We start from the raw sequence: 144179 nt of genomic DNA, 5'->3' as shown, positions 1-144179 counted from the left end.
AATAAAAATGATGTTGATATAGTGATAAGAATAATACTTAATAATATTAATACTCATTTTTTCTACTACTACTACTGGTACTTCTGTTTGTTTTCACTACTAAAACTTCTTTTATTTTTAATATTTCTATCACAGTAACCATGGTAACCTTGTCATATTCGCTACTCTCCTTCGATCTCCATTGTTGCTTACGACAGCAAGACACCAAAGAAATCGATTTATCTCAATCTTTAGGCAAATGTTTCATCTTTTGTGGCAGCTGTGGTTACTCTGATGTGAATATATGCGGAGTATCAAATAAAACTCGAACTCATAATGAGTATTACTAACCAGAATAAAACTCTCAGTATGTTACGCAGCAGTTTACTCAAGACATGGCCTATTCATGATTTTATGAGCTAACCCCCATTTTTCCCATTTTTTTCATTATTAATAAGGGGAGGGGGGGTAAGCACTGAATGTCCGATAATCCCATAGCCCTTTTAAAACGTTGTTAAATAATATCTTATCTTATTCAACGCTTGTTTTCGACCAGGAATTTTGAAGTAATTCTAATTTTAGTCTTTCGCGTTCAGCTGATGTGAATACAAATTGAGAATCTGAGAGCACAGCCATATCGGTCGTGCGTTGAGTCGTTCTTAACCTAGGAAACGGTTTGTGAAACATCCACCCTGGTTTATCTATTAATCCTACCTTTTTGAAAATGAAAATCAAATCAACTGCACCATATTCTGGTTAGTCAATGTCTAGAATTAATTTTATTATGCTTGTATATGTTATTCTTTGTGTTTATTTACATGTATATAGATTATTGTTATGTATTATCTTTTTATGACGGAAATAAAACAAACAAAACGCTCGGTTTTACCGATCACACAGCGCAATCCGGCCCTACTTCCTACTCACACAAAGTTCTGCTCAACTGCCACTTTCAGTCAATGAGTCTGATCAGGACCGCGTCTTACAAAGAGTTATGATCGATCCGATCAGTCGTAACTCTATGGAAATCCATCAGTGTCATAATTTTTTTCTACATAGAATTTTCAAAATGTCCTTTGTAAACAAAGGCGAACACACCAAATTGTCAAGAAAACAATGAATTTATGTAATTTACGCCATATCTAGAAAACATTTTGAACAAACATACATTTTATATGTTGACATTGCTGGCCGTCCATAGTTGTGATTGATCGGATCGATAGTAACTCTTTGTAAGACAGGGCCCAGATGATGGTGGTTATGTCGAACAATGTGGATGTAAACTATTTTGATTGGCCGTGATTCACGTCAGTATAGAATCATTCTGTAATTAAACTTATTTTTTCTTACCTTTGTCTTCAATAACAATTTGCTGCAGAGAGGTTTATGTAAAATTTTCTTAATAGTTATAGAAAGTTACTCTTTTTACTTATCTACGCCCTGAAATGATTTTGTTCTTTTGGTTTCTTTTTCCTTCCATTTTCTTGTTCAGTTCATGTAGAGCTATGCAAATATCAACTTTTCAATTATCATCTGAATAGGCCTTCCCTTTTATGTATATTGTTTTTAATAGATCAATCAAATCAGTTTGATCTAAAGCCCCCCCCCTCAGTCAGAGATTTACCTTACTTCAGCTTTCCATTAAATCAAGATTAATCGCAACAACTGCATGCTTATCTTGTTTATCAAATAAATATTCATACGTTTACATTCTTCCCCACTAATCCATTTTAGATATTGCAATTTATAACGTATTTACATTTTAATTGGGTTTCCTCCTTTAAGTTCTAGAATGTTCTAGAATTTGATTTCAAATAAAGCCGATCGCGGGAATTTCCCTTGCTAGTTTGTGCATATTCGTATTCTTAACGACTGTAATACGTATTTCAGAGTGATAGATTACCATGGCGTGGTAGAGAGAATGGATTGACATTTTCAAAATTAAGACCACAAAAAGTGTTTTGGTAATACCGTCCTGCTTTAAAAAAATATTCCCCCTTTTTTGCACGCTCTCTTTTATAAATCGATAGCTACTGAATTTTTCTAATTTCAGGTACTATTCTCTACTTTCTACTATTAGCCAACGGGTTTACTACTCATCCACACACACTCGATTTTTCCCCCTTTAGACACTTCCGTTTCAGATAAGACTTTTTTACTTTCAACCTTCCCGCTATGCATCAGGAGTCATAGGCCTTTCTTGCCTTTTCTAATCTCGTTGGCGCCTTTTGCTTTCCAAGTAGATATTATTATTTTACAATGTTCTACTATAGTTTCTGGAGTGAGGGAAATTTGTCTGAATAACAACTGTAGGCTTATGTAGTTATAAGCTATAATCTGGAAGCTTCTATCATTTTTCTTTTTTCGTTGACAAACTTTCGTTCACTCCATGGCGGTTAAATCATAAATTGTCGTTAAAGGGACTTTCGGCCCCTGGGCAAAATATCTTTGAGTGACGTCATGTTAGGCACGTGACCACGCACAAGGTCGGTTAGTCAAACCACACTGTCAGGTGACAGCCGTGACCACCTGATCCATCCATCAACCCTGAATGACTGGAGTTCATCAAATGAACTTGGCCAAAATTAGAGAGGAGTGGGCACCATGAGCTGTGATCCTGGGGGACGGGGGACGTGACACCCTCACCCCCCCCCCCCTCCAATTAAGAAGTTTGTACAGCAGTCTATGGGAAATAGGGTCGTCTAGAATTAGGGTATAAATCACCGCGCATGGCAGACACTATGGCTTAAGCCCCTTTCACAATTGACGTACGACCATTTGCGACCTTTTGGTCGTGCGACAGGCAGCAACAGGCATCAATCGCCAGTCATCTCATAAGATCACACAGAGGCTTTCACAGTTGCAACAGCTGTCGTACAACAAAAACAACCAGTAAAACCCGTTGCACGAGTAAGTCGCTTATGATCCTATTGTGCTCGTGCGATCACATGCGAGTGTTGCACGAGGGATTGCGAGGGGAACGGTCGCATACATGCGAATGAAACGGTAGTGCAATGTTGTAAGCCGTTGCGACCGGTCTTGCAACAGTCTTATGGCCCATATATTATCGCACCCAGTCGCAAGACAGGTCTCTGTACATGTAGGTCGCTAGCACATGTGCAAGTGATGTACGACCTCCAGTCGAGTAAACTTAGTTGTGCCACCTCTCGCACCAAGTCGTGCAACGTTGCACAACACTCGCACGATGATCGCACGACCGATGGTACGACCCCGGATACGACCTGATGCGAGTGAATCGATCGTATTTGATCGCGTTCGGATTTTGAACATGTTCAAAGTTCAGATGTGACCAGTCACGACCACCTCGAGTTCGTGCGACCGTCTCCAACGACTGCGAGTGCTCGCAAGACACCTAGAGATTGATCGTGCTACAACAAGAAAAAAACTGTTGCAGCCGGTCGTAAACTGGTCGGAAGTCAATTGTGAAAGGGGCTGAACGGTCGCATACAGACGAATGCAACGGTAGTGGAATGTTGTAAGCCGTAATTTCGATCGGTCTTGCAACAGTCTTATATTATCGCACCCAGTCGCAAGACTGGTCTCTGTAGGTCTCTAGCACATGTGCAAGTGTTGTACGACCTCCAGTCGACTAAATGCGACTATACGTAGTTGTGCCACCTCTCGCACCAAGTCGTACAACGTTGAACAACACCCACACGATGATCGCCCGACCGATGGTACGACCTGATGGCGAATAAATCAATCGTATTTGAACGCGTTTGGATTTTGAACATGTTCAAATTCAGATGCGGCCAGTCACGACCACCTCCGACCACCTCAAATTCGTGCATTCGTCTACAACGACTGCGAGAGTTCGCAAGACACCAAGAGATTGATCGTGCAACAACAAGAAAAAACTGTTGCAGGCGGTCGTAAACAGGTCGTACGTCAATTGTGAAAGGGGCTTTACTGATAGTGAATCTACGGGGGCTAGTGACCTACAATTAAGTCACTGTATTGCATTTTCTATCGTTTGTGACGTGTTATATTTTGCATCACCTTCATTGCTATTATTTTACCAACGGACAAATAAATGTCCTGCTTACAAACCAAAACTATCAGGGTATTACTCATTCATATTTTCCATGTCTTTTATGTATTTTTCGGGGGGTGTGAGAGTCGGGTATTTCAATTTTTCATTAGCGTCAGACAGAAAGCTATGCCAAATTTCTCCACTATCACAACTGGATAGACATGGTGACATTTATTTTGATGTCAATCAGGGAAGAATTGAAATTAATTTTGAGAGCCAGGCGAAGGCGTTGGATCTGTCCTTGGACATACCATTTCACTCCAGATTAAAAGGAATTGGAACTCCCTGTGGTCTAGCTAGGGATTTGGTAAAGTTATGAAAATAATAAAGTCATGTTTCCCCAGGGTCAAGGGTAGCCCTTCAGTTTTGGTTGTATTTTTTTTACCAGAGGGCGCTGCATAATTTAGGTTTCCGCATTTTAAGACAATCATGTAAGATGCCGAACGCCTGGCTAGAAAGCAAATGATTCCTTTGTAAAGTCGTTGGACATCTGCCAGGGATCGAACCCATGGCTGTTCATGTCTCATGGCATGTCTCATGAGCTGGGTGATCTACAGAATCGGCCAACGTGGTATCCCTTGTCTAAACTAAACGTTTAACCGGTTAACCGAATGACTTTCTAATCATGGTTGTAAACGTAAGCGTTACGCGGAATGAATATCTTAGTCAGTTGATGTAAAGTAACTTCCGCAACTAACAGCACCACATCGACCCTATATAACTACTAACGGAACAAAACTGTCCGAACTAAAATGTTCATGTAAACAAACAATTAAGTATCGGAACTTCCGTCGTTTCTGTACCTAATAGACATAACACCGCGGCAGTTGATTTTTGTTTGCATGTGTATCGCTTTTACAAAGGCCACCGCACAGCGTCCCTATACGTACAGAATTACGACATAAACATGATAAACGGGAAGAAAATTGTCCTCGTGGCTAAAGGGGGATACCAATAGTCTGCATTAAGTTATAAAGAACGTATCAACTGATGCAATAAATAGGTCACATTGGCGTGCCATATCGGTTAAATATACATCTCTTTCAGAATTGCTAGGAGCTTTTTCTGTTTGCCATCCCGCGTCAGATAGGAAACTGTCGAAAATAAGAGGCATTTATGTCCGCATCCGAAATCGACACGGGTTCTGTCTCCATTTTCCAATCTCGGGCAAAAGGCCCGTTGCAGAGATACAGACCATAAACTGCCCTTTCGGATACTGTTTTATGTTTTTTATAGTGAGCTTTATTTCTAGTATTGATTAAACTGCCCCTACGGCTCCTGTTTTATGTATTTATAGCGAGATTTATCTCGGATACTGTTTATTCCACTGTCTTTATATGCCTGCGAGTTAGGAAATGATGAATGCGTTTTCCGAACGAAAGATGTAATTTTGATTTGATTCAAGTACTAGGGCGTCCCCGTTTAAATAAATGCGATAGTCTTTTAGTCATGCTCCCTATCGCTAAGATATTTTATTTTCCCTAGCTTTATAACAGTTAATGATGGTCAGTAAAGAGTTATTTTTTCGTCTCCATCACTTGACATTAAATACGGTTATCCTTTTATGTTGTGGTATTTTTATTTTTTTAGCTTTAGATGTTCCTGATTATTATAAACATGAGCGCAATTCAATGTTTGCCTTGTTCATGGTCCCGGGTTCGACAAACTGCGGACATTGATAACTAGTAATTTTTAATATGTAAATCGTTGAACCATGGAGCTACTAACGTGCTAGTAGATCCATGGTTGAACGTAAACGCGAGCAAGAATTATTGTGCCATCAGACATTTTCACTTAGCCATTATTATGGCTCAGCGTAAAATTGGCAGAAGTAAAAATGGCAGAGGTAAAAATGGCAAAAGTAAAAATGCCTTTACCAATTTTACCTCTGCCATTTTTACCTAATACCGAAATAGCCATTATTATCTGTCTATCCAATAGTTGGGTTTTTTTAACGCGTTTCCCATTTTCCTCATAGGCTTTTTTTCTATAGGTTGGACACTAATCTTCATGCAAATTCCTAACAGAGGGAAACATGAAAATGAATCGTATAAACGAATATTTTGGAGAGACAAAGATAGAATGGAAGGATGGGGAAAATATAAAAATGCTTGCCTGAAAAAAGGAAGAATGAGAAGGAGAAATTCCGAGAGCGATATGAATCGTTGTATTACTGTCATGACTGTGGAACATTCTTGTTCTCTCAAATACGAGAAGGGTATTCTCCCTGAGGCAAAACTGAAATTATCACTGCTTGCTCTCTCCTGTGATAATGGGGAGGGATATCCGTATTCTCTCATGTTTTCGTTCATTGACGTCTGAGGGAACCGCTAGAGGGGATAAGTGATGGGCTATTGCCCCTTCCTTCATGAGTATATCAACCAAATTCGTAAAAGGAATGACTATTCCAAAAAAGTTAAATGTAAATGTAATCATATACAGCCCCGTGCTTATTCAACTATACTGTCTTTGATATTTTGACACCCCATCATTGTGACAAAAGTGGTACATTGTCCAGCCCCCCCCCCTCGCCACCTGTTAGTACTGTTGTAGTGCCGCCCTACTGACTTTCTGAATGATGAGATTGTTTTCACCTTTACAAGGATACTTCGATCTATTTGCATTGATGTCGTGTGGGAGGAAGGAGTGGAGAACGCAAAGACACGGTTTTATATCTTATGGTCATGATAGTGTCATCTCTGTATGAGAATCATCGTCTCAGCCACCCCACCACCCCCACCCCCTCATCCATCTGAAGTGCTCATTCTTTCTTTCATTTTCAAGGCAGCTCGCATATTTTTTTTTCCGGGAGAGGACAGGAATGTGTGCAATCTTCGAAAAATAAAAGAGGAAGTGAAACACTGGGCTTATCGGAGAAAGGCTTCCTTATCTATATTTAATATGCATTAATTTTATTTGTTTAATTATTTATTTATATATTGATTCATTGATTTAATTGTGTAATTATTTTCATTGTTGGGCTTTAAGGTTTGATCAATTATGTCTCTTGTGTTCTCATCTCCCTTTATCCTCTGTCCTGTCATTGCCTTGCCTTACCATTTTTTCTCTCTCTTCTCATCTGTTATTTTTTTTCTTGCCCTTTCCAAAAGTCGTTTTACCCTGCTCCCATTTTTCTCCTTATTTCGCCCCTCACCCCCTCTTCTCCTCTCTCTGCACCCCCTGCAATATCAACTCTTTACCAGTCTATTGCCGTCTCCATTCTTATCCTCCTTTGGTAATTCACCTCTTTTAAAATCGCGCCATTTCGTGATCCTCCACCCTTCTCCCTGGCCGAATCAATTTACTTATCAAACAACGATTTCACCCCCTCGGATGCAGGAATTCACAGTCTGCAATTATATTCAGACCAGATCCACACAGGTGTCATTCACTCAATAGATGTGTTTGCCTTTCTCATTTTAGCCATCACCTAACGCTCTTCCTCGATTTAAGATCCGATCTTTTGCTGGTTGACGATGGCCATCTCTGTATATCATCAAGTCTTTCCGCCTTTAAAATGTAAAAATTTGATTTGGATGGACGTTGACGTTGGCAAAAGCATCATCAAATTTGGGGCTTAAGAGTTGACTATAGAGTTGACATGTCTGGAGCTCACTGTTTGCGTGCCATCAAACTTTAGAATTATTCTTCTAGTTCTCTTTTGAAACTCTTCTTTTCTTATCTTGCCCAAAACTTTGTTGATTGCGAAATCGATTCCTACCGGCGGGTAACTCTCCAATTCACCGCTCGGCGGTCTTTCAAAAATAGATTTACTCTGGTTTTATTTCCAGCATCTGAGATTATACTGTTCAGACTTAATCTCTGAAGAGCTTGCGAAAGCAGCGTAACCTCTCACCCAGCGATGATACTTAAACGAAGTCATCCTTTAATTCAGCCACGACGTCGGATTACTGATTGCATAGGGTGCCTCAGTCAATCGGTAGGAGGTAAGCCAAGCCTTTCGTTAAGGTTTCATCCCTCCAACCTTTGGTGGGAAGAAAAGGGGGAAGGAACGGCGTCCTTCTCGCTTATCACGTGTATAGGTGTCGTCCGCGCGGAAGGTGGGTCAAACGAGAGGTGGTCGGTAGAGGAAAAACAAAATCAATAGCTTCGCTCCGGTTTCAACGATACGGAAAGGAATTGCGCCGCAGCGGAAAGGTTGCGGGAGCGGAAAATCAAGGAAGGTGATGCCCCGGTGTGTCTTTTTTTCTTTCTACACCTGTACAAGCTCTCCTCTCTTCCTTTGAAACTCGAACTCCAACTCCCGATCCCTCGTCCGTCAGTCTATCTTTTAATAGTCCGCCAAGGCGTATTCGTTTCTTCCTTTTCTCCCATCGCGCCTGTTGCAAGGTTTCTGCTTAGTGCGCGCTATGACTTTTCATTAGTTGTTCGACCTTATAATGACGTCTATGACCAGACTTCATCATGTATGATTCCAGTTTGTCTCGGTTATTCAGAACATGGCTCCTGTTGGTGTAAGTGTTGGGACAAACTTTCATTTCATTCCAGAGTAGACGTGTGAGTTTATAGCAAGCTTTCAGAAGCGAATCTCGCGAAAATAAACCTATTGGGATAGATTTGGTTATGCAGTTTTAATATTGTCGCCATAGTTGTCAATTTTTCGGTCTTGCTACTATGAAAGATTTCCGCCATGAGTCCGTTTCCTCGGCTATTTATCAGTTTTAAAAGCCAAATATTTCTGACAAATTTGCTTTAGTCAATTAAGAGTTCCAAGAGCTTTTTGCCGTTATTACAACTTGATATCAATGGAAATTTCATGAAACTTTAACCAGACCCAAATTAGTTCAGACTGAAAATTGAAAACTGGCACGTTGCAACAGATGTCAAATATTGTGATTCTGTTTACCGATACCACTGATACTGTTTAAAGCTCGACTCGTTTCCATCTGTCGGATACACCTGCAGATATCTGTCAACAAGATGTCATAATATCCGGTACCGGATCGCCATGTTTACTTAGGAAGACGTAAACATACGCAACCGAGAAGTAACCGACATGTCCGATCGAGTCGCTGCACTTCTGCGGATAGTATCATCATCATGATCACGGTCGCCACGCAGTCAAAACAGAAATGAGCCGGAGTTGTTTAGTTAGCGCTCCAAACCATAACTATCTTATCTGTTGCCTACATTGAGGCCAAAACGCAGGACTCCTTTACTATAAACATCCAAACCTAGTGACATGTTGTTTCAAGATGAGAGAGAGAGCTGATGAAATTGTATAGCCTAGCATGCTTAATGTAACAATGTAGCCAACAAGGCAACGTCGCCGACGTTCAGATGAACCACATCATATACATTAAGTAAACACTTTACCGTAGAATGATAAAGAAACAAAAAATAGGAAACAATAATGGAAATAATAATGAAGACCTCATGGATATCTAAATCCTAAACAAAATAACTAAAGCAAACAGAGACATTTCTGTTTTCTGTGCTTATATCTTGAGTAATGCGCGGCGACACGGTCTGCCAACTTAGTGCACCAGAATGTGGTCTTATTATTAGATCGGCTAACACTAACACCATTGCTAAGCTCACTTGGTCTACTGTCAATTTTGTCTAATTCCTGTTTTGCCCTACCATCGTGTGTTCTGAAATTCACTCATTAAAGCTGATTTTTATTCTAGTGCCAAGATGGTCCATTTCCACTCCTCTCCTAATTATTTTGCAAATTACAATATGTATCATAAACAGTTCATCTAGCCATACATGTATAGACGAAGTGGTGTCAGACCACGAGTAGATTTAGACGAAATGTAGTTATACTTGAAATTAATCCTAGCGCTAAATGGACAAGATGCCAATTACCACCTAATGATTAGTAGATAAACCGGTTGTAGACGAGAGTGATTAGACCGAGTGGGAGGGGACCAAACGTACGTACACAGAAGGTTTGTAGATCAAGTGGCAATTTACCGACGACGTCATTTGTGCCTTTTAATGCTGCGTCACTTTCGTCAGATTCTTCTCGATGAATTTGCCTTTGGCCAATCAGAAGCTTATAACAGAAAGATACCGCCAAATCGCTTGGTGACGCGCTTCCGAAGAGTAACATCTACCGTAGATGTGAACATAGTGAACATAGTCAATTGCATTTGTTGCTGCTCTGCTAAATTTTTTTCTTAATCCATTTATTCATTGACTTATTCTGCGTAGTGCTCTTCCATAACTCGCGCGTTTTTATATTTGGTGAATGCAATAGACGTTTAATCGCTCGTTTCCTAGGAAAATATAAATTCTGACTTACTGCAAAATCATCCAATTGATATTTCAGGTGTTATTAAAGCCCCCCCCCCCCCATAAACAGAGTGATTATTATATTGTTTTATTTAGTTCCGTTTAGTATTTAGTCGATTTGAATTTAACATATACACTCTTAAAAATGATTGGTCCAAATGACCAATCTGTTGGTTAATATGTGTCCGACCGATAAAATTGGTCAACAGCAACCAAATTACTGGTTCAAATCGACCAAAATTTTGGTTGATATTGACCAATTTTTATCGGTCGGACACATATTAACCAACAGATTGGTCATTTTGACCAATCCTTTTTAAGATAGATAACATTTTAGTTGTTGTTGTTTTAGGTATTGCTATTTCATTAATTGGCTCTCCTTTGTTTAGTTTTAAAAATAGGTAGTAATAACGTAACATACCCATAACTGAGTACCCTCGACACAATTTCCTCACCACGCTACAACTCAATATGAAAATGTGGTAATTGATTTCTCTGCGCGATTTTGTCATCTTATTGGACGTCTTTTCCGTCGAATCGACAAGTTTTAATTTCAAATACTATCATCTTGTGCCTGTTGTAGTTGCACTTCCGAAAGCCAGTGGCATGGACTCTTCAGAATCTTAACTGTATCCTCGGCTTTTGGTGTCTCCGATATAAATAGCTTTGAGATCAGAAGCGAGACGATAGATCTATAGTGATTTCCACTGCCATGATCATCATAAACTTGATTTGTCAAAAGACCAGCCACTCCCCAGGGGCCCTGGCGTTGCAAGAGGTCGTATCTTAGGGGAGATCGGGCCGGGAACCCTGAATAAACATCCTTGCCATTCGTTCGACGAACACAGACGTCTTGTTAAACCATCTCCTTGGTTTCTTATTTCCCTGTATGTTAGTGTTCTCTGCCATTATTTTTTTTCATATTCGGTTCCGTTTGTCATCTTTCTATATCTGATTTTAGGAGTATGGATTTTCATGGATTTTTTTTAATTGATATTTTGGTTTTTATTGGGGATTGAGAGATTAATATTTCATTAGATCATTATGTATTTGTATATACATAATTATATTATCAATGAGCGTGGGAATAGTATATACTAACAATTTTGATTTTATAAAGATAACGGTAAAATCATGATCATGAAAATGGTGAACAGGATTATATTAGCAATAATGATAATGACTAAAATCATGATAATGATAATAAGAAAACGATGCTACTACTATACTACTAGTACTACTACTGCTACCACTACTACTAGTACTACCTATACTACTACCACTACTACTACTACTACTATTACTACTACAACTACTACTACTGCCGCTGCTGTTGCTGCTGCTGCTAATAATAATAATAACAATAATAATAATATAGGTTTTCCCGTCCAATTTCATCAGGGTTGCATTTAAATTAATGAAAGGACTTTCAAATTCGAAATATTTTGTCAACCCTCTGCACACATGGTTCATTTTCATTTATTCATCATTTAATTCCGTTCTATGTCATTCCTTTGAATTTGGTAGAAATTCAATTTAGGGAGAAATTCGTTCAAATTAATGGCCAAAAGTTGTCATTTAATTTCGCAACGACGAACTGATCGTTTAATTTCACCCAAAATACCATTTTCAATTTCATTAATCGGCACACATATTTGCACTTTAAACGTCTAAATTCAGATAACATGTTTCTGTGTTCATTTTTCTTTTATAACGTTATACAATTTTTTTCTCCAAACTTTACCCTATCTTTTTTTCTGATCTTTCAGTTAGAATAATTGTATTCCATTATGTTTGATAAAGACGCAATTCATGCAACACTTATAGGATATGGTTGTGAACGGTTATTCTTTTAGTGATTAATGAGTGGGTGCAGGGGCGGATCAAGGATTTCCAAAAAAAGAGGGGCATTTTCCCTAGGAATTTGACAAGCAAAACAGAAGGTTTTTAACCAAAGAATAAGGGACGGTCCACGATTTTTTTTAATTGCGGCTCTCAAAGGGGGGGGGGCACGGACACGAGCCGGGTGTGCCCCCCCCCCTGGATCCGCCAGTGAGTGGGTGGATGACCTATGCCAATGGTAGGTTTTTTTTCATCATCTTGTTCTTTTTTTTTAATTTCATATTATTGTAAATTATATCGTTGTGGGGAAGGGATGGTATTGACCACGATCTATAGTTATGAAAGTGGAAATACGAGTTGTTGTTCCGATGATGGTTTTTCAGATGGATGATACATTTCAGTATAATGGTAAACATCCAATTAAGAAGTAAAACCCATTTCCATAATCATTCAAATGAAGTAAAAAAAAAAGAAATAAAACAACGAAAAACACTGTGCATATCCTATAAGTGATCGCATATTAATGATTTTGAATTCCTAAACCTTAGCAAGGAGGGTACCGTTGCGAATTTGAAAACACCTCTTCGGCTATTTGAATTTGATCGATCTTTATACTTGTTTAAATGAAATAACCATGAAATCGCGTGCCAATATGATTAAATTAAATAAAGTATTTGGGTATTTAAATGCTGATCTCATAGGTCATTCGAATTAGTTGCAAATTGAACTATTACATCAGTAAATCGGTTGAAATTTTGACGAAATTGGACGGGAAAACCTATAATAATGATAATATAATAATGATAAACAAAAGCACTACACTGTAAAAAATGAAGTGCTAATTTAGCACTTACCGTGCTTGTATAGTGACTGCACTTACGAGTGCTACTTTTCTAGTTTTAATTTGAACTAGAAATCAGCACTAAGTGCTAAATTAGCTAAATGTTCATGTCCTTCATGAAAATCAAACAATGCCAGAACATCTCATCGTTAATGTATCGATGCATGCAACAACTTCATCTACACAAACATGGCGATCATATATGTCCAGAAAATGTGATATTTTTTCCAAGGACATGAACTCGCCGATACCCAATATGTAAGGTGTCATGTTTCGTATACCCATTGGTGCACCAAGTTTCATATTTCCAATAAACCATCTCCGATAGATTTGATTATTATTTAAAGTTGTTTGCCATCGGCAGTACATCCTATATGTTTCCACGACATCACGTTGCATTACCTTTTGCAAATTTGCCCAGTGCCCCAGGGTAATGTGTGTTTTTGGAATTATGCCTATGTTGTTACACACTGCAGCGCCGTGGTGTAGCGGTTCTGAACCTCGCCTTGTAATCAGAGGGTCGTGTGTTCGAATCCCACCATGGCCTTTGGCAAGGCGTCAATCCACACTTTACCACTCTCACCCAGGTGCTAATTGGGTACCGGTAGGAAACAACCGTCATTGTGGTTGGTTTAGCAAATGTGCGCCTAACAGGCTGCTTGAAATGATATGAATCCAGTGACCGGGTAATAATAATTGCGAAGCGCTTTGAGCAGTCGTAGATTGATAAAGCGCTAAATAATTGCAAATTTTTATTATTATTATACGTCTGTAATTTGATTGGACTCAATCTTTTTCGCAAGTAAAGGACAAAGGATTATAAAGGATTATATAGGTATACACTAGTCTACAGAAGTAGATGGGGGATGGATCCCTAAAGAAATTTCTCGACCAAGAACAAAAACAGAAAAAAATAATAACAGGGAAGATAAGGAGGTAAAATGTAACATTTTTCTTTCTATATCATGGAAAAATCTAAAACAAAAATAGATTTTTGTAAACATAAAGATCAAAGTTTTTGTTGGCTCACTTCGCTCGCTCACATCTTTTTAGATATTCCACCGATTACTAGTACGTCATGTCTGGCCCTGAACATTATTTCAAAAACAGAAAAAAATAATAACAGGGAAGATAAGGAGGTAAAATGTAACATTTTTCTTTCTATATCATGGAAAAATCTAAAACAAAAATAGATTTTTGTAAACATAAAGATCAAAGTTTTTGTTGGCTCACTTCGCTCGCTCACATCTTTTTAGATATTCCACCGATTACTAGTACGTCATGTCTGGCCCCTGAACATTATTTTGAGGCTTATTGCGCTACTGCAGGTATCTTACCCCAGGCCTCTTTGCAAAATAAATTAAGACCTAATCATCATTTTATCACGATATAATTGATATAAATGAGCTCGATTTTTTATTCGACTACAAAGGCATATGTTTTCCACGTTGATTTTTTTCTGCTTTCTAAATTTGTTTTTGTTTAGTCTTAAAGAGATTTTGAGTTTCACCAGTTTCACAAGAAAGTAAGAATGAAAAGATAAAAGAAAATAACGGCGCTTCTCTAGAGGATTTTATCTTGGCTTTAGCTTACAGCTGTCCGTTAAAGTTCCTTCGTTCGGTGCGTAATATAATTTACTATTTACTGTTTCTGAATAAATTCATGATATGACAAACATACTTGTGAGTAATAAAATTATGAAAATTCTCAAAATGACCGATGGCGGTTGTAATCGCATTAAAATTCACCAATCATGAAAGATTTCTTCGTTGAAATTCTCTCTGCAAACATTAGGCTTGCTTGTCTTAGCGCCACATTGGCATGACTGAGAGCATTTTTCACTCAAGAGCATGAAGCATTCAGACTTCAGGTCTGCAGCTCTGTTGATCATAGTACACATAATAAACATGATAAAGCCCCCTATACTTCATTAATTTTTGTTAGCCCATGCAATTAAATCCAGCCATCCCTCCCCATTTCGCTCAAAATACAAGCTGCTCGAACCTTCGCACAACATAACCATGGTAATGATTGCTCCTAATAACTCTCAATATTTCCTGGTAGATTATAATCACGAACTTGGTGCATTTAATTGAATTTCCAGATGATAAAAGATAGGCGATGAGAGAGTACATGATTACGTCGGCTTATTTTGATATAAGATGATCATTAATACAGGCATACTTTCTTAAGATGAAAGTTATATCTTTGATGGTCGCGATGGGTCTTGGAAATTGTTGCGGTGTGATCTATTTTCGTTTGATGGTTTGAAACTTGCCCTATTTAACATTAACCTTTAGAGAGAACATTTTTATATGTCTGGTTGATCAGATCACTTACAGCCTGGTTTGACAAACTCTTTCTATCTTGAGAGGTTGTTATGGCTTTGGTTACAGTTTTAATAAAACAATTACAGTTAGAACCTTGATGATCCACATTGCTAATTTGTCAGCAGGCCTACTCATAAATCTGAGTGCAGGTGTGTTAGACACAGTGTCCATTTCTTGGTCAAATTCAACGAAAAGGGGATAATTTCTTCAAACTGAAACTTACATTATTGAAATTATTGAATAAAGATTTGAAAGAGTTTCGATTTGAACTATTGGGAGAAAAACACAAGAACGGGCAAACATGGCAAAGGCAAAATCTAACGAATGAAAATAGAAAGTAAACGTTCAAACATTGCAAATAAACACTTGATATAAATGTTTTCTTTCCATCACATCATCATCTTCATCTTTTATCTCTGATAAACGGAGCGTGCCGTATATATGACACTGGATCCCTGATTGAACGATTGAACGCATTTGATAGGATGTTGCAAAAAACTTGTAATTGATCGCAAGCCAATTTTAGGTCCACAAATCGATTGAAAGTCATGCATTTCATTGCAAATTTACAATCGGTTGGTGGCCTGCTTCTTGTGTCAACAAAATGGAGTTTTTGTAGTAAGAATTGATCTATTATTATTAATTTGCACCTGGGTTTTGCAATGAATTGATTGCAAATATTTTCTTTCCATTAACATCCCCTATAATAATTTATATCTTCGACATCTAGTCCATAATACCAAACATGAATGGTTCGAGAGAAATTAATATAAAATGGACTCTTCCTTTAAAATATCTTAGACGAGATTCGAATGTCACACATCAAGTTCCAAACTGCTCTTGTGTACATCAAACGATTGTATGGATCTTAAAACCATCGAGTTGCTCTGTTAGCATCTAATCGTTACTGGTGTTCGAGAATTTCCATCGATTCGGATTGATTCCTTGGAGGTTTAGTACTATGGACAGTCTTAATCTAGGGTGATGCAAGCATGGTCGCAATGCTGTAGTGTTGACCCGGATATATGGCGTCGGGTGGTGAATCATGGGTAATCCAATATCACGCTTAAATCCTCATGAAAGGCAAATATGTAACACATGCCCTATATGCCTTTCAGGTCAATCCAACCTTCTGGTCGATATTCTTTGATAATATACCCTCGCTGGATCTTTCGCGGCCTGTGATTGGTGGAAACTTCACGGAGGAAAATTGCTATTGACCGCTGAGTAGTATCATTAAATGAGCTACAGCAGAAAAAAAAGAGATATTAATTCTGAGTCTTTTGTTCAGAAACAGCTATGTGCAGTAATAAAACACAATCTGCGTCATGTTTGGTTTCATTATATGTCTCATTAAATCATGTTTTCTTTTCATTTTCATTCCATAGATGTTGCAAGCGTTGATCACCGTTGCGGTAATGGCTTTGGGAGTGCCGGCAGTCAGCTCACAAGACATGGAAAGTTCGTTCGTAAACGAAGGACTGCTAAGGAACGAACAAGACTGTTTTGATAGTTACATCAACTACACCTTCTCAGACGAAGAACCACCTTATAATGGTAAGACCAATGACTGTTTATGAAAAAAAAAACATTTGATTTAAGACGGTAGACAAAGAGAACGGAAGATATAGATGAAACTTGATATACGCATGCTCAGTACGTCCTCAGGCGAGTAAACTGAGAATGCGCAAATCCTTTCTTGGTAATCTAGATTATTCGTCCTTTCTAGGTACTTTACGTAAAATGACGGGAATGTTCCCGAAAACATGTTACTGATCACCATCGGTGACTGATCGCGCTATCCACCCCAAGTGGTGATAACAATAAAAAGTGCCCCTCGATCTCCAGACAATGATCAATTCTAGAATGTCGATCGTGCTGATTCCATTACAGATCCTGAAGATGAGTGATGGTTCTTTTAAGGAGCTTCAAACTTTTTTTTTACAACAACATCAACGAATAAAAAAGAAATTTCATATCATGATTCTCTTTTTTCTCATGATGTTTCATTGACCCAAGCACGAAGAAAAAGCGAAGCAATTTGCTGAAATAGACAGAGGCGTGCAAAATGATATATAAACATCATTTAGAATTACTACTATACCTCAGTCACATTTGGCTACTCTGCAGGCACAGACCCTGATTGGAACTTTGATCAACAAGTGTGTCTTCATGCAAAGACTACCACATACAAAACTGCCTGACGAGAGGGCCTTAAGTACACAAGGCATGAGTAGGTTGCACATACAGACCCTTAACTCGAGTGAAGGGTTTGCCCAGCGTTATAAGCCAGCAGAATCATACTTTTAAACTATTTTTTTCATATATTTGAAACTTGTATATTGTTCATTGAGTTTGAATGCCCTGTTGCCACCTTTGGATGACATATCATGATTTCATTTGTTTAATGGCTCTTTTGATTTAATTTCATTGGAATCAAAGTCAATTCGAAATGTGTCAGGAATTCACACCATTCTAACAGGGATGTGTGATTCTGAGGTCTATTTATTATCAAAACCACATGTTCCATGTGCGGTCTCATTTTAACATTCTTCGGATGTGATTAATATTCAAGTGCGTTGATAGCGTAATAAAAGTGCATTGTGGTTTTGCACTTGCGAAAGTAGAGATGGATTGCCCCAGAATACACGAGGCCTGCACGAGGCACGTGCGCGCGTTGGGTGTGCGTAATTGAAATCAGACCATGCTTACATAACTGGGATTAATTATCACTGCTGTATTGACCGTGAAATGATATCCATAAAATGTGATTACCCACACTTCTTCCCTCATCACTGGCACCGCGAGAGGGGGGTGGGGGGATTTTCGCCGCCTCGGTGTTCGGGAGGCTTGTCCTTGGACTTGACTATAGGATTATACATTATTCATGGTGTCTTCAAGAGGCAAATTCAATTTGGCGCTCAATTTGAGCCGGAATCAATTGACATTTTTTACCAAGAAGCCGCTTGTATTGATTTGTGGAGGGATATTTATAGACTTGGTAGAAGTAAATAAGCATAACTAGCGTTGAGGGAAAATCGCAAGGAATTTAAAAAGTAGATGACTGAACAGGGCGGTTCTGCTTGAGATTATGTATTCATAAAGTTGTCCATATGTGAAATAAAGAAAGGATGAAATTATAGATGTAAAAAAAATGATGAACAAGGTTAGCATTTCTTGTTAAACCTCCCACGTAAAATTGTAAAATCAATTGAATAGGGCGGTAGTGCTTGAAATTATATTTTTTCATAATGTTATTAGATTATTTGCCCCACCCCCCCAAAAAAAAAATGAAATTGGGAATGAATGAAATGATATGTATTAAATAATATGAAGAAGGTTAGCATTTCTCGTTGAACTAGCTTCCCAGTACAATTTTGAAATAAATAAATAAATGGTTTACTAATGATCAATTAGAAATGTTCATTTCCAGACAGTATGGACATTATGAATGTTCTTACCTAACATCACACTGGCTCAACTTGGACTTTATTTCCACGCTTAATCCCAGACAGGTAACATTTAATAAAAATACTGGGGTTTTTTACCATTGGTAAGCAACACCAATACCTTATGAAACCTCTACATCGATTTGGAAAAAAAATATGATTTTATCAGATGTAGGCTATATTGTGATATCATCTCATCTCTCCTCGTTTAAACATATATTCATTATATTCCATTTTCATCACAAGATTTGAGAAACTCAAAATATTGATATATCGGATAATAGAACTGGGTTGATGGCTTTATCCTAAGAATGAGGTTATTGCAAATCCAAATAAATTGCTATAAAATGCCTCTCAGCAAGTATGTATAAATGGATTCTTTCTTATTACAACGCCATTCTGTACCCCGTACCCACCAATCTTTGCAATAACCTCATTTTGACTCTCATAATCCTCGTTCATTAATATTGAAATTAGTAGCATCCTTCACTCAATCTTTCAAAAATAATAAAGAAAAGTTTTTTTTCTTATTCGAACAACAATATTGCTTAATGTATATCGATTGATCTATAATAAGTAATATTTCAAACATACGGTTTAGAAATTGTTTTTCAGGAAGATTTTCACAATAGTTCAAAATAGTTAAAGGTGCTGCATTTCCTGTTCTCGCAGCCCCCTCCCCCTCCTCCACACCCCCTCTCTCTCTCTCTCTCTCTATCTCCCTCTCTCTCTCTGTCTATCTCGCTTTTATTCTCTATATGTCTGTATGTCTCTATCTGTCAAACTCTCCTGACTGTCCGTCTCCCTTTCTCTATCCATCTCCTCCTTTTCTCTTTCTCCTCAATTTCCTCATGTTCTTTCCTCCCCTAGTTCTCATCTCTGTTCTTCCCCGCACTCCCATCTCCTTCAAGCTCTTTTTCTTTATTAAACAAAAAGTCTTGTGCACTCAAGTGAACTTACTAAAGCATTGTAAAAACTCATTTTAAAGCACGAAACCGTCAATTAATCTCCATTCCAAGTGTAAGAACTGGGAATATTACATGGAAACAATTAATGGTGCCACTCTTGGATATTTCGAGGGTGTTAGTTAGTGCTGAATTATTACCATTGCCCGCTGTATCGCTGCACCTGGTCCTCAAAAAGATTATATTGCATCATTAATCGTATATGTGCTGGGACCATGACTTGTGTGGGATATGTTGCATAGGATGAAATTGGGTTGTTTTTATGTGGTTCTGTACGGTACTTGAGATCTGTAAATATGTCTTCAAATGGGTGCACTTCTGATCGATAGCCGATCAAACCCTGTATTTCCGCATTTGTAGAAAACGATGTTTGCTGATTGCCACCAGAATAGGTTTCTTAGTTTTATTTCATGCCCCAGTCACAATCACAGCAACGAAACGGACTTCAAATCGACCGATGGTATTCCACTGCATGTGATATTTTGTGTCAGTCTTGGGTCGGTGTTGCCTGTGTAACTGTAGCAGTAGTAAGTGATTGAAAATGGAAAAAACATCCAGGGTTTGTAAGGACACGATCTTATACACTTCCTTGTGAGCCTTTGTTACCAGACATTTTCTGTCTATATGGTGCATATGCAATATGATTGATTCTCTATAAGAGAGCTCACTTGCAAAAGGGGTTAGGTCCATTTTTCATCAAATTTATTTTTTATGTCTCAATGTATAGAATTTTGGTAGCGATCTATAAGATGATACCAAAGAAAAGTTGATATTCCTATTAAAAAGTGAATTAAAATGGCAAAGAAAAACCACTTTTTTTGCCAAAAGGGTTAGGTCCATTTCAGTTTAGTTGCAAAAGGGGTTAGGTCCACACGGATTTTTTTGGGGAAAAGAATATCATGAAAATTATGAAGACAGGTGGATTTCTTTTATACCTAATTTCATGTTCCCATGGACGGGTATCATGAAAATCGCATAAGAACACTGCAATATGGGAGAATAAAAAAAAAGATTTTCTTGGAGTGGACCTAACATCTTTTGCAACAAAACTCTTCTGAAGAACTCATTTGTCAAAAGGGGTTAGGTCCATTTTTCATAAATTTTTATTGTTTTCTGTCTCTAAACCTCTAAATTTTTAGTCACTCTGATGATACAAAAGCAAATATGAAATTCAAATGAAAACGTTGATGAAAGTGGCAAAGAAAAATCACTTTTTTAATCAAAAGAGATTGGATTTATTCCAGTTTATTTCCAAAGGGGGTTAGATCCACAATGATATTTTTTTAATATAGAAAAAAATGAAGACAGGTAGATTTCTTTTATACCCAATTTTATGTTCACATGATAAGGTAGTAAATCATGACAATTTAGTTTCTCATAAGAATACTGCAATAAGTGATAATAAAAAAACACGTTTTTTTGTCGGAATCGTCCAAAGTGGACCTAACCCCTTTTCAACTAAACTCTACCTCCTTTTGAAGTTTAGACGGAAAGAAGTAAACACAATTGTAAAATATTGGTTAGTTACCAAGAACAATCAAATCAGAGAAAGGCAAATTATTTCATCAAAGTAAACGCAAACTGGCCAGAATAGACAAATTGTAATCCTTTTCTTTGTTTCTATGTTTGACGTCTTTCCTTTTATCTTCTTTTTTTACACTAATAGACGTCTTTCCTTTTATGATTCTTTTATAAATAAGGGACACTTTTTTGTCGTTGAAACCAGAGTCGCAGTCTTCATTTGAAGGTGAAAACGTATTTAATAAAAACATTATTCGACGCTGTCATTAATCCTGTGCATTATATTCCATCTCTGTACCCATTCTCTACGTCAAAAATCACTTTTTTACGAAAAAAGTGAATATTTTGTAGGCCTACTTTTTATAACTGAAAATAATATCCACTGGTATGAAACTTCAGGAAATGCAAAAGCGGAGATAGGGTATTTGATAAAGAACCGTCTGGAAACTTGTAGTCCCAGTTGTTGTATTTTTTATCACCATCCAAGTCCCTCGGAGATGAATTAAGGCCGTCTAAACAATGCTTGGATACTCATGAGAAGCATGTGACTTCATCAAACAGGTAATCTATTTTCTGCTTCTGTGTATTTGATATTTTCTGAATATTGTAATTACATTTGAATCAATGAAATACATTTAACATGTTTAAGAGTACACACATCCGCATGGGTAATATAGGTTTCGGTTTTCTCACGTAATAAAATTGTTGCAGTGAATATAAATAAATTGATAGTAACAATAGGTGTAACTGTGGTCTACCACGCATCTTATACATGAATATAAAAGCCTGTATGCGCAATGGATCCTGGGAAATAATACACGTAAGCTGCAGTAGTGCATTGGTCTCGGATAGGTAAAGGAGATGCACGACTTCAGTTTTATTTGTCGGAATTTGCAATAAAAACAAACCGGTGGTATCATCATGATGAAGAAAAAAAAAACGAAACCATTATAATGAGATTTTTTTCATAACGCAAGGAGAATGAAAGGAAGAAATGATAAGTTTAATCATTGGAAAATTGAAAATTTATTACTGTTCGGACTTAGTATGTATATAAATGGCATGAGTCCAGAACTCTGATTGATACAACCACAACCAGCTTAAGACATGACCCATATCTATATCATGTTTCTGTCTAAATTAAATACCATAGATGCCATGGAGAAATATTTTAATGAAATATATACCGCGTGGTATCTCCCCTTCATAATTTTGTATACCTCCGACGATTCTTACACTTTTTGGTAAATGTTCCCCCCTTAAATTGCTTCTTTATCCTGTACTTTCATGGAAGTTCTACGTCTTGATGCATCTAATATTTATGTGTATAACGAACGGATACTTATTTCGATGTTAATGTCTCATCATCAAAACATTATCGCCATCTCAACTATATAGTTTCCATTTGCATAAGAGTCATTTCATATAGCACCGCAATATGGCGCAGGAAATTCTGTTCTCTACACAATGAATTTTTGCGTAAAATCTCCAATTGCATCTTGAGTAACTTAATCATTGGATCAACTGCAGTAATTTTCTTAGAGTGCTCTGAAACTAACATTGAAACGGAAGGAAATGTGGGATTCTCGAGTTTTTCCCTCTCAAAGTAAATTATTTTTTTGTACGTTTAGTCACCTAACATGTTGTAGTTTAAAAAATGAGTGAATTGATAATGTCCTTATAGGCATGCAGAGATGAAGAATTATACCTCTTTTTGCTTCTTGAATATTTCAAGTGTTGTTTTCATAACTGATTGATGTTATGTAAAAGAAGAAACGGAAAATAGAGTTTCTTATGTTTCTTTGTGTGTGTTGTATACTTTTGCGACAAATGCAATGCATCGCTATTCTGCTCTAGCTCTGTCATATTGCACAGTACTTTCGCAATCGAGGAAAATAGTCAAAATTAACAATATAACAGTAACCTAAGTGTACTAATATCACTTGCCAGTCTGTAGTCTAGATCTTGATTATTTCTCAAATTGCCTTTCCAAAACTTGCTAGAATACGTTGAATCTTGAGTAGGGTAGATTAGTTAAGAGTTATTTTTCATGTTTTTATTGAATTTTGTAATACGACTCTAGCCCCTATAGCAACTTTCACTATACAGTGCGTCCCAGAAAAAACGGAACCGAGATTTAGCGATCATTTATCATTACTTAATCATAAATAAAATAGACAAATGACCTACCAATTTAAAGCTTAGAATCTCCTCTTTCATCTGATATTACTGAGATTATTTCTCATTCACGCATGAGTGAGCAAAAACAATTTGAAAAAAGGATACCAAAAACTCATTTGGCGGGGGGTATCTGGGTTTCAAAAAGAAAACCACATTTTTGAAAAGTTCAATATCTGCTCTTTAATTTGATACCTAAATTACAGAAAATGGTCAAGAAATAAAAAAGTTCTGGTCATTTGAAATAAGGCTTGAATTTCAATAATTTCATAAAATGAAGAGGTTCTCCAGGCTGGCTTTCAAACTCACTCGACACTCTTGTTTTGTTGACGATCAGCCATGCATTAAATCTTTTGTTCACCATGCGAAAGCTTCTGTGGGAAACCGGTGAAAACACGTTTATCTCATGAAATTATGGAAATACAAGCCTTATTTCAAATGACCAGAACTTTTTTATTTCTTGACCATTTTCTGTAATTTAGGCACCAAATTAAAGAGCAGATATTGAACTTTTCAGAAATGTGGTTTTCTTTTTGAAACCCAGATACCCCCCGCCAAATGAGTTTTTGGTATCCTTTCTTCAAATTGTTTTGGCTCACTCATCCGTGAATGAGAAATAATCTAAGTAATATCAGATGAAAGAGGAGATTCTCAGCTTTAAATTGGTAGGTCATTTGTCTATTCTATTTATGATTAAGTTATAAAAAATGATCGCTAAATCTCGGTTTCGTTTATTCTGGGACGCACTGTAGTGTTGCAAACTCCATCATTTCCGTAAGCCATTGCAGATAGAAACAGTCATTTGCCCCGATGGACAGTCGTGTTTTCGCCGAGAAGCGCATTTCGTTTGACAATTTTCCCCTGCGGCCTCCTTTTAAGTTTATCAGAAAAAAAAATAATCATGATCTTTCTTTTGTCCCCCGTCTATATTTGGTCCGAATGCAATAAAAACCAGTATAAAAACAATCGGAGGGGGAATTCCAAAATTGAAAATGGTTGATTTTTACCTTTATTTCGTGATCGTATGCCAAAGTGTTTATTTCCCTTGTAGAGTATTATTGTCGATGTTCGTAAAAGATGGCTTGCATTGGAACGATTTGCTTTATGTAGAATGGTCAAAATAATCAACTCTAATGTTTCATTAAAATGAAGCAGTATAATATAAATCATGAATAAATATATGTTCCTTTTTTTATAAAATGAAATTTGAATGTGTATTTTTTCAGGTAAAATGGTTAGCCATAAAGCTAACAAGCTTGCCATATCCTACACTGTAAAAACTGTGGTGTTAAAACTGACACCAATTGGTGTTAATAGAGGACCACACCCTGAGGTGTTAACATTACACCCTAGAGATTGAACATAACACCAAAAAGTGTAAATGTAGCAACCAAAGGTGTTTTAATAACACATAGGTGTAAAACTAACACCATCAATTTAACACCGGTGTAAAATAACTGGTGTGGTCCTCTATGTACACCGGTTAACATCACAAGTTTTTGCTGTGTATTTTATTTTCACTTCTTGTATATCTTCTCTTATTTTTTTAAACAACGAACCATTTTTTTATTGCATCGAATTGCTAAGATGTCAGTTCCTTTTAAAGATTATCATCGCTTGAAAATTGTCACCGTTTTTTTACAGCCAATCAAAACAAATAATAGTTTTCAAATATGACAATTTCTGTCAAACGACAATATTCAAAGTTGATGAAATGCCCCCTGTTTATTCTTCATTATCCATGCTATCCTGATTTTAAATGGAATAGTGATGAAATAGATAAAATTATCATGGTCCAGGGATGTTCACGTCAAATTCCATATCGTCACAAGGTATATAACGCATGGTAGATGGAAATGTGGACTGGTGAATAATGCCGATATTGTTCAGGTTTTAGAAACACTACACTGCAAAAACTCCGGTGTTGATTTAACACCAGCCCGGAATCTTTATATGTCAACACCAGAGAAGTATTGAAACGATTCCAGTTTGGAATGAAACCGATGCTGTTTTAATACTGGTTGGTAATGTATAAACACCTATCTGGTGCTGTTAGACCAAAACAAAATTGATGTTGTTTAACACTTTTCTGGTGTGGATATATATATACATATTCCGGGCTGGTGTTAAATCAACACCAGAGTTTTTTCCTTGTACATCCATGCATAAGGCAAGGTCTGAAAGGATCTGACCGGAATAGAGAAGACCAGGTACACTTGACTATGGTGGGCTATACCCCACTCCTTCCTAAGTTCTCTGTAACCACCACCCCTCCCCATCTTCACATCTCCCCCCCCCCTTTTTTCCTCTCTCCATCGGTCTCTCTCCCTCCCTTTCTTATCTCTTCATCCATGTCCCTCTTTCTCTCGCTCCTTCTCTCCACCTATGGTCTCCATACGTTATAAAAGGTTGATTGCCATTGTAATGGATCCTACTACTCGCCTTAGATTTAACAAGGTTCTAGTACTTCGAAGGATTCAAGCAGGCGTCTTTGAGACCAGGATATTGGCCTACAAATCTGTGACTTGACCTCCTTCTTTCGATCTTCGAACTTCCATAATAAGACCGTGTGCAATGAAATGAGTTTTGATCTCGTTCAGTTGATGGAATTATTCAATGGAATTATATTTCTTTAAAATAGTACGACTCAGAGGTAATCAAATCATTTAATACGATCCTGCCTCCAACTTAGTTGGATTAAACCGTTGATTAAAAAAAGAAAGATAAATGATTTATATCAAGAGCAGTTTATCTTATATGGGTATACCTACGTATAACAACCAACCAATCATTTTATAAATGCAAATAATGTACTGTCTTGGTTATTTGACATCTCTTCTTAATCTCTCGTTCATGTCATACCTTGGATCGAACCCAAGCATGGCCTCACGATGCTGGGCCATCGCACCCGACGATATTGATACAATCATAAAGCAATGCTAAATGCGCAAGGTTTTCCTTATGAAAGTGTAATATTTAAGAAGATGAAGATCAGATACCTAGATTCAAGCATCCAATTACATTTATCTTGTCAGAGAGAAGGATATTTCTCCTTTTTTCGTTTTAGTTGCCTATGTTGTCAAATTTGGGCGGGGTTGAAATAAGCATCATTTAAGTCCTGGCAGTCCCTTGTCAAGAAGGAGTTGCAACTGAGATCTTCGTCATGTACATAAGGAAGTAAAGACTAAGCAGCTTTAAACATATAGATTTAACTAACATCGTCTAATCTTTCTCCGTGTTTGTAAATATTTAGTCGCGCCTCTGTATCCCCTTTCAGCCATTTCAATGTTTGGACTTGAATTCCTCTTCTGTGCAAATGTCTACAAGTACGGCCAGTACATGATGTATATATATGTTCCAGTCGATTTGGGAAGTTTGGTAGTCCGGGGATTTTACGGGGGATAATTAATACCATACCCTTGTCAGGGGGCTTTTCCCTCTTGCTGCAGCAACGGAATGCAATTAGTTCCCCAAGGCTGTCAAATAGCAACCATACTATTCTGATAAATGGCCCTCATGTAGTCCCATTTGTTTGTTCACGTGTCTGCATATCCATCACCGCTCCCGCGCGATGAAACATTCCTCAAGTGTCTCAAAGAAGTTTCGATTAAACGTTTAGGTCCTATCCACTCCTATCCTCCTCCCTGAACGAGAAGTAAATCGAGGGGAGGATTGAATTGTTTGCATTGTGTCTATTGATTTGCGATTGTAAAGATGACTCGTAAATTAAATTCTATGTTGCTTATTGAAAAGGTGGTAAGGTCCCTTTGGTCAGGTTGGCGCCATAAGTCTTAATCTATCCCCATTCTCTCTTGTAATTGGAGTGTTTCTATTCGTAAATTTCATTACTTCTATGTCTCATAATTATAATAAGTACAATATTGATAAAATTATTAATATCTAATTTATTCCGGTGAATCGAACATTGACGAGTCTTACATGTTGAAATAAACAAGTTAATACTAATTATTATTGGATTAACATCCATGTATGATAAGACAGGGGTCGCGGAAGATGGGTAAAAATTAACATGGTTATGATTATTTGCATGATCAGCCCCCCCCCCCCTCCCGCACTTTGAAACCCTTTCCGCGGCCCCTGTAAAATGAAATAAAAGCCAAATGCTGATTAGATATTGAAATCTTACTATCTTTTACTTGGTGGTTGAGATTTGAAGCCTAAGCTGATGAGTTATCGACTATTACAATTTTATTGCCATTCATTAGAATATATATTTTTTTCAAATTCAAATTTATTTATTTCACGTCCATCAAACAAAAACAAATATTTGTACCAGTTGCAAAAACCATTTACTATACAGTGCGTATAAAAAACAACGGGACAGATTTGAAAAGTCTATAAAATTTTTGTTTCAAATTATGATCTCTATATTTTGGTGTCAATACGTGCTCTGAAGTCTTATCCTTCAAATGCCATTAAAATAATTTAGTTTTGTTCATGCTTGAGCGAACACGGAATGTTTTTGTCTGGGGTAAAAAAGGAGGCTTGCGCCAAAATGGCATAAAATGATCAATATGATTGTCGGACTTCTTGCTAATCAGCAGACTTCCTCTTAACCTTTTCATTATCTTTGCCATAATTTTCGAATTATGCGGTCAAATTTTATTTCAAAATCCACTTATTTGCTTGAATATTTCTGTTGTTGTTCCTTTTTGATATGTTCTCTTTTAGCTTTGAATATTTCTTCTTTAGGCAAGAACTTTTTTTACACCAAAGTATGGGAGATCGAGCGTTTTTTTTTCTAAATCCTTTCATTGTATGCTACAAAGGTTATGGTGCCTTTGAACAGAGGCATACTGAGGGGTGGGGGCTTGGGGTGCCCCCCCATAAAAAAAATCATGACCAAACAAAAAAGTGGAAAGAAAAATAATAGAAAACGTCGAAAGTGAAATATGATATCATTTTCTAAATATTATGTCAAAATCACCAAATTCGATATTTTAATAAAAAAGTGGAAATTTTTCTTCCTCGCTTCACAACTTTTTAATACATTTTATCCGATCTGCCATATCTTGCTTCTTCAAAATTGACTCAATACACCATTGCCATTGACATGAATCTTTCCCTGTGTGTCCTGTCAAACACATGATTAAACTTGGTCAAGGAATCAATAACCCCTTGAAAGTAGGATTCCTGCCTTCTATACGTACCATAACATAATTTGTTTCACATAATAATTATTACAGGTAAAATAACATATTTTTTCACATAATAAAAGGATTTGAATAATTACAAATTCTCCAAATTAATAATGCAAATCTTCTTACTTGGTTTGACAAAAAGTCTCTTCTTTTCTTACTTATGAAGAAAAATTCAAAGGTAAAAGAAGTTTAAATGAAAAACCATATAATTCAGGAAAATAAATTTGTACATGAAATTTGACAGCATAATTCGAAAACTATGGCAAAAATAATGAAAAGATTAAGAGGAAGTCTGCTGAGTAGCCAAACTCTACTCAACAAATTTCCCATTTCTGCCATTTTGGCGCAAGCCTCTTTTTGAACAAAAATGTCCCGTGTTTGCTCAAGCATGAACAAAATTTATTTTTTTTGAATGGCATTTCAAAGATAAGATCTTAGATCATCTATTAACATAAAAATATAGACATAATGATTTCAAACAATTTTTTTATAGAGTTTTCAAAACTGTCCCGTTTTTTTTGATACGCACTGTATAAACATAAATATTTGTATCCGTTGCAAAAAAGGGATACAAATAGCAATACAAATGTACTTGAAAGGATGGTGATCCCAATATTTTTTTAATATAAAAAGGGTGTACAATATCAAATCTACGTGTATTTTGAAAAACTGGACGGCTAATGGGTAAGGCATTTCCCATCATTAACAAGTATAGAACACGTCCTGTTGTTTTGAAATATAACCTTTTCTTTGGACGTATTAACGTTTTATACAACACATGCTAACGTTTTCCTTTCCAACCGATACTGGATAAATTAAACCTTCTTCACATTAATGCCAGCGTTTGGCAAGACGCACTACCTGGTAATATTATTGTATCACTGGACTCTATAAAGCAACGGCATAACCCTGGGCCTTGTGGCGTGCGCCTGTAATCCAAGCTGTGGGGAAGTTACAAATTGATGCAGAGGTTCGAGCCCTGATCACGTCTTTCGGATGGTGACGTTAAAGGTCGGTCCCAGACGTAAATAATCATACCTGATTGATACACGTCTGACAAAACTCAAATACACACACACGAGTATTTATCTACTTGTTTATTTTGACCAAAATTTAATCGGTAGATTGCCACGTGATAGTATAATGAATATTATGATTCGCAATAACGAGCATGACATTACAGGGGCCATCTGACAAAGAGTTACGATTGTTCCGATCAATCGTAACCAGGGAAAGCCAGTGCAAAGTCAACATATAACATGCATGTTTGTTATTTTGTAGATATGAAAGTATATCCATGAATTCATGGATTTCTTGACAATTTGGTGTGTTCCCCTTTGTTTACAAAGGGCATTATACAATTTTTTTTTCTGTATATGCCACTGATGGATTTCCATAGAGTTAAGATTGATTGGATCAATCGTAACTCTTTGTAAGACAGGGCCCAGATTGCCAATCTATATTCAAAGCGATCAAAACTCGCTTCATTCATGAAATATGTAATAGGTAGCATTCATCTCAATAGTTGTCATGGAATTAATGTGATCCTTCACAACTTTGAGATTCATGGTTCGTGCATTATATCTTCATCCTTGCTAGCGTATATAATAAGCCAGTTCACTGTTAGCTCATTATCAACTTTTTTCAAATGACCTTTGTGATTTTTCATTAGGATAAGCACTATCATTTTCAAATGTAGATGTTGCGTAAGCTTTACCAGTAGAGCATTCAAATTTTAAGAACAACAGGCATTGTATAGAGCATGTGACTAGAATAGTACATCAGGGATAATGTTTGGAAAATTTGTTTTATTGTCTGCCTTTGGCACATTTAATTATTAACCCAATAATCATCAAATCACAAATGCTTATGTCAGTGAATTTGAAAGCCGCTTTCATATTTTATCTCAAATGACTTTTTTTCTGCTCGTGCGCAGTTTACAACCTTGAACAGGATTATTAACTTTTACAGAAAATTATTTGTGCTTGAGTAATGGCTTCTAATTATAATAATCAACTTCAAAAGTGCATAAGATAAGCAAGATCAGAATATGAAATGATGACCATTAACACATCACATCTCTAATTTGGCTTGCATTTCCTTATTACACTTAAAAAAATACGTCTTCGCGTAATTATGAATTTTCATCTTTACTGTTCCTTAAGATTTTTTTTATAGCTCAGATCAGTCCAAAAACTACGCTTTTGCCCACTCTCTCTGCCCCCTCTCCCTCTCTCCCTCTCCCTCTCCCTCCCTCCCTCCCTCCATCTCTCTCTCTCCCTCTCTTTCTCTCTCTCATGCACACACTCTTACTCTTTGTCATGTCTGTCCGCTATTTTTCTACACTGTAAGAACTGGTGTTAATACTGACACCAATTGGTGTTAATAAAGGACAACACCCTGAGGTGTTAAAATTACACTCTAGAGATTGAACATAACACCGAAGAGTGTAAATGTAACGACCAAAGGTGTTGTAATAACACCTATAGGTGTAAAACTAACACCGCCAATTTGACACCGGTGTAAAATAACTGGTGTGGTCCTCTATGTACACCAGCTAACACCACAGTTTTTGCTGTGTACTATCCAACAATCTCCACCTCCCCCTTTCCCCTCCCCCTCTCGCTCTGCTCCTTGCTTCCCCTGACTCTCTTTATTTATCCCCACCCCTTTTAATTGGTTATTACACCCCTTATTCACTCCGGTTATTCAGTTTCTCACCCCAAGATGAAAAATGATTTATGCTTGTAGAGTCAACGGCTATTCCTATACAACCGTGCATCGGTTGTAGAGGAATCTCATTGTTTAGCCTTCGGGCCAGGATTGATACATCCCAATAGGAGAGGAATACATCAGTCGTAATGCAGTTTCACAAAATAATTGCCACGCTGCAATCAATCAACACGTCGCCTTGAACTTCAAAATCAAAACATAAACTGTCGGTCGAGAGGAATTCCGATTTACTCAGCTGCGAGACGAAGAGTAGGGATGATGTTTAATTCTAAGGACTCCACCCCAGTCCCTTTCTTCCTCTCCCTCTCTTTATTTTGATCTTTCTCTCTCTTTCTCTACTTGTATATTCATTTATATATCTATCTTTCTTTCTATCTATCTATTAATCGATCTATCTACCTATCTATATCTATCTATCTATATCTGTCTCTTCATAAGACCCATCTTTCTCCCTTTCACACACTCCCCAAATTGCCTCCCATGCAGGCCTCTCTCAAATGCACCTTTTTGAGAGTGACCCCTCAGCCCCCACCATCCCATTCTCCCTCTCTCTCCATCTACCCATTATACAACCACTGCAATGGGCACCTACACATAGGCGCCAACACACACCCACCCACACCCGCACACCCATATCATCCGAGTACAACTTAACATTTGAAAGGTTAGAGGAGTGACACCATTTTCTAAATGTTGCATTTACCACTTTAAATGGTTCTGCCCAACACTTAAAATGTTGGATTCAGCTTTATACAAGGTTGGATGTAACATTTGGAAAAGGTTGTCACTCCTCCATGTCATCCAACCTTTCAAATGTTGATTTAACATTCTAATTTTTAGAGTAAACGACCCCTACCCTAGCGTTCTTTCTTTTCCTTTTTGAATAACTGGCCATGTCATATAACTAAAAAATTGTGATATTGTAGGTCCACATCTAACTAAGATTGCTATCACGAACCACTCCATGTTTGAAACAAATCTGCAATCCTGGTAGCAAACTTATTTTGAAAGAAAATCTTTGAAATCAAGAAAGAATGCCATTGCAATCTTCCCTAATTGATTTACATCTAGTAGTTTTATAGGTAAAGTTTCAAGGAACGAAACTTGGCATCGTATCAGTAGATTCACATCTTATGAAGATAGCAGTCACAAACTTCCCTATAGAGCTATTCGTAAGTTAGCATAATTTTTATTTCGCCTGATGACCCTTTCTCGTTAGTGTCGCCCCTGGTAGTAGGTACTACGTCAAATACCAGTCATGGGGCCTGTTGCAGAAAGAGTTGCAATCAATCGCAACTCTAAAACTCATGCGCAACTTGATTTTCAACCAATCAACAGCGCGCATTTGGGACTTGCGATTGATTTTTTTTGGCTTGCGTTGAAACCAACTCTTTCTACAACGGGCCCCAGAACGGATATATTGAGGCGACTTGAGGCGGCGAGAGAGGTGTGACGAAGACCTTCAAAATTAATTGGTCTATTCCAGTCGCACCGTAAAACCCGCTACGCAAGGACAACCCTACTACTTTACATAAACATACACTAATTACTCTCTCTAGATTACTAAAGGACGTAGTTATGATCAGTCATCACTGTGTTACAGAGAGATTATAGCTGATTGTAATTTTGGTAACGAATTTTGTCATTGACTTTCAGTATACTACATGATTGCTTGCGTAATTGTTATTCTTATCTTTGTTTCACACTGCAAATCTTTACAATAAATATGCCCTTTAGCTAGGGACGAATTTCTCCTAGGCTGTTTCAACATTTTTTTTCGTTTAAGGTCGAACAAAGAGATGATGAAATAAAGTACAAGAGGTGATTGATTGCAATTTAACCTTAGACCCCCAGGTCAATTTTAATTCTTGAACTATGATTGCAAACTGACAAATATGTTATCTATCATGAAATTGTATTTGATGCCTATTATAAAAAGAATTCCTAATGTTTGTACGTTTATTCATTTGTTCTAGTTAACTATATACATGTTTAATGATACTGCATCATTATATTCTCTTAGAAATTAAATATGCGAATGTAATTTTAAATTTATCGCTGGTATGTTTCTTACAAAATAAAGTATGACATGAATAAAACTGGTCTCCAAATAGCATTTTGCAATCGAATGTTGCTTACCGCATCCTTACTTGCTAATGGGGACATTACATCACCGTCTATTTCTGCCATATTTTTAAACCTGACGTTGGTTTAACTTAATAAAGACAAGGCATTTCAAGATTCGGTTTAATATGTCTCTCTATCCGATGATTATTTTTTTCAAACCTGTTCAATTTTCAAAGAGAAAAACACGTAGGAGGGTTAAAAAATGATTCGTTTATTTATCTATTTTGATTGAGCGATTATTCTTTCATTTCCGAACCATTAATACTCTTTAAATCCTACAAACACGGTTTAAATCATGCATAATTCATTTTATCTATTTTGACAATGTTTTCCATTAAATCTGCGTCACCATGTGAGTAAAAATCCGGCCCTTAATTCTTTAGATCAAGTTTTCAATCATAGCTGCATTTATGTCTAAAAAATGGTGATTGACTAAGAGATAACTAAAAATATACAGATACAAATTGCAATAAGATTGATTCGTTTCCTAATGGATTAGTTGAACCACCTCGCCTTACATTTTCAAAATGCGAAATATAAACTGAAGTCCCGATTTTCAACAGAAATAGATGTCGCGTACTGGTTGTGAATATAGGATCATTATAACTAAAGTTAATTTTGATTTTAGCTGGTGATGTTTCTGTTTCTTTGATTTCATATTTGGTAATGTGATGATTTATTTACAGGATATCATGACAGAATATTGATAAAATGTCGACATTTCGACTAGCTTACCTCGCTCGCTCGGGGAAGTTAATAATAACCCGATCTTAACAGAATAAACCCATGATACATGGGTTTATTTCCAATTCGTCTAATGCCAATTCGTCCAGTTACCAACTCGTCTACTACCATTTGGTCTATCATCAGTTCATCTACTCACAGCATGGTCTACTTTCATTAAGTCTTATGCCGTTCCGTCTAATAACCAGTTGGTCCAATAGCCATTTAGTCCATATACCATTTCGTATAATTAAACTAAAGTGTTAATTGTGCAAAATGAATGAAAATAAAATGAGTATTAGACCAACTGGCTTTTTAGACGAAATGCTAATAGACGAAATGGTGATTAGACGAGGTGATAATTTGACTAAATGGTTGTTAGACGAAATAATGATGGGCGGAATGGCATTAGACTAAATGAAGGTAGATCATGTGGTGAGTGGATGAGTTGACAATGGACGAATTGGCAATTCACCGATACATGTATCTTTTAATTCGTCACACCACTTTTTTTCAGTATTTGAAAGATGAGTAGCAATTAAAACGTAATTCCGGTGAACTCTGATCAATCTAAATAAAGCCTTGACGCGAACTCGTGCTTTTCCATAAATGTCAAGCTCACTTGTTCATATAATATATTTATATCAAGGGGGATTTTTCTTGAAGAGTCAGTTCAATGACTTGAACCACAATACCACAATCTTGACGATAATCTTTAATATTCACAAACAGAATATTCATATCTATTTTATAATTGCTTATTAGATGCAATCTAGTTTTTTTATATTAACGAACATAATATTCATAATTGTGTTAAATATTCTTTTATAACTGCTTATTAGCTGCGACCTACTTGTCACCCCACCTATATTCCAACAACAACTTATCAACGTCACTGCCTGCGTGTTATAATTCATTTGGCATGTTTGAGTTGTTTTTAGAATTTCATCATGTAAATAAATATAATATTCAGACGTCAGTGAGCTTACTATATAGCCCTTAAAGCTCTCCGAAAGTGGTCTGTAAAATGGTATTAAGAAAGTCTTAAAACGTTCTGTTTAACATTGCAATGCCACTTAAGGATATAGATGAATTTTATAATAGGCTGAAAATGAACTTGATCCGTTCTAAAATTGTTTTCAAAATATTTTTATATTTACGTAGTCTTCAGTCCTTTTAAAAAATATCATTATGAGGTTGTGCTACCCATTTGCCTGTTTTATCAATTTTATCATAATGTGTATTTCCATTCCCTTTTTTCTTTAAAAAAGAGTTTATTATTAAGACGAGCTTTTCATGAAATAAAACACCCCTCTTTGAAGTTTTCTCCTGGCCTGATTTCATCCCTTTTCTTTACTTCCTGAGATGGATATCGGTGCATTACAAAATAATTTTAGTATAATTATTGTTATTTATTGCGTCACCACCAGTGATATTTGCTTAATCCGATTTGGAATAAAACGAAACAAAAGTCACACTTGGTGATCGTACATTTGCACTTGCTGCTCCCAAACTATGGAATAGCCTGTTAATTGATATAAGAAGCTCTCCTTCCTTGACTCTCTTCAAATCAAAATTAAAAACATACCTCTTTATTTTAGAGAATTTGCTGTGTAGAAATATGTAAAAAGAGCTCTAAACAGCGGCGATAAAATCCATGTAAAAGCTGCGCTAAACAAAATAATGTTAATTACTACAATAACCAACAACAAACAATGTTTTACCCTCGTTTAGGTCTGTATTGTCCAGTCGAACACGATTTAATACTTTGCTGGCCTCCAACCAAGGCAGGGGATACAACATACCTCCAATGTCCTGCAGAAGCTGACCAGTATCAAACAACTATGGGTGAGGTTATATTCATGTGATTTATAATTTCCTCTGCTTCATTGCCATTCATACAGTTCCCAACTCCCACCGACCCCTCCCCCCACTCCCTTTTCCTTATTTGTCTTTTCCTTATCGTTATTCTTTCTCCTTGTCCTCCGTCCGTTGTTCTGGTTTTTTTTATCATCCATGACCATGCATTTATCTTCCACACTTTCAGCGATTTTCTTATCATTTACGTTCCTTTGATTCGAATGATCATTTACCAAGTTCACATTTTACGTATTCGAGAGATCAGCGTCTAACAAGTCAAGCTCAGCTGGTCTCTCTTTTTTATTTCACCCCTTTCTTTTCTTAACATACACACGAATACTCGTACTTTTAAGAATGTTTAGTTTTATAAAATGATGATATAAGTATCGTATTTTGTTCGTATAATTTACATTACCCAATTTTTGCAAATGTATCCACCTCTGTTCATTTTTGTAATTGTATTTATGTATTTGTATTTCTGTATTTTTGACTTGTATGTGAAAAATGGAAAGAAAAGAAATGAAATAAATCTCAAAATCTAAAATTTTATAATTATGTATTTGTCTAGCAATCTATCCATTCAGTTATCCATGAAGAAGTTTTGTTGAATTTATTTCTCATTTCTTTCATATGATTTCGAAATATATCAGTGTTTCAGCCATAAAATAATTGTATTGTTTTTATTATAGAACCAACTCAAAATTATGCATATACATGATGTTATGTTAAAACTAAAATATTATGTAAATGGAAGAAGACTAGAGAAAGCATTAACGAAAAAAAAAACACTAAAAGTACACAGGATTCGACTCGGTGCCATCTTAGTACGTCATAATCACGATTGCAGAAATAAGAATAATTCTCAAAATTATATACCCCTTGTAAGCAGTATACATAAGCAATACATATTTTTTGATTATCCACGCTTTTTGTTTATTTGTATGAATAATCTATTTTTCCACTTTATTGTTTAGTATCTTCTACGTTTTTTCGGTTGTCAGTTGTTCCCGTTTACTTCTCACCGTGTTCATAATGGTGCCACTGTAAAACAATATTCAATATTCTTTTTCTTCCAAGAATTTGTAATCCCAAGTTTCCTCTTTAATGAAACCACAATCTTAAGTGTCCTGTCATTCCCCGGTGCATGGGGGCGCTAATATCAAACTCTACAACAACTGTTATCGCAGATGCCTTGTCCATCGGTTGGAGAAGAGGTACATCATTGTGACATCTTTATTTTCGTCATCACCGTTTGTCACCAGATTTTTTCTTCTTCATTAATTGGAAAATATATAAATACTTGTGACATCACACGAACTGGGCGTTGTGGCTTGCGCCTCTAATCCAATTAAGTTATGTGGGGAAGTTATCTTTATTTATGCTATGACATTTGACTGTTGCCCTGTTACATATTTTGCAGGGAATGAGAAAAAATGTATGTCCCTTTCTAAACCTACTTTAGCATATTTATGCTCAAGCTGGAACACCCCCCCCCCCCCCCTCCATTTTCCTATCTTTCTCTGTCACGGCGCTCTCTTGCCGATTTTCCTCAATCCACCCTTTTCACGCCCCAACCCCTCGACGCCATATATCTCATTCATTTTTCCTTTGCTTAATGTTACAAGTATTTATCTCTCTCCATCTCTCCTCAGCCTACCGTTACTGTACGCCGAACGGAACTTGGGATACATCTATCTCACCGCAAGAAATGTATTTGAGCGGGAAAATATGCAGATGTCTTCACTGTAGTGTAAGTGTGAACAGTCATTTTCCTCTATATGTCGACGTAATATCGATGATTAATCTAAGGCGAAACTAATTTATCTTAGTGGTGTTAACGCACAAGATGAAGCTTGACGTTACATGGTGTTGTGTACAATGATCAGTGTTGAAACCATTTTACACCGACCATATAGCAGCAACCCCGAACAGTTTATAAAATAGCATCCACTTGGACTGACTGCTAGTTTATACACGAAATTGATATTAAACCATCAGCTACTAGACCAAATTGATATACTCCCATAATTGGTGCCAGAATAGGCAACCCGATCTACATTATCCACTTCAAATTTGAAATAAATAACCAGTTTTGATTTCCTTTTGTAACAGGTTATCTTCACCATCAACTCTTTTGGGTGTGGCCTTTCAGCTTTAGCCTGTATTGTAGCCTTTCTTATATTTTTATTCAGCAGGTGAGTTTATCCTTCAATTTCAAAATTTACTCTAGATCGACAGTACAAGGATTGAATTACGATCTTTTGAAAGTTTAAATTAATCCAGAACGAATGTAAAAGGATATGAATTTAAATTCTTTGAGATCTTAAAGTAATTCAGTTCAACTGTACTTAGATTTGAATATAAATCCATTGAAATTTAAAATAAATCCAGATCGACAGCATAAAGAATTTAATTTAAATCCCTCAAAACTTTGTATCGATCATAATAGCAATTTAATATATATAAAATCCAGAATTGAATTGGCCCCTTGATGCAGTTGATCTGGATTGACGTTAAATTCATGCGGTAAAGAGTATCAGAGCCGTAAAGGTGATGTTGGGTTCATTTTCATACCATTTTTTGTCATAACTTCTTTTGATATTTTGTTTTGATAAAAAATGGTTAACTTTAGTTTATTCTATCAAAACACCAAATCAGGTACCACGGTTAACTGAGCAGTATACAGTGCAAAAAGAATACGATACTCGATGCCTTCTACGAAAATGCACAGGGACCTGGATGTATGAAATCATTCGAGTATAATCCTGAAAAATGTACTCTTGACTCATGATGTGTTTAATGTCAGAACACTTTTTCTGCGAAAAAGACCTTGAAGCCGATAAATACCTATATTGTTCTTCCAAATAAATCCGACATTACGCCTAAAATACACAACGCGTCCTGACCTTTCAAATTCATCATCTGCAATTTCATAAGAATACATAATGCAGTTTCTTTTATCTTTTCCTTTTACGAGGGAACAGTTTTCACTGCGGTGTCTGTTGGTTGTTTCTGATGATGCTAATTTTTTAATGGAGGTCCCCATACCTCTGACCCAGTTCAGTATTTCATTTGATTTGGAGGGTAAATTGATTCGTGAGACATTTTTTTTTTTCATGAACGCATAATAAGCCACGCCGACAAGCATGTAAGTTACAACATGAACACATGACTTTCGACGCGCAAAGTCAGACGATACAGTACTCAAATCTGTGCCGAAGTGGCATGCGATCCGAGACCCGTTCCATAAACACTTCTTCAATAACAAATGCACAAATTCTATAACAAATTGGCTCTCAGCCAATCAGATTGACGGATATCAGTAGCTTACAACTGTTATTGCATTTTTTCTATTATAACACGTCTTATGAAACGAGGTCCAGTCTTGAATTTATGCGCTATGATGTGAACAGTTTTATAAACTGTCCCTTTTTCATATTTCATTTTCAGGCGACTCTGGTGTAGGCGGAATCACATACATTGGCATCTCATCAGCTCATTCATCCTCAATTATTTCGTCTATTTCATCGCTCTTGGAATCCGACAGTCTAGCAATGCTACAAATATTAGGGTGAGACTGAAATTGATATAAACAAAACTTTTTTAAAGGCATTAGGGCGGTGGATGGATTGAAACACCATGATTTGACGTGGGGGTGTTTCATCACACTTTTAAGCATATTCAATAATTGATATGCAAAATCATGATTCACAGTACACCTATTGGATAGAGGATTCGTCACGGTGGTAACTGTTGAGGTGTATTGTATCTGTTGGTGATATCATACCATATTTTAAAAAGACTAGTGCATCTTTGTTTCAAGTTTTCAGATTTCGGACGGGAAATTCATTCTCTCAAAGACGGAGGTTTCACCTTCACCCATTAATACCATTTTTTTTCTCACAGGATCGTGCTTTTTGACAATCCAAAACAAGAAGACATTTTCTTTAAGTGGTCATAATATTTTTGAAGGGAAAAAATTTCTGGAAATAGATCTTACGGATTATTTTATTTTCTTTAAGCCCCTCCTGCTAAGCTTTTCCAGGTTCGCCACTTATTTTTTTTTCTGTTTCTATCACTCCATATAGTGGTTAGAAAACCTTCTTGATACACTCTATTTCTACGCCTTGATGACCAACTATTTCTGGATGCTCGTAGAGGGCCTTTATCTACATACCTTGGTGGTCTTTGCGCTCAGAGTGGACGCTAACAGGATCAGTTTTCTCATTTATGTCTTTATCGGATGGAGTAAGTATCGAGGTCGATCTTCCCTTTTGGTATGGTGTTACTGTTAAAAACCACGACTGCTATCATGTTTTTTATATAGAGTAAGACCCACTCCCATAATCATTACAACATCCCATTAATACATTACCATAATTACTTCTCCTCCTCCCATTACTACTACTGCCAAGTGAGCGAGGACAGTAATTTGCCCCCCCCCCCCTCCTCCCGCCGAAATTTTGGAGATTTACATTTTTTCTGTTTTGAATTTCACCGAAGTGTGCACTGAATCCGTCAGTTTCATTCTAGAATATGCAGTCGCTTAGCTTCTATATTTTTTTTGTTTATTTTTTTATGCGTCCTGTCCCTCGAAAAAAGATTATGCGATTGACTGGGCTACTTTTACTACTACTACTACTACTACTACTACTACTACTACTATTACTACTAATACTACTACTATTACTACTACTACTACTAGGCCTACTACTATTACTACTACTACTACTATTACTACTACTACTACTACAACTACTACTATTACTACTCCAACAACTATACTACTCGTGGCCTTAAAAGGGGGCGGGGACAGTTGCCAACCCCCCCCCCCCCCCCGAAATTTTGAATATTTACATTTTTATACTGATGTTTTTGTTTTTAATTTTACGATACCGTAGTTTGCACTGAATTCTTCAATTCAGTCTTGAATATGCAAAAGTACCCCCCCCCAGCTCAGTCGCTTTGCTTCTATCTTTTTTATTACTTTACTTTTTATGCGTCTTGCCATTCAAAAAAAGATTGTGCGATCGACTAGCTGGGCTACTTTTACTACTACTACTACTACTACTACTACTACTACTACTACTACTACTACTACTACTATACTACTACTACTACTACTACTACTACTACTACTACTACAACTACTACAATTAATGATAATAATAACAACAATAATAATAATAATTGATAATGATAATTTGTAAATATATTGATGTTCATTGTTTTCTTTTCAATAACAATTGATTTACCCAAGTAATTTTATTTCAGCTCAATATCAACATTTTTTTGTTTATTTTCTTCTACAGTATTACCGGCAGTTTTTGTGACGCTGTGGGCTATTGTGTCGTCTTTAACAAGAGGGTGAGACTGATAAGCATTACATTTGTCCATAAAAAATGAAAGAAAGGGCATTTTAATTTGAAGTGCTTATGGTAAACAGCTAGGTCATGAAAATTGACGCAAATTCCGATTCATCCAGGAAAAACAATCAAATAGACTATGAAAAACAAATGTAGGCATTTTGATAAGACTATCATGATATGTTTCATTAAAAAAATATTTAATCTTACAGGTTTAAATTCGGCTGAGATAGTGGCGGGGTTTACGGTTGCCAATCGACATTGAAGTAAATACACTTCTTGGGAGTATTTCATGAATAAAATATTTTATCGATATTAACTGACTGTTATTAAAAGCTACCGAAATTCTTGCATCTGATTGGCTGAGCGTATAGTTAGTCGGTGGAAATCTTTGACTATTCGCTTCATGAACTGCTCCCCCGATGTTATCTAGCCGAAGCATTGTGTGGTGCGTCGATGTCAATCACGACGCCAGTTCCTGTCACCGAATGAAAAGTCCAAGATAAAAAAAAACGTGTGAATGTTGTTTGCGAGGAGAAGCTAGAAAACAATTGAAACATATCCAAATCCCAATCTATTGCCTACAAACTGCTCGAAACTTACGATGAAGCAGATTTTTTCCGGACAAAAAAAAATCAAGTTTTATTCAATAAACAGCCTCCCTCTCCCAAAGCACCCAACATATAATGGACATCATAATACAAAGGATGTAAGGGGTGTAGCAATGAAGCTTCTGTTAGTTACAGACTCAAGCTGACTTACGTCTCACTTTATTTTTTTATTACGAGAATTTCCTGGAATTACCTCCTCAATTTTTTTTTGCAGAGGATTCGCCAATCCGTTATCAGAAAATGGTAGTGTTCAAGATTATATCTGCTTTATAGGACCCATTGGAGTGGCTTTATTTGTAAGTATATCACTCAAGATAAGGCATACCCATTGTGCTTAAATTCGAGTAATCTCCCCATCAGTTAAATTAATTATTGACAAAATTGTTCGTTTTGAAGCGCTGAAATATACATATATCTGACATTTACACTAACGCTAAAACGTCAGTAATCACAATAGAATCATGATTTTTTTGGTATCTTTTACATTAATTCTCGATTTGTTTAAATGAGCGTTGCCATAAGCCGTTTTTAACTTATAAAATCTTAAATCTTTCGAGAACTATGCAGCAACGTCTAAAGTATATACTAATAATGTCTTTCTTCTTTTTTCGTTTTAGAGCTACGTGTAATTGGAATAGTAGATAATAGTATAGTAGATAATGTAGGGCTTTTAAAATCACCAGTCCTCTTTCTCTTTCGACTCGATTCGATTAAAAAAAAAAGAGAGAGTGCATGAGAATAGGGGAGTATTTTCTGAGAAGCTATCATTCCTGGATTATTACGTTTCTTCATTTTTCCCTACAGATTAATTGTATTTTCCTGTTTAACATCATGCGCTGCTTGTGTAAAAAACTTCGAGAACAAATGAGAAACGAGGAACAACAATCGTGGTAAGTATTGGTTTTGATTTGAGTTTCAAGTGACTTCAATCGCTTACCTTCTTCTCTTCTGCGTATTGTAAAGTTCTCATTATTTTTCTTTATATCTCGAACTCGAGTTATTATCTTGTCGAGGATAATTATGGAGGAACAATAACATTATTTTAAACAGTCATTCTTTATTTAATGAAGCATTAGATAATAAAAATCAACTTCTTTTGTTTAAGATTTTTTGTTTAACCGTTTAACATCTTTTGGTAATATCTAGTTCCCACTTTCATGATTTGCGCCACGATCCAAACGTCCTACTTAATCGTGGAATAATCGTAGTGATCTTATAAGATCGTATCAGATGAGTCGTGGCAATCGTATTGATCGTAGAAAATTTTGAATGGTTAAAAAAATCGCGATCAGTTACAAAGGCCAATCGTGGTTTTAGTGATGGATCACATGACTGTCATGACTGTAGGAACGAGGTTTAAAGTCCATACAGCGTCGTTTTAAATATCAAACAGTGTTTTATTGTGAGATTATATGATTTATCAGGCACCTTGTTAAAAGTCAGAGCCACATCTTTCCTGATGGAATCCTCTATGCAGCTTTTCATCTACCAATTCTCACATTTCATCATACACAATACAATGGGACTGCGGGAAAGCAGCAATTAAAAGACGCAGCGGATCCCGATCGCTAGATTCCTGTTAAAGACGCGGCAGACTTTTGACGAATTGCCTATATCATTGTCGTTCTTCTATAAGTAAAGTCAGATCTGCTTTCCGATATATCCACTGCTTATCTTTTCTTTACCTCTCCCCTTTTGTTCATCAGGAGGGGCGCCAAGGCCACGATGGTCCTGGTGGTTCTCCTTGGCGTCCACTACGTCGTCTTCCTCATCATCGTCCCCATCGTCGAGTCGCAGCTCCCGATCACCGTCACCCTCGTGCTCCAGTACATCAACACCTTCCTCACCAGCACCCAGGGCATTCAAGTCTCCGTCATCTACGTGTTCCTAAACAGCGAGGTACGACAAAGCCTTCGTAGACCGAATCCGGGTCGGTCCACAACGCTTCTCTAAAAACTCGCACACAACCCGGCTGCTTAACTACCCCGCTGCCACCATGCAGTTCCAATTAACAGGGTATTAATTCATGACCATTCATTTCAAACATCGCATCTCTTATCAGTAGCTATCAGTGGTCTGTTCTCGCTATGGTCATCATCGTAAGAATCGTCGCCACTTTTTTCCTTTCATTTTGCTTTATTCATCCACCATCAATAATCACATAGCAATTTCAGTAGTATGAACGTTCGTGCAACTTTTGGCTTCTATCCTCCGCAGCGCTTTTCCACACCAGTGTTACATAATGTTAATCATGGACGCGATTAACATCCTTTCCCTATACCTATTTTTCATCCTCTTTTCAAATTCATTTAGCTCATAAAATTTAAATTTCCGCCGATTCCTAACTGCTTTTTGACACATTTGTTCAATCATCATTCATTTACTGTCACTATCATTGTTTTATTGAAATATCATGATCACTGTGCAGACTACAAAACATTCCTCGCGTTGTCACTGCAAGGCTATATCTAATATGGAAGACATTTGCAATTATATTCATGGCGCCAGTGTATATGTACAAGAGCGGCATGGTGCCCCAAAACGTGTCATTGTTTTTTTTTTCTCTCTAAGAAAAACAAAACAATAACGTATTAGCAAGACAACTTACAAACTCTCGGACGAAATAATTCAATATTTTTTCTATTCCCTACGTTGACCGTTTCGACTTTGGTTCCCCATTTGTGTAGTTTAGGAAGCACTGCTTAATCAGTGAGTTAATAATTATACAAGTTGGACATCTATAGTATAATAAACTTCTCTGCCTAGACAACAACAATTCACTCTAACACCATATTCCCGACACCATTCAGTCAGAATAGGGGCTTAAAGCCCAAAACCACATCTCTAGCCTAACAGGGGCCTCAGATCGATTCTGACTGAAAGTTGGGAGGGGCTAAGCCAAATTGGTTGGGCACTAAGCCAAGGGGGGGGGGGCTGAATCATTCATGTTTTATATTTACCTCATACACTCACCACTACACTCCAACAAGCGCGCACACTCACACATGATTATCACAGTTAATGGTGTGAATACCCCCCCCCCCCTCCCTCCCTCCCCCAACACCCTCCAAAAATGACGGGGTAGAATTTTAGAAGCATTTTTAAGACGCATGCGAGCGAAAGATTAAACCTTAATCTTATAAAATGAAAATGTAGTTATGTTATGATAATAACAATACTAAAAATAGCATCATATTTTCCCCAGGGAAGCCACTTCAGTTCTGAAAATTGGTCTACCAGCGTAATACATACATGTACCTCTTGCAAAGAATTGTGACTATAAACTGCTCCCAAAGAGTCCATAATATATAATCATCAGGATATATGGTCTTAGATATGAATTCAAGATCCTTATTAGGGCACACCGCGCTTAAATGCCACTATTTCTGGTGGCATTTAAACTAGTATCAACTGAACGAAAATGTATCAGTGATCATCGTGGTCATTCTAATTTCATTTCTTCTGTAAGCCCATGCTAAGTTTGGGGCTAAGTATTTTTTTTTCAATTTCGCAATGTTTTGACCTAGTAAATTAATTTCCCTATTTGAACTGTGCAAATTAGTTATCGATACTTTCTTTTCTAACACTATACTAAAATTATAATAGCTATGTCATTATGAAACCTCTTTATAATCAAATTTGGAGGCCTATGCGAAATTGGCATAAAGTTGGTAAGATTTTTCTTGTCCATATGGTGTTGAATTCGTCTCCTGTATTCTTCATAAAAACCAATCATCATGCATGTTTTCATGACGTAGTACCATCACCATCTCCATCATTAGGGACTTTTCGACTTGCACGTGCCACGAGTGACGCAAGCACGTCATTATCGTTTGCCTTGCGTCCACGGGATACAAAGAAGCAAATCGTCACAGAGAGCATGCGCATTCACAGATTGCTTGTCCATTACAACGTGGAAAGACACATTTGATATGTCGGGCACCACCTGACAAGTTTGGGCAAGCTTAATCTTCCGCGTTGATTCACCTAACCCCATTGTATTACGTGATCACAAAGTACAATAATAGCGAATTTCTGCACCGCATCGCATAACGAATTCAAAAACACAATCATGGTATGGATTGCAAACCGGGATTGCAAAATGCCCGTCAAATGACAATAAACAACTGAGCAGTCTTTGTCAAAAATAGTGAACCAGAACAGCAGTTCGTTCTGAGTGTCAAATTGCAAATATGTCTTTTGCTCAAAGTCCAGGACAAAGCTGCCGTTCTGATTCACCAATTTTCTACAAAGACTACTAGGTTGCTCATAAAGGGTATTTGACAATACATATTCTATGTTCTCGAAGGCGTTCTGCGTCGCGATGCGAAAACTGCCTCTTGTGACGTAGGCTCATGGACGTGCAAATCGAAATGTCTGTACTGTTATATAACCATCATTTAACTGGCACCTATCTTTATTTATTCTCATCATCATCATCGTCATCATCATGATCATCTTGATGAACTCACATTATTACACACCATGTCCCCTTTAACTTGACAAACCGTCAATAAAAAATACTCATTTTCATGTTTAGACGTTTGATTTTAAATATTATCTGATTGTCAATATACTAACACTTTTGTTATAACATGGTTAACTATCATCCCCCTTCACAATTACTAACACGCCTTCAGTTCTGAAATCAGTGACGTATCTATTAATTGGGGGCGGAGTCGATGACATGCCCCTCCCCACCCCATCCCTCTCTATCCGTCCTCAATTGCCGGTCTAGATTATAATAGTATAGGCCACGTATGTGCATTACACTTGGGAGCATGCATTTGATATTGCATAGCTTTAGTTCTAAAGCGACATTTTCGTAGCAAAAATTCACCCAGCCATCCTCCCCCTTCCGCCCCTAGATATATTCTTTACGGATACGCCACTGATATGTTTTTTTTAACTTGCATTGAAGAGTAATATTCGATGTTTATATAGGTTTGCCGTGATGCATGAATTAACGTATAATGTAATTTTTCGTGTGATTTCCCTTTTTTCTGACGAAATATCGGAAATATTGCGAAGTAATAGTATCACACTATTCATATCCTTTTTTTCCTGTCTGAAGCTTACTTATAAAGATACCTTAAGATTGGCCTCTGTGCTATCTTCAGCATCCTATTCAGTATTTATGTTAATTGATCTAATTCAATATTAATTGTGTTTTATACTTATTTTTTTCACATTCCGTGTTTATTAATTTATTAATATCTTGCTTAGTAGTTCTATTTATTCTTTATTTGGTTTTACTTGTTCTATTGTTCTGTTATTTCTAATTTCTTAAGAGATTGTCGGGTCTTAATAGCCATAATATTATTTAAAGGTTTGAGAAATAAAGTTGTCTCGGAAAACACTAACCGAGATAATATTTAATAAAAGACATTTCAAGGGCTTCAAAATATTACTGCCTTTGAAAATCATATTAGAATTAGAAGTCTTAATCTGTTGCATTTGTTAGCCATTGAAAAAACTTGCGTTGTGACAAAAAATTGTGATACACTATTGATTACAAAAATATCGATGACTATTTTCATACAATGCGTCGGGTTTGATAACATTATGCGACTCACTCAACCATGAAAATAATCGAAAATAAAATGTATTGTTCTTTCTGTTAGTTATTGCTTAACAGACATAGACATCATCAATTCTTTAATTATATCCATTGACTCATTTTCTTTCAAATAAAGCTATAGATGTCAAATTTGTGTTTGAAGAGTAACACACGATGAACCTTTGGGGACGGGGCTTCATTTAGATAAGATAAAGATTCTATCATATAAACGTTAATCCAGTAGATAACTTCAGATCTGACCTCTGTTAGACCCGTTGACGCGATTCACAAAGCTGGCCTAAAAAAAAAACATTGTGTAAAGCGGTAGTCCAACTATAGCTTAATTTTGCAAATCTATTTTCAATTTCACAATTTTTCCTTTGTTTTATACGTGTTTTTGGACGTCTTGATCAGTTAGAGCAACGAAAAAATAAACGTTTTCGTGTCAATTTGACATGATTTGACTTTATACACCTTTAAGCACTATGAATATGGCTGCCATGTTATTTTGTATTATTGTATGCTCACATTCTGTATTAGGTCAAAGGCTCTATCAGACGCACGACAGTGAAGATAATGAGAAAGCAGGACTGCCCTTGCATGAGGCGGAGATTAGCAGCGAATCGCCAGAGAAATTCATCCTACTCAAGGTGGTTTACGGACGAGAACACTTGCTTGAGCTCGTTGCGATCGAGTCCTTCGCGGAACCCAAACAACGGGCGAATCAATTCCGATCTGGCTGCAACGTTGAACGGCGGTGTTGGAACTAGCGACAAACCAACCACGCAGACAGTAACGTCGCTACCGCAGCGGTCCACCAACCAGGAAAAGTCAGACGAATTCGAGAATTACGAACTCGGAGCCCTGCCGGAGAAAGTAGACATCGTTAAAGATGGCGACGGTGTGGCTGGTAAGCATATCCTGCCACCTCAGGAAGGAATGCCCCTTTTGGAGGACAAGAACGTAGAGGGCGCCAGACAAGCTGCGAAGACGAACAGCAACGGTAGTCCTCACATTGGAAATAGAGACACGGACAAGGATAGATGTGTTGATGATGATAACAATCAGTTGAAATCAAATGAAACGCAACACCTAACCACTCATCATATCACGTGTTAGCTGGTAGAAAGGATTAGATGTTTATTCTTGTACAAAATGCACTGAACCCTCGAACAACTCTTGCACTGGCTGCGAGAAAGAAATAGAACAAAATGGGACAAACTAATGTCTAGGTTCGGGTGTGTATAAGCACCTGCCAGCAGCGTGGTCAGATTCTATAGCACTTTCATCTACACAAACCTTGGCTGAAGAAAAAAAAAGGAGATATTGAACGTTGAAATAACTATCCGGCATCGTCATGTAATGTCCTGTTTATATTGTCATTGAGGTATTATACCGCCAGTTCGAATAATTGCACTGTGCTTTAAAAATCATCCGTTGTTACTAGTACTCCAATATCTACTCTCACAAAATTTCTGTAAATTTGTCTATTTTTTTTCATAAGGCCCAATTTTAGTTCTATCTACCACAAGGTGCGATTGCATTAATTAATCTCAACTTTTGAAATCAACTATATTTTACAATTCTTCATATATAGGCTTATGTGTCAACAGTAGTAAGGTTTTTCCATCATCTGGGTGGACCAGGACCCTGTTTTACAAAGAGTTACGATAGATTATTAATTGAGATTGATCTAACTTCATATATCTTAACTACACAATTTTGGATCAAACTTTAAATATTTTCACGCTGATCACAATTTTCACAAAGAGTCAACGGGTGAAATAAAAGGAATAATTCTCAACACTTTCAAAATTCATATGATATACCAATCCACAAGTTTACCCTCTGCCAAAGTTTTAGATATCCCATAATAAAAAAGCTATCCGAAAGAAGGCCTTTACAAATACCTTTCATTAAGTTTACTGAATGTTACAAATTTATACAGATTCCTCACCTAGTAACGAGGTAATTCTTGATCATGTTAGTTAAATGAATTCCAGTGCTTCAAATTCATTTTTGTTTGTTCTTGTTTTGGGGTACATTATGCGTGACTGGCGAGCCCATTGAACATGTTGAAAGATCTGTCAAGAATTGCCTTTGTTTGAAAGGTATGGATTAAATTTGAACCTGTTGGTAAGCAGGTCATTTAAAGGTACTGTCCGTTTTTTTTCAAGCATCCCCAATCGCTCTTGAGATTTCTATGAAGTTATTTTGAACGCCACTATGAGTCTAATCAACATCGTAAAGGTGCCAGCGTTTGCGGGGTTGCTTGTCTGCCTGCATTCCACGAAAGCTACAAATAAATTCGCATGTAAAATTTGTATCAATGAAATACCAAAGCGATGACGTAAGTTGTCATGGTGTCATGGCGGTCTGTTAATCTGTTCGTAAGTTAGGAGCTACTTTAAGAACGAATGGTTATCCTTTCTTACGCGCTAAACCATCGCCAATTTATCATACCATTTACCACAAGGAAGGATCACCAGTCATTCTTAAATTTGCTCAGAATGATGGTAACTACCAGGGACAAAGCACATCACCATTTTTGCAAATACGAATGTGTATAGACGATCGTGCAGCTGCGACTCAGTTTAGAACCAGCCGATGACGTCACACTTCTGTACTCTTTTGTTGATCACTTCTTGTTTTCCGCTAATGATTCAGTTTCTAACATATCATCATCTGATCAAGTACATGTATACCATGTTTTGAATGTGGTGGCGCCCTTCATGGTTCCAGTACAAAGATGACAACTTGAGAGCATGTGTTTGGTGTTCAGATGAATTCGATCCAGAACAATGTAGTCAGAGCTATACACTGTATAAAATGTGGTGTTAAAACTGACACCAATTGGTGTTGATAGAGGACCACACCCTGAAGTGTTAAAATAACACCCTAGAGATTGAACATAATACCAATGAGTGTAAATGTAACAACCATAGGTGTTGTAATAAAACCTATAGGTGTAAAACTTACACCACCAATTTAACACCGGTGTAAAATAACTGGTGTGGTCCTCTATGTACACCGGTTAACACCACAGTTTTTGCTGTGTACCCATAATGATGGATGGGAATCCCTTTTTAGAATAAATTATGTATTTTATTTTATAGTAAATTTTCAAGGGGGACATTCAACTTTACAGATCTGATAGACTCGCCCTCCAAACGTCAATTTCTTCCAAATATGTTTTGTGCGTGTGTGTGTATGTAGCGTGTGTGTGTTTTGTGTCAAACATATATAGGCCTATACCTTTATTCCGTTCTACCAAATTTTAGGTAAACACCGCACGCTACCCCTGGTGTTAAATCGACACAGCCGGTGTAGTAGATATATCTACTTCATTTTAACACTAATTAATCCAGCACCCAGATGTCTTATTACATGTGTGTATATTACATTTTGTATTTGTTTTAGCACTCATGTTTTTAAGTAAAATTTTATAAACAGGGGGTGCAGCCCTTCAATCACTTGTCAGGTACACGTGTCGCTTTACCTCCTATGGCAAATTATTCGACCTGATGTGTTTCATAAAGCTGTTCGTAAGATCCGAATGACTTTACGTACGACTGGTGATCTTTTCTTGTGCTATTTGATATGCCTGTATAATTGATGTATGACCTAAGAAGATGTTCCAGTCGTGCAAAACTTTACGATCAGCTTAACCCTATTCAGCAAGGTATGGGGAGCCAAAACAGCCCCCCCCCCCCCGACATCTTTATAAATCTTTCCCGCGAGAACATCGCGCCGCGACGTTTCATGACTAAGTTTCGCGGAAGTCCAAATTCGCAATACAGGGGTACACGCTGTTCCAAAGACCGACATTTTTCACAAACGTGATTTGACTTACAATTCCAAAGCAATTCCGTATGTAGCTCAAATTCATAAATGTATCATTTTTATTTTTACTGATTAAAAGCAATGGATTTCATGTCATTTATGACTGAAATAGTGTTGCCGACGATTTACATAGATGAACGTAGGCATAAAGTCGAAAAAAAAAGAAACAACCCAAAATCTAGCAGTTTTGGGGGCTGTATTTAAAGATTTTCAGGGGAAAAAAATAATGGATTGATGCATTAACTTGCATAATTGATCAATTAAAACTTAATGTTACTAATTTTGGTACAAATTGACAATTGAATTGTGACTGTCACGTCATGGGTGACTTGCGTGCCATTTTTCATCTGAGGGGGGCTGTTTTTGACCCCCCCCCCCCCCCCTTCCGGCCATGCAGTTTTTAAATATCGGCTATAGGGTTAATAAAACATTTACCAGAATAAAGAAGAGTGCAAAATATTATCGATTATATATGTCCACACCAGAGAAGTATTGAAACAACACCAGTTTGGAATCAAAACGATATTGTTTTATACTAATTGGTGTTGTATAAATATCTATCTGGTGTTAGACCACAACGAAACTGGTGTTGTTTAACACTTCTCTGGTGTGGACATATATAGATTCAAGGCTGGTGTTAAATCAACACCGGAGAGAAACCCAGAAATTTTTTGCTCGTGCTGAAGTATACAGAGTGCGAATTATTTCGAATGACCAAACAGATTGTCTTTCATATCAGACTCTTAAACCTGTAATTTTTTTTTAATAAAAGTAACTGCGAAGTTAAATTAATCTAGAAAATATACAATTTGAACTTCCTAATAAGTCTATTCCAGAATAAAATAAGAAACAGTTGTGTTTAGTATTGTATCAATGATTTCATTATTTTGTACACCGGGTTTGCACGTCATCAATGCCGGGGCGCCCTATATACCAAATCATAATGTTTGTACATGTTGTATATATTATGCAGAACTATAAATGTGTCATTATTGTATATTTTATATCACGCTGAGTATCAGGCAGAAAACGATATATTGTATAAAATGTAAATTAAAAAAAATATGTTATAGTCCGATACATGGTCCAATGAAATCATCTTCTGTCGCAATTTGTTAAAAAATATTAAAATATATCAAAGAAAAAATCTCTGCCCAATGAGTCTCGTTTATTCTATTCTCTTTTATGAAGAAAATATATATTTTTTTAATTTTCGCGTTTTTTTTAAGTTCATAAGTTCATTTATTACAGTCCATTTGTAAAGAAATTTGCTTTCCACCAGCATTACAAACACATGAAACACAATATACATGATATACAAGCTGTGAGTACATATACATAAGGACAAACAGCAAATGCAAAAATATGACTCCACATTAGAGGTCATGACATGTTGAGAGCGGATTCTCATTTTAACTGTGATTATTATTTGTTCTGATATAAGCAGGGTGACCAGATTTTACGAAATGAAATACGGGACAATCGACAAACAAAGATCAACAAAGAATATCCCACGCACAGTGTTAGACTTGTGAAAAAATATAAAGAATTGAAATTGAGGGTGAACGAAAGAATGAAGGAGAGAAAGAAAAGAGATGAATTGAGAAGGATCGAAAAAAAATTAAGGAAAAAACCCCCAGAAAGTTAGAATAAATGAAGGATGAAAGAAAAAATAAGAGATAAAAAAAAAAGGTTTCCATATCATTGGCTTTGAAATTATATAGAAAGAAAGAAAGAAAGATAAAAGAAGGGAAGATGAATAAATGTATGAAAGACAAAAAGGAGAGAATTAAAGGGGGAAAAGTAAGAAAAAGGAGGAGGAATAAAAGAATGAAGTAAAGAAATATGTTTCCTTCATTCTTTGAAAGAAAGAAGAATAACAGGAATGGAAGGAAGGAAGGAAGGAAGGAAGAAAGGAAGGGAAAGAAAGAATAAGGAAAAAGAAGTAGAGGGGAAAATAAAATAAAGAAAAGAAGAAAGAGGGGGAGGGAAGAATTAAGGGAGGAGAGAACGAAAAAAGAGAAAATAGTGTCAACCGCGTAGCCAGGATTTCATTTTGGAGGGGGCGGTAAATGCACGCGAAGCGTGCCAACACTAACAGAGCGCGAAGCGCGAAGCTTTTGGTGATTCATAAATTAAAATGAAAAGGAGCCATCTCTCTTGTCTCTAGTACCTATATCAGCTCCAAAAATAGTTGACGATTTTGAACCTTGTTTTCAAAGTGATTGTGAACGCACAAAAAGGAATTAATACAATGGAGGAAATTAAAATACTAATAACCCCGCGCGAAGCGCGGAAGCTAAACCTTTTTTTATAATTTTTTCCATGGAAAGGGTCCCGAGAAAAGGGTATTCTCAAAGATATATTGAATACTTCTCTTGGAAAGATCAGAACTGATTACAAACAATTTAGCGACAGCGCATATCTTTAACTCGCAAAACAGAAGAGAAGAAATATATTTGTCGGGAGGAAGATATTCCTTCCCGCGCAGAGCAATGAAACTCTGAAATTTCAAAGGGCGGACGTTTCATCAAATGCAGGTATCTTGTACCCCATCGGCTCTATTTCAATTGATTTTCTACGATTACTGAACTTCATTACAAGGAAAATAGAAACTTCTGTGAGTTATTGAAGGTTGCCTAATTTCTTTGACTTATCCTGAAGCACTTCATTTTGAATCAAAGAAACGTAAGTGTCATTCAAAATTTAAAACTGAGGGCGCAAAACAGGACAGGAGATGAGTGTGCAGGGAAATGACATGAAATTTAATAGAATTTATTAAAAAAAAGATATTTGACTTTTTTTATTCAAAACGACACGAATTTTATACCTTCCTCTTTTTAAATTAGGAACCTGTTTGCCCAAAAATTATGGTTGTTTAGTAATGAGCTGAAAAGCAGGAGAAGTTGACTTTATGGAGATGACGGCAAAAACTGATATAAAGATTTTACCCGCCCGGAGTCGACCCGACCAGAAGTTGCGTGATCAATAAAAAAAAGGATAACTTCATATACTTCGGCCTAACCTTACTTTAAATCCATGCCCTATATACATTTGAACTTTATCTGGCAAGAAACACATATAGCTGAGATGGAAAATAGGGTTAGAGAAAGGGTGGGGGAAACAGTGGAGAACTTCAATATTGTCATTTAACCGCGCGCAGCGCGGAAGCAAAAATCATATAAAAATACAGAGCGAGAATGAAGGAGTTTCTCTTTTGAAAAAAAGGAATAAAAAGAAAAAAAAACACAAAACTACCTTTCTTCCCTTTTCCTTTTCTCCTCTTTTTCCCTTCATTTTTTCTTTTTTGGGGGACTTTTTTTGGGGGGGCGACCGCCCCCACCGCCCCCTGGCTACGCGCCTGCATAGTGGTAGGGAAGAAAGAACGAAAAGAAACAGGAGTGGAAGAGAGGAGGAAGCCAAATACATTTCAAGGAAAGAAAGAATGAAGGAAATAAAAAAGGAAATTTGATAAGAACGAAATTCAGATAAGGAAGGAAGGAAAGAAAAATGAACAGAGAGAGAGAAAAAAAAATGTTCAGGAAAGAAAGATAGGAAATAAAGATAGATGGAACAAAAAAGGGCAAGCAGGAAGGATAGGGTAGAAAAGAAACAAAGAGGAAAAAAGTTCAAACTTCAAGCAAACAAAAAATCCGATCATTTAACAAAAATCATAATGTTATTTGGTTTTTTTTTTAGATGTGTTGAAAAAAAATTAAAGGTAAGATGTTGTAGAAATGAATAAAATTTTAAAGTGAAACATATTGTCAAATTAAAAAAAATATATGAAACATCACGGCATCATCCACACCAAAGCTCAAAACGAAAGCTGAAACAATAACTTGTTCCTCCGATTGCATTAATCTGAGAATCCATAATATAATTTAAAGAATTTCCCGCAGATTTTGTGATCATTTTGGATGAAAAACTGTTTATCATGTGAGATTGTTTGCACCATTGAGAATTTGCTCCGATCCTACATGCCTATAGTAGCCTGCCACACACGGGCAGGAGGCCAGTTTGTTTACAATGAACTGTATTGGGTTAGCAAGAAAATCACACTTGCAAAAGTTTACAGTTATCGATTTAATTGTTGTCTCTGCTTCGTCATCCGTCATCTGTTGGTTATTTCATGAAAATTCGTCACTTTTAAATGTATTCACTACATTTTGTTCAATATTCTGAAATACGGGACAAATAGGCGTCCCGGGAAGGGTTTGTCGGGACGCCGGGACAAAGGAGCAAAATACGGGACAATCCCGGGAAATACGGGACGTCTGGTCACCCTGGATAGTAACAGAAATGTTTTATGTAATTTTCCTTGTACTATTCATTGTTGTTATTATTATTATTGCTAACTTTATCATAATTATTCATTATGTTCAGGGATTTAGGATTTCTGTTTGGATTTATATCTTTCAAACTATTCAAAGGCTATTATGTGTACCTTTCTTTTAATTCACCTGCCTGAACATGCTGAATATCTATCTATCCATCTATCTTTCCATCCATCCATCCATCCATCTATAGTTATCTATCTATCTACACTGCAAAAACTCTGGTGTTGATTTAACAACATTCCAGAATCTCTATCTGTCCACACCAGAGAAGTGTTAAACAACACCAGTTTGGTTTCGGTCTAACACCAGATTTGTGTTTATACAACGCCGATTAGTATTAAAACAGCTTCGTTTTGATTCCAAACTGGTGTTATTTCAATACTTTTCTGGTGTGGACATATATAGATTCCGGGCTGGTGTTAAATCAACACCGGAGTTTTGCAGTGTGTCTATCTATCTACCTACCTACATATTTTCAGCATTAACAGAAAGAGATGAGAGAAAGAGAGAGAAAGGAGAACAAAATAGGAGGAAGTAGAATGGCGAAAGAAAGGAATAGTGAAGAGAACTATCGGGTAAAACATGAGGTCACCGTGAATTCTGAGGTCGTCTTACCCCGAATCAAAACTTTACTAGGCCAGTTATATCAAATTTTCACTGTGGAGCATTGTCGCGATTTTGACACATACATGTACCTCTAGTATCCGTGGCAAAGGTGTTACGTTTAAACCTCGTCTCTGTTGGAGTTCCACTTCCCCGATTCATACGTCGTACGCACATTTAATTCGTTTACAATTAATTTGAGTTTATTTTAATTGTTATGTGCGTTTGATTGAAATATTTCTGCACCTGGGCCCGAGTTTATCAAATACTTCATGGGGGCAGGGATACGTCCTTTGCATGGGTTGTGACTCGTCCGTCGGGGGTGGGGGCAAGTCTGCCCCCCCCCCCGTAGGTACGTTAGTGACTGGAACCGTTTGAATTTGCCAGTGTGTGGTCTCTTTGACCAATCAGAGTGCAGTATTCTTGTTTCCAAGCTGCTCTACGTACTTGGTCAATGGAAAGTGTGACCTTGACCCTATTAAACAAATTTTTATTTTTGAAACCTATACCATTTTAAAGCATACATGTTCAGCTTTGTCATGATCTAAAAATCGTTTGGGCTCAAATAATAAAATAGCCCCTTTTGTCAGGTGAAAATTATTATTTTTTAGCACATTTCAGATCAAAAGTTTCAACTACTTACTTTACATAATCTTTGACTATATATGACCTTAAAGAATGATTCTACCTCTTTTTAATGATACCAAAATCATGAAATTCGATGTACAATTAGAGCAGCATTCATAGTTAAAAATATATCAACTCATGAATCCTATTCATGATTACAAAAGTGCCTAAATATCCAGTTTTCAGGCCTCAAATGTCAACAAATTTCATTCACTCATTAGGCTTTTTTACATAAGTAAATATCATAATAAATTTTTCATAATTCCTAATAATTAAATTGTCCCTTTTTCAGAAAGGAATATCGACAAGTTTCATATCGTGCTTAGGAAGAGGAATGGAAAGATAGTCATCATTTTCATATGGTGACAAAATGACTTTAGGCCTAGAATGTCCAGATCCTAGGTAAAAATAACGATAAAAAATATCAGCGCGCGCTTCGCAATCACTTTATTTATTAAGTGCTATCCACATACACTTCACAATTTCACAATTTGCTTTTGATAGTGCCTAAATTCACCCTATTCATACCGGAATATCAAATATTTTCTGCTCGTGCTTATAAATTTTCATATTAAACAATGAAATGTATTCAAAACTTCCAGAATCTGTTTAACTCTAGAACACGCGCAGGCATGTTTATTGAGATAATACGCAGCTTTATTCAAAACGTGCTAAAATTATCCAGTTGCGCTCGCATTATTAATGTAGGAAGATATCAAATTACCCATCTTTTTTCATGATTTACAAAACATGAATAGAGTGTCTAATTTTTAGGTCTGAAACCTCAATTTTTTTCTGCTCGCATCAATTGTTTAGTTTTATACCTATACTGTTTATTTCAAAAAGTACTTAAAATGTCCAAAAAAATTCAGCTCGCGCTTCGCGCTCCCATTATCTAAAAATCCTTAACAGGTCCCTTTTCGATCTAGCCAGAACCCATATTAAAAATGTCTGCTCTCGCTCGCAGTAATTATCTAGTTACATACGCATATTGTTCTGGTTCACAAACATTGCCCAGAATATTTTATTTTCAGGACAAAATATATGAAATTCCAACAAATTTTAGCTAGCGCTTCGCGCTCGCACTATTCAAATAGGGCTTATGAGATTGTTAGATTTTTAAATGTTCTTTTATAAGAATACGGCTAAGAAATAACTGTTAGGACATCGGCGCATTGCCCCCACCCCCCCCCCCCCAAAAAAAAAAAATCACGGCCAAGAAAATGGGGAGAATTAGAAGGAAATGGATAAGGGTGAATTATATAGGCCTATAATTTTACAAATGTAATGTCAAAATCTATCACAAAATTTGATTTTTTTTTATTAAAATGTAAATTTTTTTGCTCGCTGGCTTGCACTTTCTTATTAACTTTACGCGATATGTCGCAACCAGCCCCCTTTAATTTTTTGGCTCATTACGCCGGTGAGACAACCCCTTTAACTAATGAAAGAAACGAACAAAAATCAACTTCTGAGCGACTGATCGGGGAAAATATGGGTGAAAAAAAAATCGGCCCCTCTATTGGCGGGAGCTGGATCCGCCCCTGTATTATACCCAAGTTTAATTCGCATACATTCGTTATTCCAATGCTTCGTTATTCCGAAGGTTTGTAATTTCGAAGGTTTGTTAGTCTGAAAACGAAATAAGGTTCGTAATTCCGAAGGTTCGTTAGTCCAAAAACGAAATGAGGTTCATTAATCCGAAAATGTAAAAAAAGCCGAAAAGGTGGTCTTTATCACCCCTAATCTGATCCAAACAATCAACCCCCCCCCCCCCCCGCCCCTCCACAACGCTTACCCTTCCGGTTTTCCTGGCTTCGCCAGAGATTATTTCATTTTTTCGGATTAACGAACCCTCGGAATAATTTAAAGAACCTTATTTTTTCGGATTATCGAACCTTAGGAAAAACGAACCTTATTTCGCTTTCAGATTAACGAACCTTTGAAACAAAGAACCAGATTTCGTTTTCCAATTAATTAAGAACCTTCAAAACAATTAACCTAATTTCGTTTTCGGATTAACGAACCTTATTTCGTTTTCGGATAATCGAACCTTCGGAACAGCGAACCTTATTTCGTTCTCGGATGAGCGAACCTTGGAACAACAAATTATATTTCGTTTTCGGACTAACAAACCTTATTCCATTTTCGGACTGACGAACCTTCGGAATAACGCCACAAAATTGATGTTCGGATTAACAAACCCTTTTTTGTTTTCGAGCCTTCAGGATAACGTATCTTCGGAATTACGAAGTGTAACCATTTAAGCTCCTATTGTAACTTTCTTTGCCCTCCTAAACTTCGCGGGAATACTCCTTTTCATGATGTGTGTATCACGATTATCCACTCTATAACGATCTAGCCTTACCCAGGTGCCTTTTGCAGAATTAAAAATGTAGATAATTTCTATAATTACTGTTATTCATTCTTGTAATTATCATTGTTATTCATTGAATAATATATAGATGAAATGAAATTAATTTATGACAGAATGGTGGAATTCTTTTAAATATATGGTAATCATCATGCAATTTTTCTGAGTTGTCTCCTATACAATAATGAGATTGAATATTTAGACTATGCATTTTGTAAACATGGCGGTATATCTTCAGGGGGGGGGTAGCATGGGCGTATCCAGGGTGTATAGGGGTAGAACAAGACAACATAAAGGCGACCTATCAAACATTTTTTAATAAACTCTCGAGTCTCGATTTGAATCTTTTTCCTCCCCCTTTCTCTTTTTTTTATTTCATATAATTTTTACTACAAAACAAAATTGTGGTAGGGGGTTTGCGCCCCATGCTCCCTATAGATGTAGTCCTGTCCGTCTCTGAGGGGGGTTTCAATTCTTTGTAGAATTGCATTGTCTTCCCATGAAGGGGAAAGAATAACTACGTATATACCAGTCTTCTAAAGGCCTATACAGTGCGTCCCAGAATAAACGAAACCGAGATTTAGCGATCATTGATCAGTGGCGTAACTACGGGGGGGCATGGGGGGCACGTGCCCCCCCCCAATCGGCTGGCAAAAAAAAGGGAAAAGGAGAAAAAGAGAAAAAAAGGGAAGAGAAACGTAGTGGGGAAAGAAGAAATTATTGTTCATTGTAATGTCATATTATGTTATGTGGTATGCTATGTTACATAAGAAGCATTTTTTCATAACTTTATAATTTGCTTCATTGTGTCTTCATTGTTCATGTTGTTCCTGGTGCTCGCATAGACTGTTTAACTATATATATAATCCTTTTGTACTAAATCCTCCCGTTTTCAAATCGATATATATACAATTCAAGTTATTGTTTTATGTATTGACATATTCTTCTTTTTCATGACTACTTAAAGTGATTGCCCTATTTTAAGGTCTTAATATAAAACATTTCCTGTCCGTGCTAACGTTCGCATAAGTAGATTGGTGAGATTTCTGCTCTTCATGAACTTCAATCAGTCCTTAAAACCCCTTTTCCACTAGGGCCAGGACAGCGTCAGGACAAGGCGCGGAATGTAATAATTACAATCCGCGACCCTTCCGCAACCTGTCCGGACATTCCTAGGAGTGTCCGCACGCTGTCCTAAACCCTTCCTGGTGTTCGGGAAATCAAAATTTGTCCGCATCCAAATTTTGGTCTCGACCAAAATTTGGACGCGGATATTGAATTCCTGACACCTTCGGGACCCTGTCCTGACGATGTCCTGATGATGTCCTGCCCTTCCTAAACCCTTCCGCGTCTTCCGGAAACCATCCGCAATCAGGTCAGCTTCAAGAAGGAAAGAAGAAGCCATGCGGATTTTATCAGGAACATGCGGATTGGAATAAGAAGGCAAGCGGACAGTTTCAGGAACGTGCGGACAGGAATAAGAAGGCAAGCGGACTGTTTCAGGAACGTTCGGACTGGAATAGGAAGGCAAGCGGAGTGATTCAGGAATGTGTGGATCCAATGCTAATATGTACATGTATGGAACGAGTACACAAGTAGCAAAAACCATTTGCAAAAGCACTAGATGGGGCAACGGGATAATACAAGACAAGAAAATTACAAAAAGTAAAGAAGTACGGGGTCAAGGGGCCTAATTAGTATATACTAAAGAAAACTGAGAACCTAGTATTTCAAGTAGTGTTTTAAACATAATTACGCGAGCGCAAAGCACGAGTTGATTTTTTTTTGGGGGGGTTACAGACTTGAAGGAGGAATATTTCAAGCATTTTCTACTGATCTGAAAAGTGGACTTTTCAAATATTTCTTGCAATAGTTCAACTGGCAATGATGCGAGCAGATTATTTTATTCTGTACTGAACATAAAAAGATGTTTCATGCAAAGTTTGATTATGAACTAGATTATTTTAATGTACTCGACTGAAAAAAGGACCGTATAGGCAGTGCTTGACTTTACAAATAGGACAAATATCATAACAAAATTAATAATACAGGTGTAGATTCCAAACTGAAATTCAAGTTTATATTCCTATTACATTTTAAGCACTTTGTTTGATCATGAATGAGGTGTCATTAATAAGATATAATAAATAAATGGTAGCAAGTTTATCGCTTTTCTCAGAACGGCTCAAAACGATTTACAGCAGGGGCAAAACGATTTACCCCAGGATTCATTTCAATCCCGCATGAAAAGTGCATAATTTCCACACCCTGGGAAGCATTCCTTGCATTCATCCCAGTCTAAAAATGGCGCTGGCAAATTCAAGCATACAATAACTTTCGCTTCCAACCGGGTACCCATTTAGCACCTGGGTGGAGAGTGGCAAGGTATGCAGTACGTCTTGCCAAAGGACGGTTTAGACCGCGGTGAGAATCGAACACACGACTCTCCGTTTACAAGGCGGGAGTAAGAACCACTACACCACGACTCTTTACAAAAAATAGGCCTTCCTGAAAAAAGTCGTGCACAGAGCATGTTTCTCATAAACATAAAATATGAGCGCGAAGCGCAAACTTGCTTCTTTCAAACATCAAGGACGAAAAAGAAAAGACCTAAGTATTTTTCGTAAAAAAATGAACAGCGTGCACAATCTTCTTATGATTAAACTATTGAAAGTATGAAGCGTGAAATGGACCATTATTTTTTACAAATTGAACTAGCTGAAACGCAGATATTCTCGCCGTCTGCAGGTCTGTCAATTTCTTCACTCTTCTTCCTTTTTCCCCCCTCTTCTTTGGTTACTCCATTTTTCCTATTTTTACGCAGTCAATAGGGCGTAGCGATCGCATTCGGCCTCCTGGAATTGCCCATTTACATTTTCTTACTTAGTCTATTTCAATTGGTACAAGAGGAGGCAAAGGCGATTAGACACTGGATTCACATTTTCGTCCAAAAATTAAAACTGATATTTTTAATCTTACACTTTCATAATCTCGACCAATTATTTTCTGTTCATTATCGCGATTTTTTTCCTCGATTCTATTTCACCTTATTTCATTCATCTCCTTCGTTTATTCCTATTTCTTTTGTGCTGTTTGTATATCTCTTTAATACTGGGAGGGGTAAGCCAGCAGCAGGGAGAGGAGGGCCGCATCAGCATGGCACCCCCTTTTTCTTTTCCACCATATCATTTTTTTAAGTTTCCCTTTCCATTTCACTTATTTTTCTTCTGTTTGTATTTTCTTAAGGGGGGAGCAAGACCACCTCACCCCTTGATCCGCATGTGCCTGTCGAATGCAATTTGCATCCTTACTTCCTGTTTTCTTCCTCTGTTGTAATATATGATTATGTATTAATTTGTAGAAAAATTATAAGAAAGTAATGTCATAAAGAGAGCCCCGACTTTGCTATGAACACATGCAGTCTTTTTAAAGTTACCTTAGTTGAAAAAATCAAGATCCGAGATAATTTATTGCTATGTATAAAAATGCACAAAATCTGCTTTCAAAAAGTGAATACTACATTACACCGCTAACACACTTTCCTTTATCCTACATATTTCAACTATCAAATAATGCGAGCGCGAAGCGCGAGCTGAACATTTTTTTTTACATTCCTTCCTAAATACTGGGCATTCTAAGCACCTTTTAAAAGCATGAACAGGAAAGGAGTATGACTATACACTTGATGTGAGCGCGAAGCGCGAGCCGAAACGAAATTCGACATATCACGTTTTGTAAATCAGGAAAAGGATGGATAATTGGATAGATGGATAATATTCCTACATTAATAATAAAAATAAATAAACATGCGTGCGTGTGTTTAGATCCAGACCTAGAATCTGGACATTCTAATTACATTCTTTATTATAATATCAATAATAAGAGCGCGATGAGCGAGCTAAAGATATTTGATTTTCAGATCTAAAAAAAAGAATTTAAGCGCAGTTACGAATTGGATATTGATCTCGCTTAATAAATGATGCGAATGCGAAGCTCAAGTTTATATTTTTATCATTACATATATTTTGAGTTGCGACCGGGACATTTTAAGGACATTTTTTGTCTTCATATGACTATGATGACTATCTTCCTAAGCGAGAGAAACTTGTCGATATTCCATTCTGAAAAAAAAACGGACAATGATTATTAGGAAATCATGAAAATATTGTTACATTACTTATCAATCAAATGAGGGCGCGAAATTGATATTAAGGTCAGATAACTGGACATTTTGTTATCATGAATAGGATGCATGGGTTGATATATTTTTAACAAAACTAATGCGACCGCAAACTGTTAGCCGAAAATTTTAGTAAACTGTCATAAAAGAGGAATTTAAAATAATTTGTTACAATTGATATACATATATAACTCCCCAATCAAAATGCAAGCGAGCAGCTTTAGCTGATACTATTCACAATCAGACCATCCTAAAAAGGGATATTTAAAAAAAAATTATGGAATACACGAAGAGAATAGTTATTTGACAAATCAAATAATGCTAGCGCGCAGCGCGAGCGGAAAATGTTCATATTTAGACCATAAAATTTAGTCATTTTACAGAAAACTATAAAATCTATTTGTAAATTTAACAAATTGAAAACTTAATTTCCGAGAAATGTTTGGTATATTTACTTCAAAACTTTATCTTTTAAGCTCAATATAAGTCTATTGAGCAAGTTATACATCTCATAGATTAGGCAATGCGAGCACAAAGCGTGAGCGAAAATTTAAGTGACATGAAATCCCCTCCCCCTCATCTTATATAATTCACTCGTCTTTCTCCTCTTGTTTTTCCTCTTCGTTTTCTCTTCTCTTTTCCCTGCTGGTTCTTTTCCCTCTCTTTCCATTTTTTTCTTTTTCATTCCAAATATTGGAATATTGGGGAGGGGGGCATTTGATATCAAATGCCCCCCTTCCAAAAGTGAGGGGACGCGTCGCCCCTGTCCCCCTGGGATGTCCACCAATGTATGCAATTTGATTTGAAATAAAAGAAAATCCTATATAGTCTTTGTAGTCGAAGAAAACCCAAATAACACCCCTAAATTCATTTTGAAAAATATATGAACGATAAATTTCGTGGAGTATTCGCAAGTTGTCCGATTGTCCTAGTCCTTGAATATACCACTCGTGACGTTGTCCTAAATGTCTCCGGTTCTGTCCTAATACGATCTGCATGCTGTCCGCACCGAACGCCGACAAATTTATTTAGATAATCTTGTCCTAGGACAGTCCCAGGAGTGTCCTACGACAATACGCAGACAGTCCTGGTTGTGTCCTAGGACAATATCATTTGCATAATCTTTTACGGAATTTAGTTGCGGACAGCATGCCGAAATGACAAAAGTAGCTTCCGCAACCCTTCCTGGTCTTGTCCGCGCCCTAGTGGAAAACTGCCTTAAAACGTCAATTTTTCTGATCTGAATATCAAAAATGTTCAGCTCACGCTCGCATCACTTGGTTAGTGAAATACGTAGGGTCTTAGTGAATTTCTACAAAGAAGCCTTAGAATGCCCCTCTTCAGGTCTGAATTTCCTACATAATTTTCAGCTCGCGCTTCGCGCTCGCAGTATTTGATTAGTGAGATGCGTACGATAATCATAATTACAATTACTTCAAAAAGTACTTCATGTGTTTAGATGTAATTCTAACAAAATCTGCAAGCGCTTGGCACTCGCATTAGATAACTATGGTTAGATAATTATGTATACTCTTAATGAATTCCTAAAAAACATAGTCCTTAAAATATCCATGTTTGGGGTCAATATATACAAAACTTTTAGCTCGCGCTTCGCGCTCGCATCATTTGGTTATTGAAATATGCACGGTCTTAGGGAATTCCTACAAACAAGCCTTAGAATGCCTCTCTTCATGTCTGAATTTCCTAAATTTTTAGCTGGCGCTTCGCGCTTGCAGTATTTGATTAATAAGATGCGTTTGATAATCATGATTACAATGACTACAAAAGGTGCTTCATGACTGTGTTTAGATGTAATTCTAATAAAATTAGCAAAGAATGGCACTAGCATTGATGACTATGGTGAGATATTTATACTCCTAATGGATTCTGAAATATAGTCCTTAAAATTTCCCTGGTTAGGGTCAATATATACAAAAAAATTTAGCTCGCGCTTCGCGCTCGCATTGTTTGTTTAGCGAGACAGTTACGTGTCATGATTAAAACAAAATTGCTTATAATGTCCCCTTTTAGCTCTGAATATCAAAAATTTTCAGCTCGCGCTTCGCGCTCGCATTATTTAATCAGTGAGATACATATCCGTTTAATGGTACTACATGTCCATAAAGTATCTCTATTAGGTCAGTATACCTGAAAACTGAGCGCACTTCGCGCGCTCCGTAAGTGACTCAAAAATTTTTGCTGGTGCCCCCCCCCCCCAATGCCGTGACCCACGGTACGCCACTGTCATTGATCATAACTTAATCATAAATAGAATAGACAAATGACCTACCAATTTAAAGCTTAGAATCTCCTCTTTCATCTGATATTACTTAGGTTATTTCTTATTCACGCATGAGTGAGCAAAAACAATTTGAAGAAAGGATACCAAAAACTCATTTGGCGGGGGGTATCTGGGTTTTTAAAAAAAAAAAACATTTCTCAAAAGTTCAATATCTGTTCTTTTATTTGGTACCTCAATTACAGAAAATGGTCAAGAAATAAAAAAGTTCTGGTCATTTGAAATAAGGCTTGTATTTCCATAATTTCATGAGATAAACGTGTTTTCACCGGTTTCCAACAGAAGCCTTCGCATGGTGAACAAAAGATTTAATACATGGCTGATCGTCAACAAAACGGAGTATTGAGTGAGTTTGAAAGCCAGCCTGGAGAACCTCTTCATTTTATAAAATTATTGAAATTCAAGCCTTATTTCAAATGACCAGAACTTTGTTATTTCTTGACCATTTTCTGTAACTGAGGTACCAAATTAAAGAACAGATATTGAACTTTTCAGAAATGTGGTTTTTTTTTAAAAAAAACCCAGATACCCCCCGCCAAATGAGTTTTTGGTATCCTTTCTTCAAATTGTTTTTGCTCACTCATGCGTGAATAAGAAATAACCTAAGTAATATCAGATGAAAGAGGAGATTCTAAGCTTTAAATTGGTAGGTCATTTGTCTATTTTATTTATGATTAAGTTATGATAAATGATCGCTAAATCTCGGTTTCGTTTTTTCTGGGACGCACTGTATATACCACATTTTGACAGAGAATTCCATGGAGCGGTGGCGGCACCGGGATTTTTAAAATAGGAGGGCCAGTGCCAAGGTAACACAATTTTTCTTGGAGGGAGGGGGGCAGGAACCACCTTTTAATATTTAGACCTGATAACAGGACATTTTTGGAACAGGATAAGTCTTTGATAAGACATTCAATTAGTGCGCGAAGCGCTAGCTGAAAAAAATGAAATTCCGAATAGAAAAACTTCGCAGTTTAGGCACATTTTAACAACGAACAAATATTTTAAGTAATCGTTTAATGAGCAAAACGCGATTTAGCATGATTGTAATAATGAACAGGATAAGTCTCCAATTGAACATCAAATTAGTGCGCGAGCGCTAGCTGAAAACTTCTGAAATTCTTAATAGGCACCTTTCCATAATGAACAAGATATATCAAGCAATTATTTTATGCACCAAGCGCGAGCCGATTTCTTTTATTTAGACATAAAACTGGGCATTCTATTCACATTTTATCATGATTAAAATGATGGGTATCATCCTACTCAAATAATGAAAACGCGAAGCGCGAGGTGATCACGTTTAGGTTAGCCATTTTGACGTCATAGCCATTTTAACCTTGTGTCTTCAGTTTGAAGGTCAAAAAGAGAGAAAAATGATGAAACCACATAAATCACTCAAACTGGTTAAATTCATTGATGCCGTCGGAAGAGTGACGTCCAAATCTCTGCTATATGCTAGCGAGGAAAAAGCGGCGAACAAATTGAAGTTATCACAATATGATTTTGCCAGCATCGCTCAAAAATTATCAAACATTTGATCATATTATTCATTTATCAACAGCTTTGAATCATGGCAGCCATCTTGGAATTAACGATGACTGACGAATCAATCAGAAGTTTTATGTTTGCAACATTGGGTTATAATATAAAATAACATAGGCCATAATTTCTGAAACATAGTCACCCATAGTAAAAGTCGCATTCAAAATACCGCCATCATGTTTTTTTTGCCGATTTGAGTATGAAAACGTCAGAATCAAGTTTGGCAAACAGCATTTTTGGATTCAGCACCCCTGAATTACCTAAGAATGATTGATAAATCAGAATTAACACAAAATGCCTGCATGAAGAACTTTTTCTGAGCACATTTTTAAAAATCTAGACCTGACTATCGTACCGCCGTCAAGGTGCACATTAGATAATTCCTTTTCCTTTGGCCAATCGAAATATTTAAGACTGCTGAAGCTTTTGCAAAACTAAGTGGTGGAGTCAGAACTATATAGCACCTATGCTATGGCTGGGATTAGCATGCGCTTGGAATCCAATGAAGTTACCATCAAAGTGTTTTTATGTATATGATAAAAAATTTCCCTGAAAGAAATTGCGTAAAAGTGCTGAGAAATGACTAAAATACGTACGTAAACCTTTTACGCATACATTCGTAATTCCGAAGCTTCGTAATTCCGAAGGTTCGGTTATTCCGAAGGTTCGGTTATTCCGAAGGTTCGTATTTCCGAAGGTTCGTAATTCCGAAGGTTCGTCAATCCGAAAACGAAATAAGGTTCGTAATTCCGAAGGTTCGTTAATCCGAAAATTAAATAAGGTTCGTATTTCCGAAAATGAAAATAATTCATTTTGGTAACAAAAATGATGTTGTCATTACAAGATTACACGATATTATACAAATAGCGAATAGGCATGAGTGCAATGGTGCGAGATTTCGCATGAGGTGAAAGAAAGATGCTCTATTCAACGAGGCGTTAGCCGAGTTGAATAGAGCATTTCTTTCTTTCACCGAATGCGAAATCTCGCACCATTGCACGAATAAGAATATTCGCTATTTGTGTTGTACAACGCCTCGGAATCTAGCGAAAATATGAAAAAAAAAGAGTTTTTCCCTCCAGTAATCTATGAAAAAGGAGCAAAAATATTGAAAGCGAAAAGCAAAATCCCACAAGCCGGGCCCACAAGCGCACATGATCTTGGACAGCAATGCGCATTTAGCCAGCGGGTTGTACGCGCATTGTCATCTTATTCAATGAAATCGCATTGTGACGTCACCTCCTAAAGCCGTGCAACGGTACATTTTGGATGGTACGTCTGATCTTGTGTGCAACGGTACGAATGTGTGACATTCAGCCTCCCATTTGATCGCGTACAACAAGCTAAGTAGGCGTTGTATGATGGTGGGCCCCAAGTCTGCGCACCTAACAATTTGAGTTAAGATTTAACATGAATTTCTTCTTATTTCACAAAATCTTTTGATTAATAGTGTTCCTTATATCATTAAAAGTAAGTGTACCAAATTTCTCATTAAAAAGTGAAAGGAAATATAGGATTTTCTTGAAAAAACCTCGGGCAGTCATTTTCAGATTGAAAAAAAAAATGGTACCCCATGTCTGCGCACTCATTCACTTTGCGCACGATTCGGGAATTTTGATGACAAAGGCTGCATTTTGAGGCCGTCACATGAAATGCCCTGAATTCATTATTTTTCCACCATTTTGAGTCGGATTTTTTATGAATACCTGTCTATGTAGTGCATGTGTAAAGTTCGTGCTCGTTGCGCATCTTCTGTAACTAACATCGCGCAGATACGCGGGTGCGCAGACTTGGGAGACCGCGCAGACATGGGGGAACTGACCATACAATATGCAATGATAGTAATAACGATCGATGATACATGTGTGTGTTGTGGCCAAAAGCATGTATTTCATTAAGAATATATAGGCGCCCTGATCAAGCATAGGCTAATTTCGATTTTATCTGAGCAATTGCTGCCTAAGCAAATGGTTTAAAGATGCAGGGGTCAAGTGTGTTGGTCGCGTGCGAGTAACCTCTAGATAATAGGATTTGTATTGGAGGGAATGTCATTTTTAATAACAGCTTCTGCTGGAAATAAAATAAAAATAATACTTATAATGATCCTTGTGAGATGCTGAAAGCGTGAATTGCAAGCTCAAACTAGTAGACATTTCATGTAACAAGCAGTGTTGTAGTGCCTTGATGCTCGGCCTTGGCCTTAAGGCGCCTTAAGGCCTATTTTTTCAAAGCCTTGGCCTTGAACATTCAAGCCTTGGCCTTGAGAGGGCCTTGGCCTTGGCCTTGAGGATTTTGAGCCTTGAAATTTCAAGGCATTTTCAAGGCATTTTCAAGGCTTTTTCAAGGCATTTTGTATTTTGTACTTTCATTTGTTTTATAAAAGTAATTATGTTTCAATTGTTCTGTACATCTAATGACACTAAATACTACCAGTCAGCCGCAGCAGAAGCAGTAAGTGTACTTAGCAGTGCCATCAATTGCAATTATCATCACATAATTATGTAACAAAGAGAAATGATGAAAATTAATATTATTTATTGGTAATATGATGTAATCATGACTAATAAGGATAATGACAATATCAATAATAATGATAATTATGATTAGGATTATAGTCAGTGGCGTAATTACAGGGGGGGCATGGGGGCACGTGCCCCCATGCCCCCCCCCCTATCGGCTGAGTAAAAAAAAAAGGAGGAAAAGAGGGAGAAAGGAAGAGAAACGTAGTGGGAAAGAAGACATTAATGTTCATTATAATGTCATAATTATGTTATGTTACATTACATAAGAAACATTTTTTTCATATAAATGAAACATAATTGGCTCAGGGCATATATGTCTTCATTGTTCCTGGTGCTCCCATTGTCTGTTTACCGAGATATATAATCCTGTTATACTAAAACCTCCCGTTTTCAAGTCAATATACACCAAACTACCAAATATATTTCCTCGCACTTCGAGTTATTCTTTTACATGAACAATAGTATGCTTCTTTTTCATGAATACTTTAAGTGATTGTCCCATTTTAAGGTCTTAATATAAAACATTTCCTGTCCGTGCTTACGTTCGCAGTAGTGGATTGGTGAAAGATGTCTGCTCTCCATCAATTCCTAGAATGAGTCCTTAAAATGTCTCTTTTTCTGTTTTCTGATCTGAATATCAAAAATTTTCAGCTCGCGCTTCGCGCTCGCATCATTTGGTTAGTGAACTACGTAAGGTGTTCTTGAATTCCTACAAACAAGCCTTAAAATGCCACTCTTCAGGTCTGAATTTCCTAAATTTTCAGCTCGCGCTTTGCGCTCGCAAGATTTGATTAGTGAGATGGGTATGTTAATCATGATTACAAGTGCTTTATGTGCATGTTTAGATGTAATTCTAACAAAATCAGCAAGCGCTTATTGGCACTCCCATTAAATGACTATGGTGAGATGTGTATAATCTTAATAGATAAAAGATTCCTAAAATATAGTCCTTAAAATCTTCCTGTTTGGGGTCAATATTTACAAAAATTTCAGTTCGCGCTTCGCGCTCGCATTATTTAGCGAGACAGGTACGTATCATGATTACAAAAGATTGATTGTAATGTCCCTTTTTAGGTTTGAATATCAAAAATTTTAAGCTCGCGCTTCGCGCTCGCATTATTTGACTAGTGAGATACATGTCCGTTTATTGGCACTGTCCTTATAAAAATATCTCTATTAGGTCAGTATACCTGGCAACTGGGCGCGCTTTGCGAGCTCACTAGGCAGTTCCAAGTTTTTGCTGGTGCCCCCCAATGCCGTGACCCACGGTACGCCACTGATTATACTGATTTTATGACAGGAATAATTCTGACAGATCTGACTGCAATTTTGACAACAATTTTCATACTTTAAAAATAGCTTACTCTAAAGAATGATAACAAGGTTGATTTCTATTCCATTAGGTTTTCCTTGTATTATTTTCTTTGACCAACAAGAATGTTTTAAGTCTTAATGATATTCTGAAAAGATTCGGTAAACTTGAACACAAACTTCAATTTCGTCATTTCCAAATGGGCTATGGCATCAATGGCATGATGAGCCAAAAATTTTGAGGGGCCAAGCATGGCATACAGAGCAAAATTGTAGGTTTCAAAATCAACAAATTTTGGATTGTGCTTGCATAAATTATTGTTAAGTAAGGTTCGCATTCAATTTACACAAAAAAATGCTTAGAATGTCTAGTTTTTAGGTCGAAATATTACAAATTTTTGAGCTCGCGCTTTGCGCTCGCATTATTTGATTGGTAAGTTATGTATCCTATTTATGAGTCACTAAATGCAGTCCAGAACAGCTTCCTTTTCTGGTCAGTAAAAATTTCAGCTTGTGTTTTGTGCTCGCGTTAATTTGTTTAGTAAGATGCACACCTTTTTCATGATTACAAAAACAGCTCAAAATATTTAAATTTCATTTCTTATTACATCTTATTACAACATCTCGCAAGGATGCCCTTTTAACAGTGATTAGCACCATAATTGACCCAAAATCAAGTTTTACAACTTCAAAATTGATTTTTTTTTTTCAAAACCACTTGCTCGCTATGCTTTCTATAGCGGGAAATTAAAGCCTAAATCAAAATATCTGTCTTATCAATTAGAAATCCCTTATAAAAGCTTTGCTGAACTGCACCAAAATTCTAATTTTGACTTATATTGTAAGTGCATTTTTGGCTTTGACCTCCCCCCCCCCCAAAAAAAAAATACATTCTGCCTCCCCTGTACCAGGTAGAGGAGAAAGACATATGTTGAGAATGGGCATGCCAGGATCAGATCACCTTGGTAATAATAATTATTGCAATGTGAATCGCCTAGAACAATAATTAAATGTTTTTATGTCTAAATCTACATGATCTATCATGAAATTATTTTCGTTTTAAATGTACAAGGGTCAAAAATTTTGCTCGCTCACACCTTTTATACATTGGTCCTGTGTGTCATGTATGCCGCCTATAAGCATTGTTGTCTAATTTTTTTTCCATGTATTGTACAATTGAAATGCCTTGGCCTTGGCCTTGAGGTTTTCAGGCCTTGGCCTTGGCCTTGGGTTTCCATGCCTTGGCCTCAGCCTTGGTTATTGAAGCCTTGGCCTTGGGTATTAAAGCCTTGGCCTTGGCCTTGGCCTTGGAGGTTTGAGCCTTGACTACAACACTGGTAACAAGACGTGAAGTGAGCATTCGGAGCATTTTTTTGTAATCGTGAGAAAGATGTGTATCTTTCTAAAGAATTAATGCGAGGGCAAGCTGTAATATGTTTATATACTGACCTGGGGCCCGTTGCATAAAACTTTTTACCTGAGAAAACTCAGGTTGTTTTTACAGGAGTTTTTGCCCTGTGCTAATGTCATGCAGTGGCGGAAATCAGACTAACCTTAGTTTTCAGTTTTTACCAGAGTTTTCTCAGGTAAAAAGTTTTATGCAACAGGCTTCAGAAAGTAATCTTTTAAGGACTGCATTTAGAACTGCAATAGAATATATATCTCATGAACTAAATAATGAGAGCGCGAACCGGAAACTTAAAATTTGTGATATTCCAACCTGAAAACTGGACATTCTAAGCATTCTTGTAAAAATGATAATGATAATGGCTGGGAGAACAGTTTTCAGAACTGAAGAGGCTTCCCTGGGTAAATAATATCTATATCAATATTATCATTATTATCATTCTAGGAATACATGAAATTTCCAAAAGTTTGAGCACGTGATTCGCTCGCAACATCTCACAAGGATGCCCTTTTAACAGTAATTGCTCAAAAAGGCGAATTTTACCGCATCTTCAGATTTGATTTTTTTCCCCCAAAACCGCTTGCTCGCTACGTTCGCAGAAATGAAAGTATATATATAACTTTAGTGATCACTTAAAAAAATTTGCTCAATTTAATTACTTCAAAATACACAACCTGTTTACACAGATGATAATCTCATGGTGAAAATATCCGTTTGCACCAAATTTCCCCTATTGGCCCCTTTTTTTGCTTGCCCCCCCCCCCCCCAAAAAAAAAGGAAAATACGTTCCGCCGCCATTGGTTGAAACACGCATCGTCTTCATGGCTAACTGCAAAAAGTTCTTAAAATGTCCCCTTTAGATCAGGTCTGAGCTTATATATTTTAAATTTCTGTTCGCGCTTCTTGCTCGCAGTTATTATCTTAATTTAGTTATATACATATAGGCATCTCGTTTTGAAGATCACAAACATATTGCCTATCGTATTAAAAAAATATATAGCTCGCATTATTTAAAAAGGGTTTATCATGTTATTACATATTTACTTTATTTTATAAGTATAAAGCTAATTATTGACTGTTAGGACTACCCTTTCAAAGAAACAAACAAAAATCAACTTTAAGCTGCCGATCGAGGAAAATATGGCTGAAAAAAAATTGCCCCCCCCCCCCTATTTGACGAAAGTTGGATACGCCGGGACTGCCCGGGAGGGAGGCAGGGGGCACTTGCACCCCAAAAATGAAATAAACAACAGGGAAATTAATATTTTCCAAAATGGGAAAGTTCCTTTTTCAAAAATAAATATGCCGTTTTTCATGTTTTTTCGAAATGAAATACTCTTTTTAAAGTATACAAGTTAAGTTAAGTTTTCAGGCTGGAATATTGCAAATTTTCAGCTTGCGCTTCGCACTCTCATTCGATTGGTGAAATATGCACCCTAAAGAGGTCACTAAATGCTTTCTTTAACAGGTTCCTTTTCTGGTCATTATGTTTAAGCTCGCGTTTTTCGCTCGTGTTAATTCTCTAGTTAGATGCACATCTTTTTAATGACAGCAGAAATCTGCTCGGATTTTTAAAAACTTATTTTCATTTTTTATTGAAATACCCTAAAGTTTTAGCTTGTGATTCACGCTCGCAACACCTCGCAATATTGCCATTTTAAGAATAATTGACCCCCAAAACGTTTTACAATTTCACCTTTGAATTTGTTTTACCAAGCCGCTCGCTCATTATACTCTCTCTCGAAAAATAAAGCCTAAATATACATTTTGCCATAATAAGAAGTCACTTCAAAAAGTTTTTCTTTACTTAATCACTATCAAACACACAATGACCTCAAGCAGATGATAATCTTAAGGTGAAAATATCACCAAAGTGCCCATTTTGACGTAGTTTCATTTTTTGGCTTTACCTCCAAACGAAAATTCGTTCGGCCGCCCTTGCCTTCCCATCCTCATAATAATTGAACGGCACTGTGTCCCCCGCCCCCGCCCCCCTCCCCTTGCCTCTGCCTCTGCTTTCCCGCTTTTCATTTTTCGGATTAACGAACCTTATTTTGTTTTCGGATTAACGAACCTTATTTCGTTTTCGGATTAACGAACCTTCGGAAAAACGAACCTTATTTCGTTTTCGGATCAACGAACCTTATTTCGTTTTCGGATTAACGAACCTTCGGAAAAACGAACCTTATTTCGTTTTCGGATCAACGAACCTTCGGAACAACGAACCTTATTTCGTTTTCGGATAAACGAACCTTCGGAACAACGAACCTTATTTCGTTTTCGGATCAACGAACCTTCGGAACAACGAACCTTATTTCGTTTTCGGATTATCGAACCTTCGGAATAACGAACCGTCGGAATTACGCCACAAATGTTCGGATTAACGAACCCTTTTTCGTTTTCGGATTAACGAACATCGAGGTATAGGCAATTTACGTGTTTCGGAATTACGAACCTTCGGAATTACGAAGCTTCGGAATTACGAAGTGTAACCTTGTTTTAAATGTCACCTATTTTTCGAAGCAATATTCATACTTTGTCCCACATAATTCGTGATCATCAAAATTATCGATTTTGAGATAAGATATAATTTTACAAAGATTAGTTTACATTACCAACCATGATATTTTTTTTGAAAATGTTTAAACTAAAGTACAGAGATTTTGTGTGTGGTGATAAAATGAAAAATGACCCCCCCCCCCCCCCCCCTGCAGTAAGTGGCATAATGGCAAAGATTTGCTGGGAGAATATCAAAGAACACAAGAAAATGAAGAGCGAAGAAAGGAAAAGGAAAGAAATTGAGGAAAAATGAGAAAGAAGAGAAAAGAAAATGGTAACAAAAGAAGAATGATTATCAAAACTATAAAGGGAAGGGAGAACGTGTTACCAAGAAAGAACAAAACCTCCAGTATGGAACGGGAAAGGATGAAGGGAATGATGGGGCAAAAAAAAAACAACAAAATAAACGGAAGTGCCGAAGAGTGGAATGAGGTAAAATTGTAAAGGAAAGTCTGAATGAGAAAATTCCTCTCAGTTACTCGTACTTTTAAATTAATTTTCATTAAATTTCATTCTCTTATTTGTCTACTTTTGTTCTCTCCTTAAACATGCCCAAATGATTTTTCATTTCTTTTCCACCTCTGCCACCTGTAGCTCCTCTTCTTTAACCTCCCCTTCTTCTCCACCACCACCACCACCACCACCACCCAGGACCCTGAGAACGATTTTTTGTTACTGGGGTGCTGCTGTAAATATTCGAAAGCCCCCCACCCCCCCCCCCAAAAAAGAAGAGTTTCACTACAAAATGAAAGGACAGGTTGTTTTGTCCTATACAACCTATAATTTTTGATAACTTCGTATTTATTTTGTGAGTATTATTTCTCTCTCATTTATTTAGTTTTTTCTCATTTGATTACATTATCTGTATTTGTACTTTGTTATTTGTTTTGTTATCTATTTTTTGTGGGGCCCCACATTGTATAAGCATTGCTTTTAGTGGGTCCCTCCATTTCCATCTTAATTTAATTTCTATTGAAGAATAGTATACTTATTTGAAACCTCCAATGTGTTGCCCAAATTGTCTAAGTGTTTTTTTTTTCACAACATATGTATTATTATTTTTGTTTCTTTGCAACGGATACAAATACTTATGTTTATATTTGGTATACAATTTGTTTTTATTTGATGGAAGTGAATTAAATAAATTTGAATTTGAAAAATTTGAATGTCATTTTGGTTTGGTTACATTTCTCCATTTTGTGACATCGTCTATATGAATTCCAGGAGGTGCTGTGTGTGAAGTATAATCTTCCTCTCATTTCTTCTCTTTTTTATGTTTCTTCTACCCCTCTTAATCTTCCTCCCACCATCCTTCTTCTTTATTTCTCCCTTTCGTATTGTATCAATATTCGGCACTAATATTCTATTTTTTCCTGATCTTCCTGCATGTTGCTGGTGTTTTCTTTCTTACTTTCTCCCCCCCCCCCCTTTTTTTTTGCTGCTGCATTTGGACTCAAAACAGTTTTGTCTTTTGATGCAGCTCTGTCGAACAATGATTTCTCCCTCTACGTCAAAAAAAGAGGATAAGCTAGTTGAGCGCTCGCGAGATATGCGCATATGAATTGATGTATTTTTTTCGTCTGTGACTAGACAGTCAACTTGTTGTCGAAAAAGAACGTCTTTCACGACAAACCGTAAGTTTCTGTATTTTTATAATATTATGTGATTCAGTATTATATTACGTCACCGGTTATGCCTTTGATTTATGTATTAATGATTGATAATGAGAGATACTGAGTGATGTTCGTCGTCGGCTCGAGTCGATGTTTGTTGTCTTGAAGACTGATGCGGTGATGCCGGAAACCTTCCCCATAACTTCGGGCTCCTTGATGACCTTGCTGCTGTGCAAGAAATTGTACATGTAGCCTTTTGTAGGCCTACATGTATTTAGTGCCATCTGCTCCTATCCTGCTCGTGTGCAGGAGCGTTGCCGTGGCGTTGTTAATTGGCATGCTCAAATGTTAGTGAGTCGTGTTACAGTTGATAAATTTAATTATATCAAACACAATATTCGATATGCACCCCCACCAAAAATAACAAAAAAGATTGTTGAGACCAGGCCAGGCAGGGGTGTGAGAGTTTTTTTTTTTTTTTTTTTGATTTTCAGCTTAATTTCCAGCTTATTTGGCTTTCCTCTGACTCTGTACAAAAAGTATGGGAGCTCTTTCTTTTTCAGACTTTTGCAACACTTCAGCTGTTTTTTCAGATCTTTTTATTCTGACCACTCTCACCCCTGGTTGAGACTTTCGGTTCGTTTTTTCTTACTGTTGCTTATGCTTATGACATGTACCTTGCTTGGAGCTTAGTTGGGACATGAGCTCACCTTGTCCTTTTACAAGATGATGTTCAAGAAAAACAATGCATTGCTTTTGTGTGTATGTGAAAAGTTCCACAGATACACAACCAGTGTGTTTATCTTCATCATCTTGATGAAGCAGCATTTACTCTGGAAGAAGAACAAGAAGAATATCAGCTTATGACACAGGTATTGCGAGGTTAGAGTTAAACCTCGCACCATGGACCGCGTTTGGCAGTGGATTTCTATCTTGTGGGTCGCGCATGCTGCGATCCCACTTATGGTGTCCACAACTCATGCCTTTAATTTATGGCTTGATTTTTCTGTGCGTGGCGGCATGCAGTTAATGTTGTAAATCGGATCAAAAATCAGATCGAAAATCGGATCGGCAGTTAAGCTTCTAAAATCGAAATCGAATCGAAAATCGAATCGGCGATGTTTAAAAATAAAGGAATACATAAAACTTTTATTCTCGGTCGCGCGCATCTTCTTGACAAAGTCACAAAGACGAATGTTTAGGAATGGAAGTCGCCAACATGCGCGATCATTTGGAACATGTTTTAAAAGGGTTTTGAGGTGTTACAGCTTTACAACAAAATGAGTGATTAACCGAATGACGCATCTTCCAGCAAAGTAAAATAATTCTCATAGATCACAGGTCAATGAACGATCGGCGAGACATCTTTTTAAGCTGAGCTCAGCTCAGTTCGCTCATTATAATGATTACAGCCACGCCCAAAAACCATTCCAAAGTACACCCATTTTGTGAAAATAGCTTACTTGTATATCATTTCTCCGAAACAGTCCTCGAAAAAGTTAAGTCACGCCTCAGTATCGATCTTTCTGTATACCCACCCTCTCAACAATATCAGTGAATTACTAAATGCGCGCAAGCACACAATACAAGATAGTTTTGGGGCAGAGCCGAAAACTGGTACCGCCCAGACATGAAAGGGCTAGCGCAGAATTCTTTACTTTACCTTTTGGCATGTGCACGTGGTGGGTTTGATTGACAGTGCTATTCTTTGAATTAGCTCACTAGCTGGATTGATGATAATATCAGGGCAAGTATGGCTTACATAATACGTACAACACGCAACTCATCCATGCACACACACAGCTCTCAAATTCCCTTGCAATTATTCGTCCCTTGGTCGTGTGCACTTATGGGCGGGATTTAAGCAGGACAATCACTAGCATCATGGACCCTATTAGCATATATATACAACACATCATTCAATACACTTTTCTCAAACTCCCTTGCTATTCGTCCATTGTATACACTCATGGGTGGGATTTATCAGCGAAAGCACTAGCATACATAATACGTACAACACATTCATGCACCCATGCGGTCACACACAGCTCTCAAACTCCGTTGCTATTGGCCATTGTGTGCACTCATGGGCGGGATTTATCAGCATTTAGCACTAGCATACATAATGCATGTAATATTCATGCTCCCATGCGGTCACACGCAGTTCTCAAACTCCATTGCTATTGGCCATTGTGGGCACTCGTGGGCGGGATTTATCAGTATAAGCACTAGCATACATAATGCATGTTTTATTCTTGCACCCATGCGGTCACACACAACTCTCAAACTCCCTTGCTATTCGTCCATTGTATACACTCATGGGCGGGATTTGTCAGCACTAGCATACATAATGCGTACAACATATTCATGCAGTCATACACCCATGCAGTCACACACAGCTCTCAAACTCCATTGCTATTGGCCATTGTGTGCACTCATGGGCGGGATTTATCACCATAAGCACTAGCATTAGTAGCATACATAATGCATGTAATATTATGCACCCATGCGGTCACACACAGCTCTCAAACTTCATTGCTATTGGCCTGTGTGTGCACTCATGGGCGGGATAAATGACAATCCCAGTACAAGTACATGTTCCTTGTTTGTATTATACGATACATTCATCTAAAGTTCCACTCCCACCATACCAGTCAGCGCAGCTACCGGTAGGTCATAAGTAGGTCAACTTGTTGCGAGTCTTTTCTGACATTCCCGGAATCTGATTGTTCCAACTATTCCATTGTTAACAAGCTCTAAATAGAAAAATCTTGAAATATGTTCTGACTGCACTGTAAATAGATCTATGCCGATTTTTTATATCCGATTTTTTCCTTCAAGGGGCATGATCGAAGATCGGCAGGTGATCGCCGATTGTTGTGAAATCGAATGGAATCGGTTGCCGATTGCAAAATCGGTTACAAGCTTACATGCAGTGAACCCTTGAGTGAGGTTCTGATACCACCCCTCCTTCCATTTCAAATATTTTGGAATTTGGTAATTTGAAAACGGTATCCTATTGGCAATAGTGTGTTTCTCTCTGTTTTCTGATTTTTTTTTGGGGGGAGGGGGGGGGAAGTTTGCAAATTTTCAAAATTATTGATCTGCTGTTTTGAAAATATTTCTTTGTTTAAATTAGAAAATAACAGCTTTGAAAATGTGTCATTTTTCATCATAGATTTTTCGATTAAAATTCCCTTTGAAAATATTACCATGTTTTTTAACATATTGAAATTATTTTCTGATGCTTGCCTGTAACAGTGTGATATGCACAATGGGTTTGGTAATACTGTATAAGGCTCGTCGGTTATACAACTGTATTTTAATGGGGGGGGGACCAACATGATGTATATCATGTAAGCTACACATTTTGTTTTGGGGGTCAAAGTCAAATATTTTCACTCAAAAGATATGAGGAGTACTACCCTTTCAAATATTACTTTAATGCCATTTTGTGGATTCTTAGTGATATTTTTTCAGAAAAAGTATACTTTTCCATTTAAAATGCAAGGTCATGAGTATGCTATCAAATATTTGGTTTATTAGTTAAAGGGGAAGTTCACCCTGACAAAAAGTTTATTGTAAAAATAGCAGAAAAAATAATAAAAAATATTGCCGAAGGTTTGAGAAAAATTCATCAAATAAAAAGTTATTAGAATTTCAATTATTTGATTTGTGACGTCATATGCGAGCAGCATTCCTACATAGCGAATAGTAAAAAACCAAAGAAATTTCATTTTCTCAGAAAATTGAAAATGGTTTTCACTGTACCTTTTGTATATCAATAGACCAATCATTTCACACCCGATCATGAATAGAAAACAAAATTAAGTCATCAGGAACTATACAAAATTTGAAATTCATGCATTTTATATTACATAACACATGGGGCAGCTGCTCGTTTATGACGTCACAAATCCAAAACTTTGAACTCTAATAACTTTCTTACTCTTTTACGGATTTTCCTCAAACCTTCACCAATATTTTTTACTATTTTTTTCTGCTATTTTTACAACAAATTTTTCTTCAGGGTGGACTTCCCCTTTAACTAAGTCTATACTGCTTTAATATTTGAATGCTTGGGATTGGCATTAGATGACGTCATTACCCATCCTGGATCCTGGTGTAGTACATGTAGGTCTATGAAAAGAGGAAGTTTCATATTTAAAGGTCATTTTATAAGACAAATTTATTCACCTCGAGTGAAAAAAAAATGCAGGAAATATCATTTGTAGCTTTTTTAAAGGTCTGGGGAAATATCCATCAAATAGATTAAAAAGTCAATAGGATTTTTAATTCTTTGATTTGTGATGTCATATGCAAGCAATTTCCCCCATAAACATGGGTGGAAATCCCAGGGGGACAGGGGGGCGTGTCCCCCTACTGAAAATAGTAGGGGGACACAATGTCAAATGTCCCCTACTATTTGTGGTCTTCTATGATGGTAAGAAGTAGATCATTCAAAATCGAAATAAAACATGTACATGTATTTTAGGACGAGATGACCTTACTTTTGGGATGATAACTTTTTTTTGGGGGGGTTGTCAAATTTATTTTAGTCGAATTGATTTTAAGTTTGGGGTGATGACCTTTTTTCTCTTGGCTTCTCAAATTTTCCTGCCCCTTGTCCCCCTTACCTTTTGGGAGAGATTTCCGCCCCTGCCCATAAATTTATTTTTTTTAAATCAATGAAATATAACTTTCTAAAATAGTCAAAATAGTTTTGATTGTAGTACCTTCAGTATATCAACAGACAAATCATTTCACACCGGCTCCTAAAAAAGAAGTCATTGATAAAACAATTGAAATTGATGCATAAAAAATACTGGTACATGTACATGTACAATACATGTACATGGGGCAGCTGCTTGTATGAAAATATATGATTCGAATAACTCTCTCAAATTTTGATGGATTTTCCCCAAACCTTCATAAACATTTTGTTATATTTTCTTCAGCTATTTTCACAACAAACTTTATGTCAGTGTGGACTTCCCCTTATAAAAATACCAAAAGTTAGGAGCTTTGGGATCTAGACAGGTGTTGTCTAGACTCTAGAGTATGATGCCAGTCATCCCAAATATTGTTTGAGTAGAGATTAATGATTCATCTTTGGAGGCTGAATAGCATCTATTCTGGGCCTGTTTCATGAAACTTGTTTATAAAACAAATTTGCATTATACAGTTAATAAAGTACTGAAATCATTTGATTGGCTGAATGGTATTCTGCATATAGTCTTTGTGAATCAGGGCCCATGTATGTCAATGAACCACTGGGTCATTCCATAAAGGTCGGACGTACATTCGGACACATTTAAAGGCTGTATCTCCTTTGATTTGATAGCAGTGTTTTATTTTTTTAGTATATCATAACTTGTGACCTACAATGTAGGTTATCATTACACCATGACAGGGCCAGGCTGCAATATGAAGAATAGAAAATATGGGCAAAAATGTGAGGGGTCGGACGACTCGGACGTACATCAGACAAAAGCAGGTTTTATGCTTTTAGAGTTCATGTCAAAATCTCTGTGATTTTTGTGATGCAGGTACTAAAATTCTAATATGAGCTGTTAGCTAAAGGATGAATCTTAAAAGAAATGAAGTGCAGAAATTGATAGGCATTGCCTTGTTTTAGTTACAGGCTGATCTACATGTATTTGGGGTCGGACGTACGCGTTGAAGGGGTCGGACGTACATGTACATTGTGCAAAATATTTGCACACTGTACGTCCGACCCCCTTTGAAGATCAGTTACACAAAACATAGACATTCTAAACTGGATTTTTTTAAATATACATACTGTTTGGTTAGTTGTCTTTCACATAAGATGGAATTAACAAATGGATCTGATGCTGGTGAAGAGTTATGCTTGATTAAAGTTGACATGCATTCAGACAGTGTACGTCCGACCCCCATACTGATTTTCTTACAGTCAAATAAAATGCTCCTCATATCTATTACAAATGATTCACTGGGTTTAAACTGCTTCCATTTTGATATCTACATTTTTAGATCACATCAATAATGAAACAACACAACTATTCACACAATGCAGGATATTTTTACTGTTCAATTTCAAGTGAAATGTATCTTTTTTAATGGTTTGCAAAAGACATGACAAAGAATTTCTTCAACATGAAAGAACTTGTCCTGGAACAAACTTTGTTTAAAGAAGGTGGGTTTCCAACCATGAATCTTCCCTGATGTTGCAATCAATTGAACATGCAATATGACCTTTTGACCCCTAGATGACCTTTGATCTCTCCATCCTCAAGAACACATGTAATTTTTCCCACTGATCGTTGTGTTCCAAGTTTGGGCAAAATTAATACAGAAATATGTCATTTGACATTTTTACACCTAGGTGACCTTTGACCTCTCCATCCTCTTAAACGAATATATGGTACTACCCACTGATAATTCGTTCCAAGTTTAAATACATTTGAATCCAATTCACATAAAAAACTAGCGTTATCGAAAGTTAACTTTTGACCCCTAGAAAGCTTGAACAGTTGACCTTGAAATAACAAAATGAGCAAAAGTGACTTTTTGACCCCTAAATAACCGTAGAAATTATCATCTTCATCAACAACAAAATTGTATTACCCACTGATTTTGTGTTTCAAGTTTGAACAATATTGATGCAAACAAAAAAATTAATTCAAACAAAATCTGTCAAAAATGACTGAATGGCCTCTTATCTTTTGATCTTTTGACCCCTAGATGACCTTTGACCTCATCAACACACACATGGTATCAACCAAGGATCATTTGTACCAAGTTTGAGCAAGGTTGATGCACAAATAAAGAAATGAGAACAAGTCAAAATTAAATGAACAACCCTTCACATTTTCATAACTTACACCCCTATAGGCAAAAGTAGAATAGTCTAGACATCCATGTATCATTATAGCAAATGGGCAGATCTATTTCCAAAAGAGGGGCAATTGCTGTACCTGAGATTGAGGGGAAGGGGCAATTTCTTATTTTTATATGGAACTTCTTTGTTTATTAAATTTCTCATGTATATGTAGGTTTTTAATTTTGATTTTCTTTTTTAATTTACTGCAGGCTATTATTCAGTCATAATTACCACTAAATTCATTAAGTTATAAATGTGATAATTTGAGATGAAGGAAGGCAGTTTCCATTGAATATGCACACAAAACACAAATAAATCCCCATTTCTTTAAGATGATATCATCATTTAAAAATCTACATATTGTCAAAAATGTGTGGTATTCTTTGTGAAATTGGTCTCAAAACTTGTGCAAGACTTCAAAGAAAAAAACAATAAAACTATACAGCGATATCAAGGTGTGTTAAAAAACTATCATGCAAACTGTTAAAGATGGAAGGTGAATTTTGCCCCCAGTATTTCTTGGGTAAAGAAAATACAAAAAAAGGTCATTTTAAACTAGGTTGAAATTGAAATTTGTATTCAATTTTGAAAGACTGATATGAGTAAAAGATGTTATTATATTAAACTTTTGCAAAAAACATCTAAGCAGTGAAAGATAACTTCATAATAAAAAAGTTTCAAAGGGGTCGGACGTACAAAAAAATTGTACGTCCGACCCCCACTTAACTTGAAATCCTGGACTAGTGGTGAGCTACCTTCTGGTGTATATATTAAACAAACCAAGCTTGCTTTGCATCTGACTTTGGGAAAATTTATCTGCTTTTGTTTTGCTTGTAAGAAAAAAAGTGTATGTAAAAAGGGGTCGGACGTACATTTGAAAGTGCCTGCTTTTAATATATTTGGTTTAAAAAATATAAGAAAAATAGAAAAAAACCTAACTTATATTTCAGAAACCTGACATACCAACAACTTGGACAACATCCAACTTTGATTATTTCAAAGCTTATAAAAGGTTTGAAATTTGTTGCAAACTTGACCTTTTAAAATAAGTAAAATTCAATTTTGTTGCTATGGTGACTTCAATGCCTTGCCAAAATGAAACGATACATTGTTTGAAATTATTTCTTTCAGATTTATACATTTCAGTGTCCTAGCTTTCAAGTGATACCTAATTTGTTCTGTTTGTACCATTTTGAAATTTTGAACAAAAGGTTTACTATTTTATGGAACTGCCCCACTGTTAAATTCCGGGAAGGGGGGGGGGGGTGGCGTGAATTGCATTGATCATGCAATGATGCAAATTGGAAGAAGAACTGTCCTAAAAAATAGGAGTCGCTATTCCGTTGATAATGTTTGCAATTATGCTGAATTGGTTTCCAAACTAACTCTTTTCAGCATTTTTGAAAGAGATTTGTGCTCTGCACAGTACATGGATGTAGGATATTTTTTTGTATTCAACATTCATTTGGCACTTCACAAAGTTTTCAAAATACATGTAGTCTTTGATCAGTGAAATATACAAAACAACAACAATATGTACATGTATGGTGTCTCCGGAAAAAAAATACTTTTTTCTTTTGGGGCTGATGATTTTACTTCCCATGTTTCATATGTAACAATTCCCTGAGATCCCGTCACCATAGAATCATGTAGAAATGTGTATTGTACTCGTAAGTACATGTACTTCATTTTACAAGAATTGATTTACATAAACAATTACAACCAGAAACCAATATGACATGCCATGAAGTACACCCCCCCCCCCCTCTCTCTCTCTTCATTTTTTCTATAAATTATTAAAGGGATGGTCCGGGCTGAAAGTATTCATAGCTTTAATAAAATTCACTGAGCAAAATGCCGAAAATTTCATCAAACTCGGATAACGAATAACAAAGAACTTTATTGAAATTTAAACATAGCAATATTTTGTGAAAACAATTGTCATGAATATTCATAAGGTGGGCTGATGATGTCACATCTCCACTTCTTCTTTTGTATTTTATTTTATGAAATTAGGTTTATTGAATTTTTTTTCCTCCAAGAACTTGAAAAATTGGATTGACAACTGATTTAGTGCATTAGATATGAATTGCTGCAACTTATTTCATTATAAGGGAGACATATTATTTACACAAGTATGAAATAATGAAAAAGTATGATTTTATGTAATAACATAAGAAAACGGAAAGTGGGGATGTGACATCATCAGCCCACCTAATGAATATTCATGACAACTGTTTTCACAAAATATTGCCAAACTTTAAACTTCAATAACTATTATTTGTTATCCGATTTTGATGAAATTTTCGGCATTTTGCTCAGTGAATTCTACTCTGTTTTAAGATATAAATATTTTCAGCCTGGACCATCCCTTTAACATTTTGCAAAATGTACTCTAAACACATGTATAGTACTCTCTTTTATAAACATTGTTATTCAAGCCTATGAGCTGATATTTGATCATTTCCAAATTTGCACATAGTTTATGATTATGTGTGCTACTGTATGCTGGTGTACATGTATGTATGCATGCAATGAAGTCAAGAGGCAGAGTCTGAAGTTCAATGCTGTTGACATTAGACCGACTTTCTACCATTTTCCAATCCTCCCATATGGTGGAGATTTCCTGTTAACCTTGCCACTGTACTCCATTGACTGGTCAAGCCATATAAATCAATCTGTTTCATAAGAACCTGGAGGAGCTGTATTATTTTGAAATATACATGTAACCCCAGAAAAAGATACCGGTAATCTTTTTCAGTATATCATCATTTTCCTCACATTTTTAAGGAAACGATAGGAAATGTCGGATGTTTATTTTCCTAAATAAGGGAGTGTCCATTTCATGAACATTGGCACCATTTTGATAAGTGAATACCTCAGGTTATTATCTCAAGTGAAAATTTAGCTAGTCTATTTCAACTTTTCATCTTGACTTTGATTTCAATTATGCACCAAGTGCTATTAAACATGATAAAAGTAAAAAAAAATCTGGTTTTCTCTACCCGACTACAGGATTCTACAGATATGACCCATCAAAGGATGTCACGATGCAACTTATAAGAATTGCTGCTTTTGAACTTGGACCTGGCTGATCCAGTTGAAATGTTCTGACCCTCATCCTGTCATCGGGGTCAACAAACTTCTTTTACATCAGACTTGAAGGTCAATACACTTTTCAGCATGTGGCTAAGGATGCTGAGGTCTCGACCCATCCACATGGCACTGGTGTCGGGGATAAGTGTCTATGTTCTTTTGACTGTCATTGGGATGTTGGTGCACAGTGGCCAAGAACAAGGTACCCAAGCGAAGCAGCGGTACATTGATCTTGCAAGGCGTGTCCAACGAGGTGACCAGGGAATCGCTCTCATGGACAACCATGACACCGGCATTAATAAAGAGGCCCTTGTGGCTGCGCCAGGGGGTGAAGCCAACTTCATCTACCTTGGGAAACAGGGCGAATCGCCTGTGGAGTCGGGCAAGCTAAACAAGATCGCCAATATGTTAGAGAACATCGAGGCTAAGCTGGACGATCCAAAGAAAGACGGCAATGTGAACAAAGATTTCAAAGACGTTAAAGATGCCATCAGGGAAATGATTGGAAAGGGAACAGGAGATGTAGAACAAAAAGAAGAGAAAGAACTGAAAGTGGTTTTAGAACAGCCTGCTGAGCCAGAGCGGCTGGAAAATGTTGGCATTGACGCTTTGCCCTTTGTTAATGATCCATCTCAGTCAGCTTCTGTAAGTACAGTACATGTTCCACTCTTCTATTGCCCTGCACATTTTACATCGTACATCTTACTGATATATTTTTGTATTAGACTATCATTATCATTGTAATTTTCTTTTTATCATGCCTGCATATAAAGCAGAGCGAGACTAGATAGGCGCCGCTTTTCCGACAGTGGCGGCGGCGTCAACAACATCAAATCTTAACCAAAGGTTATTTTGAAATGTCTTCATAACTTAAAAAGTATATCGGCCTACTTCATGAAAGCTGGAGATAATGGTTACCAAGTACTACTGAACTTCCTGCCAGAGTTTGAGGTCACATGACCAAGATCAAAGGTCATTGATAGGGTCAATGAACGTACACCATGTTTGGGGAATCAACATCAAACTCTTAAACCGAAGTTTATAATGTAAGTTTTTGAAATGTCAGCATAATTTAGAAGTGTATGGATCTACTAGTGCATAAAACTTGGACATACAAATCAAGTATCAATGAACATCCTGCCTGAGTTTCATATACTTAGTAACATTACCAAGGTCAAAGGTCATTTAGGGTCAATGAACTTTGGCTATGTTGCAGATGTGTGTAGATCTGGTTCATTAAAACTTGGACATACCCTGTATTAAAGAGTAATCAAGTATTACTGAACATCCCTTATGAGTTTTTGGTCACATGACCAAGGTCAAAGATAATTTAGGGTCAATGAACTTTAGATTATGATGGGGAAATCAAAACAAAATCTTAACCAAGGTTAAGTTTTTAGCTCATCCGGCCCGAAGGGCAAGATGAGCTTATGCCATGGCGTAGCGTCCGTCGTCTGTCGTCCGTCCACAATTTCAAAATGCTACTACTTCGCCATTTCAAGTCGGATTTCAATTCTGTTTGCTTTATATGATAGCACTAGGTGGGGCATTCAAAACTTCTACACAGAATTTTGAATTTCATTAAATATGCTAATTTATGCGCATTTTTCAAAATTCACAAAAAATGCTACTTCTTCTTTATTTGTAGACTGATTTTGATTTTTTTTGCTTCCATCTGGTGGAGCTTCATGAGGTTCACCAAACTTCTACACGGAATTTTGAAATTTTGACCGGAACAATTTTTATGCTAATTTATACGAAATTAATTTATGCATAATTTTAAAAATTCAAACAAAATGCTTCTTCTTTATTTGTTGACCGATTTTGAATTTTTTTCCTCCATCTGGTAGAGCTTTATGAGATTCACCAATCTTAGACACAGAATTTTGAAATTTTGACTAGAACAATTTTTATGCTAATTTATGTGAAATTAATTTATTCATATTTTTAAAAATTCACATAAAATGCTTTTTCTTCTTTAATTGTTGACCGATATTTACTTTTTTTCTTCTTCCATCTTGCAGAACTTTATGAGGTTCACCAAACTTCTACACAGATTTTTTGAAATTTTCAGTAGAAAATTACTAATGCTAATTTATGCGAAATTTATTCAGAAATCACAGAAAATTCCTCTTCTTTATTTGTTGACAGATTTTGATTTTTTTGTTTTCTTCCATCTGGTAGACCTGCATGAGGTTCACCAAACTTGTACACAAAATTTTGAAATTTTGTCTGGAAAATTATTTATTCTAATTTATGCAAAATTTATTCATAAATCACAAAAAAAATTCTTCTTCATTTGTTGATCAATTTCAATTTTGTTTGCTTTATATGATAGCTCGAGGTGGTGATACAAAATTTTAACATATAATTTTGAAACTCATTGAATCTGCTATAATTTATTCATATATTTTCAAAACTCACAAAAATTACTTAAATTTGTTGATTGATTGTGGTTATTTTTGTTCCATCTGAGAGCTACATTAGGTTCACCAAGGTTCTACACAGAGTTAAGAAACCTTGACTAGATAATAATTAATACTTAATTCATATGAAATTTATTCATAGATCACAAAAACTGCTTATCATTTCTTCATCAATTTCAATTCTATTTTTTAAATTTATGTCACTACAATGTCAACTGGGCTGAAATCAAAATTGTGTTGAATTGTGTTGCGAGATGCCGGATGAGCTCCACATCATTGATGTGCTAGTTTTAAATGTCATAACTCTGATAGTATATAGATCTACATGTAGTTCATGAAACTTGGACATACGAATAAAGCATCAGTGAGCATCGTGCATGAGTTTCAGGTCACATGACCAAGGTCAATGAACTTTGGCCATGTTGGGGTACATGTATTTGAATTGCCATCATAACTTTGAAAATTTATGGATAGATAGTTCATGGAATGTGGACATAGCCACATAGGGGTAATCACTGAATCACCAAATGTCTTGCACGTAAGTCTTTTGTCATACATTCAAGGTCAAATGTCATTTAGGGTCAATAAACATACCGTACATGTACATGTAGTATTTTATCATAATACATGTTTTTAAACTCAGCACTGCTGCTACATGTATATTGAATCGTAAATGCAGGCGAGACTACCAGAGGCGCTCCACTTGTTAATAAGAATATAGTTCAAAACTCTAATTGGCAACTTTTTACAAAGAACACATGTACTGTACATGTAGTTCTTGTTGAAAGTGTGAAATGGCCGTGGACTTTACTAATACTCGGGCTCTCAAGAGTCTCCATCGTAATGTAGAGAGATCTTGTACACACTGAGCGTGAATGGACAAGCCCCCTAAATTATTTAAGCTATTTTTAATAAGTGATTGATCTTAAATCTGATCTTACAAAGTAATCAATGCAATCAAATCGCACACACATACATGTATACATGTATATGTGGCAATCAGCACCATTTGTACAGTCGCTATTAAAAAGCTGGACAGTATGTACATGTATACATGTACATTGGCAGTGGTCATCAGATTTTACAGTCGATCTTAAAAATCTTTCTGATTCCTGCTTTCTAGATTGAAACCACCAGAAATAATAGAATGCACATTGTATGTACTGTACATTGTAATCAGGCTGCATTCCTGATTAATCAATCTTTTCAATATTACCTTCACAGTTTTTACAGAGCTTACTCAGAGACCACTTGAATTGCCCTGAGAACTGTTTGTGGTTTCGCACTACCAGACTTTAAACTGAGCTGAAGCCATTTTGTAGAAAAATATGAGCGATTTTAAAACATATCCTGGTGCTCTGTTTTAGTGACCATGGTTTTTTGTCTTACATGTACATGCAGATTTCATTTGTGAGCTATTTACATGTAGTAATTAGTATGTGTTTTTAGGCTGGGCTATTCGATATCTTCTGAGTAAGTACTGTATTAGGTATGAATTCAAACATGTACAGGATATGCATGTAATGGACTTTTTTTTGCCACATTGGGACAATTGCTATATTTTGGGGGCTATTTCTTTAAAAATTCAAGGGCTACTTGTAAAATTCAAGGGCTACTTCTTGTAAAATTCAAGTGCTACTTCTTGTCCATCGAGCAATTACATTGATCGACAAATGTACAATGTCCCATAATTAAATTTCTACATGAACATGTTCTTGAATATTAAGACCTGTGGTAAATCGTGGGGCAACTTTGGAAAAGATGGTCGCACATGATTAAATAGAATCATCCTATTTTATGAATTTTAGGGGTGATTTTGGCTGTCATGAGGTCAAAATTGTCACCCTCATGGATTTCTTATCTTACTTACAATATGTACATGTAGGTTTTGTATGTTCCTTGACTTTCTTCGGGTGATGACCTCGTGCACATGTTCTGATCAAATAAGTGATTAATTTGACAGGCTTGAAAGGCAATTAGGGATATTAATAGGCAATACATTGTAATTGGCAGATTGCCTCATCAATCAAAGCCAAAGATATTCAGGATAAACTGTTTGACTTCTGGGATTATGCGTTCAGTGTTTGTACTTTGTACATGTATTATGAGATGAAGTCAAAATTTGTCTTTTAGGATGCTTTCTATTCATTTTCATTTTATTGATATCTTTATCATGTAATCATTGGAAACTTAAATAATTCTGGTGTGATAATGATAGTGGAATATTTGGCATGTATCTACTATGAACTCTCCTCTTCCTTTTGCTGGTTTTCCTCATTATTGTTCATAAATTCACATAATTTTCAAAATTAATTTATAATGGAATTGTTCTTTGTCCATATAATAATAGTTTAACATTGATGGATTTTAATAAGTTGCTCATCTCCAATTAGGCCTTCAGGTAGATGTAGATGTACATGTAACGTTGTTGCAAAAGGCATTGTATGTATGAAATCAAGATTACATTTGTATGAAATATCACATATTTGTATGAAATCAAGATGACTGAGATACATTTTGAAATAAAAATGAATTCTCTTTATTTTTCCTCCTGCAGCAATGTCCAAAGACCGTACAAACTCTTGCCAAATATTCAAAATGGTTCCGTACGCGTTACGAACATGGGATCAAACTCTTTGCCAACTTGGATGACATCAAGTCCTACTCAGTATACCATAAGCTGGAGCATTACACACCACCGTTTGGCTTCAAGAGGACGAAAAGAGAACGTAAGTGATATTTCTTGCAGGCTTACGTCTGCCAGTGCAAATGTATTTCAAAATCTCCCTCAAGAATGACAGGAGAGTTTGTCTTCAGAATGAACAAACTTTGACTGATACTCCTTTCACAAACCCATTCTCCAATTATCCGCCTAAGAGTAATGCGGATAATTCAATAAAAATTGCATTCACAAACTCCGAAAATAATCCGCACTATTTTTTACGAGCGCCCGACCTGAAAAAGGCGGATAATTGTCATGGCAACTGCACACACCCCCTCCGATGGGGTTGTGTTGGAAAAGGGTGACCTTGTGACGGCACCATTGCAATTATCCGCATTACTTTGGAAATGCGTTCATTATGCGGATAATTGCAGCATCGAAATAATGCGGATTATAACTCTGGTCCCGCTCCGATTTTACGACCAAATTATGCGGATATTCCGCATAATTGGGTTTATGAAAGGGGTATGATACATGTAACTATGTTTTGTCATACAGAAAGAGAGAGAAAGAGATACACGTAGGACAGAAACAGAAGAAGAGAAAATGGGAGCGAGAGGACAAGCATGGGCAACTGGGTCTGGTACTTGGTATGATTACATGAACATGTTATGTTGGCCTGCAGTGCCATAATTATCAGCCAAGGTTGAATTAGGAACTGAAACAGTCAAGAGGGACGTCCACACTATCAAACAAAAATACTTTATTTGCATCTCACAGTCCAGTTGCCAAAGATTTTTTTAAGAAATATTTTTTTGTTTTCCATTGGCATCTCAAAGGAATAAAAAAACAAAGAATTAAAAAAATCATACTTTTTGTACAAATAGAGCAGGAAAGATCATAAATCGTCAGATGCATGGACATTGCAAGAAATTCTGACAGGAGTTGAAAAAAAAGTGTTTGGATGTTTTTGTTGCAGTATTGGCAGTATTGTTAATTTTTGTTATAAGGATGTTAATATGATGAATGCATGATTTTGCCCTTTTTTCATTGAATATTCAAGAAAAGCTCACATGTTTTCATAGATTTAAAAACATAAATATATGTAGCACACTTTATTGAGGCTAGAACCGGATGATACCCTCTCTACACTCTCAAGAGTATTTTTTTTTCTTTAAAGAAACTTGACTCCTTGTTCCTCAAAACACCTCTAAATTATTTCGGGCAGATGTATTTGTTTTCCCCAATTAATATCTCATCTTTAATGTTTGCAAATCTTGACAACTACATGTCCAAAAAAAAGAGGAAAGAAAGGCCTACTATCCTTCGTGACTTGCGTGATACAATGCAACTTAATCCGACGTTGGTCCCATGGACACGGTTGGCCAGATTTTCTTAATACAACTTTGCATTAATTGCCATTCCCTTTGATTCCACTTTTCATGCTCAGTGCAGTGATGTACGAAATGCCATCTCTTTTTACAGTCTTCTCCAGTAGGGTATCATTGTCCAAGAGGGAGGGAGGGGAGGGGGGGGATCAGTTTTAGATCAACAAGTGGGTTTTCACACAAGACTACATATGTAGCTTACATACCGGGTTGGACTGGCATTACTTTTTGCCAGTACAACTGAGGATGAATAATTTCCTCTATACTTTTGAAGTACATGTAAAGGCTGCGTATATTTGTTTATATCCTACTTTTAATAAGTTAGAGCAATTGATCTTGATAATCTAGTTCTTGTACTCTTCAAGTTCATTCTTTTTTTAATCTGAACCAAACCAGTTGCACTGACTGACCTACTTTTCCTGAAGCTCTTAGCTCCGCGCTCAGTGCGCGGAACGCGTATTAGTGCTTGTGCCATCATGATCTGTGACGTCAGTGGAGTACATGTAGTCGACTATTCCATCATTGACGTCACGGAAGAGCACATTTTCTTCGGTGAGCGTTTCATTTTCGACATCATCGCAAAATAGTGAGAATATGTTTGGTCACATGCAGCTGTTTTAACCAATCAGCATACAGGATTTAATTAATGTAGGATATCTTGCTATTTCAATTCCTGAACGAGAGGGCCTTCAGCACACAAGTCCTTGTACATATGCAGACTGTGTGTTCAGACCATTACATGTAAAGCTCGGGTGATGGGTTGCAAAGCAGATGGGGAAGGGGGGGAGGAGACCAATGGATCTTCAAACAAAAACAAGTGCAGTGGAAATGAACCCTGCATGTACACATTCGTGCATGTACATGAACATATTTGTGCATGACATTTTAAGCCTGGAATGGGGTTGCTTGATTTAATTATTAACGATGTAAGAAAACATTTATCAATTCAAGGTTGTGCCGTCATCACCCCCTCCCAGTCTCTATCACTAATATCGGAACAGTACATGTTTGTTTTATTAGGTCTACATATTGGGTAGACACTGTAGGCCTACACATAATAAGCCTACATGATACATGAATGGAAGTCTGGAAGCCTCTATTAGGTAACAAAGAAAACTGCTTATTTGTACTGCACTTTTTATGTCATGGTTGAATAGGTACGTAGATTGCCAATTTGTCCACTCACCACATGGTCTACTTTCATCATAGTCTATTAAATGTCATTCCGTCAATCAACATTTCGTCTAACAACCATTTGATCCAATATTTGTCCAATCATCACTTCATCTACAATGTACCAGTAATCACCATTTCGTCAATGACCATTTCGTCTCATATTCACAACCAGTCAGTCTAACTCTAAATTTCATTCATTTTGGACAATTAACACTTACCGGTAGTCCAATTAGACCAAAAGGTACATGTATATGGATTAAATGGTTATTGGGCCAACTGGTTTTTAGACAAGATGGTGTTTGGATGAATTGATACTTTGGATCATGTGGATAGTGGACGAACTGATGGTAGACCAAATGATAGTACATGTAGATGAGTTTGCAATTCAACGAATTTGCATATGAATTGGAAATAAACCCTTGAATACCGGAAGTGTGAAATATAGTGTATCGTGGACATGCTCCACTATTCTTGTCCTAAATTTACTGAAGATGGTACTGCACCAGCCTGAGTTTGCCCAATCTCGAGCCCGATCAGCCCTCTTCGCGATTAATCTCGAGATTCAAGAAATTTACCCCTTCTCCATCATTGCAAGAAGAGGAATTTTTGCCTGAGCGAGGCATCAATGCATTATGGTCTGACACTGTGAATAAATAATCCTGAGTCGAATCTCGAATGCGTCTGCACCTGCAAATTAGCAGGATAATTCGAAAATAGCACGCTATTTTGCAAATAATCCTAAGTTAACTTATGATTGCAATCTCAAGATTTTATACACAAATTTTCAGAATGTCAGTTTTATTTATTATTTTTAAAAGCATCCATAATGGAGCCTAACTCTATTCAGCTTTGTGCTTCATCTTAGTTGAGATGATTCCCCCCCCCCATTTGTTGTTGTTGTAATAATCTCTATTCCTATCATCAAGATGATGCGCAGAACTGTATGTATGCATCTTGCCTATTATTTCTGGGAGGATCTGTTTTACCATTAAGGGGGTGCTCCGGGCTGAAAATAACTAATTCACAGAGCAAAATGCAGAAAATTTCATCAAAACCGGATAACAAATAATGTAGTAATTTAATTTTTAAGTTTAGCAATATTTTGTGAAAATAGGTACATGTATATGCTCGTCATCATGAATGTCCATTAGGTACATACACATGTAGGCTGATGTGATGATGTCACATCCCCACTTTCCTTTTTTCTTACATGACATCAAAATTGTTTCATCTTTCATACTTATGTGTAAATGTGTCTCCTCTATATTAGTTGCAGCAATTAATATCAAATGCACTCATCAGTTATTTAAAGTCAATCCATTTTTTTCAGTTCTTGGTAGAAAAAAAATTGAATAAAGCTATAAATTTCATATAATAAAATACAAAAGAACAAGTTGGGATATGACATCAATTTGCTCGTTGAATATTCATGAAGACATGCCTAGAACTGTTTTACTGGAATAATGCAAATCTTTGAAATGCCATATCGTTGATAATTATTCGTTGTCAGATTTTGATCAAATTTTCAGTGTTTTGGTTGTCTAATTTTTCTTTATCTGTTTTATCATATTATTTTCAGACAGGAGCATCTCTTTAAAGATAAATTCCAGTATTGGTAATGATCTCAAAATGACTCTTTACAGAATCCAATATAATGACCACCCAAGTGTCTGTTTGTATGAATAAAAAATATGTGCCAAAGGATTCTGGAAGAAATTGTGTAATTGCTGAGAAATAAGCAAAATAAGCGCGGATTCGGTCACTTCCCTCGGGTCTTTATTCCAGCAATAATAATACACTGTCCCACGTGTGCCTATCTGTGTTGGTGATCTTTAGTGTGAACGTTTTTCAGCGTAGATATCAAGATTTCACAAAGTTCAGTTTATGTAACTGTACCAGATCTAGATCCTCGATGATATTCTGACAATTAAGCCTGGTTTTACAGACTTCCTCATGAAATCAGTGTTTACTGCAACTACTGGCATTTCTCTTGAATGCTCAAAACATGGGTTCAATTTTTGTGTCTGGTAAGATTAAGAAGCCTAAACCTCATAATGTACATTTAGGGCTGTGATGACGTACAAAAAGGGATACTACAAAGATCATTTCTGAATATTTCAAAAGGGGTATCAATCACAAGTATCAGTCAATTTTTCACTGCAAAGTTAAAAAAATTCATTGAGAGTCTTTGAGATGTGTTTTTCTTCCTCAAGTCTCAAACAATTAAAAATTTGCAACAAAATTATATGCATTTAATAAGGTTTCTTCATGTACATGTACATGACACCGTTCTCACTACCTTCCTAAAACTAACCAGCGTTAGTTTAGTAGTGGAAACTAGTTTATCGTGTAATGAGAACAGTCAAAGCGATCTTGGAAGCGATCTTCCAAACCGGTTCATAAAACCACCTCGTGATGTAGTTATTTAAGAGGCTGTTCTCACTATGTTCCTAAAACTAGTTTACTGGAAACTAGTTTAGTGGAAACTAGTTTAACGCGTAGTGAGAACGGTCAAAGCGGTCTTGGAAGCGATCTTCCAAACCAGTTTGGAAAACCACCTCGCGATGTAGTTTTCAAGATCGCTTTGCCACGTTAAACTGGTTTTAGCGTAAGTGAGGACACAACCGTTCTTCGGGAAGCGATCTTCGCACATTTTGAGCGCGCTACTCCACACAACAGGTGTAGAATGCCTATGCTGCGGTTTCGAATTTCGTGCGAAACGTCTCACCCCACTGAGAGCGTTTCCATAGCAACAAGAGCGCTTTACGTGAAGTGATTTTGAAAACCACTTTCGTGTGATCAAGTGAGAACGCTAGCAAAGCGATCTTCCAAAGTGGTTTCCTGAATCGGTTTCCAGTAAACTAGTTTTAGAAAGCGTAATGAGAACGGCCTCCAAGATCGCTTTGCCTTGTTAAACTGGTTTCAGCGTATTAGAGGGGACACAACTGTTCTTCGGGAAGCGATCTTTGCACATTTTGAGCATGCTACTCTACACACTGTGTGTAGAGTGCCTACATGTACATGAAAGATGCTGTTTTGAATTTCGTGCGAAACGTGTCACCCCACTGAGAGCGTTCCCTAGCAACAAGACGGCTTTACGTGAAGTGATTTGGAAAACCACTTTCGGATGATCAAATGTGAACGCTAGCACAGCGATCTTCCAAACTGGTTTCCTGAACCGGTTTCCAGTATTAGTTTAGCTTCATTCGTACAATTGGCATATGGGGATATCATGTCAAAAAGAAGGCAAGAGGCCTATCCTGGCATTGAATGAATACTCATTATCATGCATTGAATTTTATACAAAGCAGACAATTTGACATTTCAGATCAACATTCATATTTTGGCAGAGAGCGAAGTTGGCTCATTTTTTTGTTATAAAGTGTCTGCCTATCGAACCAAAGATCGTGGGTTCGAGTTCACCCCGGGCAGATGACTGAAGCCAGTGCATTGTGTGTAAACGTCTCTCCCCAGTTTCATAGATGCAGGCTATAATAGTGGAAAACACTCTGTCCCTTTGATAGGACGTTAAATGGAGGCCCGTGTAGAGGAGAGTCACCACCTCTGCATGTTAAGAACCCACTGCACTGCCTGAAGAAGAGTAGGGGGAAACCCCGGTGTAATGTCCACCTGCAATCCCCAACCAGTTATTATGGAAAAGTTGGGAGGAGAGACCTGTGGGTCTCAGTTTTGTGTGCATGCATTTTTAGGCGACCCAGATTGGCTGGCTCCTCCAAAAATGCACCTTTGAATGTCTTTGACAGATATACATGCATGGTGCTATACAAATGCTGTGCATCATCATCATCATCACAAACATCATCTGTTGCTCTACTGCATGTACTTAAAAGCAGGATTTCACAACTTGGTTTTTAATACTTTTTTTTCAGGTGTAGGCAGACTTTTTAAACTATAAATTTCTCTTGAAAACTTTTTGCCTGTACTTGTTCTTTTCAAAATATGCACATACATGTACAGTACAGTACCAAAAAAACACCCCTCAAGTTATAAACAGTCTCCCACTTGAATAAAATATACATGAAGACCCTAAGGCTACTGTACAATACATCAGGGAAAATGCCTGTATAGCTGATAAAACACTTTATAGAGAGGTTTTCTTCAGACGAGTGATTTTTTGCATTGTTTCAGTGGCAAAACTACTGACAGCATTATTTGCCTCTAAAAACAGTGACTGCCCGTAGTGTGTACTGTAAGCCAAGTGTGTGGATTTTTAAAAGAACTCCAACAAAGCCAAACTCCATAGAGCTTTTCTCATAAATGCCATTTCATCATTGCGATATACATAGAGTTCTGTATCATGTGAATGACCCATACATCTAATCATTTAATCATTCATATCATACATTGTAGTACAAGTGAAGAAATATTTATTTTTTTAAATAGAAATCTGAGAATAGAAGTATTCTGAAAATCAATTTTGCCCAATTGGTTGTGGGCCCGGCAGCCACTGTGTGTACTAGATTGACATACATGTACCTCTATCCCTTGAAATGTTGAATAGCAAACAGGGTAGCAGCAACTCTCATCTTTAATAATAATAATGATAATGGTCAGTTTTTGTATAGTGCATGACACATAACAAACAAAATCTTAATACAAATAATCTTTTTACACACAACAAATAATTTTTTACAACGTCTTTTGGTCTGACGCGGCTGGACTTTGAACTCCACACCTCCTGGTTGCGAGACGGATGCTCTACTATAAACTATGAAAGCCAGCACACCGGTAATATAAAAGTCATGTGTGAAAACTCTCAACGTCGTATCCAGGCGAGGCCACCAGTTGAATGATGGCAGATACATTAGCACTGATCGCTTGAAGGCAGAGTGAAGAAAGTATCGCCTTTCTCCTGTCTTGAATATTTCATGTCTCAAGTAGGCGAGATGCCAGCCACTGATAAAGAGACTTTCTCATACAGTACACTGTAGGTTTACATTATACAGCATACATTTGTCCAATTTCGTCCTCTGAATGTCCAGACTGTTTTGTTTACCCTCCATATATGTACATGTACATTTACACCAATAATGTGATGATTGTGTGACTACATGTTGTTGTACATCTACAGCTAATACACAACATTATTTTCCCATTTCCCCCCTGAATCAATGTACAGTAACTTCGGGAATCATGGTGTGCGTATAAGACAATATATTTTCTATTCATTGAAATTTATTGTGTAATGTAGCAAAGCTGTGAAATAACTTCCCGCAGTATTATGTATATGCAAATATAGCGATTCCTTAACTGCTCTGTACATTTATAGGGCCTATGTACGTAGAAGACCGATTCCATGGTTTGGATCAATGCTTATAAAAACAGGGGGTTGTTTCATAAAGCTGTTTGTAAGTTAAAAGATCGACTTTAAGAGCAACCTGTGAACCTACATGTAATCACCAATGAACATTTAATGGTGATTATCATTTCGCACAAGAAAGGATCACCAGCCGTTCTTATGAAACACCCACCTGGAATTTGGGAACTTTGTTGGAAAGGGCTAGCCAGCTAGCAGACGATTTCTCCTTTATTGCTTGATATGGAGTATAAAGAATAGAGAAAGAAGAGATAGGCATGCCTCATTTTTTCAGAGGCTACAATTGTAGGACAAAATCTCTTTCTGACATTGTTGATTCTTCCCTTTCATGAAAGATGGGGGAGGACAAAAATCATGGAGGCCCACTCGATACTTTGTGCATGACTGCATCAGAGAAAAGCAAGCACAGATTGGGCATGAGCACACTTGTGTAATACCAAGGAGCTTTTTTGGAAGCTCCTTGGTAATACATTATTCAGAGAGTTTTCTAGAAAGCTTCTTGAAATACATGTACTCCTTTGTGACAAGTTCAGGTCGTGTCTTTCATTGTGGCAAGTAGGCATTAGGTGTGATACCTGTCACTTCAAAGCACTCTTGAAGGATATTGAAGTCAATCCCCAGTTGGATGCATGTATCCACAATTCCACATGCAGTGGAGTAGGGGAGGGAATGGCAGTGGGTATTTGTTCCCAAACTACCCAAAGTCAATTTATGATAATAATATTGTCCATTCATATAGCGCAGAACTATGTGCGTATATGTACTCAGTTGCACTTTGATACTTGGTATCATTTTACCCCAGCCTTAGCTGAGCTACCATATCGGCGCTTATAGGCATCAACTCCAGCCAAGGAATAAATCCTACCGGGTACCCATTTACCTCACCTGGGTCAAGTGCAGCACAATGTGGATACATTTCTTGCTGAAGGAAAATGCGTCATGGCTGGGATTCGAACTCGCGTGACTGTCGCGTCCCTCTGTTTGAAAGAAGAGAGTCATAACCATTAGACCATGAGGCCCCTGGTGGGCCGCTCAAAAAAAAAAAAAAAACAACATTATTTCAGAATGGATGAGGTGTAAAGGCCTACATGTACTGTATGAAGGAAAGAAATGAAGGGGATAACCCCCTTGAAATCATAATTTTTTTCTATATGAACATAGCTACGCTACTGACATCAAAAAGTAAAAAAAGGCACCATTTAAGCGCTTCCGTCTAGTTCTAGGGAAACTGCTTAACTCATTATTCCACACCTATTTCTTAACCCTTACCATGCATCCCACAGTCATCCACTGACATCACTTGCTTGAAACTGCATTTTGGAATAACTCCATGTACAGTGTATAGCATTGCACATGATATGAGTTAATCTGGTACTTTCCAGAGTGTTACAAATGTGTTTTTGAACACATGAGCCCCCCTCACACAAGTCTGTTTCCCACCTTCTCTGTTACATTTGGAGATTTGTCACTTTCACAACACTTTTTATCATCTTTATCCCAGCGGCCCACGCAGGGGTAAGTACAGGTGTTCGACCCCCCCCCCCTTTTCCAAAAACTCTCCTAAAAAATTTGAGATCTTCTTTCTTTTTTTTTCCACCTTTCATTCGGCTTGACCCCCCCCCCCTCCACAAATGGTGCATACGCTACTGGTATATCCATTCCCTTTTTCTCACCCAAACCTTTGCTTTCACCATCCTGTTTCATATTGCATTCATGAATCTCACCTTCCATTGTTTGAAATATTCATGAAGCAACGTCGATAATGAAATCATGTGGGATGGTGCGTGCGTCACATGCCTCACCTGAGCCTGATGTTTCTTGTTTGCAGTTTCTGCTTGTTTCTTTTTATATTTCAGTGTTGGGAATGGTAAACACAAGTTCATAATCCAAGTTTTGTTCATTCCATTCCATAAAAAGATACAAATTTACACAAAGTTTTATACAAACACAAAAAGGGGCATTGATTTCACACACAAGGAAAAGTAATCAAATTGAATTGGGTCACTTCGAACCATAGAGCTATTACAGATACATGTAGCTCTATGCTTCGAACATAAATGAGATGGCATCCCAAGCTAATTACATTTGATTATTTTTACAATGTTAAAATACAATATAAAATAATTTCACAAAGTTTATTATACATGAAAACATCGACTACAATGAAGAGAGAGTATAAAACATGTGAATTTTATTTTATGATAAAGTAAAAACTAGGTGCAGGTAGTTTATTTATATAACCATTGAAATTATAAGTTATTATCATTACTATTCATGGGAGAATAAGTCTTCCAGACATTAAATGGAACACTGTAAAAACTGCGGTGTTAAAACTGACACCAATTGGTGTTAATAGAGGACCACACCCTGAGGTGTTAAATTACACCGTAGAGATTAAACATAACACCAAAGAGTGTAAATGTAACAAAAGGTGTTGTAATAACACCTACAGGTGTAAAACTAACACCACCAATTTAACACCGGTGTGAAATAACTGGTGTGGTTCTCTGTGTACACCGGTTAACACCACAGTTTTTGCTGTGAAGTACTGGTATACAATGTACATGCACATAGATCATAAACTTCAAGCATATAAAGTACACTATCCTCTTCAAAATTCTAATTGTTTCGTCTCAGCATTGAATACATTATGCTAACTACTTCTCCATGGACATGTTAGCCACATGTGAAGTCTCGATCAGGGCCCTGTCTTACAAAGAGTTATGATTGATCCGATCAACCTCATTGCTATGGAAATCCATCATTGTCATAATATTTTCCACAAGAAAATTGAACAATTGATGTCCTTGCTAAACAAAGAGAAGCACACTGAATTTTCAAGAAAACAATGAGGCCGTTCTCATTACACTTTCTAAAACTAGTTTACTGGAAACCGATTCATGAAACCACTTTGGAAGATCGCTTTGCTAGCGTTCCCACTTGATCACACAAAAGTGGTTTTCAAAATCACTTAATGTAAAGCGCTCTTGTTGCTATGGAAACGCTCTCGGTGGGGTGACACGTTTCGTGCGAAATTTGTAACCGCAACATAGGCATTCTACACCTGTCGTGTGGAGTAGCGCGCTCAAAATGTGCGAAGATCACTTCCCGAAGAACGGTTGTGTCCTCACTTACGCTAAAACCAGTTCAACGAGGCAAAGCGATCTTGAAAACTACATCGCGAGGTGGTTTTCCAAACTGGTTTGGAAGATCGCTTCCAAGAACGCTTTGACCGTTCTCACTACGCGTTAAACTAGTTTCCAGTAAACTAGTTTTAGGAACGTAGTGAGAACAGCCTCAGTGACTATATGAATTTACTCTGTACATCATAGTTTAGAAAATATTTTGAACAAACATGCATTTTAGATGTTGATGTTGATGGCTTTCCATAGTTGTGGTTGATTGGATCAATCGCATCTCCTTGTAAGACAGGGCCTAGGATGGTTTCGGTTTTACCAGCTACGGAGACAAGAGAATAGGGTCGAGAATAGTTTACCAGACATAGATACTTGATCTATATTGTCAGTTTGCTATACAGTGAACAGAGCTTGGTTTCAGTGTTGGTGTGTTCTATCATATTTGTAGGCTAGAAATAGAATCTCAGATAGTGATAATTAAATAATAATGATAATACGTGTATGATGATGGTGAGGTACCCTTTTTGATATTCCATAAACAGATATTATCTGATTTTATCAAAAGCAACTTTAGGCTACATCAGGTTTCATTTCTAATTATACTGCCATTGAATGAAATACATGTACAATGGTTAATTTTCTTTATTTCCTCTTTCCATGTTGCATTTGCAATTGATGTGGAAACTTTCTCCTGTAGTGCTGTCAACTATATAAAAGTAGCCACAATTGTTTTAAAAGCTACTGGGAAGATATACATGTACATGTTCATGTATGTCTGCTGAAGAAAACCTCATTAGGAAATATAATAAACAATCTTGACAAAAACATTGTTTGATTTCTTTTCAAATGCAAACATGACTTGATGTGTTGATTTTTTTTCTTCTTTGATGATGGAGTAGATATTTGTCTTTGTCATCGTCTCAATGGAAAAATACTAGTACCCTATTCACGAAATAGCAATTTGTTGCTTTAATAATGTAGATACTGTATGATCAGGCATTAACAAGTTAGATTTTTACCATCTGATTTTCCGACCTTTTTTACAAGAAAACTCAGGTTTTGCAATTCCCTGACCTAATATGATAATTCCTGATTATCCAATTTTTTATAGAGTAATCCTTTTTCAGGAGCTGTGACATCATTCACTCATATTTTAACAATTTAGAGGTCCAAGTCATATTAAATCAGAAATGAGTAGAGTCAGTTGACTCCTAGTCAAATTTGACCTGGAATAAGAATGCTTGTACAACTGCGGCAAGAGGAAGAACTCAATTACAATGCATTGATATTTGAACAAAAGGAAGACAAGTATGATAGATTGATTGAGAAAACATTTGCTTTTGAGGCAATTATGAGGGGAAGGGATATTGGAATCAAAGGATGGGGCTGTATAAATAAGGATTTGATGAAAAAAAAGTCAGCAGTAGGTCTTTCCCAGAGCTGACTCTCAATTCTTATAGCACTCAGTGAAATAGGTTGTCATAACTTCGTTTTCAGAATTGGGCAATATGGGCTGAAAATTGACTTGATATAAGTTGCAAGGATGGAAGTGGCTTTGCGATATATGCTTGTTTGAGATGATGGTTATGACATGGGTTTTTATATTGCTTTATATTCATAACTATGATAGTGTGATTGTAGGGCCTTTGGGAGGAGTTGTCTTCAGAATGATCTATGATGAAGATTTTACTCTCCTTTTTGTCTTTAATATTACTGCCACCTTTGAAATGAAATTTTAAAAAAAATCACCAAATAAGAACATGTTCACAGCTCCATGTTGCAATATCTGTGTACAACTTGTACAACTTATCATTCTAAATATATTGGCATTTGTGCACAGCCAGAAGCAACATTGTGATTATCAGGTTGATTGATTAGAGTGCATTCATTGTATGAGCAAATAATCATTTAGTACACTTAGTTGTTTGCTACATGTACCTATTCTTTCCTTTTTATTGCAATATATTTCAACACACCACCTTCACTTCCTGAAAGGGAAAATTCTCCCTGATCTGAAAATATTGGTAAAGGTTTAAGGAAAATCCATTAAAGCCTGTGTAAAGCTTTGGTAAAGGGTCAATAATGTGATTGATAATGGAATATCATCTAATATGACAGTCTTACTGAAGCGTGGAGACCGTTAGATATTTTTCCAACTGCACTTCTCTGAGAAAATTTCAAATATTCAAATCTTGGATATATAGCGCCCTCTCTCGGCGATGCTTGTTTTAAATTTTAAAAATGGGCATTCAAGCACTTATCTTATAAATTTAGTGATTAGATATCCAAAAGTTACAGACAAAGAACATATCTTGAAAGTTTCAGCCCATTCCATGATTTGGAATAGGATTTAATTGAAAGACAAAAACACACAGATATTTTAATTTGATCGGGTGACCCGATCAAGTTAAATTTCCATGTAAAATCGCAAAATTTAACCTGTAAAACACATTTTCATTTCATTTCCTCCACATCATAACTGTTATAGGGCATATCCATTTATATTAGCTACATGTAGCAATGAATTGGAATAGTGATACATGTAGGTGCATTTTGGTGGATTTACCAAAACTATACACAAGCTTTAAGGCCCGGTCCCTCTGCATTTTTTGTACATTTTGTATCCGTCTGCCAGTGGGTCCAGGCCTTTAAAGATTAAAAAAGTTATTTGAATTTTAATTAGTTTCATGTTTAGGATATCAAATACGAGCAGCTGCCCCTTATACATGTAAATGCATAAATTTCATTTTTGAATGATTCGTGATGACTTATTTCATTTTTTAGGAGCTGGTGTGAATTCCTTTGTGTATACTGGAGTTACAATATAAAACAATTTCAATTTGATGAGAAAATAGCTTTTTCATTGATTTTTTACCCATATGATATGTAGGAAAGCTTCTTGCATACATGTATGATGTCATATAAAAATCTATAAATTCAAATTACTTTTTATTCTTTGATGGATTTTCCTCAAACCTTTGCCAGTATTTTTTTTATTGTTCTTTCTGCTATTTTTACAATAAACATTTTGTCAGGATTAACTTTCCCTTTAACTACTCCTTCTCTTTCCTTCCTCTGTTTCATGTTTATAAATGTTTTCTTTCATTTGATAGCAATTCTCTTCATTCCATATCCATCCATTTCTCAATCTATTCTTCATTTCCTCCCCAACAGGTTTTTTCATCGCTCATCTTTTCCACCTCCTTCATTTTCTTCTCTCCATTTCCTCCCATTCTATCTTTATAAGGTCAAGGATGTCCAAGACTTAAAATCATATTTGATTCTTCACCCCCCCCCCTTCCAGCATGAATATCTATGCACAAATTGCACTCCATCCTTAAAAGAAAATGAATTCATAGAGCCTACATATTGGTAGTACAATGTGGTACTCTTGTTTTGACCGGAAGGGTTTGCTTTTATATGAAATGTACTTTGTATTGTACCTTTTTTGTGTGGATGCATGCACATGTATATCTGCATGATTCTTCATGAATTTTTTATCGTTTAATTCCAAGGTGTCAAAAGTAATGTGGACGAAGATCTGCCCAATCCTTGAAAAGTATTTATTTAGGAGCAGGCTTGCAAGTGCTGGGCTCTCCTTAAGGAATAATCAATCAATCTTCTTGCGAATTCAAACGCTCGGCGGTGTTGCCTACGTAAACTAGGTTACGCTGTCGGTCTATGTTTGGTGAAATTCATACCGAACTCCTCCAGGGAGTTCTGCATAATGTTTCATCGTGAGAGGCACACATGCACAATTTTGTTCTTGTCTGGCTTGTTATCATCTTTTGAACAATGCAAGGCTATAAAAAGCAAAGGAAAAACTATGTCAGAGAAATTTATCCATGAGAACAGTTGTGGAAGTATTAAAGCCTACAATATGAATCAAATAAAAATCAAAACCTTTTTGTGACATTGCTAAAGGAAAACTATGATGTGATATGTAATCAAAGAAATTTTTGAAGGTTGGATATTACAATAAATTGTTCTTCCATGCCAAACTTCAGTAGTCTACCTGATAAAAATATTAAACTTGAGTGTATGTCAGGCAAGATTTCTCTATGAAATTTGCACATTTTTAGTTGTCTGAAAAGCCCCACATTAGAGATTCACTGCTGTCTTTTTTTCAACACAAAAAGCCCTAATTGTGTCACTTGCGTCCTTTTGCTATAAATTTAGATCAGCATTGGATGTACATGAAGGTCTTTCTGACCACCTGTGACCCAATCAAGTGTAATCATAGTCAGTAATTTGCTTCCCTCTATCAGTTTAACTGTAGATATATATCTTGATGGTAATTGGATGTGAAAAGGGGAAGGGCATCCCTTATGTGGTATACGTATAGGTAGCTGTTGAAAGTACTTTACTATCTACTTTAGATTGTGGGTGTGTTTTACTGTGTCTGTGTGGCAATTAGACAGATGGGACAAACCCTGTATCTTGTGCTTTTATAGTGTTTGATATGTTTTGGTGAATATTATTGATTTGTAATGATGAAGAGAAGGGAGGATGTGGTAGTGACAGTGATGATGGTTGTGGAGGTGATGAATATTATGCTGGTAATGATGATGATGGTGGTGGTGATGGTGGAGGATGTTGATGATGATGGTGGTGGTGATGGTAGAGGATGATGATGATGGTGGTGGTGATGGTGGAGGATGTTGATGATGATGATGGTGGAGGATGATGATGATGATGATGGTGGTGGTGATGGTGGAGGATGTTGATGATGATGGTGGTGGTGATGGTGGAGGATGTTGATGATGATGATGGTGATGATGATGATGATGTTGATGATGATTATGATGATAATGATGATGGTGGTGGTTGATGATGATTTTGTTGATGATGGTGGTTGATAGTGATGATGATGATGATGACCGTGGTGGTTGATGATGGTGATGGTGATGATGATGAAATTGATGATGATGTTGATGATGGTTGTTGATGATGATGATTATGATTATGGTAATGATGATGGTGGTGGTTGATGATGATGATGGTGGTGGTGATGTTAATGATGATGATGATGGTAATGATGATGATATTAATGGAGGTGATAAGTCAATGCCAACAAGTTGAGAAGGAAAAGGAAGATACATGTAAAGCGAAATGGGAATAGAAAATTAAAGGAAAAATAGAAAGCAGAAAACAAATGTAGAAAAATGCGATTTAAATATTTTGTAATAGTTCATCATTGAAATTCAAAGGAGATGATAAGGTATTGTGGATACTAATGATGCATGACACACTAATAATAATGGCAATAGCAGTGCTATCTTGAACCATTTTATAAAATCATTATGATGGTTATTGTGAAAACATATTTTATAAAATTAGTGATATAAATACACCTTCATCAACAACAGCACCCACAATATCCACATCTACAAAAACTACATGAGAAATGGTAGTGGTGATGTTCAAAGAAACAGATGAAGGATAAAATTATATACATACAGTTTATACATATATGTGTATAAAAGGAAAGTTGTATACATGCATCTCTGCAGTCTGCATACATGTGTTTGTGAAAAGATCACTAATCCTCAACATACAGTTGAGATGTGGATACATGCAGTTGAATAAAATATCAGAGCCGACTCGCTTGCCCTTTTCTTCAATTTGTGAGCTACCCTTGTGAAGTGCCCTTTCATATATGGAGGATGATGATGCATCTTGGTGTAAAACTCACCAAATTATGCAGCGCGGAATCCGCCGATGATGTGCAATTGATTGTTGTGAGGCCATGGATGATCGTTAGGAAGGAGTGCTGTGAATTTAGATTTGGATGAAGAAGTCGAGAATAATAAGTTGAGATACAAATTGTTGATGTGCTAGTGGCCTAGTGCCCTTGGTATTAGATTAGGTTCTATAAATTCTACAGTTACTCCAATGAAACTGACGCCAAACCAGCCGATGGTATGTCATTGGTAATAACGTATTATGCTTTGGTCGGTCTGGAGTTACATTGAAGTTTTGTCGGTGTCACTATAGCTCCCTTCGCTGGTCCCTGGTTATAAGCTTCCTGTCCTTCTGTCCTACAGCTCAAAGGGAGACTGTCATCTGATGAGCTCAAATTCTGTATGCATAGACCCATATGCTGTCTTTATATACACTTACCATTTTCTATTGAAAAATGTATATTTTGATAGGAAAAATCAATGGAGCTTCAATGTCCATTGCAAACAACAATGCTTTGGAGCATAGTGTTATCAGTGTGGTATGAATGTTGAAAAGAATGGCTAGATATTGTTCTAGAGGGCATACAGTTGTGCTCAAAAGTTAGCGAACCCACAACAAAATGCACTACTTCATGCTGAGTGTTGAATGTAGGCAGCAACACTACAATGTTTGATAAGCCCAGAGAAACAAACTTTAGATGTAATACTTTATCACCTGAATTCACAATTGAATATGTAAAACATGGCAGAACTTGAACGCTTTTAATATGTTTATTTCTGGTAGGGTTCACAAATTTTTGAGCATCACTGTATATTACAAGTGACAACACAAGATGCTCAACTGTTGCATCCTTGGTATAGAAACCATGAACTATAGTTACGGTCATGAGATAATGCTATTCATATTGGTTTCATACATGTAGCTTCAAGTGTATCCCATTTTAAGGCTTACAAAAAACAGATGCTAACAATAAACTATCCTATAGAATTTGAAATGGCAGCTGCCTGAATGCATTCCTTCTCCCTTTCCTGACCTCCACTTTGAATGCAATAGCATTATAGAAATACTTGCATTGATATCCATAGGCCTACATGTACTTTAGAATTAATTGCAATTTGCAGTCCCTATACATTAATGCATTTTCATGTACATTTAGATTAGTGTTTGATGGATGTGTATTCTGTTCCCAAGGTCCTTCCTTTGAAGTGCACTGACAAGGTCGACCTCTCTCATTCCATTAAAGTATCCTGGCTTTACATTCAAATTACGAGAGATTGTAATGATTGTAATTTACCTCGATCAGAAAATACCAGGTATTTTGGTAATGTGAAAGCAAACTATGCGTAATTTCCTCGAAAGAAAATACCCGCTAAATAGTAGGTACTTGGCGAAATTACGAGAACTTTCGCGGGGATTTTTGAAAGGTCGCAGGTATTTTGGCAATGTGAAAGCAATTTACGGGAACTTTTAGCCCAGCCTGTCGTTGGGCGCGGAAGCCGTGGGTGGCTGCTGGGCTAGTGATTTTGAATCTCGTGCCTTGCCTGCTTATCAGACCATACACTATGCGCATGCTCGTAACTTCAGGAACTTATCCCGAAGCGTGTGTTTCGGGGCAGTGTGAATGCAGGAACAATTAATTGGTATTTTTTAGCCTAGAAAAGTTCTCGTAATTTAATGGGGATTCTTGTGATCGAGGTGGTTATGGGGGAAGACTGGACAGTCAGTACCCTACATGTACATCATTGAGTAGACATTCACGTATCGCGATTTTGGGTTGTGTACAAAACATTATGAGAGAAATAGTGGAGGGGTGAAGGAATAGACGATTTTTACATTTCTTTTTTTTCTTCAATTTTTTTTCTTCTAAATTTAGAGATTGTTAAAGACACTGAGTAACTTTTCTCTTCTTCTCCTCATCCCTGTACACTCCTACGCTCCCATGATGTCAGTCTGAACATGCCAACTGTCTGTCCATCCTTCAATTCTTGAAAGTTGACATTTGAATTGAGAATGGAAACCCAATTATTACTCTATGGAGCAGTCCTATGCCACTGGTTGACCAAGAGATGATGATCCTTTCATTGGAGGACATCTTTGGAGGACGTAGATACTCATTAGAGAAGTACTCGGTGATGCGGACATGTAGATGGGATGAAGGATGAGCAATCTACTGAAAAGAGAAAGTGAATACTGATACAATAATGAACTAGTTATGGAAATATTGGAGGAGTTGGCAGATGAGCATTATAATGGCTGCCTGGCTGGTATTGCATTTTTGACATACATTTTTTTCTAGATTAATAATTTATGTAATGAATTGAAAGATTGTGTCAAAAAGGGCTGGAAATGACTTGTCTGACACTGTCAGACAAGTCCTATTTTATTCAACAGTTGCCATAGTGACTGTGCTACTCAACTTTGTCAGACAAAAATGTTGATGGAACGTTTCCCAGGATCTGAAATGGTATAATCTTATCCTTGTAATTTTTACAACTGAAATGTTTTAAGTGCTTAAAGTAAATGGTTCCTATCATTTTTGGTATCATCTGTTTTATTATATGAATTAAATAATTTCTGCATAATTATCAGGTATTAGACAAAAGATTCGATATAACGGTCCCTGAGGCTATTAAAAAGATTGAAATGTCCTTTAATAATCTAATAATTAATTGATCTTTATCAAATTCTTAGACATTCTTTAATATATGTTTAATTCCCCCCTGGTTTTAACCGGAAAAAAATATTTGCCTGTCAGACACTTTTGTCACAAGACAAGAATCAGTTCGTTGCAGGCTTCCTCTCTTTTTTCATCAGTATGAAGAGCTAATTATTTATCATGGCTAGACCTTAATCAGTATTCATGATGTATTGATAGCTCCAGGCTAGCGTCAGGGCATTGTGTATCTACTCAAGTGTTTATTCTCATTCTCGTATGAATAAGAAGATGGAGGGAAGACAGAAAAGTTAGCACCTGCCTCTTAAATGAAAATATATATTAACATTTGCTTTATTATCTCTGTTTAGTTTCAGTCAGGTGTTATCATTCTAATTTTTCTGGTCCTGTAATTAGAGTGGAACCTTCTATTTTTAGCGATCGAATTAATGATGATGATTTTGCCATTCATCGGTAGGTATCAAGGAAATCTGTATCTTGATTGGCTTATGATCATTGTAACTATGGAATGGCATCTGGAATCATCGGGCATTAAAGGACAAGTCCACCCCAACAAAAACTTGATTTGAATAAAAAGAGAAAAGTTCAACAAGCATAACACTGAAAATTTCTTCAAAATCGGATGTAAGATAAGAAAGTTATGGCATTTTAAAGTTTCGCTTATTTTCAGCAAAATAGTTATATGAACAAGCCAGTTACATCCAAATGAGAGAGTTGATGACATCAATCACTCACTATTTCTTTTGTATTTTATTATATGAAATATTTTTATTTTCTCGTCATTGTCATGTGAAATGAAGTTTCATTCCTCCCTGATCACGTGGAATTCCATTATTTTAACATTTTGTGCTTCAGGCAAGGAGGTCCTAATCATCAAATTCATAAATATTGAAATATTGTATATTTCAAACAATAAAAAAACAAAAGAAATAGTGAGTGAGTGACATCATCGAGTGTCTCCTTTGGATGTAACTGGCTCGTTCATAAAACTATTTTTTTTTTAAATAAGCGAAATTTTGAAATGTAACTTTCTTTTTTTTACATCCGATTTAAATGAAATTTTCAGCATTGTGCTTGTCTGATTTTTCTTTGATTAAAATCAAAATTTTTCTGAGGTGGACTTGACCTTTAAATATACTTTTGTTTGAAAAAAGAAAGGTGTCCACCTTGAAAAAAGTATTCCCCCATTAACTCTCTCAGTATTTTCCCCCTCTCTCTGTTTTCACATTGAGTAGGTTATCCTATCTAAAACTGGTTCCATTCTCTGATGATAATCCTGATCCAATTTTTCCACCATCATTGGTAGCTGTCTGTCTTCATCTCATGGAAATCATCCACCATCTTTTGCACTCTAGTTTTATTTCTTTTTTTTCTCCTTCCTATTTATTAGATTGGCCTTTGATCTCTCAAGGCGCTTCCTCCACTAGCCTGAGTTTTCAATTCCTTGCCCTATTCTTTGACATTAATAATGAGATAAAAAATCAAAATACCTTTCTCAGGTATACAGTTTGTACCAACCAAATCTGACAATGGACTATAGAGCATGCAATATACAGTGCGTCCCAGAAAAAACGAAACCGAGATTTAGCGATCATTTATCATTACTTAATCATACTTAAAATAGACAAATGACCTACCAATTTAAAGCTTAGAATCTTCTCTTTCATCTGATATTACTTAGATTATTTTTCATTCACGCATGAGTGAGCAAATACAATTTGAAGAAAGGATATCGAAAATTCATTTTTCGGGGGGTATCTGGGTTTCAAAAAGAAAACCACATTTTTGAAAAGTTCAATATCTCCTCTTTAATTTGATACCTAAATTACAGAAAATGGTCATGAAATAACAAAGTTCTGGTCATTTGAAATAAGGCTTGAATTTCAATAATTTCATAAAATGAAGAGGTACTCCAGGCTGGCTTTCAAACTCACTCGACACTCTGTTTTGTTGACGATCAGCCATGCATTAAATCTTTTGTTCACCATGCGAAAGTTTCTGTGGGAAACCGGTGAAAACACGTTTATCTCATGAAATTATGGAATTACAAGCCTTATTTCAAATGACCAGAACTTTTTTATTTCTTGACCATTTTCTGTAATTTAGGTACCAAATTAAAGAGCGGATATTGAACTTTTCAGAAATGTGATTTTCTTTTTGAAACCCAGATACCCCCCGCCAAATGAGTTTTTGGTATCCTTTCTTCAAATTGTTCTTGCTCACTCATGCGTAAATAAGAAATAACCTAAGTAATATCAGATGAAAGAGGAGATTCTAAGCTTTAAATTGGTAGGTCATTTGTCTATTCTATTTATGATTAAGTTATGATAAATGATCGCTAAATCTCGGTTTCGTTTATTCTGGGACGCACTGTATATCCTTGTAAAGTATTCATATCAAGCCAAAATCATAAATGTGAGTGCGTCTTTGCAAAATAGCATGCAACATTTTATAAGAAAATGAAGGATTGCGATCTTGGTATGAAACCCTTATCTAGTTTGGTCTTTGCAACTTTGCAACATTTTATAAGAAAATGAAGGATTGCGATCTTGGTATGAAACCCTTATCTAGTTTGGTCTTTGCAACTTTGGGATTGTTGATAGTGCTAGGGTCTTTAGCAGAGAGAGATTTGCAGCCATTCCAAAAATGTGATGAAACTTGATTTTGTACTATTCAGAAACTCATATTTTTAGTTGTGTTCAAACTTCAAAGTTCCATATGCAGCCGCATTTTACATGTGTTTCTTAATCTTCTTCATTTCATTTATTTTTCATTAAAAACTCAAGTAAAACAAATACCTGTACATACAAATCAAAAGATCCAAAGAAAATCATAGCTCTGCAATGGTCCGTAGAAATAACAGGATAATGTGAACGTTCGGGCTGCGGGGCTGATGTAAAAAAGGTCTTAATATTATCCTCTATAGATCTTCCCCAGTGCTACCTGTCTGTCTTGATCACTCAAAATTATTGGCAAGATAAGATTTCCTTCCCTTAAATAATATTCAATGGCACTGAAAGTACATTGGGATACAGATGTGGCCCGCATCAATTGGTTTCCACTCAGAATCCACTTGTATTGAATTCATATTCATTGCTGCAAGATCGTATCGTATCAGCCTTGCTTCTTGTTTTTTCTATCTAGTATCTATTGGTTTTAGTGTGCTGATCTTATAGATATATCTCTTTCTGTACTAATAACAATGTGCCTCGAGTGCATAAATGGTTGAAATCCTTTCCGTTCTAAAGGAGTTTAGAAGATTTTTTTTCTGCAGTTGATAGGAAATATCAGTTGCAATTCCTAATTGATGGGTCAATATTATCTACAGTATCAGTGCATATTGCATGTTACAGGAAGCAGGCTAACAATCTATTGCTTTAATAAAGGAAACCAAAACCTAAGAAGGGAAGTAATCTTATTGGAAAGAGTAAAATGAGAGGAACAATTCAAAACAAGTTTCATCAAAATCGGTTATGAAATAAGCAAGTTATGGACGATTAAAAAGTGTTGTTGTACTTTCTATGTGGATCCTCAAATTGGCAAACGTGCTTCAAAATGGCTGATTTTGTGGACAACTCTCCATTTGTTTTGTACACAAATTTTCAGATTTTCCTTATCTTTCAAATTGCATCTTGCTTCCTTCTGAGTACAACATATGTCATGGGAAAATATAATCCACACCATATATGTCAAGGCCAGGAGGTGATAATGTGAAATATGTAAATTAAAGGGGAAAATCTGAAAATATGTGTACAAAACAAATGGAGAGTTGTCCACAAAAATCAGCCATTTTGAAGCATGTTTGCCTATTTGAGGATCCACATAGAAAGTACAACAAGACTTTTTAATCGTCCATAACTTGCTTATTTCATAACCGATTTTGATGAATATTTTTTTAAATGGTTCCTCTCATTTTACTCTTTCCAATAAGAATGCTTCTCTTCTTGGGTTTTGGTTTCCTTTAATAATTGGAACAGATTGCAAGACTTGTGATTGGTTGATGGCCTATAATTGACTTGGAATTGATCGCAAGTTGTTTGCAACACCCTAGTTTACAAAAGTTTGTTGGGTATTTCATTTATCATTGGTGTCACAACGGTTTATTTCCAATTCGTCCAATTGCCAACTCGTCTACTATCATTTGGTCAACCATCAGTTCGTCCACTCACCATATGGTCTACTTTTATAATAGTCTAATGCCATTTTGTCTAATAACCAGTTGGTCCAATAGCCATGTAGTCCATAAACTATTTGGTCTAATCGAACTTTAAAGTGTTAAATTGTGCAAAATGAATGAAAATGAAATGGATATTAGACCAATTGGTTATGAGACAAAATGGTCATAGACAAAGTGGTAATTAGACAAAATGGTTGTTAGACAAAATGTTTATGGACGGAATGGCATTAGACTAAAATGAAAGAAGACCATGTGGTGAGTGGATGAGTTGGCAGTAGACGAATTGACAATTTACCGTCACAACACTGCTGATGCTGCTTGGGAGGACAGATATTGTTGAAGAGGGATACAAGACCTAAGTCATTACATTATTATTTTCTTTTTTTTTGACCGGAGACCACATATGATTTTTCAGCAGAGACTGATGGTGGGTGCGGCCATGTATTTTTTGTCTGTTTGCAACTCTTACTCCACTTCATACAAAGTAGCGTGGAACAGTCCTCCTACTAATTTAAAAGCACTTCAAATGATACTCCTAATATTGACTAGGAATACGAGTACCCATATTTCTGTTTGATGGTAAGGCCTGTACATGTATGTATAGGTTTACATGTATGATGTTGGAATTAATTTTGAAGCAGGATGACCTTCTTTTGATTGATCAATTAATGACCCTTGATCTGTAAAAAAATTGTTTCACAAAACCATGATTAGGCCCTATATAGTGAAAGGCTTCAAGTATACCTGAAAAAGACATGAAATAAAGATCAATATTAAATTGATTCCTTTTGTTTGACTTAAGTTCACTTGAAATCAATATTTTACACGCTGTAGGAAATTCTGTGCTTGCCCTGTATATATCTACCACAGCAAGAAACAAGGACATGTTCATAATTGTTTTAAAGGAACAATGGCAATATTCTACCAAGTCCAAAACTATAAAAGATGACGACCCCAATAATTGTAAATTTTTAACAACTGTAAAGTTGCGCACAAAATTACACAAATAACTAGAACATAAGGTAGTACTATGTTCGGATTATATTTTTTTGTGATGTTCAAACTGATTAGAAGTATATTGTAACATAATATTTTTCAAAGTTGTGAATTTGAGGCAGAGAATATTTGCTGAGATCATGTGCTGATAGTAAACCACATTTTCATGCATCAAATATAAGCTACAGTTTAAGAAGATTTTTGAAATGTAATTGTCATAGGTGTCATAGAAGTAAATAAAGATTTTAATATAATGATTCACAATAGTTACCCACTTGTAGACACTTTCTCATTACTGTCCTAAAACTGGTTTACTGGAAAGTAGTTTTATAGTGGGAACTAGTTTAATATTTAATGAGAACGGTCAAAGCTGTCTTGGAAGCGATCTTACAAACCAGTTCAGAAAACCATTGCGCGATTTAGTTTTCCAAGCTTGCTTTGCCTTGTTAATGGTTTTAGCGTGCAATGTAAGTGAGGACTCAACCGTCTTCAGGATGCGATCTTCGCACATTTTGAGCACACTGCTCCACAGTGTGTAGAATGTCTACGGGTATGCTGCTTTTTTAAATTTCGCACAAAACATGTTACCCCACTGAGAGCGTTCCTCAAACAGCAAGACCGCTTCACGTGAAGTGGTTCTGAAAACCACTTTCAGGTGAATGGGAGCGCCGACGAATCGATCTTCCAAACTGGTTTCCTGAACTAATTTCCAGTAAAACTAGTTTTCGAAAGTATAGTGAAAACAATGTCTTAGCCATCAACTAGTTATTACCTTGTTTTCCCTGACCCGGATCTTTCCTGATTAAACCATGGACGTGCTACAAGACAGTTCCTTGACCATGGTTGGACAGTTTCCTGATTGAACCTTCAATGGAATAGGAAGTAAACAGGACATGGGTTAACTGTTTACATTCAATAATTTGTCCTGCAGTTCTTCCCACTTTGTAAACTAATTGTGTGTACAATATATAGAGTATTAGGTGCATTTATTTCCGCTCGGTCTCAGAGAAAGTATTTTGCTACTAAGGAAGCAGTTTCTAGTAGTATGCACAAGCTAGCACACTGTAGGTACATTTACCTATCAAATTATGAAAACTATTGCGGGGATAAATGTAGCACGCTGGGATATACATAGTAGCTCCTTGGTTTGAAAAAGGAAATTCCAATATAAAGCCAGAAGAATCCTCAAGTACGAGGGTATCATAAGAGAATGTGCTGATTATTATGTGAATTATTATTAGGTGCTGAGAAAGTACAAATTTTCTTTATTTCAATATTAAACCAAAGACCTAAAAGTGCTCCTCTGGATTCTTTTCTGATTACAGGCCTGTAATGTTATTGTCTCGCCTGCATAGCAGAGCAAGACAATGTGCCGCTTTTCTGACAGTGATGGCGGTGGCTTCAACATTGAAATCTTAACCTTTAAGGTTAAGTTTTTGAAATGTCATATTTACAAAGTGTATAGACCTAGTTCATGAAATTTGGACATAAAGTTAATGAAGTATTACTGAATATCCTGCCCGAGTTTCAGGTCAAATGACCACGGTCAAAGGTAATTTTGTATGGTCAATGAACTTTGGCCATGTTGGGGTATTTGTTGAAGTACCATCGTAACTTTGAAAGTTTATGGATCTAGTTTATAAAACTTGGGACAGGTAATCAGGTATCACTGGACATTCCATGTGAGTTTTGGGTCTCTTGACCAAAGTCAAAGGTCATATTAGGTCAAAGAGCAATAGCCATGTTGGGGGTATTGTTGAATTTCCTTTATAGATATAGTTCATGAAATGTGGACTTATGTTAATCAAGTATCACTGATCATCTTGCGCAAGTCTTTGGTCACATGATCAAGGCCAAATGTCATTTAGGGTAAATGAATTTAGAACTATTTATTTAATACATGAATGGTGTTTTTTGTAATAATCAAACAGTCATATTCAAAGTCAGCACTGCTACTATTTCGAATCATGCAGGCAAGAATACCGTACTAGAGACGCTCCACTTGTCTCATATCATTTTTCTTTTCAATCATTTTCTTTACAGAGCTTGGGAGGATTATGAGCCATCCTAATTTCACCAACTCGGGGCTTTTTGGTGATAAAAAGCGCCCTCAATGTTTACGCTGTGCAGTGGTTGGCTGCGGGGGCATCTTAAATGGATCCAATGCAGGCCCTGAAATCGATAGCCATGATCTTGTGTTCAGGTAAGATTACTCAGAGCACTAATGTCATTTCTCCTCTGGTAATGCATTGTAAGGGGAGAAAATACTTTATACTTTTGTTTGAGAGTTAAGCAACCGAGCCTGTCATTTGGACACTGTTGCATTTTCCAAAGTGAAATTAAAGGATTTGTGCACATTTTTGGTGAGTTTTGTGAATATTTCCAGTAAAAAGAATGTGAGTTATGCTGGATAATATTTGTATAGTGATTTTTTTTGCAGAATTGCAGAATTTTCTCATTTCTTTTTAAGGACCTTAATCATGCATCACCCATATTGTCCACCATGTGTACAATTCATCTGCAATTAGGGTATTGGAGTTCTTTCTTTTTTTCAATCAAATGTAGTATGGGATTGGTTGTTGCATGCATTATTATCAACTCTGCCAAAATTGGGATTATGAATGTGATATAGCCTTATTTTCATTATCCATGTCATCATACCCAATTACAGAGGGCAGTATCACTGATGCATGAGTCATAAATCATGAATTAATTTAATTTCAAAACTGGTATTACAGAATGATGCACAAAGAGAATTCCAGTTGGAACCCATGGGTGGATTGAGCCCCCCCCCCCCCCTCAGCATGTCTCTAGAATGTCAAGAACAACATTTTTCATTTGTCAAAAAATAAAGCCATTGCTTGGATAGCAAAGAATGCAAGAATCTCCAAGCCCTGCTCTCTCTCTCCTATTTTTCCCAGTTGAGATTCAAACATGTGGACCTCACCCTTTTTTTTTTAAGTTCAAGTAGAATATTCATGGTAAATTCAGTATTTGCCAAAATGCAAGGAAGCCAGCTCTAGCAAATATCTTGAGCAAGCAATCCATGAATGATTTATTAAAAAGCAAGCACTCTTATGTGAAGTGGGTTAAATTTTTACTTGTTTACTGTAAATTTTGAGTCCTCCTTGCATTTAAATTCTTTTTCTTTTTTATTCTCTCTGTCGCTGTACCTGTCTGTCTTTCTTTCTCTCTGACTGTCCCTCTCTTTAACTATACTATTAACTTATATAAACTCTTTCTTTTATTTATTTATTTTGTTTATTTTATTATTATTTTTTATTTTTGTATTTACTTTGTGGTGTCAGTATTTCCTTGTTCTTTTATTTTTTTCTGTCTATTTTCTGTTTTTGTTCACTTTTCTCTTTCCTATTTTCCTTTCGTTATATTAGTTTCTTTCTCAGTTTACCTTCCTGTATCCCTTTTCTTTATATCTTTCCTCTTTTATTTTCTCTGAATTGCCCCTTTTCTATTTTTTATCTTTTCTTAATTGAGCATCTACTGTAAAACCATGATTTCAAATTTTCTATTCGCCATCTTGTTTTCGCTTATAAAATAAAGTGGAAATGTAAGTAAAGTAATAATGCCTTTATAGCATATCAATTATTCATTCGTTCACACTGGAGTGCCCTTTGATGACCAGCGGTGCATTTGATTGCACGAAGAGGGTGTTTAGAGCGTGCTTTATAGCGTAACCGAATCTTAGTGTGAACTGAAATGATGCAGATGAAAGAGAAGTCACTCCTGATTATTTCTGAGAAGTGAGAGGAGCCAATTGTGATGTTAAGAGTTTACCATCTTTTTTTTTTATTCAACAGGCAAAAAGATAGAAGTTGAATGAGAGAGAGAGAGAGAGAGAGAGAGATAGGGAAAGAAAGGAGGATGGGATATGAGAAGTGGGGAGGGAGGGGCTGCTGTGATCTAGATAGATAAAAGAGATGAACAAAGAGTGGGAGTTTATGTCTTAAGTTCGCTCTTCGTACTAGCTATGGCATGACAGCTTTAATCTTACATATTCAAAGGTCCTTAGTTTGAGCCCTAGGTCGTGTCTTTCGCATTGTCACATTCAAGGTTAGTCCCTGATGAAAATACATGTGGAGTGCTGTGAAAGCCCATGACCTACTGTATGTAGGGGAAGGTGGGGTAAGTTTTGACAGTTTTTGCTTTTTGCATGTTAGAATTGATATAAATCTTGTCGAAATAAGTACCTTGCCTTGAAATTTAATTCTTCTGTAATATTTTCCACCTATATATAACTTTCTATCCCCACACTGAAAGTCATCGTGACCTTTGAAAAAAACGATGTCAAGTGGCTCAACTTGCCCTATATATGGGGTCCAAGTTGAGCCACAAAAACTATGTACAAAATGTATGAGGGGAGAACCAGCATGTCAATTTTTGTCTCACCTGCGAAGCAAAGTGAGACTATAGGCGCCGCTTTTCCGACGGCGGCGACGGCGGCGGCGACGGCGGCGGCGGCGGCGTCAACATCAAATCTTAACCTGAGGTTAAGTTTTTGAAATGACATCATAACTTAGAAAGTATATGGACCTAGTTCATGAAAATTGGCCATAAGGTTAATCAAGTATTACTGAACATCCTATTAGAGTTTCATGTCACATGACCAAGGTCAAAGGTCATTTAGGGTCAATGAACTTAGACCATGTTGGAGGAATCAACATCGAAATCTTAACCTGTGGTTAAGTTTTTGAAATGTCATCATAACTTAGAAAATATATGGACCTAGTTCATGAAACTTGGACATAAGGTTAATCAAGTATCACTGAACATCCTGCATGAGTTTCACGTCACATGACCAAGGTCAAAGGTCATTTAGGGTCAATGAACTTTGGCAGAATTGGGGATATCTGTTGAATTCTCATCATAACTTCGAAAGTTTATGGATCTGATTCATGAAACTTGGACATAATAGTAATCAAGCATCACTGAAAATTTTGTGCAAGTTTCAGGTCTCATGATTAAGGTCAAAGGTCATTTAGGGTCAATGAACTTTGGCCGAATCAGGGGTATCTGTTGAATTACCATCATAACTTTGATAGTTTATTGGTCTAGTTCATTAAACTTGGACATTAGAGTAATCGAGTATCACTGAACATCCTGTGCACGTTTCAGGTCACATGACCAAGGTCAAAGGTCAATGAACTTTGGCCGAATTGGGTGTATCTGTTGAATTACCATCATAACTTTGAAAGTTTATGGATCTGATTCATGAAACTTGTACATAAGAGTAATCAAGTATCACTGAATATCCTGTTTTAGTTTCAGGTCACATGATCAAGGTCAAAGGTCATGTAAGGTCAATGAACTTTGGCCATGTTGGGGTTTTTTGGTGAATCTCTGTAAGTTTATTGGTCTAGTTCATAAAAAGTGGACATAAGAGTAACCATGTATCACTGAACATCTTGTGCGAGTTAGAGTAGTATTCAAAGTCAGCACTGCTGCTATATTGAACCGCGTGATGCAGGTGAGACGGCCAGAGGCATTCCACTTGTTTGTTTAAAGTATTTTCACTTGCTAATTCTCTATAAATACTAACATCCTTTAAAAGGAAAAGAGCAGTCATTTAAATTTGCTTCTTTCAGCCAGCATTTCAATCGATTTTTATGGTTCATTTGTTTTTTAAGATACATTACCATAGGAATTACCATGGCTGAACTTGCCCCATGCTGTTTGGCTCAACTTACCCCAGTCCGAACTTAGTGCGATAATTTTGTATCCACACATTTATTATGCATCCATCATATAAAAGACTATGACAAGAATGAAGATCCATACCTGGACTAATAATGTTGTTATCATGTCTTTATTATATTTAAAAACGTGTGTGTTTATAAAGCACTTATCTATTTCACACTCTTTTTTACTTTTTTGGCTGAAATTCATCTTTTTCCCTCTAAAAAACTACTTTTTGTTTCAAAGTTGAAAACAATGTGGTGGGGTTAGGGGTTATGCTATGGGTCATCAATACATGACACCACCACAATGTCTGACTCATTCATTATTGGCCTGGGGCTGGTGGCTCAACTTGCCCCTATGCTCAACTTACCCCGCCTTCCCCTACACATATTGTTATGATAAACTAGACATACACGTACATGTACTGAATGTTTGCTTCATAGCTTGTATGATAAAAGTCCAGTGAATTTTTTCCATCCCAATCCAATAGAATTTGATACATAGCACCTTTTCCTTTCGGTCACAAAGCACTGCGCCCACTTCTCCTTGTTTAGGCCACTAAAACAATAATTTATCACCTTCAGCTCAGTCCACACAATCCATTGTTCTGTTAGCAAACAGATGGTTTTTAATAGCTTTCTTTTTTTATTTTATTCAGATTAAACAGAGCAATGTCATCCGGTCGTTTTGCCCAGGATGTCGGTGTGAAGACAAGTCTTTATACCTTCTTTCCAGAATCAATGCATGCCCAGGATGTCATTGATGATGTAAGTATTAACACTGTACCATGGAAAAGTACACGGGGGTTCCGGGCTCATGCGCCCCTGAAGTGCCCCCGAGAGTCTTGAAAAACTAAAAATCCCATAGGCCTGTATTCTCAAAAGAGGTTTCAATTGTACCATGGTACAAAATCATGGGCTATGGAGACTTATTTCATTAACACGCATCATTTTAAGCACACTTTTTCCAAAGCATGCGTTTCATTGAATTTAAGTTTGTGTATGCAATGAAATAAGCATAATTATGTTAAATAATCTGCATAGTCATTGAAACCTCTCTTGAGAATACAGGCCATAGATAGAGTTGAATGTAAACTGAAATGAAGCAAATTTGATTGGTGAGCTTTTAAAGGGAAAGTTCACCCTGAAGAAAACTTTGTTGTAAAAATAGCAGAAAAAATAATAAAAAATATTGGTGAAGGTTTGAGGAAAATCCGTTAAAGAGTAAGAAAGTTATTAGAGTTCAAAATTTTGGATTTGTGACGTCATAAACGAGCAGCTGCCCCATGTGTTATGTAATATAAAATGTATGAATTTCAAATTTTGTATTGTTCCTGATGACTTAATTTTGTTTTCTTTTCATGATCGGGTGTGACATGATTTGTCTATTGATATACAAAAGTTACAGTGAAAACCATTTTCAATTTTCTGAGAAAATGACATTTCATTGATTTTTTACCATTCGCTATGTAGGAATGCTGCTCGCATATGACGTCACAAATCAAATAATTGAAATTCTAATAACTTTTTAATTATTTGATGAATTTTTCTCAAACCTTCGGCAATATTTTTTATTATTTTTTCTGCTATTTTTACAATAAACATTTTGTCAGGGTGAACTTCCCCTTTAAGTAATGTAGCCCTGGGCCTTGTAACACAAAGGTTTATAGCGCTTTAATTGTACACTTTATTTTCATGATTGATTGTACATTGTAATCAGTCGTAGAAAATGTTCTATGATTGGTCACTAAGCTTTGTGGTACTGCCCACTGGAAATGTTTTTATCATTTTTTATATGAACTGTACCTGTGCCTGATTATCAATTCTGAAGTGATTCATCCTGTCATTCAAATGGTACAAAGTTGAAGTAATGAGTAAAAATTGTTTGCCCATGCATCTATGTCTTGTTCAGGAGGCGTTTAATTAGGGATCTCGATATTAATTCTGTAGATGTATACACACGCAAAAGTGCATGAATGAGGGTATATTTAAATAAAAATGTTGACTTCATTACTTTCTTTTGTAGCTATAATAATGAGATAAATACAATAATGAGTAAGTCATTTGTCAATCTTTAAAAGTTTGTATAAGTGTGAGCATTTGGAAAAAAAAAGAACCTTACAATTCCACATGATGTTTCACCATACACGTAGCACTATTTACTGGAATTCACAGACAACGTACACAATACAGTTTGCAGAGTTCTTTCAAAGTGTACTTGTTTGTACATTGTGCAAATAAAATGTAACAAAATAGGTGTACTGTTAATCACACGAAGGAACACCTTTGCACATCAGTGTTGCAAGATGATGTTTGAATGCTTGTACGTCCCTATTGACAGAAAAAAACATTCAAAAAGATGTTCATTCTATCCAAAGTACATGCACATCAATTGTCAACACTAATAATAATGTCATATTGGTGATTTACAGTATCCACAAATTGCCACATAAAACAAGCAGATCATTGCGTTCATACAAATATCTCAAGCTAGGATCACAAATGAGAATTGCACATTAAAATGCAACGGAAAACACTATCACTGATGCTTTGAAACAATTTTTCATCAATATTTAATCCCCCTTTATTTCAAATCCTACCGTGAGCAATCACAATTCATTTTCTCAACTAGGAGAAAGTTCTTAATATACTCATGATTGAGATATTGGTTGCATCCAGGCGATTTTTAACAATCATGATTCTGCAACATCTTTTCAATGTTACATGTTTTGCGTTCTTAATAATAATAATAGTCCGCATTTATATAGCGCTTAATACATCGGAACGACGTCTCTATAAAGCGTTTTACAGACATATTATTACCCCGTTCATCGGATCCTTGCATGCCCACATACAATGTATGCACCTTCTCCACTCCCTGGGGAGCATTCCAACAAGAGTTCCAAGACTCAATTGCTAGGCATACTACATATAGGCTTTCACATCCTACCGGGTACCCATTTAACACCTGGGTGAAGAGTGGCAAAGTATGGATTAACGCCTTGCCAAAGGACGCTAGGCCATGGTGGGATTCGAACACACGACCCTCTGATTACAAGGCGAGAGTCAGAACCGCTACACCACGACGCTTTATAAGTTTAGTTTTGTGCATGAGTGGAAAATCTATTGAATGCAGCCATGGGTGAAGTATTACATCTTCAAAACAGTATTATTTTTTTTATTCAATCAAAAATACATTCTAAAATAGACCAAAGACTGGCACATAAAAGGTTTGAAAATGATATTAAAGAATACACATAAAGTATGAGATTTGTGAATAAACAAAAATGTTGAATACCAACTACATGTACAGTGTATTGAAGTTATGGAAAAAGTTCTGCAAGTGGTACAATAAGAAATAGTGCACTACAAGTTTTGTACTTTTACACTTGAATATGAAATAAAAGTTCAGAAAAAGGCAAAAATTATACAAAATGGTCAAATTGGTGCTATGAGAAAGTGAATAGGGAAAACAGAATGACTCCAAAATGGTGTTAGGGATTGCATTGACATAAGAAATCAAAATGTGTGTAGTGAATACAGCTTACATTGTTGACTCACTGTACTAGCGTTATAAACATCATTAGATTCAATATTTGCAGGAACAAGACAAATTTGACCCACATGGCTCTTCTCAGTTCATGGATTATAACAGGAAATTATTCATGTGAACTGAACTACATTAATGAACCATGAACTATAGCGTACAAATTTTTTTAGTCCACGATTAAAGGTGGAAATGAGGATTTGAGAATATTTGTTTCCTGAAATGAATACGGTTGTCAAGTTTCACTTTTCAATGATAATAGGTTTATTGCATGGATGAGGCTTGTAAGGCTATGTGAAGTATGCACTTGAGATACACTTACAACTACTGCTGGTTCATATCAATTTGAGCTTTTTTGATAGTGAAATATTTCTGAAAAATCTGGATGATGTAATATGTAGGAAGAAATTGATATGTGTCTCATTTTTTAGAATAATAAAATGTATATTTTAGTTAATGAAATTTTATTTATTGATTGATTACAACCTCATAGACTCACAGCTTTGATAATTCCTATCTAAAATCAGAATCCAAATCTCCCATTACTTTCCTTCTTTCTGCTGAAAATATGTATGCCCTTTAACTTGCTTACCTTTTCTCTATTTAAGTCCAAATACAGGAAACTTTTTTTGCCTGTATACAAAAACATGCATTGAACTTTTTGGGTTTATGTATGCATGTGATCCCAAAGGACTTAATTTTTTACCCCTTCTTTGCCATACAAATCTTTTCACTTTGTCTGAAATATTTTTTAGAGGTCAAGTTCATTTATTTCAACCTTTTTGAAAACTAAATGGAAAGAGATTGTATCATGAACAATGAATGCTTTTTTATTGACATGCACAGGTTTTTGTGTACCGGCATGATTTTTTTTCTTTCTTTTTAGCCATTATAAATCTATAAAATGTATGTCACTCAACATCTATTGGATTGGATGTGCAGCTCATCATTGGCACACAGGGGTCAAATATTGGCTGAAATATGATATTCATGTACAGGTTAATCTGCACAAATCAGATATCTTGGAACCTAAGAATTAACCCTACCGAAATTTGATTTAAATAATCAAAAGAAGCATGTCATGCATGTACGTTGTGCCCAATCTGTTCTGAAATGTTTCTTTGACAGGCAATTATTTGCATAGTGAAAGGTCCAAGTCAGTTTAGCACACTCGACTGTCTAGATGAAATTAAGAAAAGAATAAGAAAAAAATTCAAAGGAACAGCAAATGGAGAAAAGAAATCAGTATTGTAGAAAAGATAGTACTTAAGGTAGTATTATAAAGGCAAAGAGAGGTGAGTTCTCCACATGTCATCGCACGCACCACGAACCGTCCTCTCTGCGCACTTCGATACGAAAGTTAGTTTTGCAGAGAACGCATTTAAAAAAAAAAGTTTTTTTAAAACCAGCAATAAGAGCACCTACAAGGAGAGCAAATTATTTACCGTTGTCTTTGTTCGATAGTTCGGATTTCAAAGTTTCATCCCATATCTTTACATTTTCTTGAAGTGAATAATTTACGCCACAGTGGGCATCGTAGCCGAGAGGACGGGTCGTGGTGAAATCGCGAGGCGCGATAGCGCACTGTATCTGCGCAGAGAGGACGGTTCGTGGTGCTTGCGACGATATGGTAAATGTAAATACATGTAAGTGAAATGATAAGTAGCAATCGAATGAATGTCTAATTGATACTTACAGAATAAGTAATATTGAAGTCATGAATGGAAATATATGTGAAATCGATATTGAAATTAAAAGTTGAATATGTGTTAAAGTATTTTTATTGATCTTTTTTTTTCACAGAGTGCAATGTATGTATACACCATGTTCAAACAGTACGATGTTGATTACATGGAGAGTATTATCAACAGTCAACCTCCACCTATTTATGTTTCAAAAGGCAAAAAATAGTAAGTGAAACATTAGATGCCGTCATGTACCAGGATGATATTACTACAGCTGTGCAGGCATGTTCATGTAATAGAAAGGAGATATTTGATAACATGATCTTGTAACAGACTTCTTTTCAAGCCATTATGAAATAAGTTATGGGTCGGTTTACAGAAACAAGTATAGAGAAATATCGCTAGAGCTGCCAAGGCATGTTATACTGGAGAAGTGATATTTGATTACAGATTCTTTGTAATCGACTACTTTTGCAGCCATTATTACATGTAAGTAAGTTATAGATCAGTTTCAGAGAAGATAATATAGAAGAAAAAAGAAACATGAAACTTTAAGAAGGGTTTTAACTTACATGCCAGTATCCTGCTATTGAACTTAATCTGTTTTACAAGTACTTCTTCTTTTTATTTGTTCTTTGTTTCTGTTTTTCACTTATTGCTTCCTTGTAGTCATGTTGGAATACATTAATGAATCAGGTGTCCTTTTGCTGACATGCACCCCCCCCCCATCCTTTACAGGTACTCCCCCTTTTTGCATGAATTTGCCATCCTGTTTGCGGTGATGAAATGTACAAGCACAGATACACGTATGGACATTGCTTAGAAAAATGCCCATAAACATACCTCAATAGCCTAGCTTATTATACTTATGAAGAAACATGTTTTAATAGATTCATTTGGCCTCTGTACAAAACCTTGGTCATTTGGTCAGAATCTTATTAGAATTCATATTGTATTTATGTAATTTTGGAATTCATCTTTCAAGATTCTGTTGCCATTCTCTCTGCTTTCTCCCACGTTCATGAATATTTGTTTCTATTTGTTTTTTTCCTTGATCTTTTATTTCTGTCCCTTGTGTCTTCCATCTCTTATGTCATTCTTTCTCTGGCCTAAATCTTTCTTCTCCTTTCCTCTTTCTTTCTCTCTTGCTATCATGCTCTCATCTCCGTCTTTCGTTCTCCTCTATCTCTTTCTCTCTTTTGCCTGTCTTTCTCCCCTCACCCCCTCTCACTCTCTCTTGTTCTTTCCTCTTTATATCTCTCCTTTACTATCATACTCTCTCCTCCGTCTTTCATTCTCTCTCCTCTATCGTTCTCTTTCTTATGCCTCCCCCTCTCACTCTCTGTCGTTCTTTCCTCTGTCTTTCTCTCTCTATCATTTCTCTATCTTTTTCTCTCCTCTTTATTTCTTCCTACTATTTCTTTCTCCATGCAGTAAACTGAAGAAGCCACCTATACCCCCTGACAGGCTAAAGCTCTTACATCCAGACTTCTCCCGTTATGTCTTTACAAGATACCTAGATGGCAAATCACATAGACCAACCACAGGTGAGTCCCGGTTCGTACTCGCTCTCCTTCAGGGAAAAAATTACAAAGGGGCTGGGGGGCAAGTTAGCCCCGAAATGCTCAAAAGAGCACCAGAAACTATAAAAAGGAGCCCTGGAAGTTCCCATTCATCGCAATGTAAGCTTATCCGATGTTGAAAATTTTATTAGGCAGTAAGTTGTAAAAAATAGACCTTAAAAAAGATTGCTCTCCTTGAGGCTGTTCTCACTACGTTCCAACAACTAGTTTACTGGAAACTAGTTTAGTGGAAACTAGTTTAACGCGTAGTGAAAACGATCAAAGTGGTCTTGGAAGTGATCTTCCAAACCAGTTTGGAAAACCACCTCGCGATGTAGTTTTCAAGATCACTTTGCCTCGTTAAACTGGTTTTAGCGTAAGTGAGGACACAACCGTTCTTCGGGAAGTGATCTTCGCACATTTTGAGCGCGGTACTCCACACAACAGGTGTAGAATGCCTATGCTGCAGTTTCGAATTTCGCGCGAAACGTGTCACCCCACTGAGAGCGTTTCCATAGCAACAAGAGCGCTTTACGTGAAGTGAATTTGAAAACCACTTTTGTGTGATCACGTGGGAACGCTAGCAAAGCGATCTTCCAAAGTGGTTTCCTGAATCGGTTTCCAGTGAACTAGTTTTAGAAAGCGTAATGAGAACGGCCTCCTTGATGGTTTGCCCTACAAGGTCTTATCCAGCTTGGGTGTGGCCTTGTGGAGTGTGCCATATTGTAGGATGATACTTTTCTGCTTTTGATATGGAAAAATAAATGTAAATGATTCTGAATCAATCCAGATCATCTTCTGTAGTCATCTGGCATGGATTTCTGGTGACAGGACATTTGCTCCGGTGACAATTGCTCTGGGCTTTATTTCATCTAAGAAAGGGTTGGGGTTGGAGGAGGTTTTTATGTTAGGTTTAGAATGGGGTATAATGTTGAATTTGGTAATTTCATTAGTGTGTGGAATTTACAGCAGAGCATTTGTCGCTGGAGCAAATGTCATTGAACCGTTTGTGATGCAAAAATGTGTGTTGATAGATCTAACCTGATCCTGCTTGTTTAATATGAATAGATCTTGACTGATCTAGAATAACCACACTCACAAGAGCAATTAGTTCTAGACTGATCTAGACCTAGTCCAGATTGGAGGTTAAAGAGGGGAAATGGATGGATTGACACGGGGTTAGGAATGGGAATTAGGAGGCCCTCTGTGTTTAATAGCTTTGAGAAAGAGTGCTTCCACACACAACATCCAATCGAGACTAATCTAGACCTAATCTCTGGTTGAGTTTGATTAGACATCAAACCTGTCGAGCAATGAATTCTAGAGCCCATATTCTGAAGTGCAGCATAACTCTTACGAAAAGCTGAAAATGTCATAAATTTTTGTTTACCTAGTATATTTCAAAATTTTACTCTGCTCTTTCATTAAATTCAGTTCAAGTTGATTAATAGCAGATTATGGTCTGCTTGTTTCTCCGTAACTAAATGTTAAAGGACAAGTCCACCCCAACAAAACCTTGATTTGAATAAAAAGAGAAAAATTCAACAAGCATAACACTGAAAATTTCATCAAAATCGGATGTAAAATAAGAAAGTTATGACATTTCAAAGTTTCGCTTCATTTCACAAAAACAGTTATATGAACGAGCCAGCTACATCCAAATGAGAGAGTCGATGATGTCATTCACTCACTATTTCTTTTGTTTTTTATTGTTTGAAATATGAGATATTTTGATTTTCTCGTCATTGTCATGTGAAATGAAGTTTCATTCCTCCCTGAACACGTGGAATTCCATTATTTTAACATTTTGTGCTTCAGGCAAGGAGGTCCTAATCGTCAAATTCGTAAAAATTGAAATATTGTATAATTCAAACAATAAAAAACAAAAGAAATAGTGAGTGATTGACATCATCAACTCTCTCATTTGGATGTAACTGGCTCGTTCATATAACTATTTTGTTAAAAATAAGCGAAACTTTGAAATGGCATAACTTTCTTATTTTACATCCAATTTTGATGAAATCTTCAGCATTGTGCTTGTCTGATTTTTCTCTGTTGATTCAAATCAACATTTTTCTGAGGTGGACTTGACCTTTAATTTAGAACTATGAGTTGTTAAAAGTGATGGATCAGTTGCAAATGATTGCAATTAATAGTTTTTGTGCAACATCATTCAAAAGGTGATTTTTAGGCCCTCTGATCAATATTAACGTCATCCATGAAATTGATCTTAGTCTCAGCCAAGCAGATACAACGATTTCAGTAGCTTACAACATCTTATATTACATTGAGACATGTTGCACACACCCCAATCGCGTAAATCTTGTGAAGCATTGTTGCATCGAATTTGAAAAGGATGTTTTTATGTACACTGCTAACAATTACTCAGACGTTCGAAGAATAAATTACGTTATTTGCAGAACAATCAACTTTATAGTCACAAAGTACAACATGCCCTGCCTTCCCCAAACAATAAAATATGAGAAATTAAATGCAAAGTACACCCTAGCAACAAGTTTATTTTAGTAATATAGAAAATTCACACAAACAGAAACATTTTTTTTTAAATGTCATTATTAATTCAAATATGTAAAAAAGGAGAGAAATAGCATTTTTCTATTTTTATTATTTTCTTTACAACACAGCACAAGCAATATGAAAATCTGGGGGAAAATGATGAACTGTAGAAGCTATTAGTTTCCTGAAGGATTTATTTTTGCGAATTTCACTTTAACTGCCAAATGACTACAAATTTTTTGCGGAAATATTAACACATTTGGCTCTCGGGCTTATCTCCCAACAGCAAGCTTTGCTGTATGGTGAACTACCTGAGATATTCACATCTATATGTACTACAAAATATAAAAGGTTGAAAAACTATAGTGTTGATTCAAGAAGTTAGAATTTTTTTTTTCTTTCTCAAACAAACTCAGAGCCTAAAAATGTGACATCATATTTTTGTCAGTTGAATTCAGTGAATTAACCCTTTGCGCGCTGATGTTGCATTTTTCCACATTTGTACAATTAAACTCAACAATTGTAATAATTAGTTTTCTCCCCTAACTTCATATTAGAGAAGCTGAAAAATGGCAAATGTTCTTGGACAACATCAATATGATAATTATATCAATTGTTAAAAATGAAAATCTTGATTCAAAGAAAATTACATGGAAACAATTGTCATTATTATTCCCCAAAAATTGATTCAGCATGCAAAGAGTTAACAATATGCTGGCTGTCTTAGATCGACCGGATATGCTGTTAATATCATCCAGGAGATGGGAGACAAATTTGCCCGCATATTTCTTCACGAAATTTAGACCGTTTTTGGTGAATTCTTGCCATATGGTTTTTATTCTAAAACATCACAGTCACATTACAGTACACTAGCACTGTGCGCTGCCTGCGCCTGTGTGCGATGTTGACCCCAAATGAGAAATTTGGCCTGTTTGCTACAACTGATGGATGAGCACCATATTGTGAATCCACCGAATGATAGGGGTATTAATATTACACAGCCCAGATCTCTCCTTTTTATATTCTTCTTTCTCGCTTCATTCCTTTCCCTCTTTTTTCCTCGTTTTTTTCACTAATTGAAATATCCTAAGTGTAATGGTTTGTCACCCCCCCCCCCCTTTGCACTACCCCTGATTGTTAAGTCACTACTTTGATCTGAATCTTTAAGACAAGCTGTGTTTAGAGTTCAAATGGCATGTCATTAAAAATATTTATATTCTTCATACTAAGAATCTTGCTTTAGGATAGGTCAGATGTCAGTCACGTGATAAAGGGTAGTGTTCCCCATCAATCATTACTCACAGTGTTGGACCTTTTTTGTTTCGCTGATCTTTTTCAGCCTATAGTTTCATATTACGTTATGAATTAGTTTGAGTACACATGAAATGAAGAGGTCATTGTCACTCGATTTTTAAAATCCTTTTTCTCCATCGCCTGCAGCGACGATTGCGCAAAATAAAAATGCATTGCTGCTCAATCGTTTTATTGTGAAGTGATGGTAAAATTCCTTTGTAAGGTCTCAATAAACCTTGCTGGAGCAAGATCTCGGATACTTGCGCACAGTGTACTACAATCGCGCTAGCATTAAAGTCAAGCATAATCGTCTCAATCAATTTTTTTGAATAATAATATAGGTATTTATTTTGGGCACATATCCACCCTGTTAGGTGCTCAAGGCGCACCTATATTACCCAGCTAAGCTAGGCGTTCATAGCGCACACAGGTTTTTAAGGAATTACTTCCTACCGGTACCCATTTACCTCACCTGGGTTGAGTGCAGCACATTGTGGATCAGTTTCTTGCTGAAGGAAATTACGCCATGGCTGGGATTCAAACCCACGACCCTCTGTTTCAAAGTTTGAAGACTAATCCACTGGGCCACAACGCTCCACAAGGAAATCTGGATTTTAAAAAAATCAAATTCTTCGCATAGAGATGTATTGATATTGGTTTCTCTGTTTAGAGCGGTTCCCAATGCAAAGAAAAGGGAAATAATCACCTGTTGATTTCAGATGACAAGGCAAACTATCACTTCTTTGGCAAGCTAGATGTACTCTCTATCTTTCCTCAGCTTCACTTTGGAAACATGGCTACATCCAGCTTGCCTCGTGAGAGTTTGCCCATCACCTTTACCAACAGTCATTATTTGCTTAATATAGAATGCCTAGTTACGGCATGCATGCTTGTTGGTAATCATGCTTTATACGCGCGGGTTTGTGTAGACTTACAATATATCACGTTGGAAGGGTGGGGTGTGTGTTGGTGTTGAATCAACCTAAAGTCATTCCTTTTTGAGAGTATAGAAAAATCTTTGAAACATTGGAGTATGAAAGTGCTACAATAATATTGCATCAATCATTCAGGCCTGTTAATAACTAATCCATTTGTTTCCAGTAATTTCCCGTTATTAAGATTTTTTTTATCAACCATAAAGAGGAGCACTTGATGAAAAATAAATCAGCCCATATATGTATTTGTGTGGTGGGGTATGGGTGTGTGTATGGGTGTGAGAGTAATATAGTTTTTATACGCCTGTCCTACAGGACGTATTATGGTATCACGCTAGGTGTCCGTCCGTTAACTTTTCCTTGTAAATGAGATAACTTCAGTTTAACTTAACCTAAGCTCAGGTAGTTTGGTGTGTACATGTATGATACTAGCATGGATCCCAGAAAGCCTATTGATTTTGAGGTCAAAAGATCACTTTTCTTGCTTGACCAATAACTCCGTTTTCCATGTTACAGGGGGGGGGGCAATATTATGTGCTCCCATAGCGACACTCTTGTTCAACACTTGTAATTCCACTATGTTTGAATATACGAATGCTATTTCATGTCTTAATTGAAAAAAAATGTGAGGGAGACACACCTGACATCAAGCAGAATAATTTGCGCCGCACGAATAGGACTCCTTTTTTCATTTTCAGAAGTTGGCAGGCCTGAATTATGTTATATACATAGGGATGGATTTTATAATCATGTAAAAATTGACCTAGCACCAACACCAAAAGGTCAACACTGACTTGAAATTACCCAATGCACTAAAATGATATTGGTTAGTATTAATTTGTTGAAATCTTTTTATAATCCAATGTTTTCTTTTTCTGTATGCAATCAGGTGCCTTAGTAGTGATGCTAGCAGTCCACATTTGCGACGAGGTAACAATCTATGGGTTCGGTTACGACCAGCGCTTCACGCTACACTACTACGACAAAAACTTTGTAAACCACACCGACAAATCCACGGCCCTTCACGATATCGACAACGAGAGAGGACTTTGGAACAAGCTGCACGAAGAGGGAGTTATCCGATTTTTCAAACGGGACTTATGACGGGAATAAAAACTATTCATGTTTATCTGTGTGTGGTTACGAACAACGTTTCAAATTCCACTTTTAATGGGATCATCATCATCCTCTTACAAAATCAAGGCCCTTTCACAATATCAATTAAAAAAATGCAGCGGCTGTCGAAGTATCACAAGAGGGCGCTATCAGCTTCAACATGTCTTATGAGAGGACGACCAAGTATTTGATCTCATCTTGTAACAAGTCCTCACAGTTTTGTCTTATGTAATCCACTAACATGGGAATTCTGTGCTCTGTTATGAATAACAGTAAATTGCAAATATTCTATGATGGGCGATATGTCTCAAAGAATATTGTAATGGATGCCTCTTCTTAAACTACCAGGGAGGTGTTTCACAAAGATTTGAGTGTGATTTAGAGTCGCACCTTAATGCTGACGCGTACATGATATGCAACGCGCAATCTTATAGATTTATACGCAGTAGTGCACGTCCTCTTGGCATGATCTGACCAATGTGGTCATGCCTTTCATAACGCAAGCAACTCGGCATTTAATTGTGAATCTGAGTCATACTTAAATCTTTGTGAAACACCCCCCTGTTCATATAAGCTAATACTCTGATCATATGATTGATACCAACAAATGTAGCAAACATGTCACAGTTATAATCTTATTTTCAATTTTCTTCACTCAACGTTATGGTAGTGGTAAAAGAGATGGTTTTTGTCTGTCATGATTCATTTCCATCCATGTGGATTTCATCAACTAGGCAAAAACAGCCCCTGTTCAATCAAACAGAGGTTCGGAAACATGCGGCTCATACAAGGAGTTAGGGGGATAAAGAAGAAATGACTGTGAACATTGGTTCGACCCCAAACTCTCTGTCTGATCAGGGTCCTGTTTCAAAATGACTTGCAATAGTAACAAATGCACAATTTCTACAACCAGTGGACTATCAACCAATCAGATTAAAGGATTTCAGTAGCTTGTAACTGTTATTGCAAATTGTTCACTATAACCAGTTTTTGAAACAGGGCCCCAGAAATTTCCAGCTGCACTGCAATCCAATGAAGCAATATATGGAGAGTAATTATGGCATATTTTCCAACAGTTCATTGTCTCAGTAAATAGCAAATTAGCACTTCACAAATTAACACAATTTCAATGGTCACATTTTACACACCTCTACAGGCTAATACACATCCAGTGTTTTAACATTTATCACAATTACATTTCTTGTACAAAATTTGTCTTGTGCCAAATATAGTACTAAAGTGTACCACTTAAAAATGTTTGTACCTACATTCCATTATGAATATTGTATAGGTGTATGATGAAGTTCAATTAATGGAATGTATATGTTGTAGCATGTAGCTCAGGTAGCAAAGAAATATACAATGATATGAAAACAGGACAATCTTTTTATAATCTCAATTCACCTGGATTAAAGTATGTAGAGATTATCTCCTGCAGTAATTGTAATTGAACAATAATAGATTCACGAAGTTCACCGAAAGAAAGCAACACTGAAATTGCAGCATTATGTAGCAAGCGATAAAGATATGGATGTTTCATAACATAAATGACATTGTATTATGTTCTCTGTTTATAAAGGTTTCCATGGCGAAGAAAGCATGGAGTGGTTTAACGGTACACCATCTCTTCTTTCATAGGCATGTGTTGGTCCTGAACAAGAAAGTGTTTGGATTTTCCTGTAACGACTACTTAATCGTTGACAACTAGAGCCATTGTTGCTTCATCTTTTGGCAGGAATATTACGCAGTTTTTACCCCTCCTCTTTCTCATTTGTCAGCTTAGACCAAAAAATGGAGTGACCAGCAAAAAAAAGTGATTTTATGCACAGCAGCCCGCAGATCAAATCCAATGTACCCAGCTTTTGTTTAGCTATAAATCATTGAATATGCACAGAATTATTTTTTTTTTAAATTGCAATAAATGTATGGTGCAAATTGTGTTCCTGTTCACTTGGTAGAGACCACCAAAATAAGGTGCGTATTTTTATGCTATTATACATGTAAGTATGAACTTTGTGATCTAGTTTTCATGTTTCCAGTTTGACACCAAATATATGAATTGGACAGTTTATAGTTAACCAAAGTCTAATACATTATAGGGTGGGGTACTGAAGATATATTTATATTTTTTTAAACAAAAGTATGAACGTTTGTATAGGTCAATTCTATGTTATGTATCATTTTGAGTCTCTCTCTGTCTCCTATCTTGCTCTGTCTGTCTCTCACAGTTTCCTTTCTCTATTAATCAACTGCTTTCTGTCTATCCATCTCTATAAAGCTTGTCTCCCCTTTACTTCATTTGTTCTCTCTATCTCTTAATTTCTCTTTCGTCCTCTATCTCTGCTTCTCTCTCTGTTTTATGCTGTCTCTCTATCTCTCTTTTTGTTTCTCCATCTCTATCACCCTCTCTGTTTCTCCATCTCTCTCTCCCTGTCTACAGGACTCACATTCAGCACATACCCATGATTTATTGCAAATGTGTTACCATTAGGAGAATAAACTGGGCTTTTTGAAAATACCAACATTAAATATTTATTTCACCAAAAGACTTAAGTAATTGGATATGAATGTTTAACTTTATCATGAATAATATTCTGCTTCATAAGGTGGGGGGAAGTATTATCTTTATTCTCTAATAACAATCTTTCATGCATTATGGTGCACATAACAGGTTTTGTAAAACTAGCTGGTTGCATTTATTGTTTCCATTTTATATTTTTGTATGTTTTTTTGAAGAGTAATATTGTGTTAATAACCAAAGTAATTATAGAAATTGGTGTACCATAGTGGAAAATGACTACATCATGTGAATTCTCAATATATATTTCAAATTGTGTTTGTTTTGTTTTTAACTTCTGTTTATAATGTTATAATTAAATATGTATATGTATGTTGTGAGAATTGTTAAAATGAAGCCCACCTAGCCCTCCCACTTCCTCAGGCCCCTGCAGTCCATGGTGATGCATATTAAGTTACGATGGTTACTCGGCTGAGCTTGGGTCATGCGTGATGCCCCACAATGCTCAATGCCCGTTCACTTGCACTGTGAAGGGGCTCCATGACATTTGCTCTAATGGAAAATCTGCACGTTATGCCAAAGATATTAAAACCTAACCTCCAGAACTAAATAAACCACTATTCCTTGTCTTGATGCTATTCTGAATCCAAACTTTTATTTCAATTCTAACTCTATCCCTATACCCTCTGAGATATTTATAAGACCAGAGGAAATGTCGCAGGAGCATATGTCGTGCCACCGTTGTATCTTTATATGCATCACCATGGACTGCAGGGGCTGCGGAAATGGGAGGGCTTGGTGGGCTTCACCCCTCCTCCACTTTTTTTTCCAAAACCCGTGTACAAAAACGTAAAAATGAACATCTGATTGTGATTTTTGCATGGTCACCCCCCCCCCCCCTAAACTTTTTGGCTCAGCCCTCCACTTTCAAAAGTGTTGCACAGCCTCTGGACTGTATGCATTTTGTTGCATCATATTGGAGCATGTGGATGGATATGCATACTCTGAAATGTAGATTTACAGATCCCTTAATGTTCATGGGATTAGAATCATTTCAGGAAGAAGGATTTATCACCAAACATAATATTCTTTGTTGTAACTGTTTTTGTCGTGTTTTCTTACTTTTTAGTTGATAATTTGGATTGTCTTCCATATCTTTTGTCCTTGTTTTAGTTTATCTGTACACATTCATATAGATTATTGCCTTTATACATGGACATGCAGAATAAGTTTGGCTTTAATAACTTTCATCTTGCCCTTGGAATTTTTCTCTCTATTCAGTCAAACACATGTTTTGGTCTTATTCATATTTGAAATGTGTACATAGTATATATATATATGTTATGTCATCATAGTTCAACGATGATTGTTCCCTTGTCTGAATGAGTACTTTGGAATTTACCACTCTTTGACCTGCAAAAACTTATTTAAAAACTCTCATTATGAAATGTTACACTTCATTGTCGTCAAAGGAAAATCTAATTGTAGTTATCATTTTAATATTTTGATAACTCTGGTTTCTATTTTTTTTTCTGTTAGGTTTCTTTCACATGAAAATATGCTGATGTGAAATTCTAAATGACCTATACCACCGATGTAGAAATATCTTGAACTGCTTTGAATTACAAAATATTATGAATTGCTCCTTATCTGTAAAATACTTAGCTAGATTAACAATAAGATATGGTCAAAGATATATTGCTATACTTTAAAAAATATTTCATGTTGCATTTTGGAAGGTAATAGTTTTTACTGTAAATGCTGCAATGTAGAGCACCATTGTCCTATGTGTAATATTGCTAAATATTACCATCTAAATATTATTCACTCTTATCTGAAATTTAACCATTTCACAATGTATTCAGTGTAAGTAATGTGATTATACATTAACTTGAAATTACTTTATTTATTCATAGGAATGATGAAGGTAACATACAATTATTATCTGAAATGATCTTGGTATTAAACACATTGAAAAACTTATAATTCATCATCCAATGAAATGAATGCAAAATAAAAATGACAAATATTATTTTATGTGTGTGAAATAATAATTTCTGTTGTATCATATAAACAATCTTATCAAATAATCCTTAATGAATTGGAACAGTTACGTTTTATATTGTATTCTCTGTTTTTTAGGAAATAGCCAGTGTCAAATGTCTTGAACAAAAGTTAAATCATATCAAGTGATGTAATTTGTAAATATACAACTCAATACAAAAAATCAAACTCAAACTGCTTTTTCAATCTTAGTTTAGGAGCTTGGACTTAGTATATTATACATATATTGTGTATACTTGGAATTTCAATCATGAGAACATTTGGTGGTCTTTATCCATTAATAGTATCCTTGTCTCAACTAACACTCGTTTTCCATCAAACAACAAGCACAGTATTTTGAGGATTGTTTCCAAAGACGATAAATTTGCCAAATTATGATGATGAGAAGTGATATAAACTGAAGTCTTTGTGCAGATCTTCTTAGATATAAGAATATCCGTGCGAAGTATTGTATTTTTTTTGTAGTTAGGATTAAATGTAGAAATAAATGATGACAGTAGATCAGTTTTTATCTCTTGTGAAAAGTACTCCTTGTTGACATTCCATGTCAGGTACTTAATTTTATATTGAAGTGCTTGAAAGTATAGATTTATGGTGTGACTATAAAGATACACATTTTATATGCTGTTTATTGCGATACATCCTTTTAAGGGGCTATCATGTTGGGGTTATATCATTAAACTGTTTGTAATGTTATGATTGGTATTTTGAGAATGACTGGTGTATGGTTTTATTCCTTGATAATTGTCCATCAAACAATATCTGCATATTTCAAATTCTGCTGATGTAATGAAACACTCTCCTGACTTTGCAGTTGTTCGGAAGATTCTGTGTAACTTCATGGACAGTTTTATGAAAGGACCCCCTGGGGGAGGTTTCACTAATGTTCAAGTATGATTTAAAGGGATGGTCCGGGCTGAAAGTATTTATAGCTTATTTAAAATTGAGTAGAATTCACTGAGCAAAATGCTGAAAATTTCATCAAAATCAGATAACAAATAAAGTTATTGAATTTAAAGTCTAGCAATATTTTGTGAAAACAGTCGTCATGAATATTAATCAGGTGGGCTGATGATGTCATATCTCCACTTGTTCTTTTGTATTTGATTATATGAAGTTAAGTTTATTCAAATTTTTTCCTCCAAGAACTAGAAAAATTGGATTGACAACTGATTTAGTGCATTAGATATTTATTGCTGCAACTTATTTCAATATAAGAGAGACATATTATTCACACAAGTATGAAATAATAAAAAAAATCATGATTTTATGCAATAACAAGAAAACGAAAAGTGGAGATGTGACATCATCAGCCCTTCTAATGAATATTCATGACGACTGTTTTCAGGTCACATGATCAAGGTCACAGGTCATGTAAGGTCAATGAACTTTGGCCATGTTGGGGTTTTTTGTTGAATAACCATCATATCTCTGTAAGTTTATTGGTCTAGTTCATAAAAAGTGGACATAAGAGTAACCATGTATCGCTGAACATCTTGTGCGAGTTAGAGTAGTATTCAAAGTCAGCACTGCTGCTTTATTGAACCGCGTGATGCAGGTGAGACGGCCAGAGGCATTCCACTTGTTATGGGGTATCTATCACATCTTATTGGTCATCTTGACATAATGTTTTGATAAAATTCATTGTTGGCTATATGCTTCATCTTTTATACAAAACTAGACAACCTATTCTCTGATTCATAATCTGAATAGTATCTCTTTATTCATCTTAATAATGTAATTTCAACTCTTTTTCTTTGCTCATTAGATATCTGTTGAACAAATTCTAAGGTATATTTTTTGTTGTAAATGATTTTGTTAGTTAATAGTGCTGTATCAAACCAGCAGAAACCAAAGATTTTTTTCTCTTCTGCAATTTGTAGGATTCATTTGATTTAGTTTGTTTGTGAATGACCAGTATTTCATTACAAATAGATTGCTTGATCTCAGGTTGGGAGTTCATGATTTTTACGATATGAGAATGAGAGCATTTTGATCTGATTTCCAATACAGCTCCAAATGAATTCCAGTAGACTAACGATTATGGAGAAATATGTCACAATAATTGTTCACTTTCTTTTTCTATCGACATTGCAAATGCCATATCCACTTTGTAAAGAACTTTGTTGTTTGTAAAATACTGTGAAACCATTCTTGTTTTAAAAGCTAGTTGTAATAATCAAAAGGATGTTATTGTTATAGATGCACTTAAATACATTGCGCCCTACAATTTGACAAAATATTTATAGAATGCTGTATATATACAAATTTATACTGAAATGTACCTATATAGATCTATGTGTTTTAATTGTGATATAATTTTTTTGGAAAAAAATTCTTGTTGATTGTTGTACACTAAGAAAATATGTGCATAATATGTTTATACTTATTTTTGCGAATCAGTATCTATACACCATTGCTAATAAAGCATTTCCGACCACATTTCAAAATACAATGCTTTTCTTTCTTTTTTTGTTGATAATTGCATCAGGTGATTTGCAACAGATCGAACGTGCTTTACTGTTTGGTATTTTTTTAATAGATTGAACAGAAGTGAATGACGGATTTTATTGTAGTAGCGAGAAGGTAGCAGATGATTTATTCAGGTTTCAATCAAACAGTGCAATGACGTTTACTTGATTTGCAGTATTATTGAAGAAATTTGAATACTCCATTTAAAAGGTGATGGTACAGGGGGCATGAAGGCCCCACTTTCAATGTGCCTGTTCAGAAGAAGAAAAAAATCTACAAGGGGTTATTTTCGGTCACGCTAGATGACTCTTTTTTTATTGTATTGAACATAGTAACAATTTGTGAGAACTATTTTGGAGATTATGGGGCAAATAACCCTTTGTCACCTCCCCCCCTTGCCTGCCTTTTCATAAGAAGCACATGTACCACCTTTATTAAATAGGAGTATTAACTTTTTTTCATCATTTTTATTAGGCAACTGTATCATTTCTATGACTGAGATCCCCTTTTTTCCCTCAGAAAATTATTGGGAAATGTTTGCACCTCCCTCCCCCCTTATGAAATTGGATATGTCCGGAATATTGGTTCCATGACATTTGCTCTGGCGACAATTGCTCTGCTGTAAATTCCACACGTTAGTGAAATGACCAACCACAACCGTGGGGATAACAGTGTGGTTACACTTCGTAATTCCGAAGTTTCGTAATTCCGAAGATTCTTTATTCTGAAGCTTCGTAAGTCCGAAACACGCAAATTGCCTGTACCTCGAAGTTCGTTAATCCGAAAACGTAAAAGGGCTCGTTAATCCAAACATTTGTGGCGTTATTCCGAAGGTCCGATAATCCGAAAACAAAATAAGGTTCGATGTTCCGAAGGCTCGTTAATCCGAAAACGAAATAAGGTTAGTTAATCATTTAGTTTTCGGACTAATGAACCTTCGGAATTACGAACCTCACTTCGTTTTGGGACTAACAAACCTTTGGAATTATGAACCTAATTTCGTTTTCGGACTAACGAACCTTCGGAATTACGCACCTTCGGAAATACGACCCTTCGGAATAACGAAGCTTCGGAATTACGCACCTTCGGAATTACGCACCTTCGGAAATACGACCCTTCGGAATAACAAAGCTTCAGAATTACGCACCTTCAGTTCGGAATAACGACCCTTCGGAATAACGAAGCTTCGGAGTTACGAATGTATGCGTAACAGTAAACCCTATCCTAAACCTAACATAAAACCCTATTGCAACCCTAAACCTGTATCTTAGACGAAATAAAGCCAGGAGCAATTGTCGCTGGAGCAATTGTCGTGTCACTGGAATATTATGCCCCCCTGTCTAAATATGTGGTGTACCAATGCCTATTAACTGAATAATCAGTTCATGAGCATTTCAGGTCTGTACCGTCTTTGATGGATACAGTCATATTCAGGTTTGTCTAATCACGTGACCAGAATCCAGTTAACATGAAGCTGCTAGACAGGGTTTAAGCAACATTTAGTTTATTAGAAGTGAACCCAAAAATTAAACCATGCTTTTTCTACTCTTCTCTCAGGAAAATGATCAAATGAATCTTTGGAAAGAGGACTGTGTTTTTAATTTGACGGTAATTCATATTAAAATTGTTTTGGAATATTTTGGTGCAACCTGATGTACTGTATCTAAGAGAGTAAAGAAATTCCTGCTTAAAAGGTCCATGGATCAATGATATCATCTCTTTCCCCAAAAAGGAAATTTTATTTTTTACTTTGACAAAGTTCCTGCGATAGACCAATCCCCCCCCCAAAAAAAAAATAATAATTCAAACTAGCCTTAAATGAATTTCTTAAGATAAGTCTATGATTTTATCAATGCATATACATCTAAACCTGTACTGAAATTATATTCATAAATAAAGATCATAAACTGATTTTTACAAATTCATTTAGAAATAAAAATCAAAGAGCTAATCGTTTATTTGATGAAGTTAGTAAAATATAACCAATGTGCATTGTCCACTGCTGTCTCTAAGAAAGGAAATCGCAGCACACCCAATCATGATATTGAAGCAAGATATGAATAGCGCATCTAACGTTCGGACAATCATTCTTCCCGATGAAGTGAGTACGTCTCTTTCAATCTTCTCTTCATCACCTCTTCTTATTCTTATCTATCATTACTTTTCCTCCTGGGCTTTTCCTCCTTCCCTTCTCTTCCTCCAAATCCCCCTTCCTTCCTTCTTTTGTCCTACTTCTCTTCCCCCTTCGTCCTCATCGTTCTGTCCTCCCTCTTTCCTCCTCCATTCTCAGACCTCCTCGGCCCCCACCTCCTTCATCCTTTTCTTTCTCTACACTTCCCTGTTATATTTGGTGGACGTAGATTACGTG

At 36.4% G+C, this 144179-nt stretch overlaps 2 protein-coding genes across 2 annotated transcripts; both read left to right on the top strand.

Annotated features, from left to right (window-relative positions):
- The first annotated feature begins 16675 nt into the window (after window positions 1-16675).
- On the top strand, window positions 16676-50467 carry LOC121426209 (corticotropin-releasing factor receptor 2-like). The gene is made up of 11 exons (XM_041622425.1): window positions 16676-16864; window positions 35900-36013; window positions 37678-37775; window positions 38138-38220; window positions 39476-39596; window positions 40114-40273; window positions 41338-41392; window positions 42217-42298; window positions 42807-42892; window positions 43709-43901; window positions 48103-50467. Exons 1-11 carry the CDS (start codon window positions 16696-16698, stop codon window positions 48679-48681), a joined length of 1740 nt encoding a protein of 579 aa, XP_041478359.1. The 5' UTR covers window positions 16676-16695; the 3' UTR covers window positions 48682-50467.
- Window positions 50468-76740: 26273 nt separating this feature from the next.
- Window positions 76741-139495, top strand: LOC121425872 (alpha-N-acetylgalactosaminide alpha-2,6-sialyltransferase 2-like). The gene is made up of 8 exons (XM_041621955.1): window positions 76741-76807; window positions 86667-87392; window positions 91731-91902; window positions 118450-118609; window positions 122762-122870; window positions 127453-127559; window positions 128769-128881; window positions 134531-139495. The coding sequence occupies exons 2-8, from the start codon at window positions 86835-86837 to the stop codon at window positions 134743-134745; spliced, it is 1434 nt and encodes a 477-aa protein (XP_041477889.1). The 5' UTR covers window positions 76741-76807; window positions 86667-86834; the 3' UTR covers window positions 134746-139495.
- Window positions 139496-144179: the final 4684 nt, after the last annotated feature.

The sequence above is a fragment of the Lytechinus variegatus genome, chromosome 13 (genome assembly GCF_018143015.1).
Source record: "Lytechinus variegatus isolate NC3 chromosome 13, Lvar_3.0, whole genome shotgun sequence".
Taxonomy (NCBI): Eukaryota; Metazoa; Echinodermata; class Echinoidea; order Temnopleuroida; family Toxopneustidae; genus Lytechinus; species Lytechinus variegatus.
The sequence above is the reverse complement of the archived record's forward strand: the minus strand, read 5'-3'. Positions and strand labels throughout refer to the sequence as shown.

Coding starts and splice junctions, on each gene's coding strand:
- LOC121426209 (XM_041622425.1), top strand. CDS start 16,696: ATGTTGCAAGCGTTGATCACCGTTGCGGTAATGGCTTTGGGAGTGCCG. Junction 39,597..40,113: donor GCAATGCTACAAATATTAGG/GTGAGACTGAAA, acceptor CACTCCATATAG/TGGTTAGAAAACCTTCTTGA. Junction 40,274..41,337: donor TTATGTCTTTATCGGATGGA/GTAAGTATCGAG, acceptor TTTCTTCTACAG/TATTACCGGCAGTTTTTGTG.
- LOC121425872 (XM_041621955.1), top strand. CDS start 86,835: ATGTGGCTAAGGATGCTGAGGTCTCGACCCATCCACATGGCACTGGTG. Junction 127,560..128,768: donor GTTTCAAAAGGCAAAAAATA/GTAAGTGAAACA, acceptor TTCTCCATGCAG/TAAACTGAAGAAGCCACCTA. Junction 128,882..134,530: donor ATCACATAGACCAACCACAG/GTGAGTCCCGGT, acceptor GTATGCAATCAG/GTGCCTTAGTAGTGATGCTA.